This window comes from Desmodus rotundus, chromosome X (assembly GCF_022682495.2).
Source record: "Desmodus rotundus isolate HL8 chromosome X, HLdesRot8A.1, whole genome shotgun sequence".
In the NCBI taxonomy this organism is placed as follows: Eukaryota; Metazoa; Chordata; class Mammalia; order Chiroptera; family Phyllostomidae; genus Desmodus; species Desmodus rotundus.
In genome coordinates this window covers 45,634,103-45,747,284 of record NC_071400.1, presented here as the reverse complement: position 1 = coordinate 45,747,284, position 113,182 = coordinate 45,634,103, and the positions used below count along the sequence as shown (strand labels likewise).

Sequence of the window (113,182 nt, the reverse complement as noted above, 5' to 3'; positions counted from 1 at the left end):
TAACTGATATATATAGAATCTTTCATGCCAAAGAAGCAAAATACACATTCTTTTCAAATGCACATGGAACATTTTCAAAGATAGACCACATGATAGGACACAAAACAAGCCTCAACAAGTTCAAGATCATTAAAATCATATCAAGCATTTTCTCTGACCACAAAGGACTGAAATTAGAAAGAAATCTCAAGGAAAAAAACCCAAACATTTAAAACCATAAAGATTGAATAGCATGCTATTAAACAATGGATGGGTGAAGAATGAGATTAAGGAAGAAATCAAAAAATTTCTGGAAACAAACTAAAATGACCTCAAAACAATACAAAACCTATGGGACACAGCAAAGGCAGTCCTGAGAGGGAAGTTCATAGTGACACAGGCCTACCTAAAAAGAATAGAAACATTTCAAATAAACAGCCTAACCCTACACATACAAGAACTCCAGGAGCCACAACAAAGACAACCAGGAGCAAGTAGAAGGAAGGAAGTAACCAAGATCTGAGCAGAATTAAACGACATAGAGACTAAAGGCACAATAGTGAGGATCAATGAATCCAGGAGCTGGTTCTTTGAAAAGATAAACAAAATTGACAAGTCCTTAAGCAGTCTCATCAAGAAAAAAAAAAAAGAGAGGATCCAAACAAACACAATCAGAAATAAAAAAGTAGAGACTGCAACTGATACCACCGAAATACAAAGGATTGTAAGAAATTACTATGAAGAACGATATGAAAAGAAATGTGAAAACCTAGATGAAATGGACAAATTTCTAGAAAAATATAACTTTCCAAAATTCAATGAAGAGGCAGAAACCCTGAATAGACCAATAACACCTGATGAAATTGAAATAGTAATCAAAAAGCTTCCAACACACAAAAGGCCTGGAGAAGATAGTTTCACAGGAGAAATCTAGAGCATTTAAGGGAGAGCTAACCCCATCCTCCACAGATTATTTCAAAAAATTCAAGAAGATGGAAGACTCCCAAACTCGTTTTATGAAGCCAACATCATTGTAATCCCAAAACCAGATAGAGACATAACAAAGAAAACTTCAGGCCAATATCGCTGATGAAAATAGATGGTAAAATCCTCAACAAAACATTGGCAAACTACATCCAGCAATATATTAAAAAGATCATACACCGTGAACAAGTGGGATTCATCCCAGGGATGCAAGGATGGTACAATATTTTCAAATCAATAAACATAATACACCACATAAACAAAAGCAAAGACAAAAATCACATGATCATATCAGTAGATGCAGAAAAAGCATTTGATAAGATACAGCACGCATTTCTTATAAAAACACTCAGTAAAGTGGATATAGAGGGAGCATTCCTCAACATAATAAAGGCCATATATGAGAGACCTACACCCAACATCATACTCAATGGACAAAAACTTAGAGTTTTCCCACTAAGATCAGGAACAACAAAAGGATGCCCTCTCTCACCACTCCTATTCAACATAGTATTGGAAGTCCTAGCCACAGCAATCAGACAAGAAAAAAGCAATAAAAGGCATCCAAATTGGAAAGGAGGAAATGAAACTGTCACTGTTTGCAGACGACATGATAGTGTACATGGAAAATCCTATAGACTCCACCAAAAAACTACTCGACCTAATAAATAAGTTTGGTAAAACAGCTGGATATAATGTCCATACTCAGAAACCAAAGGCATTCCTGTACACCAAAAATGAAACAGCAGAAACAGAAATCAGGAAAAAAATCCCATTTGATATAGCAACAAGAAAAATCAAGTACCTAGGAATCAACCTAACCAGGGAGGTAAAAGACCTGTACTCAGAAAACTACACAACACTGAAGAAAGAAATTAAGGAAGACACAAACAAATGGAAGCATGTGCCATGCTCATGGATTGGAAGAATTAACATCATCAAAATGGCTATACTACCCAAAATGATTTATAGTTTCAATGCCTTCCTTATTAATGTACCCATGACATTTTTCGCAGATATAGAGCAAACATTTCAGAAATTCATATGGAACCATAAATGACTGCAAATAGCTGTAGCAATTTTGAGAAAGAAGAACAAAGCAGGAGGGGTCAGAATACCTGATATCAAACAGTATTACAAGGCTATTGTAATCAAAACAGCCTGGTACTGGCATCAAAACAGGCACATAGACCAATGGAACAGAACAGATAATCCAAAAATAAACCCAAGTCTTTATGGTCAACTAATATTTGACAAAGGAGGCAGGAGCAGAAAATAGAGCAAAAACAGCCTCTTCAACAGATGGTGTTGGGAGATCTGGACACCTACTTGCAAAAAAATGAAACTCGATCAACAGCTTATGCCACACACAAAAATAAACTCAAGATGGATAAAAGACTTAAATATAAGTTGTAACACCATAAAAGTCCTTGAGGAAAACATTGGCAGGAAAATCTCAGACATTCCACGCAGCAATATCCTCACAGACATGTCCCCTAAAGCAAGGGACATAAAGGAGAGAATAAACAAATGGGACCTCATCAAAATTAAAAGGTTCTGCATGGCTAAAGAAAACAGCACCAAATTACAAAGAGAACCAACAGTGTGGGAAAACATATTTGCCAATGATACCTCAGACAAGGGCCTGATCTCCAAAATATATAAAGGACTCACAGGACTCCACTCCAGGAAGACAAACAACCCAATTAAAAAATGGGCAAAGGACTTGAACAGACACTTCTCCAAGGAGGACATACAGAGGGCCCAGAGACATAGGAAAAGATGCTGAGCCTCACTAGCCATCAGAGAGATGCAAATTAAAACCACAATGAGGTACCATCTCACACCAGTCAGAGTGGCCAACATAAACAAATCCACAAACAAATGTTGGAGAGGATGCGGAGAAAAGGGAACCCTAGTGCACTGTTGGTGGGAATGTAGACTGGTGCGGCGAGTGTGGAAAACAGTATGGAATTTCCTCAGAAAACTAAAAATGGAATTTCCCTTTGACCCAGCAATTCCGCTGCTGGGATTATACCGTAAGAACCCTGAAACACCAATCGAAAAGAACCTGTGCACCCCAATGTTCATAGCAGCACAATTTACAATAGCCAAGTACTGGAAGCAACCTAAGTGCCCATCAGCAAATGAGTGGATCCAAAAACTATGGTATATTTACACAATGGAATTCTACGCATCAGAGAGAAAGAAGGATCTTATATTCTTTGCAACAGCATGGATGGAACTGGAGAGCATTATGGTAAGTGAAATAAGCCAGGCGGTTAGGGATAAATACCATATGATCTTACCTTTAACTGGAACATAATCAATAGAAGAAAAAATATATATATAACCAGAGACATTGAATTTAAAACAATCTAACAATAGCCATGGGGGAGTGGGTCGGGGACAGTGGGAAGAGGGGATTACAGGAACTACTATAAAGGACACAGGACAGAATCAAGGAGGAGGGTGGAAGTGGGGAGGGAGGTGGGTTCAACTGGGGTGGGGTGGAGGGATGTGGAGAAAAGGCATACAACTGTAATTGAATAACAATAAAAATTTAAATTAAAAAAAGAAAGAATTCTATTAAATAATAAATAAAATGCCGAAGTTTAAATACAGAGAATCTTAGAAGCAGCAAGAGAAAAGCATGTAGTTACGTACAAGAGAGCTCCTATAAGACAGTCAGCTAATTTCTCAAAAAGAACTTTGCAGGCTAGAAGGAATAGGCAAGAAATATTGAAAGTGATGAAAAGCAAGGAGCTACAACAAAGATTACCCTGCCGAGCAAAGCTATCATTTAGAATTGAAGGACAAATTTTCCCAGAGAAGAAAAAGCTAAAGGTGTTCATCACCACCAATCAGTATTACCCAAAATGTTAAAGGGTCTTCTTTAAGAAGATCAAAACTATGAAAAATAGACTTAGGTAGTGTGGCTCAATGGATTGAATGTTGGCCTGTGAACCAAAGGGTTGCTGGTTCTATTCCCAGACAGGGCACATGCCTGGGTTGCCAGCCAGGACCCCACTAGGGGGCGCGGGGGAGGAAACCAAACATTGATGTTTGTCTCCTTCTCTTTCTCCCCCCCTTCCCCTCTCTCCAAAAAGAAATAAATAAAATCTTTAACAAAATAGATAAAAACTTTAAAAATATATATGTATAATAAAAAAGCAATAAATACATATCTATTAACAATTGAATCTAAAAATCAAAATAAACAAACAATTAGAACAGAAACAGAATCATAGATACACAGAAAGTTTTGATGGTTGCCAGAGGGGAGGGGCATTGGGGAAATGAGTGAAAAAGGTGAAGGGATTAAGACGTACAAATTGGTAGTTACAGCATAGTCATTGGTATGTAAACTACCGCATAGGAAATAGACTAACCAAAAAAAAAAGAAATGCATGACACATGGACATGGACAACAGTGTGGGGATTGTCTGAGGGAGTGTGAGGCTGTGTGGAGCAGGAAAATGGAGGAAAATTGGAAGAACTATAATAGCATAAATAATAAATATAATTAAAAAATGATGCCAGGATGGAAAGATGGTGGCGAGGTAGGTGGGAGCAGAGTCCACTTCCCCCTGCACATGGGTGAAACACCTAGCTGATCTACTGAGGAACAAAGTGAACAGCCAAAAGCACCCCAGTGTTTATGAAGATAGGAGACCAGAAAGTATAGAGAACACTGAAAAAACAGATGGTAAAGGGATTGCTTCAGGACAATAAGGTCCCTGGGACCAGCGCGGGGACCAGGGCGACTGCAGCCCCAGGCCCTCGCCTGCAGGGCTTGCCACAAGACTCCTAGGAGAGAGCCGAGTTAATGGCTCCATCCCCTGACAAACAAGGCTTGAGCAGCACTGAGAGAGACTTGGTGGCTTGAAGTAGCAGGGAGGGGAATAAGGACAAAGTGGTAAACACACAGAGACTGTGGGCGCCAGCTGGGGAGAGTTGAGAGTTTGGCCATGTGGGGCCCTGACCCGGACAGTCCTGAGTCTAGCTGGAGAGGGGGGCTGTGTGAGAGGACAGGCCCTTCTTTGTATGGAGTGGCAGGATTGAGCAGGAGGATTTTTTCAATAAGAAATAGACACTTGGGGGCACTTTGGGGAATTCTCCTGCAGCAACACCTCCAGTCTCTTCTCCACCTGGCAGCCCGGTGCTCATGCAGGGGGTGGGGGCCATCGGGCTCAAATCTGAAGCACCTGGTAGAGTGCAACTCGGAGGGACCTGATATCACAGGCCCCGAGCAGAGAGCTCATCACAGAAGACCCCGTGTGCACACACATAGTGTACAGGAGGAGTAGGTAGAAGCTGTGAACACAAGGATACCTCCTAGAAGAGGAAACCTACCAACAAAGGAACCACCAACAGCTAGGAACAGAAAAAGATGAAGGAGAGAGTGGAAGTCACACCAAATCAACCAAGGACCTATCTGGAAATACAACTAAATAGTGGAGAAATTGCTCAGAACAAACAACTGACCAATACAAGAGAAAAGTCTCAAAACCTTGTACACACAGAAGAGACAGTTCCAACACAACCTACCCACACCTGCACAACAGAAGACAAGAGGTAGGGGACAGACTGACCCTCAGATAACCAACTGATGGGAAGGACCCACCAAAGAAAGACCCAACAAAAATCAAAAACCAAAGACATACACAGAGCCAACATAAACCACAGCCCAAGATCAGTAAGATTGGGAGATCAAGGAGGCTGTACCCCTGAATCTCACAGGTATTCTTCCACAGAAGTTCACACCATAAACCCAGGAGACCAGAACAGAGTATTTTAAGAAGCAGAGGCTAACAGGAAGAGTTTCAAAAACAATGGGAAGACAAAGAAACAATCCCCAAATGAAAGGAAAGGGGGAAGTCTCAGAAGCAATGCTAAATGAAAGAGAGGCAAGTCAACTATCAGATATTGAGTTCAAAGAATTGGTTATAAGGAGGCTTCATGAGCTCACACAGAATTACCAAAAACTACAATGAACTCACTGCAAACTATATCAACATGAAAAGTTAAATAGAAACTATCAACAAGGGCCAAGAGGAAAAGCAGAATACAATTTCAGAAATGAAGAACACAGTAGAAGGAATCAAAAGCAGGCTCGATGAAGCAGAGGATTGGATCAGCGAATGGGAGGACAAGGTAGAAAAAAACACCCAGAAAGAGCAAGAAAAGGAAAAGTGACTCAGAAAGATCGAAGAGGGGTTAACGGAAATACAGGACACCATGAAATGTAATAATATCCATATAATAGGGATACCAGAAGGAGAAGAAGAGCAGGGTATAGAAAACCTGTTTGAAAAAGTAATGATGGAAAATTTCCTGATTTTGATGAAAGAAAAACTAATACAAATCCAAGGAACACAGAGAGTCCCAACCAAGAGGACATCAAAGAGACCCACTTCAAGACACATTGTAATTAAAATGGCAAAAGTTCAAGAAAAAGAAAGAATCTTAAAGGCAGCAAGGGAGAAACAGGAAGTAACATACAAGGGAGCCCTGATGAGGTTAGGAGGTGACTTCTCAATGGAAACACTCCAAGCCAGAAGACAATGGGAAAAAAATATTCCAAGTAATGAGAACCAGAGGCCTGCAACCAAGGCTACTTTGCCTAGCAAGTCTCTCAATCAAGATAGAAGGCCAAATAAGAAACCTCCCAGACAATAGAAGTATAAAAGAACACACCTCCACCAAACCAGCTCTGCAAGAGATGGTAAATGAACTACTTTAATAAAAGGAAGGAAGAGAGAGAGAGAGAGAGAGAGAGAGAGAGAGAGGAACACAGGTACAAAAAAACAGCAATGAATAAGTACCTATCAATAATAACCTTAAATGTAAATGGATTAAATGCTCTGATCAAAAGACATAGAATAGCTGAATGGATAAGAAAGTATGACCCAAACAGGTGCTGCCTACAAGAGACCCACCTCAGGACAAAAGACCTACACAGAATGAAAGTGAAGGTCTGGAAACAAATTTTCCAAGCAAATGGACAGGAAATAAAAGTAGGGGTAGCAATACTCATATCAGACAAAATAGACTTCAAAAAAAGGGACGTAAGAGAGACCCAGAATATCACTTCATAATACTCAAAGAAGGAATCCACCAAGAAGACATAAACATTGTAAATATATATGCTCCCAAAATAAAAGAACCCAAATACATAACGAATATCTTGGAGAACTTCAACAAAGACATTGACAGCACACAATTATAGTAGGGAATTTTAACACCCCACTGTGAAAGTTGAACAGATCTTCCAAACAAAATATCAACAAAGATATTGTGGCATTGAACAATTCCCTAGATCAAGTGGACTTAACTGATTATACACACACACACACACACACACACACACACACACACATAGCCTATCATGCCAAAGAAGCAAAATACACATTCTTTTCAAATGCACATGGAACATTTTCAAAGATAGACCACATGATAGGACACAAAACAAGCCTCAACAAGATCAAGATCATTGTAATCATATCAAGCATTTGCTCTGACAACAAGGGACTGAAATTAGAAAGAAATCTCAAGGAAAGAAACCCAAACATTAAAAAACATAGAGATTGAATAGCATGCTATTGAACAATGAATGGGTGAAGAATGAGATTAAGGAAGAAATCAAAAAATTTCTGGAAACAAACTAAAATGACCTCAAAACAATACAAAACCTATGGGACACAGCAAAGGCAGTCCTGAGAGGGAAGTTCATAGTGACACAGGCCTACCTAAAAAGAATAGAAACATTTCAAATAAACAGCCTAACCCTACACATACAAGAACTCCAGGAGCCACAACAAAGACAACCAGGAGCAAGTAGAAGGAAGGAAGTAACCAAGATCTGAGCAGAATTAAACGACATAGAGACTAAAGGCACAATTGTGAGGATCAATGAATCCAGGAGCTGGTTCTTTGAAAAGATAAACAAAATTGACAAGTCCTTAAGCAGTCTCATCAAGAAAAAAAAAAAAGAGAGGATCCAAATAAACACAATCAGAAATGAAAAAGAAGAGACTATAACTGATGCCACTGAAATACAAAGGATTGTAAGAAATTGCTATGAAGAACTACATGCCAGGAAATGTGAAAACCTCGGTGAAATGGACAGATTTCTAGAAAAATATAACCTTCCAACACTCAATGAAGAAGAGGCAGAAGCCCTGAATAGACCAATAACACCTGATGAAATTGAAACAGTAATCAAAAAGTTTCTGGCACACAAAAGCCCTGGACTAGATGGTTTCACAGGAGAATTCTACAGAGTATTTAAGGGGGAGGTAACCCTCATCCTCTACAGATTATTTCAAAAAATTCAAGAAGATGGAAGACTCCCAAACTCGTTTTATGAAGCCAACATCATCCTAATCCCAAAACCAGATAAAGACATAACAAAGAAAGAAAACTTCAGGCCAATATCACTGATGAACATAGATGCTAAAATCCTGAACAAAATATTGGCAAACCACATCCAGCAATACATTAAAAAGATCATACACCATGACCAAGTGGGATTCATCCCAGGGATGCAAGGATGGTACAATATTTTCAAATCAATAAACATAATACACCACATAAACAAAAGCAAAGACAAAAATCACATGATCATATCAGTAGATGCAGAAAAAGCATTTGATAAGGTACAGCACCCATTTCTGATAAAAACACTCAGCAAAGTGGGAATAGAGGGAGCATTCCTCAACATAATAAAGGCCATATATCAGAGACCTACAGCCAACATCATACTCAATGGACAAAAACTTAGAGCTTTCCCACTAAGATCAGGAAGAAGACAAGGATGCCCTCTCTCACCACTCCTATTCAACATAGTATTGGAAGTCCTAGCCACAGCAATCAGACAAGAAAAAGCAATAAAAGGCATCCAAATTGGAGAGGAGGACACAAAACTGTCATTCTTTGCAGATGACATGATAGTGTACACGGAAAATCCTATAGACTCCACCAAAAAATTACTTGACCTAATAAAAGAATTTGGCAAACCAGCCGGATGCAATATTAATACTCAGAAATCAAAGGCATTCTTGTACACCAACAATGAAACATCAGAAACAGAAATGAAGAAAACAATCCCATTTGATATAGCAACAAGAAAAATAAAGTACCTAGGAATAAGCCTAACCAAGGAGGTAAAAGACCTGTACTCAGAAAACTACACAACACTGAAGAAAGAAATTAAGGAAGACACAAACAAATGGAAGCATGTACCATGCTCATGGATTGGAAGAATTAACATCATCAAAATGGCCATACTACAGAAAGCAATTTATAGATTCAATGCAATCCCCGTTAAGGTACTCATGACATATTTTACACATAAAGAACAAACATTTCAGAAATTTATATGGAGCCATAAATGACCCCAAATAGCTGCAGCAATTTCAAGAAAGAAGAACAAAACAGGAGGGATCACATTACCTGATATGAAATTGTATTACAAGGCTATTGTAATCAAAACAGCCTGGTACTGGCATAAAAGCAGGCACATAGACCAATGGAACAGAACAGAGAGCCCAGAAATAAACCCAAGTCTCTACAGTCAATCAGTATTTGACAAAGGAGGCAAGAGCTTAAAATGGAACGAAAATATCCTCTTCAACAAATGGTGCTGGGAGATCTGGACAGCTACGTGCAAAAAAATGAAACTCAACCAGCAACTTACGCCATACACAAAAATAAATTCAAGGTGGAGAAAACACTTAAATATAAGTCGTAACACCATAAAAGTCCTTGAGGAAAACATTGGCACGAAAATCTCAGACATTCCACACAGCAACATCCTCACATACATGTCCCCTAAAGCAAGGGACATAAAGGAGAGAATAAAGAAATGGGACTTCATCAAAATAAAAAGCTTTTGCATGGCTAAAGAAAACAGCATTAAAATGAAAAGCGAACCAAGCATATGGAAAAACATATATCCCAATGATACCTCAGACAGGGGCCTGATCTCCAAAATATATAAAGACCTCACAGAACTCCACTCCAAGAAGACAGACAACCCAATTAAAAAATGGGCAAAGGACTTGAACAGACACTTCTCCAAGGCAGACATACAGAGGGCCCAGAGACATTAAAAGATTCTCAGCATCACTAGCCATCAGAGAGTTGCAAATTAAAACCACAATAAGGTACCATCTCACACCAGTCAGAGTGGCTAACATAAACAAATCCACAAACAAATGTTGGAGAGGATGAGGAGAAAAGGGAACCCTAGTACATTGTTGGTGGGAATGGAGACTGGTACAGCCACTGTGGAAAACAGTATGGAATTTCCTCAGAAAACTAAAAATGGAACTGCCCTTTGACCCAGCAATTCCAGTACTGGGATAATACCCTAACAACCATGAAACACTAATCCAAAAGAACCTATGCACCCCAATGTTCATAGCAGCACAATTTACAATAGCCAAGTACTGGAAGCAACCTAAGTGCCCATCATCAAATGAGTGGATCCAAAAACTATGGTATATTTACACAATGGAATCATATGCAGCAGAGAGAAAGAAGATGCTTCTACTCTTTGCAACAGCATGGATGGAACTGGAGAGCATTATGCTAAGTGCAATAAGCCAGGCAGTGAGGGACAAATACCATCTACCTCACCTTTAACTGGAACATAATCAACAGAAGAAAAAAGCAAACAAAATACAACCAGAGACGTTGAAGTGAAGGACAGTCTAACAATAGCCAGAGGGGAGGGGGAAGGGATACTGGGGAGAAAAGTTTTCAGGAAGTAGTATAAAGGACACATGGACAAAACCAATGGGGAAGATGGAAGGTGGGTTTGGGGAAGGAGGTGGGTTTGAATGGGGTGGGGTGGAGGGGTGGGGAGAAAATGCAGACAACTGTAATTGAACAACAATAAGATAATTTAAAAAATGAAAAATAATGAAGTAATTAAGGTGAGCCTTAATACAATATGACTGTTGTCCTTATAAGAAAAGAAATTATGGGTTAAAACACATACAAGGAAAGGCCATGTGAAGGCACAGGGAGAAGACAGACTTGTATAAAGCAAGGAAAGTGGCCTCAGTAGAAACTAGTCCAGCCAACATCTTGGTTTCAGACTTCCAGCCTCCAGAAATGTGTGAAAATAAATTTCTGTCATTCTCTTCCACTTGCCAACTGTATAACCTTGGAAAATTAATTAGATCTCTCTGAAAGCTATAAAAGAAAGTCACCTCATAGGCTTACTATGAGGAATAAATGGAAAACACTTACAAAACCTCTTAGTGCAGTACCTTGAATATAGCAAAGGCTCGTTCATGTTAGCTATTGTTATCAATACTATAATTGGTTGTTCTAGAGTAAAGATTCTTAAAAATTTAGAGTGTAATAAGATTTAATAGAAAAACATGAGATCTTTATTTTCACTAACCTCTAGCTGACATTTAGATGTCTTTCAATTACAAATGCAGAGAACAAATCACAATGATATAAGCAGTACCTGTGATTTTGTCACCAGTAGAATTCAAAAAGAGCTTTATGTCACATTTCTGCCATTACAAGTGACTTTAAATATATTTACACTCATCATTACTTTGAAATTACCATGGCTATCAGAGCTGCATCTAGATCTTGTTAGTCACCACATTAATAAGTATTTATATAACTATATCACATTTTTCTATTTTTAATATTTTGATAATTGTATAACAATATAATTGATTTCATTTGTAATCCTATGCATTTTATCCATCTAATACCATTGCTCATGAGAAGAGGTCCATAGGCTTCCCTATACTATTAAAGTGGCCTTAAGCACAAAATAAAGGTTAAGAACCTCTGATCTAGAAGTTTTTAAACCCTTATTAGCTATACTCTACAAATCTGTGATAAACAATTGTGAAAAGTTTCAGGAAGGATAATCTTCTTTTCCTAATTAAGAAAGGTTAATAAAATTGAAATCAGCTGACACTCTTATGGGAAGTCCTTTGTAGGTAACTGTCTCCTTTTCTCTTGCTGCTTCTAAGATTCTCTCCTTCTGTGTAATCTTAGGTAATGTAATTATGATGTGCCTTGGTGTGTTCCTCCTTGGGTCCAGCTTCTTTGGGACTCTCTGAGCTTCCTGGACTTCCTGGAAGTCTATTTCCTTTGTTGAATATCAATAGTAGGGAAATAGGCTTGCCTAAAAATTACTCTTGTGATTTTTTTACTAGACTGTAAGTACACGGAAGGCAGCTGCCTATTCTCTAGATGAACTGTATAACCTCTGTGTGACTCAGTCTCCTCATTTCTTAAGTGGGGATGATCGTAGTGTCTATCACACAAGGGTTGTTGTGATAATTAAATTGAATGATGCCATGTAAAACACTTAGCACAGTGCCTGGCACATGGTAGTTAATAAAAAGTTCAGCTATTATAATACTAATTATTATAATATATTTGTGAATTTTCTTCTTGTCTCTCCACAGCACAGATAAAAAACCTTTACATATATTTGTCAGTAAATCCATTATTGAATATGCAATCCTCTTAAAACAGATATTATGCTTTTGTAAATGTTTGGTAAACCCATCATTAAAAAGCTGCCTAATAGTTAAAGGCACAAGCTTGGAAGTCATAAAGCTGTGAATTCAAATCCAAACACCACTACATATTACTTATGTGACCCGAGAGCTTGTTTAACTTTTCCCAAGCCCACTTCATCACTGGAATCATAGTACCTACTCCATAGAGTTGTTATGAGGATTAAATGAGATGATATATGTAAAGTACCTGGCATATAGCCTGAACTCAATAAATGATATCTGTTCTTTAAAAAAAAAATTGCTAAATGCATAACAAAATTTTAAAGTGGGAGGATGTCCTTAATGTTTCACATGAGGTTCCCTGACACCTGGTCCCCAAATCCCTTCCCAGCCTCCACTCTCACTGTTCTATCTCTCACATCTTTTTCTCCAGTAACAATGACCTGCTTTGTAACCCACATCTGGACCCCAGCATACACACTATTTCACCCCCATGCCTCCGTTCTCCACTCTCTCCACCTGGATTGCCCTTCCCACCTTCCAGGGTTAACCCCTTTTCCACACTCCCACAGCACGTGCTCCCCTTCCACACACACACACACCAAGTCTCCATCATCACATTCCACTTATACTGTTTTTGTCTGTTAATGCATCTGTTTTGTCAGCTAGACCAAGAGTTCTTTAGGGGCTTGAATCTTCACTAACACCATGCCAGGCACAGGGCAAATGCAGAGTAAATGATTGCTGAATGATTCCATCAGAAAAGGAGACATCCCTTATTATCTTCTTTCTGCTCCACCTAGAAAGCCACCAACGCTTTCTGAAAGTGGGACCCTCTTCTGCCCACTGTGTTTAAGCAAAAACCTCTTTGCTGGTTGGAATTTCCCTATCCAACACAATATATGTGAGCAAAGCAAGGCTTCACAGAGAGGAGCCAAGAAAGCCCTGTCCAGTCAGCCTTTCAGTGGAGGATTTTTCTATATCTAAGTTATATTTGTTCTTGATCAGCCTGGATATAGTATGCAAAGCTGTACTGAATTATTAACAATACTATTTGAGAGCAAGGACATCAACAAGAGAAATGTCAAGGGGACAAAATCTTGTGTTTAATGGTGCCAAATGCTAAGAAGAAAATACTTCTACCAGGGCCTTGTCCCAAGGTTATACATAAAGATAAGATGACCAAGGCACATATAAAAGCAAAAGGCCCCAGGAGCTCTCAAAACATAACTTAAATAAACATTTATGGAGCTAATATATTTTGTTTTAACATTTAACATAGAATAATTATAAACAAGAGGGGAAATCATAAAAACTGTAATTAAAAACAATTCAGTAAGGTATAAGGCTACAGAATGCATATGAAATTTCATATTCTACTACCTCTCTGACTTTTACCCAAGAACACTTTTTAAAAATATAATGAAGAAGAAAAGGGAAAATTAATGCATCTAAAGGGTTGGCTTTTGAGAGATCAAACTGAAGAATCCTCAGCAATCTGTGTGTACACAGGGACTATACTCTTAGCTCTGCTGGTCTGGACAATGAACTCCAAATATTTCTTTCATCTCTGATCTTGGGATCTTGTCAAGAGCCAGGTGTACAGCTTGTTTCTGGTTTTCTGGCCCCCATAACAGAGGGAGTACTGACCTCCCTCCATTTCCAGAAACTGTGGGGACCCGTATAAGGCCCGCAGAGCCTTATAGATCCCATATAAGATCAGTCGGGAACAGGAGTTTGTTGACTGCCCTTTGCTCCTAATAACAGGGCTGCTGTTTGTGGCATAAGAAGGGAATTTCAAATCTATGGCAGTCCGGTCTACAGGGACTGAGGCAAATGTAGCTCCACTAGAAAGAGGATGGCTCTTCCCTGATTGGTGTCCAGGTGTACAACTTGGCCTCAGTACCTCTTAGTGTAAAGGATCTGCCTCCCCTTTTCTGTTACTCAGAACCAATGCAGTGTATATTCCACTAGGAGGCATGTCTAGCTTCTCCCAAAGATCTGTTGTTTCCCTGGTCGGAAATGTTCCATGTCTTAAACACAAGATGGCACTATACGCTGCTCTATTGCAATGGCTGTGGACGTGTGAATGAAGCAAGATGAAGGGGGGTGGGGAGTGCCGACTGAAACTGAAATCCATTTGAATTTTATGTGAAAACTGAACATCATAAAGATGTCGAATTTTCTGAGGAACAAATAATTATTGAATGCTATAAATTCAAAGTATTCCAAGTCTTCAGATCCTTGGAAGTATACCAGAGCACACATTACTACCACAAAACTGGGGTATGATCCCTGGCACCAATCTGCCTTGCTCTCCATAAATGTGACCTTTAACCTTACGCGAGACGCTCCAGAGTAACCTTCTTTTCAGAGCCAAGAATACCTCAGCTGGCAGTTTCAGGACATTCCTGTGCTCATGAATAGCCAGTCACATGTCTTGAAAGGGTAAGGGCAGAGATGACGGTTAGAAAAGATGAGGGGAGAAAAAGTTTGAAAAATAGGGTAAGATAAGTGAAGTGAGAAGGGGGCAAAATTGAGGTGAAAGTGAGGGTGTGTTGAAGTGAGACAAGGGAAGGGAAAATACAATGAGGGAAATGAAGGGGGAAGAAAGAAGTCAAGGAGAGAAAAAGAAGAACTAGGGCAAAAGGGGGAACATGAGGACATAAAGAAAAGGAGAAAAAATAAGTAAAGACTAGGGGCAAAAAAAGAAGGGAGAGGGGGAATGAGTAAAGAAAGAGGAAAAAAGAAAGAATGGGAGAAAAAAACGCAGAGACGGAAGATGGTCGGGGGAGGGGGCAAACTGGGAAGAGAGAAAGGCCGAGCGTTTGAGAGAGCTGGCTGGGTAGCTTCCATTCCCGGAAGCCAGTACAGAAATCGCCTCCGGTAGGGTTCAGGGAAGAGAGGGTAGAGCAAGTAAGTGGGGGGAAAGAGGGAAAGACAACTGAAGTGAGAAGAAAGGAACAAAAACCAAGGGGAGTTTGACTGTGCTTCTTTGAGTTTTGTTTAAGGCATTTATGGGTATCCCGAAGTGTGTCCGGCATGCTCAGACTGTGTTGCAGCAACCTTCTCTTTGCACATCCCCTGAAGCCAGGCTTTCTCTTCCCCCCCCCGCCCCCCCCGCCCCCCCCCTCCAAAAAAGAGGCTTGTGGAGGAGGACGGCTTTGCAAAGCTGTAACAAGAAAGACTCTCGAGGGCGGCGTCTCCCCTGTAGGGGGACCCATACGCGGTGGGATCAGGAATATCTGCCCCTCCACCGAACTGGAGAGCAGAGTGGTGAGGCGTCCCGGCCCAGCTGCTCTTAGGTTTCTGGCGGAGGATGTGCCCTGAGGGGTGAGAGAGCCTGAGCTGAGGCGCCGGACCTGAGTGTGCCCGCAAGGGTGCGATCCTCCGTGTGCTTGTGAGGGCGAGTGGGTGCAGAGGATTGGGGGATTGGGGGCAGGACCTAGCTGGCTTGGGTGCGGTGGAGCGGGCGTTGGGGGCAGGACCTAACCCGTTTAGGGCCGGCGCCCTCCGGGGAAGCTGGAGAGGTCTCCGCGGCTGCCTGGATGTAATTTATATGCTGTCACGACCCCTTGCGGGCTCCTAGTCGTGCAGCTCGTTCACTTACTCTCTCGGCTCTTGCCACCGTTCAGCCGGCACAACTAAGGGGAGCCTGAAAGCGGGCAAGCCGAGGAGGGAGGGAGTAAAGAGGAGAGAACAAGAAGGGTGCGCCCAGAGTCTCTCTCTGCCCTGCTGCCGGCCCACCCTGCTGCCACAGGTCCACCCTGAGTCCCGCTCACACTTTGGAAACTTGGTGCGGCGCTGGGAGTGTGTGTAGCACCTCGGGGCGGGGGGGGGTGGGGGCGGGGGGGGGGGGGGGCGGGGAGCGGCCGGGCCTCTAGCGAAGGAGGAGGTGGAGGAAGAAAAGGAAGTGAGCCCCAAGGATCCGTTCCGAGTTGTTTGTCCAGCTGTTTCTATTCGCACCCTGAACAACACAGCCAGAAGGGGGCCGATCCAAGAGAGTGGTTAGCTGGAGGCGCTAATTTCCAACTCTTTCTTTGCAGCTTGCCTTTTCCAGACACCCTGGAGTCTCCTCCCGCCAACCCCCCACCGGACGCGCACCTGCCAGCCACCACGGACCTGGCAGGCCAGGCGGCCCCCAAGCCTGAGAAGATGGCCCAGCCCAAGACCGACTGCCGCTCACCTGTCGGTCTCGACTGCTGCAATTGCTGCCTGGACCTGGCCCACCGGAGTGGGCTCCGGGGAGACAGCGGCGGGGAGAACAACCACCCAGGCAGCCCCACCGTGAGCAACTTTCGGCAGCTGCAGGAGAAGCTGGTCTTTGAAAACCTCAACACCGACAAGCTCAACAGCATAATGCGTCAGGATTCTCTAGAGCCTGTGCTGCGGGATCCCTGCTACCTGCTCAACGAGGGCATCTGCAACCGTAAGATCGACCAGACCATGCTCTCCATCCTGCTCTTCTTCCACAGGTGGGTCGCTGGGAAGACAGGTGAGCCCGTGTCCTGGCTCACACCAGCCTCTGCTGGACTCTCACTTTTGACAAAAGGGGTTACCAGAAAGTTCACGAGGGGAACTGAGGAGGTCCGGCTCTCAAGCTGCTGTTACCGGACTCTGAGGCTACCTGGGTTGAGGAGAGTCCTGGCAGGTAGTAACTGTATTTTGAAGTGTGCCTGCAGAGGCTTTCATAGGGAGGTGCTGGAGCCTAGAATGTGGCCAGAACCCTAGATGATTGGGGGGTAGCTGGTGGCACCCCTCCTCCAATGCATAATTTCCACTGCTACTTTAGAGTTTCTGCTGTGGGATGCTCTTGGGATCTAAATTCCACCCTTCTCAATAGCCCATGTTTAAATATTCGAACTTGAATTGAAACTGCAAGGGCTTTGAAATTACTGAGTGGCCCTGACTGACAATGAGTGCAAGGAAAATGTCAAGACAAATTAAGAGGTTGATGATGTGGGGGACAGGTGAGGAATAAGAAAAATTAGAGACCCTTGAGAATTTCTTGAGACTCTGGATGGAGAACCATAGATCACAGCCTTCAATTTCCAATGATAGCTACAAGCAGCCCCAGAGAGCATCCTAGGATGGAAGGGTGGATAAATCCCTGTCATCACAGGTGTCTGTTGGAGTGGGGAGAGTGAGGGTCAGACTTTTTAGAAATCTTGCTGAAGGGCAAGGAAGGGGGAGGGGAGGGAAGAAACGCAATGGGAAGCCCCAAGGTGTTTGTAGTCCTCTAGTCAGACATTGTTAAGAGCCAGTTTTGGGGGGACAACTGAGGCAATCTCAAGGCAGGGTAGGCAATTCCAGGACACCCAGCCACAGTAGGCTTGGTGTTTTTGAAGCCATCATAACAGAACACAGATATGTGGGGGGGATGGATTTTATTTTTTCTTAATGACGCAGTTTATGTACATGAAAGAACCCCCAGTGGGACACCTGGATTGCATCAGGCTTACTGTGTGAGCCTGAGCAAGTCACCTGGCCTCTCTGGTCTCTAAGGTTCCTTCTAGTTCTGAGACTCCAGGTCATGGACAGGTTGTGTGCTCAGACACAGTAATAAGAAATTGTGAGCACCACAGAATATTTGAATAATTGGATGGCTTTGCAGTGAGGCACAAAGAGGAAATTTTAAAAGCAATCAGCATAGGCAGGAACTACCCTCACTTAGTGTTCAGACCAGGTTTACCTCTGTAACCCCAGCAGTTCTAGGAGGGGACAAGCAGGGCTGCCAACTTCATTAGCATTTTCCACACCATCAAAGCCCATCCTCATTTATTATTTCAGTTTAGGCATCAATTTATTTCATTGTCTCAAAGAAACTAGGCCACGTTCCAACAGGTTTCTAGGAGATCTTCATTTCTGGTGAAAGATTATTATAAGTGTATTCAGATCACAGAAGCTGCAAGCCTGCTGAGCAAAAGCCCTAACAGGCTCCTAATAATCGAGCTCAGATTGGTAGGAGAGTGGCAATGGAGGAGCCACCTGGAAAGAGCTCCTGTCACATTTGCATTCTCAACTGGTAGAGAAACTGCCCCGAAATGGTCTTGATGATGTGTAACAAGGGACTTATCCTCAACTTAATTACTAGGCTTGGGGCCTACGAGGGTTGGATCTAGGTGAGTGAGATGTGAGGCTGAGAGCCTGAAATCAAAGTGTTTATGTGTGCCACACCTTGGGAGGCTTTCTGGTTGTCTGGATTTCTTGAAAGGAAAGACCTCCATTGTCACCTAGTCCATTGGCACTTGTCTTTTGGTGTTTGGTTCTTGGCAAAGCATTAAAATGATACAGGATAAGGGTGTGGGGTGCTAGGGCATTGGTGGAAGGAACGGGACAAAGTATTGAGAACATGGACCTGAGTACCCTGACTCTTGGGATCAGAGCAACTCAGTGTCCTAAATATCTAGGCCATTCTGTAAGGCTGGGAAGCATGACAGGGTCCTTACATTTCTAACAGGACAAAGTGTTCCCATGTTTTCCTTGATAACTAGGAACTTAGAGATTGAGGATTCTGAATTTGGTTTAGGGTTTACCTAGAATCACATGCTCATTAGCAAAAGTAGGAGACTGTTATTGCTGGTCATGGAGCTTTTCCAATATCTGAGCTGGACAGTCTTCTGAGTGAAAATTTCCTCTTACTTCATTTATTCCCTGGGTTTCTATCTTTATACTTAAGCCATCAGTTTTACTTCTGTTCTATTTAATGATTTTCTATTTCAAACTCCTGTTGGGATTCCTTTTTTTCCCTTTATTTGTCTAGTTTCAAGACTACTTCTTCTGGAGAATCTCCCTGCCTCTCCTCCTACAGCCCATTTCCTTACTGGAAGGGCTATTAAATTCTTGGGAGGTAGGGGCGGGACACAGTCTTGATTTCTATCTGATTCTTCTGCTTTGACCTGTCCCTTGCTCCCAGATTAGCTATTGGTGTCCTTGGAACACAAGAGAGTAAGTAATTTGAGGGTATGGTTGTATTTTACACTCGGTTTTCCCCAGGGTTTCTAGTTATACAGCCAGTATGCAATAAAGGTTTTTTTGGTTAGACGACTGCTTAATTTTTAGTGTAACACTTGTAAAACGTAAAAATTGTACAACTTTAACTTAGTCTTGGAAAATCCTTATTAAGGTTTATATGTGATATTTTTGGTTTGAACCATGTGTGTAACTCTAATAGCCTGGGAGAAGTCCTGGTGGACAGTGCTGTATGTATACATACAAGTCAGTGGTATTGGGCATATGGCTTGCTGGTATGTAAATGATGTCTCTAAACTATTGGGAGGTGTATTTTAAACACCAGCCCTTCGATCTTGTGTTAGATAACTAATAACTATGATAGATTGATAGCTAATTATATCTACATAATCTTATTTTCTATTTGTACAACCCATTAAATGGGTACCGTTATGCTCTTCTTCATTTTATAACGAAGGAAGTTGAAGCTTAGGAAAATTAAGTAACTTGCTTGATGACTCACAATGAAGACCAGAGCAAAACTCCACGTAAGATTAGTCAGACACTAAAGAATTGTCTTTATGACACTAAAGAATTAACTTTTCTTAATGAAAAAGTTAAACAGAGGTAAATATTAGCTGAGAAACTAACCAAATGTTTAAAATATCCTTATTAGGTAGGGTGACCAACCATAACTTTCGAAGACACAGGACTTTCAATGTTCAAATGGGGACAGTTCCAAGAAAACTGGGATGGTTGGTCACCTTATTATGAGGGGACTCCACCTTATCATTTGAATGTGCTTCTAAAACTGGAAAACTTAGGAGGCAGATAGAATATGCTGGGCAAACAGCCTATGAAAAAAACTGGTGAAGCTGAAATTTGAGGGACCTTAATTCTCTGTAAGGGGTAGCAGGCTGAAACCTAGCTGTTGTCATTGTTTTTATTGTAACCTCAAATTTATTTCTAAGATTTTATCCAAAACTTCTTAAACATCTTTATTCTGCTGTCTTTGGCCCCTGAGCACACCTGCCCAGGGTGGTCTGAGATATTTTGAATTGGAGTTCCCTTGTAGCTTTAAAAGTCCTAAAAGCCTACCTTTAAGTTTCTGAGCTGGCACAAACTGATTCCCACACTTAGATGCTTAGAAAATAACAATAGCAAAGATTTCTAATTACTTTATTTGTGTTAATTCATTCAACCTTCCCCACTAAGTTGATACATAATAGTAAAAGGAGAGATTAGGTTTCCAAGAAAAATGCATAAAAATTATTTGTTCTTTTCTGAGTCTCAGGATTCATGATTTCATAAATGTATATTCCTGGACCTTACTTCTGATGATGTAGCCACTCACATGGCGTGATTTGAGGGGCAAAACTACTCTCCCACCTGCTTGCTGTAGTGCCTAAAGTCACACTCTAACATTCAGTTATCTGTCCAGTTACCATCTAAAACTGCTCTCCCATAGCACAGTGGTATGCTGATCACACCATGAGAAACTCTAAATTAGACATTGCAACCCTTTGTCAACTAATTTATCATTTGATTGTGATAATGGAGGTGTTTTGGGGGTTTGGGGGGTTTTTTTGGCTGTAAAAAGGCTTGGGGTTTCTATGTGGTTAAGCTTGCCATTCTTTTGCCTTTGTGATTTTTGTTTTTGGCGTCAAGCTTCGAAAGTTCTTCCCTACCTCAAGGTAATGTATCAATAAAATAACTATTTCTTGAGTGCCTAGTGGTCTAGCAAAAAATAGGCACTCAGATTAAGGTACATTTCCTATGAAAAACACAAACGCATTTGCAACTGAACATTCATGGTTTGAATACTTCAGGATAACCTTGATGTGAAATAAACTGTGTTCTTAATGAAGCACAGATGTGAATTTCATGTGCTAAGAAGTTTTTGCCCATGAGTGACCCTAATGCTCTCCCAGCACACCTAACCATATATGTATGCTTTATATATGTAATATATGCATACATAAATACATATATTTATATACAAATACATATATAGCAGTAAATACATATATAGCAGTAAATTGTACATAACAAAATTTGCTACTTTAACCATTTTAAGTATACAATTAAGTGGCATTAGGTACATTCACAATGTTGTACAACTATCACCATTATCCATTTCCAGAACTTTGTCATCATCCCAAACAGAAACTCTGTACCTATTAAAAAATAACTCCCCATTCTTCCCTCTTCCCTCATCCCGTAGTAAGCTCTATTTTACTTTCCGTCTCTGAATTTGCCTATTCTAGTTACTTCATATAAGTAGAATCATACCACATGTGTCCTTTTGTGTCTGACTAATTCCACTTAGCATGGTTTTTTCAGGGTTCATTCATGTGGCATATATCAGTATTTCACTTCTTTTTATGACTGAGTAATATTTCTTTTTCTTTAAAGATTTTATTTATCTATTTTCAGAGAGAGAGTAAGGGAGGGAGAAAGAGAGGGAGAGAAACATCGATGTGTGAGAGATACATTGATCAGTTGTCTCTTGAATGCCCCCAACTAGGGACCTGGCCAGCAACCCAGGCCTATGCTCTGAATGGGATTCGAACTGGTGACCTTTCAGTTCACAGGCCAGCACTCAGTCCCCTGAGCCACACCAGCAAGGGATAGCTGGATAATATTTCAGAGAGAGAGAGAGAGAGAGACAGAGACAGAGACAGAGACAGAGACAGAGAGAGTGTGTGTGTATCACATTTTGTTTATCCATTCATCTATCCATGGACACTTAGGTTATTTCCATCTGTTGGCTTTTTTGAAGAATGCTGCTATTGGTGTACTGTTATCTTTCTGAGTCTCTTCTTTCAAATCTCTGGGGTTTCTGCCTAGGAGTGGAGTTGCTTGGCACCTTCTCTTCAACCCAATTTTGTGGTCTATTCAGAGTCAGTCCTACAAATGTAGCAACTCTCATGAAATGAGCAAATATTTCTTGCATTGGGAGAATACCTCCTGGCTGAGTCAGCTGCTAATGCTAGTGATTATAATGAAAAGAAAGCTAAGAAGTTTAATAAAGAGACGGAAATACAAGTTTTACAGGGGAAATGATATGCTTTCTGGATGCTCATGAACAAGCAACTGGCAAAAGTTTTAGTGTCTCTTTCATGAATGGCCAGAGTCTACCCTGGTTTACTTCCCAGGTTTTACTTTTTAAAAGACCACCGTGTGACATCTTTTCTTGTAAATAACTACTTTGTGTGGCTTTGTTTATCAGAACTTTGTTGAAGGTGACAGCTCACAGGGAGTAGGGTTCTCTGGGAATAAGATGTAGGAAAGACAGGTTTGGAGAAAAAAGGTAGAAAGACAAGGCCAGAACCCATGAAAGGCCTGCTGCAGTGTGGGTCTTTGGACGGCATAAGAGCTCAAGAGGTCTGGATGGAAGGTTCGTGCTTTTACAAGAAAGTTGGCAAGAATAGAGCATGAATTTTACCTTTTTCTCCTGTTTGCCAGTAGTGGACCCATATAAATCCACACCTCAGAAAATAACTCTTTCCATGGAGACCTTATTTTCCCTCTGTGCCTGAAGAGGTTAACAATCCTGCTTATATTTGTACTTCCAGATAAACTAACAAGTTCTCAATTCCAGGTAGAGTGTTTGCTCCTTTCCAGAAGGCCCTGAAGGCCAGATAATCTGGGTAAATGGAGATGGGTGTGTCTGACCAAAGCTGCCAGGGCTTCTGGGTCCCCTGAGTGATAGAGTCCAGTAGAACACTTGACCCCATCTTGTGGGCTGTTTAAGAGGAATGAAGTTGGTTGTGTCTGCACCTGGTGGTAGCCGTTGCACTGTGTTTGCTCATCACAATTCTGCTCCTGCCTGAACTTTCTCCTCTTATGTAAGACATCCCTCAAGATAACTGCTAAGCCATAATCTGCCATGGCTTGCTGGGTTTACATAATAAAGTGGTTAGTGCCATGCAGTATCACCTCTTGAGCCCCAGCAAAGCCAACATGCTGAGTGGGGCCAAAGCTTGGGCCCATTTGGTAGGGCACCCTGTGTGTCTCAGTGCACTCAAGGGAGAGCTTCCATGACCACAGGGGTCAAAAAGACAAGTTTTCCCTTTTAGATGAGGAGAGCAATAATGGCCCAGGACACCTTGTGCTGTCCCAGTATTTGCAATAATGGGACAAAGGGTAGGGCAGCTTTGGCACAGCAGGCCCACCTTAGAAGCCTTGATCTAATGGGAATCTCATGAAGGCCAAAAGGCTAGATCTGAGCCTCAAAGTAGGTTAGATAAGGAGTAGGGCAGGGGAAATGGCTTATGGAGGCCATTGTCAACCTAGCTTAGCTAAATAAAGAGTCACAGTGGGGATGAGATGGGGGTATATGACAGTGGAAAGCAAGCTTTTCCAAATGCTGCTCCATGCAGGAGAGAAATCTTATCAACTGGCAGAGCAGATTCACTTCTATCTTCTGGATGTAAATCCCTGCCCCTAGTAGCTATTGCTCTTTTGGCAACAGTGTAAGAAGTGTGAAATCGCACAGGAGACTGAATGGGAAGCTTCCCATTTGTGCTGACACTAGCCTAAGGGAAGAAAACGAGCTGGAAGCTTGTTTGGTCAGCGATACCCCAGGCACTCTGTCAACCTTCCTCCTCTGGGAGCCTCTTTCCTCAAATAGGCCCAGCCTGAAATCAAGCCCCTGCCTGTGGACAGAACCTCACAGGGACCTTCCCCATCCTTCCTTGAAGGAAGAATTTACTCACGAAATAGCCGTGGGTATTCAACTGGCTTCCTCTTGTCTACTCTTCTAAGGAGATGGAGAGCAGCTGCTCACAATTTAGGGTTCTGGTCCAGGTTCCTGCTTAGCTCTCTAGGCCAGAGACTGGCTACAGCTCTCCCTGAGGAAGAAGCAGGTGAGAAGCAAGAGGAAGGGAACTAGTTCCAGTGGCTCCTTCTTGGCTTACACCCTTCTGCCCCACCCCCACACCTCCCATTTAATCTCACTCACAGACTAGGTTGGGTCTGGGCCAGCCAGAGGGCCCTGACTCATATCTCATGTAGTGCCTTATGTAACAAAGTTACTGAGGCACCAAACCTATGCTTGCTCAGTGGCAGGCCGCCCTGGGGCCAGGCATTCTGAAGCCTGCTGGGGATCTAAGCAGAGCTCATTATATTCCCAAAAGAAAACCCTGCTTTCCCTAGGTCAAGCCAATAGTCTGCTCAGAGGCAAGTACCAGGCTACAAAGGTGATCCTCCAGAACTCCCACACTCAGCAGCAAATTTTAGCAAGCAGGTGAACTGCTCTGGGCTTAGTGTGATTTAGGGTGTTGGGGCGGGGAAGAGGGGAACATGGAGTGTCCTGCTGTCACCTGATAGTACACTGCTGGAAGGATAGCCTGGTGCATCTGGAGGGGCCCCAGAACAAATCTCAGAGGTCCCTCTTCCTTTTGTATCTCCTTGTTGGTTCAGGGATTGTTCTGGGGACTCCAAGCAGAAGGGTTACCAAAAGCTGGAGGAACTATTTAAAGGAAGGCCCTAAAAGAGGCAATTCCCAATCCATTCTCCATGAAGTCTCTAAGTCTCCAGGCTGGCCTGAATTCACAATGATTCTTAGCTCTCTTCCTGGCCTATTCAGTAAATTACATTACTGACATGGTACAACTGAGACCCCCATGAAGTCGGGCTGGCTGGATTCTATGACATGTTTTTCTAATAAGCTAATTTGACTCTGTAACACAGAATAGATCCATCAATCTAATATTCCATTGTCTTAAAGTTTAAGTCCTCTTCTTCTCTTCTCTTGTCTTTAACTAGCCCATCCCATTGTGCTCCCAGTGGGTAAATGGCTCACCAGCTGAAGGTAGTTGGGGACACTTTTCTCCAGTCAGAGAAAGAGAAAGAAACAAGGAAATAAAAAAGGTGGTGTGGGAGCAACTAGCAGTCATGGTTGCATCTAAAAAGTTCAGACATATAAATCCTCAGAAAAGTTCAAGACCACCTTCTCAGGGCTCAGGAGAGCTGGGCACCTCAAGTCCCCTGGATAACAGCCAGAATCCAGTTAAGATTGGCTGGCCTGAGGTGGGGGTACAGAATTTCCCTTTCTTGAGACCCCTCTCAGGCTTCTAGCCTGTTGCTTCTCCCTATCCTCCCAGCCCCTTCAGTTCATAGCCAGTGGCAGTAAAAAAAAGAAACAACAACAACAAAAAAAGAGTAAGAAATAAAAACCCTGCTTAGTTTTAAAGCAACATACTATGCCTACCCAGGTGCACAGCAAACTAATGATGACAGCATCTCCTCATTCAGCCTTGTACTGAACAACCAAGCCCTTCAATGAATCAATTGACCAAGGGCCTGCTATTTATCGAGTTCCTACCACAGATTTACTGAATCCCTCTGTGCTAACCACAGTAGAGGACGTTGGAGGTGGCAGAGGCTAAGATTGGGGTGTGGGGAGCTGAGAGTGTAGCTAGGGGAGTGGAGCAGCTGTACCCATGGCAGGTAGGGAACAAAGCAGTCCCCCTGAAACTCATGCTCCTTGAGAGAAAGGCTGCTTATGGCACCCTGGGTCTACAGATCCAGAGTTTGGGCAATACCAAGCAAACTAGGAAGTGAGAGTCTCTTCATGGTGGCAGGTTCCAACAGGGCTTTATAGAATGGGCTGGCTTTGGCACTGTGGGAAGCAGCTATGGGCTTTCTAGTTGGGAGAGGGGAAGAGAACTTTGTCAGTCTAGCAGGGCTCATGGGTAGGAAGGGGCTAACCTGGGGTGGGGAGAGTGAGGAGAACTTTCCATTCTTCCTGGTCTAGAACCCAGTATCACCAAGCTTCAGGAATGAGAAAAAGGCCCACACTGGCCCACTTCTCATTGCCCCACACTGACTCGGAGGAAGCGGGCCTCTAGCAGTCTCTCAGGGACCTGAGCTAGCCCTTGGTGAGTCGAGGCCTTTCTCTTCATTGCCTGGAGAAAGCCCAGTGGAACCAGAAGGGTTGAATATGCTAGTGCAGTCAAGGGGGGGGGGTACCAGAGGAGCCTGGGGACTGTGGCTTTATATCTGTGCACTTCTGGCCTTAGTCTCTTCTGACCAGAAGAGTTCTGACCAGAACTCTTCTGAAGTGGGAACAGAACCAAAGGGGTGTCCAGGTGCTCCCATGAGAACTTATATATCACTCACCCAAGTCTCTCTGGAAAAAAAGTTGCTGGTGGACACACAGGGTATCATTTTAGCCTTGTTTGCACATTGGTCAAACCCTTCTTTCCCAGATACCCTATAAATGAAGGCCCTGGGGTAGGGCTGAACAAAAAGGGAAGCCTCAAGCAGACAGGAAAGGAGAGGAAGCTGGGGTAGCAAAATGAATCAGCTTCAGGTCACCTTCAGGAAGGAAGCTGCTGCTTATGGTCAGCACTTCACCCTGGCTTTCTGGAGCCCTGTCCCCCAAGTAGTGTCCTGGGCATCTGTACCAACAACACCCTTTTCCACCAGTGCTCTGGAGAATTCACACTTTAAGTTCATGAACATGTTCAGTCAGCAACAAATATTTCTTGCATACCTTCCATGTGTCAGGCTTAGTGTTAGGCACTGGGAATAGAACGGGAAACAACCATAATGGAATAGCCAGTGTAGTGAGGGAGATGGACATTAACCAAATAGTCACACTAATGAATGATAATTTCAAACTAAGTGCCAAGAGAGAAAAGGAATAAGCTTCTGTCAGAGAATATAACAAAGTATCAGACAAGCCTTCCTGAGGAAGTGATACTGGAGCTAAAGAAGTGAATCTCTAATGCTGAAATTCTAATAATCAGATCCACGCCAAAGGAGACATTTTTGGAATGGGGACTTTCAAAGAAACCCCTGAAGTCATACCATGTAGGTAGCTGCTTGTACTCCTAGAAACAGCTTTATGGCTAACAGGTCCAAAAGGAGAGGACCGACAACATTCTGACAAGAGGAAGAAATGAGTTTGAAGCCCATGGGGCAACTAGTACTTAATGTCATCCTTTGCTAAAAATAGTCCATGACAATATAGAAATGTTTAAAGGCTGTCCCTGGGGACTGGTGATAAAGTGGATATTGCCTGTGTGGAGGAGAATTTGTTTTTGTAAATTATTTACCGTAAAGAAAAAAGAAAGGGGAGGGTCGTCTGGGTTTTCTTTTCCCTTTGTAGGCCTCCTGAGTTATGAATGCTTCTCATTGTACCAAGGCAGTGGGGCACAGAGCTTCAGGCTGCACTCCTTTCTGGTGCCTGAGCTGTAAATTTTCTGGGCTGCAAATGTCAGATATTTGTCTGAAAAACAGCCTGAATGCAGAAGGGGAGAGAGGCTACACCTCTTAATAAGGGCAAAGAAATTGATCAAGGGTCTCTAAAGAGCTTTCATTTGAGAGGGATGGCCCCACCACAATGACAAGGCAAGTGACAGCTGAGAGCTTGGTGTGATCCAAGGGAGTCTGATTATAAAGGGTTCAGATAAGGCTGACAAGACTTCTTTAGCCAACAGGAGGTAAACCTGGGACTTCAGCAGGCTATAGGGCTAGGCTATAGGAACTAAGATGATTGATCTAAGAGGAATTTAAGGGTGGGATAGAGGGGGGTAGAGAGAGAAAAGAGGTTGATCTTCAAATATAAGAAAAGTCACAACTCAGAGATGGTGACTAGCTATTTCCAAACCACACTAGGGACAGAACAAGAGGAAACAAGCTTCTGCTGTAACATGAAGAATTGAGATTAGATAGCAGAAAGCACTTCCTGACTATAAGCATTCAGAGAAGTGATATCAAATTACCATGGGGTGTTATATTAATTTATAAACATGGGGATGGTGGTGACAGTAACAATAAAGAACTGGATAAAAGTGTGAAGTCTGGTTAAAAGGACCAAAGACAGAAGGGAACAGACAGGTGGGGAAAGCAAAGGAGTCAGGAGCAAGTGCTTCTAAGGAAAGGGAAAGTGAATGTTTGATAGATGAAAGTATTTTCATAAAAATAGTTTTAAAATAAAAATATCTATAAAATTTCCATTGGAGATCACTCTTTAAAACGAACATACTCTCCTGGGATTGAAATAGTATGGGGGACTAGACCAAAGAGCTGTTAGAGTCCATTCTCGCATCTTCAGCCTTCTCATTTCCTAGCTAGATTAGTCTCAATGGGGCACCCATCCTTCATTTTAGGGAACACCCATAGGGGCACTGGAGTAAGACTGCCCACCCCAGCTATTTGTGGAAGAAGATGATTTCTTCTTCCATGAGCACAACAAAGATTAGACGCGGGGGCTACAGTGGCAACCAAAAAACTAGGCAGGATCCTGCAGCAAGAAACTTAAAATATAGTGGTGGAGACAGACATCATATAAAAATTACACAAATAACCACATCATCGCAATTAATCATAATGAAGGGAAAGTTCAGGAAGCTGGAAGAACACAAGCTAAGGGAGCTTCTCTGAGGGTTAGAAAATCTACAAAAACAAAATTCATCTTGCTAAAACTTTGGGCACTACATATGACCCTCTCTGAGTAATTCTTGCCCCAAATCATAGCAAGTTAAGGCAAAATGAAGCCAATCACTGCTAATGCCCACAGATATGGATTTTGAAGCTCTTCCAGTTCACTGAGGCCCTCGCTTAGGAGCAACCCCCCAAGGAAATTTTCTTATTGCCAAGATCAAGCAGCTTTATTTGAGCAGTGTGATTCTCTTAAGGGCTATAATGACCTATCATCTGAAAATCAAAATCAGGAAGATTTTGAAGAGCTCATCACTTGCCAAATGAACAGGATGAAGGTCAGTGAAGAGAATAAAGAACTGATGTGCTGAAAATTATACTTGAAACTGGCTCCCAGAAATGACCATGTCTCCAAAATACATGTCTTCAGTCTCCTATTCAAAGGAGACATCGCTAGAATATTCTAATATTAGCTGCAAGGTGAGCCCAGGGCTGTTGACTCCTGGGAAACCAGGATCCTAGAGCAGGATGGACAGTACTGGCCCCTTTGAAGGAGCTGGGGTGGGCTTCTCTGCCCTTGAAAGGGGCCTCTGAGGAACAGAGAAGATTAGCCATTGTGTGCTCATAACGCACAGGGGCTTGGCATCTGATAGACTGCCATTGACAGACTATGACTTGGCTAGTGACAACTTCTCTGGACCTCAGCTTCTTCATCTAGAAAATAAGAGAAGTGTGGTTGAGAAGGTTAAATGAGAGAACGCTCCCAGGAAGCACTCAGTCAAGTGAAGCTTTCTTATCATTAGGCAAGTCATACGTGAACAAGAACAAACCTTCCCTGACTTGCCTTGCCTCCCTTTGTCACCAGTCCCCCTCAATGACCCCTCCCATTGCACTGTCAATAACACACCCTCTCCTATTCAGAGCCAGCTAACACTTGCAGCCCAGTCTGGCAAGCTCTCCCCTGTCATGGCTTGCTCTCTGAAATTTCTTCATTCACAATCAGGCATAAATGACTGAGATTTTTCTCTGGCATGGGGAAGGGAGAGCTGCCAGGAGCTTTGACATTTTTACCAGAGTTCAAAACTTACAGAAGCATACAGTCATCATACTGGCATAGCTACAAAATGGGGAAGGATTCCAGACCATAGTGAAGCTAGTAGGGACTGCCTCTTCAAGACTCTGAACTTCCCCCTTCCCAGGGTTGGCTGCTGACACCTTCTGCCTACACATGCATCTTAGAGACACAGAAGCTCAGAACTCATAGGGTTTTCACAGGCATATAGTCTGACCCCCTCCAACTACAGATGAGGAAACTGAAGCCTAGAGTGGGATAGGTACCTGCCCCCAACCAAACAGCCAATTAGTGACCAGCAGAAAAGAGAAACCATATCTCCTGATTCTCTGATCCAATGGTCTTCTGACTTCTTGTCCCTAGATGGCTGTGCACATCCCATCCCAGTAGGTATACAAGCTCTCCACTCCAGGAGACCAGCTTTAGATCCACCTGATGCCAAAAACTGTGTTTTTTTTATTTGATTTTATTTAATGGAATTGACCATTGGTTTAGGTGTTATAAAGCCCCAGCCCTGGAATCTTGCTTCTGCTCAGATTGGGGCTGCATGCCACAGCCACAGTCATGAAAGGGGGACAGAAAGACCTGCTGTTTGGGTTGGAAAAGAAACCAGTTGCTGAAACATTGGTCTTTTTGAAAGTTCCAACCATAGGGGCTGGCTGGCAGAGCTACTGTCTGGGCTCCCCTGGAGGATCCAGCCCTCCACTTCAGTCTGGGAGTTAGTGTAGGAAGATGGCCCAGCCTCAACAGAAGATCCGGAAGGTAACACTTGCCCCAGGAGCTCCAGCCTTCCCTCAGAGCCTGGAAGCCCCCAAGGCACTCAGAGTCGGGAACTTCCTCCACAATCCAGGCTGGCCACGAGGCTATCTGAGCACTTTTTGTTCCTAGCCTGGGAAAGAGTTTTCAGTTGTTCCCACCCTAGCTTGGAAGCTACAGAGAGAGGACTAGAGAGACAGAGAGAGAGAGAGAGAGAGAGAGAGAGAGAGAGAGAAGGGAACTGACCCTAGCCAGACAATCAAGGCTTCCCTGGGCAGCGGTGAGATGAAGGGGGAAAGGCTGGAGGAGTCCCAGCTTGTGGAGGAGCTCCAGCTTGGGGAGTACTCTGAACTCATGGAGGAGGCACAGTTCCTGGAGGAGCTGCAGCTCGAGGTGGTGAAAAGTGGGTCAGATTTGGATCCAGAAAATCTGGGTTCTAGTCCTGACTTTGCCACCAATCTGATGCTTGAGCTTGAGTAAGTAACTCCTTGCCCTTCTGTGGACTTGCTTTCCTTACTAACAAAATGGGGGAGGGGAGAGACAAGATGGTCTCTAGGGTTTCTTCCAACTAGATATTCTGGAAGACCATGGCTCTAAAATCTTGATGCATGTGGATAGGATGTATGGACCCTTGAATAATTCATTGAATCCTGTATATTAGAATGATGGGATGGGGGAGATGAGGTTCACGTGAACAAGAAAAACAGAAGAACGTGGTAAATATGTTAAGAGTTATGACCCCAAAAGGGAGTCCAGACTGAATAGAACATTACAGATCATTTTCAAAAGTCAACAATGATGGGCTGGAAATGAGTTAGTAATGAGAACCAGGGTATTGGGGGTGTGGTCAATGTGTAGTTGCTAATGATCCCCTCAAACAAATATCTCCCAGTGGCCCTTTCAGCCCCAAAACACAAGTATTCAACCCAGAATGCACTTCTTGAGTTCTTCATGTGTGTCTTTGCAGAAATTTTCAATTGAATGAGGGATATTTTCAGGTCTTGGATGTTCACATTCAGATCTAAAACAGAGCCTAAGAAGAGAGGTGAGACTGGCACCTTGGTAAACCCCCACTCTCATCAGAATTTGATGGCTGCTGTATGTAGCTACTCTCCCCCATTAATGCACAGAGGAGCTACCAAAAACCAGGCTGTTTGGTGAGTGTTGGTGTTTCACTGTGTTCTGATTTCTTCAAAGTTGGTCACCCCTCTCTGGTTTATATGGTCAGAGTCTATAAGCCGTAGTAGGTGGCATTTTACTAACCAGAAAGTGCCTTGCTGGCCCAAGCATAAGAGTTCAGGGCTCCCTAAATGACCAACCATTTCCAAAGTCCTTTGCTAACCATGTACCCACCAACATCTCCACTGCTGTGGACCCTGTGGTGGAGACAGTGAATAGAACAAGGAACCACCCCCACCTGTCTAGACACCTGTCCACTGACTGCCCTAGACCCTTACCTTCACCACGACACACTTTGCTCCCTCCCTGCTAGCCCTCCTTCTTCTTGACTCAGTTTGTTCTACAATCATTTCTTACCACTCAGTTAATCAATCACATATTCCTCAGATTGAAAAGGATCTTAAAGTACCTGTAGGGAATAGGGTTGCACTATATAGAGCCCTTGTGATCCTCTTTGGCTCTTTAGAGGCTGCTGGAGGGGAGAAAGAGAGGAGAAAGTTTAGAGGAGGACAAAAAGAAAGAAGGGAGATAGATTGTGCCACTGCTCTCACCAAATGGAGGTTTACACCTCCAAACAAACAAGATCACAAATAAGAATGTATACATGTCCTTTAAAGTTTGCAAGGTATGCTTGCTTAAGTAACACATATACTAAAGTTTACAAGGTTTGTGTCTGCACTTGCATGTCTTTTCCTCACCAGAGGGTTTTCAAGCTGAGCACCCTGAACTAGAAGGCATCTACCCACACACAGATGGTGGAGATTAAGGGGCTCTGGGAACCCTGGGAACTGAGTTAACAGAGCTCCTAGCCTCAGCCCTGTCTCCCTCAGAGCAGTTCTGCTCCTCTAAGGACTTCATATCCAGAGACTCTGAGAATATCCAGCTTGGATTGGAGAGGGTAGGGGGAAGGATGAGGGATGATTATCTGTTTAACAACAATAAAAATCTGTAATGCACTGAAAACCTTAACTCTGCAGCTGAAATAGGATACTCTTGGAAAACATCCCTGGGGGTGGACATGCCCACTTCGCTTGAAGGTGTCTGTGCAGAAGCTGGCTCCCTTATTGGTCAGCCTTGATAGATAGTCAGTCCTTGGGTTTAGCATTTATCTCACACACACACACACACACACACACACACACACACACACACATCTTTCAGCCTGGCAGAGTGCTTTGCCCCCACCTTCGTGTTCTTGCTGTGAGTCTCCTTTGTCTCCTGACAACCTGGGAAGCAGGATCAGGGATTCACTGGCTTCCCAGGGAACATGGTGTTCCAGCTAGAAGACCCACATGCCCCTGGCTCCCCCAGCTGCAGGTTGCTGGGGCCTGTGTGAGCTCCGGGCTACTGATGTGGACTTGAGGCACTCCAGCCGAAGCAACCCTTGAGGCCAAGGCAGAGGAAGTCCACTCCACAGAGGGCACTGTCCAAGTTAAGTGAGGTCCAGTGTGGAATTCTCAGTAGGGGAAATAGCTCAAGGGAAGGAGCACTTGACCTAAAATAAAGGCCCTGTGTTCTGTTATAAACACCAGCCTTGGCTGGGGCTGGCACCTGAAAAAAAGGAAAATAATAAGGGCCAGGGCCCTAGCCCTAAGAGGAAGGCAAGGGAGGCAAGCTCATGATGGCATCCTGGCCATTGGAGCAGTCTAAAACCCTGCCGGCTTTACATTGGAGAAAGAAAGAAAGCCGTGTTTGTTGGGAGTGGGGACCATCTACATGCACTATAGAGAGACCACTGTTTCCCTAGCCCAGTAAACATACGCTGGTGGTGTGCATGATGATTTTATGTGGTAGGTGGACCAACTTTCTTTTTCTATTTTTATAGTTATTTATTTATTTAACATGTATTCAAGGGAAAATGTATCTAATATATACACCCCATGATTTCAAAAATATTTTTAAGATGGAGGCATTTTTAAGAAGTGAATATGCTCAAGGTAATTTTTGAGAAAATATGAAATAACAGTAGCAGTGGTACTCAAATATGGCCAAAATCTTGACAGTGGTAGACAAATTGCTGGATTTGGGATCATATACCACACTGTCAAAGGAGGTGAGCAAGAGAAGCCAGAGGCACATAGAAGCCATACAGTATGGTTAGAGATTATCTTGTCCCTGTACACCTAGCTTGAAGGCCTTCTCTGACAGCCCTATTCCAAGTATAAAAACACCCTGCTATTTTTGTATCTGCTGTGTCCTGCTCTGCCCCGTGACACTCAACACTCCAGATTAGCAGCAGGCCTTTCCCTTCCTCCAGATTACTGTCTCTGTCACACACGGGCACACACAAGGAAGCAGCCACTGGAAGGTTGTTGAGGTTGTTCTCATCAGCTTTCATGGATTTATTCTCAGCATTGTTCCTGGGCATATTCAACTCAAATGTAAGGAAGTATTTCCGGAAGCATGTCAAAGAGGTTACAATCTTTTTCTGAATGCACAAAGCCACAGTAGAAGGACAGGAAATGTGTCATTGCAGCAATTTCACATGAACTTGGGTTGATTTCCAGACAGATTCGGACACGATTTGGTGGGAAATTTGTATAAAATCAAACTGGACAAAAGGGTTCCCACTTGTGATGGGAGTTTGTGATGGGCTCTTTGCTCTACTTCCTCTTTCCATCACTGTGAGATAGGGAACATGAGTTTTAGTCCTGCTTCCTTCCAGGGCTCATGTTGTGGATTGTGAGGGTGAGCCCTGAAGGGAAGTGGAGAGGTGAGAAAGGTCTGGTCTTCTGCCTTCTGGCTGGCTTGTACCTCAGGAGCCTTGTGTGACTTTCCCATGGTGTCTTGTCCTTGCAATTATCTTTAGCAAAAGAATCCAGAGGAGACAGCTGAGCTTCAAACACCTCTAAGAAAGGAAATACCACAATGTCTTTGGTTGTACAGTCCAGTGTTTAACAACCTTTGCTCTCTGAGACTGTTCCTCATAAATTCTGTCCTCCAGTCTTTTTCTACACCACTTAACATGCTTACATGGTAGTTACTTTGTCCCTTGTCAACCTTCTTTTCCAAATCGGCTAAATCTATTTAAAAAACAAAAAGGCTTGGAATGAGCTTGTATTTTTCTCCATCCTCTAGACAGTTTACATGTTCTCCACCAGAGATTTCATTCTGTCCTCTGTAGCAGCTGAGAGTATAGCAGACACATCTTTGCCTTTAGCCAACCACCCCAATCTCTCCTCTGACCAGTGACACACATTTGCAAGATGGCAGGTTAGGAAAGAGCAAAATTAACTGAACCTCAGAAAACCCAATTGCCTGCCCTAACCCCCTGAGCTAGCTGTGTCACAGGAGAGTGGAGTAGTGTAGGGTTTCATTAGTGGCTGGTGGCCATGGAATAGAGAAGGAAGATGATCTCATAGTTCCTACATGCCTTTTTCCTATTTAGAGCACCTAGGATCATGCTTGTTCCTTGATACTAAATTGTTTGCTAACATTTCACTTCAGCCTCTGTCTTTAGCTGCCCTAACCACCCACATAATTCCATTCTTGTATCTAGGTGGAAGCACATTTTGATTATTTTTTAAATTTGTATTGTTATTCAATTACAGTTGTATGCCTTTTCTCCCCATCCCTCCACCCCACCCCAGTTGAACCCCCCTACCTCTCCCACCTCCACCCTCCCCCTTGATTTTGTCCATGTGTCCTTTATAGTTCCTGTAATCCCCCCTCCTCACTGTCCCCTCCCCACTCCCCTCTGGCTATTGTTAGATTGTTCTTAACTTCAGTGTCTCTGGTTAAATTTTGTATGCTTTTTTCTTCTGTTGATTATGTTCCATTTAAAGGTGAGATCATATGGTATTTGTCCCTCACCGCCTGGCTTATTTCACTTAGCATAATGCTCTCCAGTTCCATCCATGCTGTTGCAAAGGGTATAAGCTCCTTCTTTCTCTCTGCTGCATAGAATTCCATTGTGTAAATATACCATAGTTTTTTGATCCACTCATTTGCTGATTATTCTTATATTCATTATAAACTTTGTGGATTTTTCCTAGCAGTCACTAAATCCCAGGTTTCCCCCAGCATTCTAACTAGTCTCTGGGTATTCAGGCATGCAAGGCCACTTTGACACCAATCCAAATCGAACATAAAGAAAGAAGATTCTGCAAAAATAAAGTGTTCACTCACACACTGATTCCAAATACAATCATAATTGAATTTCACATGGCTGAGGTAACATTAGACATATTTCATGGATAATCCGAAATAGAAGATAATATGAAAAAATCACATGTAACTCTTTGAAACTGCACTATGGTTCTAATTTTTTTTAGTAGTTTTGTCTTTCTACTTTGGGCTGATATGAAAGTGAGCTTGTATCCCTTGTGTACACAGAAACTAGGGAGAAAAACAAGATGCACAGAGAAGTTAAGATGAGACCAAGCATTGCCAGAGACATTTCACAAGTGGAAAAGTCAACTAGAAATACCTGGGAGTTGGTTTTCAGACATACAGAAGTCTTTCCTGTGTGTCTATGAAATGTGTCATATGCTTGTTTATGCCATGGATTTGTCCAGGAAGGTCTAAGGGGCCTTTCCACTGGTACCTAGTTTGATTGCAGAGTCACAGGGTCAGGGAGTTGACAGTAAATCATAGTTCCCTTCTGCCTCATCACCATAGCTTGATGGCAGTATCACTGTGCCCGGTCTGGACATCTGACCTATGCAAGTCTGAAGGAGGTGGTACAGTTCATTTGAGGAAAATCACATCTGAGACAGGAAGGGGCACGGCAGCCTCTTCAGCCAAAGATTTATGTGTATCTGTCATGGGAGGGAAGTGCAAGCTGAGAAGTAACTCCCAGAAATGCAAGAATTGGAAGAGACAGCCCTGCTACCTTTCACAGTCAGTAGTGTATTCATTTGGAATCTGCGCTACTTCAGGAGGCTGGCATCCTGGCCCTTTTTCTCCCTTCCTTGAGTCCATTCTCTCTCCTCACTCACTTCCTTCCTCACTGGCTCCTTTCTGGCTCAGTGAACACTTAAGAAAACAGAGCAGAGCTGGCCAGGTGCACCCTGCCAGGAGCCAAGCTGTAGGTAGAAGAAGGAAAGCAGAGGCTTGCTTTTTGCCTGGCAGTTAGAGGCCAAGGGGACAGGTCCCAGACTCTTGAGCTAGCCGCAGCAGCTTACAGCTGATGCTATGTCTCCACTGTGGTACTGTGGCAACCTGGATGGATGGGGTTCCTCCAGTCCATACAAAGGCCACAAAGGCCAGGGAATTCACTCAGTCAAACTCTTTCTAGACTTAATTCTTGCCGTCTTTGTGAATTGATTTTTACATATTTTGCCTGCCAGGCATATTTTGGCTATGAGCCCTCTGCTGGGCCTAAGACTATATTTGCTTCACATCCTTTCCCCTGCTGTGAGGCTTCCAGACCCACTCCCCTGGCATCCTTATTAGTCTTTCATGGTGGTGGTATCTCTGGTAACTCTGAACTGGGCATCAGTGCTCCATACTTAGGGCTATAGTTGTCCAAATGGCTGGCTTCAAACCTCTACAAATGCAAAGGGACCCCAGTTGCAAAGTCTAACTTAGCCATCTTTGGGAGCACCCACTCCACTCAGGTCTGTGCCTGGCATCAGTGGAGACACATTCCTAGCCTCCAGGTGCAGCTCTTTGTACATTCCTTTTCTATTGTTTGTTTCCAGGCAGGGGCTTGGCCAAGGGAGCAAATTCTATCCCCACCTTCCATAACAAAGAACTAAGGACTGTTTTCATGCTCCTCTTCTCAGGAAGCAAGTAGTAAGCCATGCTAGGTTTTGAAGCCCAGTAGGGAAGGTGAGTGGCACCCTTGCTCCAGACCTCATTCCTCCTCAACCTGCACTACAGGGACCCTCATGGTCTCTGCACTAAGTAGGAGGAGATGAGTATGATTTCTGAGTAAATGCCTCACTCTAGAGAGGAGATGGGATATCCCTTGTTGTAAACCTGCTTGCCAAATCTGAAGCATTGTCAGCTGGGGTAGCAGAAGCAAGGTCATCCCTCGGAAACTGGTGAACTGGGAAATATTTGTGTTTGACTCTCTTTTCTCCCCCATTCTACCTTCTAGTACAAGCTCCCTCAAACTATCCCCAGCTTCTCAGGGGTCTCAACTACAAGGTGATAGCTCATGTTCCAGAATTTTCTTGATCTCCCTGCATCTTAACCATCCCCCAGGGGGAGAATTGCTTTCTGCCACTGCTAATGTGATGGAATGAATCCAGCTAAGGTGTAAACAGATGGTAGTAACTGAATATCCTACCCCTCCCAAGACACATTTCTATCAAAAGAGGTAAGTAAAGTGAGAACTGAAGACTCATCTGTGGGATAGTGGAGCTGACCTTTTTGGGCAAGGGTCCTTTGACCTCTAGCCCCCCAAATCATACCAAACAGGAAGCTGGTAGCCACCCTTTCCATATATTTTTAAGGGCATCTCTAAGATATCAATGACTTTAATAGATGGCATCCTAGATGCCCATACACAAGGGGGGTGAGTGTCAGGATGAAGACTCCAGCTTAGCATGCAGATCAGGTAGTTGAAGTTAGCCTAGGCCTCTGAGCCATCCCCACACTAGCCAGGCAGGCACTTTGGAAGCTGTAGGGAAAACTGGGAATTCCCCTTCATGTATACCTGACTCATTTGACTTTTTAAAAAAATATCTGAGAAAACAAAAGGGAGGCAATTACTTGTAATAGCAAAACCATTCCCCCTTAAAGGGAGGAGCTCTAACCACTTACAGAACAAGGGTTACAGTCCTTCAGAAGGGTCTGTTGCAAAGCTATTTTTGGCTCAGATGCTCTTCTTGCCTCCTTGAGTTCTGTTCCTCTCCAGGCCCCTCAGGAGCCCCCCTCTTCACCTCCTTCCCTGTGTCTGTGCTCACACAATCTTATGCAGGGGAAGTAACCCTTAGCCAAGTGATTCTCTCATCCAACACATTTTCCGAGATGGTCTCACTGCTCCCTTCCAGAAGAGCAGGGACAAAGACTGTCTGAACTGATGTAACAACCTCTTCCCCTCCACCCAAGCACACCAGAATTCCAAACACTCTTGTTTCCTTCAAGCACAAATAGCTTTTGCTGCTGATCCTCTGCTCTGGGTTACCCATTTCCTGCTCAGCCTTGGCACAGCAAACCTGTCTCTGTAGCAGCTACCTCAGGGTAATTTGAGAAGGAGCTTTGGGTCACCACATGTGGAAAAGGAATCAGGGGAAGACATGTGGAATAAGAATATCTTAGAGAACGATGATGGGGTTTGTGCAAAGGTCCTGAATTATATAGAAATATCAGGACAGGATGTTTCTAGGATGCCAGCATCATGTACTCCTCGGTGGTTATTATTATTATCATTACTATTATTATTATTATTAATTACATACTTCCTATTGCAGCAAGTATAATGAAATCCCTGACACTGTTCCATCTGCCTTAGAGAGTCAGCAACCACCCATGTCCTGCCTGTGAAAGTCTTGGACACATGTACCCCTATCCAGCCTGGAACATTAAGCTTATACCTGCAGTACCTGATCAGTTTCTGCCTAGTCAGTCAATTGTACCGTTTCACTGAGCCTGTTTGGGTGGGGATGGTAGGAAAATGGAGCAAGTGCTCCACGAAAGAGCTGTTCTCTGTTTCCCCACCCCTCAACTGCCTAGCTCTCTCTCCTTGTTCTAAGTTTTTGGATCTGGGATATAATTATGGCCATGCTCAGTACCCCTGCCTGGAATGCAGGGTTTGCTGTTGTGCTCAGCTGGCAGTTCCATCACTTTTCCTCTGCCCAGCCCCTGGGCTGGTTGTAGGTTTCTATGTGCCTGGCCACTGAGCCCACCTAAAGCTCTCTGGCCAATTCCTTTTGGTCTTTCCCTTATGTCTATGTCAGGGATGGCTGTTCATGATGGGGCCACAAATTGGAAGGGGTTGCTTCAGCGGACTCACCCTAAGGAACAACTCCTTCCTCCTCAAAGCTGAGAAAGCAGGAGCACTGTTCATTTTTTTTGGTTTGGACCTTTGTTTTACCTGTTTCTAGATCCATATTTTTCATAGGCATTCCAGTACAGATTCACAAAGTTCCAACCCCATTCTAGCGTAACCCAGGAATATAGGCCTGGGACCCTAGACAAAGCTGCTAGATATACAAAAGGTGTTCCACCCAACCCTGTCTGTCTTTCTATAACATTCTCTCAGCCCCTTCTCTGTGTCCCAACAACACCCACCCTCCAGTGCCCAGCCTGTGGCTGCCTCTTAGATATCTAGAGCACCAGGTGTCAAGCAAGAGCTCCTGCTCTACACACTGTTTTTTTTCAGTGTGCTCCTTTGGAATCTTAGGGACCCACCAAACTGATCTCAAGGGCAAGTGGAGAACCCAGCCACTGGGGCTCTGTGCCCCTTGCCCCACCCTTAACTAGAGTAGCTCTGCTTAATCTGTTTCATAAATTGAATTCACCATGTGAGACAGATTGAAAGAAAGGGTCCATTTTTTTTTTTTAAATCACTACTCTAGGCCTTCCTTCATACCTCAATTGACCTACTCCTTTCTTGTCTTTTTTCCTATGAATTCTGCTAGGGGACAATGAAGGTAACACTAATTAAATAACCATCCTAACTGATGTGTTAGTTGGCTACAGACTGGCTGGCAATGCCAGTGCCTTCACTTGAGGAAGATTAGTAGGAGAGCAAGCAAGTTTCACTCTGTTCTTCAGATCGCATGGCTGCCTCTCATCCATCATTAATAATAATCCTTTGAATTTGCATAGCACTTGACAATTCCCAAAGCACCTTCACAGACTTCATCTTATTTGATCCTTTGGAAAGCCCATGAAGGCCACCAGGACAGAGGCTGTTATTTACATTTTACAGACTCAAGAGATTCTTGAGACCATTTACACATTGGCTTATCTACAGAGCTTGCTAAATGGAACTAGTCAGTTTGAGGTGAAGGGCTGGTTAAAAAGAATGAAAGTTGGATGGAAAAAAGGTTATAAAAGCAGTGACAGGGGAAGGAGATGAGGCAGAAGGGAATAAAAGACCCACAGTGCCACCGGATCCACCAGTTTGGTTTGTGAAACTCTTTGGAAGTAGTATAGACTTTGGGAAGAGCTGACCAAAGGAGATAGACATATTTCCCATTTTTTATGATGGTGATTGCTCGAGCTCTTGAGCCAGCCACTGCACCTTGTCTCACCTCCATTTTATAAATCTGACCTGGTCACATAGCTCTCTTGAGGCCCAGGAAGCAGAATTTAAGTTCTAGAACTGGAAAGGCCCATAAAGAGCTGCATGACCATTTTATAAGAGGATACAGATGCTCAGAAACAGAAAAAATCTTGGCCAAAGTCACACAGAAAAGCTGAAGTAGAACTAGGTTGATACCCAGATCTCCCAATTTGTAGTCCAGAGTACTTTCTGCCATAACCCACTGCTGCCAGCACCCCCCACCATGTGTGTGTAGGGAGGATGTGTATAGCGGTGTGAAGGACTGTGTGCAGTGTCCAAATACCTGTCTGGAGAATTGCTGTGGCCTGGACTTTATGCCCATGTGCAATGGCTGAGGCTTAAAGCCATTTATGGGGCTTGGGGTATAAGAAAGACAGGGTTCAGGGTTTCTCTCCCAGAGGGATTCACCCATATAAACTGCTCCAGGTAATTAAGATCCCAGAAGAATTGGCAACTGCTTGCTGAACAAATTAGACTCTGCCTTTATAGGCATGTTCTGTGCTAGAGATCAGAGGGCCCTCCCTGATGTTTGGTTCATTAGTCATTGTTCCCTGTCAGAGCAGGCACTCAGAAAATTGGATGTCTGGCAACAGCCTGTATTCAGAAATTCAATAGCATCAGCAATGAGGGCAAGGGCCGAATGTCTGGGACAGTGTACTGTGCAAAGTTGGTGCTTGGAAAAATGCTTGTTAGCTAACTAGCGAGCTAAGTAAAGAAAGCTGTAGTCCTCCACGCTATTCAGAATGAAAGTGTCAATAACAGATCTGATTGCTTTTCACCAAGCCACATTGTAATTTTTTAATGTGCAGGCTGGTGGGACTTGAAGAAAAACTCACTGGACCAAAGAGTTCCTAAACAGATGGCACTGCAGAGATCACAGTGCCTGACACTTAGATCTTAGATTTAATGGACTCACTGCTCCCTCTAAGCTTGCCCATGACTTTCTTCTAGTTAAATCCAAGTCCTTTCCCCAATTTTAGTCTTCTTTGGCCAGCACAGAGTCAGCCCATTGGCAGGGGACAAGATGAGGTTCCAGGACATGTGTGGTGATGGGAGAAGGGAGCAGACTCCAAGAGGACATCCAGTTGTGGCAGACTTTAAAATCAACTTGTCCTGCTTCACCATCTTGCCACAGGCCAGGCCTGCCAGGTAAATTTGGACAGACATTTTAGTATTGTTCTTAAATATCAGGGAAGGGGTTTTGTTTTTGTTTTGTTATTTTGTTTCTTATACTAAATGGTCTTACCTCAAAATACCCAGAATTCCTTGCAAAGGTCAGCTAGCATAGCAGGACCAAGAGAGTCTTAGCAGTTTTTGGCAGTTACTAAAGGTTGCCACTGGTATCTTGTCTATAGGCCAGGGGAGTGAACTCTGTGAGGAATTTCAAATGTCCTTCAAGGACTTTTCCACTATGCTAAGAACCACTAGAAAAAGTATTCTAGTAGTTCTTATTCCACTAGAATAGCTAGGTGTATAGCTAGGTGAATAAGAGAAGAGAACCACTTCTCTTATTCACCTAGCTATACAGTGACTCCTTTAAATCCCGTCCACCAAGAAAGAAAGTACTAGCATTTACTGAGCACAGACTCCTGTTTTTGTTGGGAAGGAGGATGTGTATGAGTGTGTGTGTATGTGTAGCTGTGTATGTATGTCAGGACTTGAATGTATGGAGGACGTTTGGGTTATAATGTGGATATACATAAAAGTGTTGAAATCATGTGCCAAAAGGGTACAGCAAAATGTTTGTTAAATATATTTGTGTGTTGAGGGGGGAGATACCTGTGTTTGTGAAGGGATAACTGGAAGGATAGCATCTGGGGGGGTTGCTGTTGTTATGTGTGAGAAACATATGGGTGTGACTTGGAGCTTCCGGCCAAGATGGAGGTGGCTGGCAGACCCTGCGGCCCCACATTTGCGCATAGATAAACCAGGAGGACCGGGTGGGGGAGCGAAGCAGACCGTGCAACCCAGGGCTCCAGTGCAGGGAAATAAAGCCTCAAACCTCTGATTGAAAACACCCGTGGAGGTTGAGGCGGCAGCAGTTGAAACTCCCAGCCTCACAGGAGAGTTCGTTGGAGAGACCCACAGGGGTCTAGAGTGTGCACAAGCCCACCCACTTGGGAATCAGCACCAGAGGGACCCAATTTGATTGTGGGTAGTGGAGGGAGTGACTGAAAACCGACAGAGAGTGGAGCAAGCGCCATTGCTCCCTCTTGGCCCCTCCCCCACATACAGCGTCACAGCGCAGTGACGAGCGTTACCCGCCCCCATCCCCACGTGAACACCTAAGGCTCTGCCCCTTTACATAACAGGCACACCAAGACAAAAAAAAAAAAGGCCCAAATGAAAGAACACATCAAAGCTCCAGAAAAAATAGAACTAATCAACAAAGAGATAGCCAACCTATCAGATGCATAGTTCAAAACACTGGTAATCAGGAAGCTCACAGAATTGGTTGAATTTGGTCACAAATTAGATGAAAAAATGAAGGTTATGCTAAGGGAAACAAAGGGAAATGTACAGGGAACCAATAGTGATGGGAAGGAAACCAGGACTCAAATCAACAGTGTGGACCAGAAGGAAGAAAGAAACATCGAACCAGGAAAGAATGAAGAAAAATGAATTCAGAAAAATGAGGAGAGGCTTAGGAACCTCCAGGACATCTTGAAATGTTCCAACATCCGAATTATAGGAGTACCAGAAGGGGAAGAGGAAGAACAAAAAATTGAAAACTTATTTGAAGAAATAATGAAGGAGAACTTCCCTAATCTGGCAAAGGAAATAGACTTCCAGGAAGTCCAGGAAGCTCAGAGAGTCCCAAAGAAGCTGGACCCAAGGAGGAACACACCAAGGCACATCATAATTACATTAGCCAAGATGTAACAGAAGGAGAGAATCTTAGAAGCAGCAAGAGAAAAGGACACAGTTACCTACAAAGGAGTTCCCATAAGACTGTCAACTGATTTCTCAAAAGGACCTTACAGGCAAGAAGGGGCTGGGAAGAAGTATTCCAAGTCATGAGAGGCAAGGACCTACATCCAAGATTACTGTATCCAGCAAAGCTATATCATTTAGAATGGAAGGGCAGATAAAGTCCTTCTCAGATAAGGTCAAGTTAAAGGAGTTCATCCTCACCAAGCCCTTATTCTATGAAATGTTAAAGGGATTTATCTAAGAAAAAGAAGATAAAACATATGAACAGTAAAAATGACAGCAAACACACAGTTATTAACAACCACATCTAAAACAAAAACAAAAGCAAACTAAGCAAACAACTAGAACAGGAACAGAACCACAGAAATGGAGATCACATGGAGGGTTTTCAATAGGGGAGTGGGAGGGGGAGAGGGGGGGAAAGGTACAGAGAATAAGTAGCATAGATGATAGGTGGAAAATAGACAGGGGGAGGGTAGGGGTAGTGTAGGAAATGTAGAAGCCAAAGAACTTATAAGTATACCCCATGGACGTGATCTATAGGGGGGGAATGTGGGAGGGAGGGGGTGGGCAGGATGGAGTGGAGTGAAGTGGGGGGATGGGACAACTGTAATAGCATAATCAATAAATATATTTTTTTTTAAGAAGAGAAACATGGGTGTGACTCCATTTGAGTCTATTCCTATATATGGGGCTTGGGAGTCAGGGTGAGGAAGGTATATATGAAAGAGGTACTGTGTGTGCGTGTGTATCTGGTAAGGGTTGGTTTGGTATATATGTATGGGCTATTCTCAAGACTTCGGTTTGCCTGGCCCCATTCTTTTTTTTTCCACTCCCAGACCGCTTTAAATCCTCTGCCTGTTTCTTCCTCCTTAAGGAGATATTTTCTAGGATTTGTCCACCCTTTCTCTGTTCATGATCTCTATCATCCCTCACCCCCTCACCCCCTCTCCCAGGCCACCTGCAATCTCTACCAACACAGTGAGGGTGACTCCACCATTAAGAAGAGCAACACTCAGTGATTGGGAAACAATCTCTGAGCCAATGAAATGTCTGCCTAAAGATTATTCTTGGAGCAATGGGAATCCTGTGGGTCACCCTTGGACAGATTAACATCATTAAGAAATACAATATAGATATTGAATCCTAGAATTGTGATGAATTAATAAAGACTTGTTTTTACTTCTGTTGAGAAGAAAAATTATTTATTATCTTTAGTCTGACCTTGTGCCTTCAATAGAACTCTTATTCTGTGAAAATAAGGGCTGAGGTAGGCAATTCACACATGCTTGTGAAATCTAAGCAGATTATCTCACCAGTGGCTATAACTAATAAACTAAAGTGACCTCTTTTAAACAAACAGCTGGTTTGGGCTGACAATTGAAGTGCGAACATGATCTTAATTAATGACTTAGTTAATAGTAAGTAGTTCACTCTGTAGAGATATTAGCTAAATTCTCAGTCTTAGTCATAACATAGGTCTCCAGGCTACCTTTGTATTCTTTGTGTTAGTAAATGAAAGATTTCTAACTACTCAGTCTGTGAGGCCATTTGTAAAACAGTAGAAGAGGACAACCTAAAGACAGTTCTGACTGAAATGAGTGTTTAGGAAAACTATGCCTACATACTTAGTGATCCAATCCATATAGATGTGTCCAGGATCAAAACCAGTCCCCTTATATCTTCTCCTAGGTAAATCCATAAACAAGGTATATGTAAATACCCATTTATGAACAAACATGATCTCTAATTTCAACTAATGTCCTATCAACAACTCACTCTGGATCCAACGTTGTCATGCAGCTAGATTCAGGGAGACTGGCACTTCTGGAAACGAACCTAGAAAGTAGCTTAATACCTTGTTGCCAAAGAGATGGGTGAAACAGAGGAGAGGATGCAGGGAAATGGAATGTCCAGCTTCTGGGTGTAATGAACACTTGGTGGGAGGCACCCCATCCTTGTCCCAACTGTTAATTTGTTATTTCATCAATATGTGACAGGGAGGGAGTGGTTGAAGTCAACTGACATGCTGGCGTTGGGTGAACTTCCCTTCAAGAATACTTATTTCTTTGCTGCAACAGACACATTCAGCTGCAGATTTCAGTCATCACTGGATACACTTGCAAATGAATTCAGAAATTATACTGGCCTCCCCAATTGTTGTTACTGAGTTGAACAAACACTATTGAGACCATCTTCTTGGTGACACCTCTGCGCTGAGTGCCACAGGGGAAGGAAGTAAGGGGGGAAAAAAGCCACCAAAGGCCTGCTTTCCACCCTTCAAGACCTTTGGGTCAAGTTGGGAAGGTGGAATACATGCAGAGAAATCATTCAAGGAAAATTATAAAGATATATGTACACAGATGCAAAATAACATGTACCAAAACATCCTATAAAATGATGGGCTCTGTAAAATGATAGGTGGAATGAAGTGACAATTGTGACTGTCTGGAATTTAGGTTTAGAACATGCGTAGAAAGTCTAGAAGGACCTTGTTCTAACTGTCACCTGTATACCATAACCCTCAGCAAGAACAAGGGGAATAGAAGTGCTTGGAGCAGGTTCCAAAATGTGTCTTTAAGTATTGAAAGTAGTGGGCATGATTGTCTCTCATGCTGAGCTTTTTATTTTAATAGAGCTTCTTCCAGATATCCAGATCACCCTGTCTCAGAAAACTGTACTATTTCCATGCTGACCACAGTGAAGGATTGGTGACTTCTAGTAGTGTAGGGTTGGCCATATCAGAGATGGCAAGATCAACTCAGCTTCATCTCCAGATCATGGCTTGATCACAGACCCAGTTGATTTAATTTTGGCCTGAGCATGCCAGGGTTAGCCATCTGTCCACAATCTGGCCCTAGAGCTTGCTCAAGGTTAAGAAAGCTATTCATGGCTCATCACCTTTTCGAAACCAGTAGGCAATCTCACATACTCATTTACTTTTCCTGTTTGCAACTGGAGTATTATATCTGGGCTGGAAAGGAGCAAGATAGATTCTAAATCCAAAAAGATTGCAAAGGCTACCTACCTGGGTTTGTTCTCCAGACTGCTTCCCCAACCAGTGAAGAAACTATGGCTGAGCTTAGACCCTCTTTCAGAGCTTGAGCCTTCAGTAGGAAGAATACTGTAAATACTGTAGAAAAGGAAGAGCAAGGGTCCCCAACCCAAATCAGGCTTGACATTGAGCCCCAGGTGTGATGCCTACCTGGAACAGTAGTGTCAACAGGCATATCTTTTGACAGGTGTAAGGGGTCTAAAGTGCTCACAGCTCACAGCAACCCTCAAGCCACCCTTAGCTCAACAGACTGCACTGCCTATTTCACCTTGCAGCTAAGTCTACAAATTTCCTACTTGGGCCTCAGGTTTGTATATCTTCTTTCCGCCATGGTCAGGACCCAGAAATCTTTGGGATAGTACCCTGACTTTTAAGGCCAGCTTTTCTGCTAACCAGGAGAAGTCTCTGCCTTACTCTGGGCCTCAGTTTCCCCAAATGTAAGATGAAATGGTTAGACTAAATGTCTTCTGGCTTTGACATCCTGGAGTCTAGTGTCCTCCCTTTTTTCCTAAGTAAACAATTTGGGGTGGGGAGAAGCAAGGGACATTTGAGGACTTTCAGTTTGGAAGCTGGTCCAAAGTTCCCAGGCTGTGTTTGTTTTTGTGTTATGTTTGCTTCTTCCCACCTGCTCTCTCCCATCAGTAAAGGCCAGCAGCCACTCTGGTTTGAGCTGTGAACATTGCAAGGTGGAGGGTCAGTGGTTCATGGCCATCCTGAGCTGTTCCAGACAGGACAGCTGCCTCCCCCTCAGGTTTCAGAGGAAGCTCTCTCACTCCTGCTGGAGCCACTGTCTCCTGCCTGACTGGGCAGGGACCCTCCTCTTGGTAGCAGCCTGATGAACTGACCCTGAAAGGGCCTCTCTGAGACTCCAGACGCTGGGCACCTTGGGGCTGTTTGGGGTGGGAGTGGGCACTGTGCTTGGGGCTCCTGAGCCGGGACTTCTGGGAATGATATGAAGAGCCTATGAAAGCCCCTGGGTCAGATCAAGTTCCCCTCAGGAATCTGGGAAACTGGAAGTAACAGAGGCCCTCTAGGGGTTGGTCAAACTGTGGGCCTGGGGCCATTTGCCATTAGGCTATAAATGAGCCTGGGGGAAATGAGGGCAAAGAGGCTCTGTGACACATCATGCTCTGGTTCCTCGAAGGGACCTTAGAGGAATTCAAGCCAGGCTTCTCGTTTCACCAGGGAGGGAGGAAGCAGTCTTCCATGAAGCCACAGGACCAGGAGTTGGAGGAAGGCTTATTGTTCTGTGTGATCACGTGATCCTGGGACTACCGCTATTACCTAGTCCTTTCCTGGGAAACATTAGTGAGCTGGAAGGAGCTTAGGCGGGGAGAAGAGTAATGATGTGCCACACAGAAGGCAGTATCAGCCACAACAAGCACAGCTTCTCAGACAAACACAAACACACATTCTCTTTCTCTCTCTCCCTCTCATTCACACACACACACGCACACGCATACTCACAAACACATGTGCCGAGGCCTCACTGCACACCCATCCTGGACCCTCAAGTGTGGCCCTGTGCCACTGAATTTCTGTGATGAAACCCCGGTGGCCCAGCCCATATCACCTATTGGTACAACTTCACTTGGCCCAAGTGTAGGGGAGGGACAAATTTCCTTGGGAGGGGGGCGCATTTTCTAAAGCCTAAAAAGAGGAAAGAAAGAAAGAAAACAAAGGAAGGCTAAAGTCCTCCCACAGGCAGGTTCGTGCTTCGTGCTTCGGGTGTGCTTTTGCAGGCCAGAAACTACAGAACTGGGAGTACTGCCAAGTGCTTTATCAAAGGAAACAGCCCGCCCAACAGCTGGAGATGGGCTCCTGCCAGCTGTGTGTGCCTCTCAGTCTCCTTCTCTCTCCCCTCCCTTCTCCTATCACCATCCATCCATCTCCTGTAGTCTTGCAGTTTGCATTGGAAGAGCCCACAGACAGACTTCCTTGGACCACAGAGAATATGCTTGACACTGAGGAACTAAGCAGATCACAGGTCCAGCTGGAGTGGGGGAGGCTGTCTTTGTGAGGGGATGTGCTGTCCAGACAAGGGTCTTCTGGCATTGGACAAGGGGCTGCTGGGTGCTGGACACTTCTGATGCATCTGGAGCTTTGGGGAGATAGTCAAGTAGTCCCTTTGTTGCCTTCTTTTTTTCCCCACGGTGGGAGGCAGAGCCTGGCTGGGCTCTGTGGGTTGGTGACAACAGGGTGTTTCCCAGTAACCTCAGCAACTTTGCCATCCAGATTCATTAATTAGTTAATTACTTAGAATCATTTATTTAAGTCTCAGGCTTCCCAGGGAGGAAGGAGAGGATGTGCAGGTGGGGAAGAGCTCTGAAGAAGGGGGTTCTCCCTTTCCTGGTGGTGGTGGGGCCCATGGCAGATGCTAAGGAGAGAGAGAATGAGGGTAACCCCCTGTGGCTTCACTCCCTCTCCCAAACCCTCACCCATTTCAGGCTCTTGGTTTGCCAGCCAAAGTGTCAAACACAGCCCTGAAAGGGAGCTTCACGCTGTGTTTGTAGTAGCAACCCAATGAAGAATGGTGCCAGCAGGACTGCCTAGGTCTGTAAGTAGAGCGTAAGTCAGCAACCCTGTCCTTGCGGAGGCCCAGGGGCTTTTTTTTGGTCCCTTACTGTACACAGCCTGCACCCCTCACCCCAGTGGACACCTGGGAATGGCTCAAGGCAAATCTAACATTTTCTCTGCCAACCTAGCCACATCTCAAGGGCAGGATTCCTACTGGGTTCATCTCTATACTGCCAATGCCTGTCATGTGCTTAAGTAATGTCTGGTGACCTGACCCCTGGGGAAGTCACTTTAAAGCTTGGGTCAAGTGGGAGGCAACAACTTGGTCTGTGTATTCCCTAAGGATGCCATGTTGGGCTTATTCGTTCTTTACCAGTGAGCAGGCACCATGCTGAGGGGTGTGGTGGTGGGGTTACCAACAGAAGTGAGGCCACAAAGTGAGGTAATCTTAGCTTCTGGCATCTGGTGGGCATTCTGCTACCCATAATCCCTCTTGCAAAACCTCTCCCACCATCATGGTTCTTCCAACGCCAAGCTCTTGTATCTTCCATTCTTACCCCGTCTTTCTTCCTTCCCTGAGGCTTTTTGTCTAGATAGACATGTTCATATATTTAGTCACAGGAGCCTTGTAGGATAATGAGCACATTGGGGAAGGTTAACTAAGATAATATATAAACTATATATGAAGTGCTTTGAACTATACTTGACGTAAAGTACGCACTCAACAAATGTAAACTGGTGTTCAGTGTTGCTGCAGCGTACATGCATGTGCATGTGTGTGCTGAAGATGGCCATCACACACAGCAGGGCTGATAGGACTGACTGCATGCTAAACCACAGATGAACCAGAGGTGCTGACCAGGACACTCAGAAGACATTTCAGCCATTTCATTTGCCCAGCCCTGGCAGCTACAATCTGGGGTAGAACAGGGCATGGAAGTCAAGAGCCTAAGGCAGAGTTCAACCCTTTATTTCTGATTCACTCCCTCCTAAGTAATACTTCCTCTCAAGCCACAAGACTGATCAGACCTGTCCCTGCGCATAGATGAGGCCAAATGTCTTCTGGGAAGCTCTACCTTCCCCACAACTTATCTGAACTCTGGCTTCCTGGCTTCCTTCATTTGGGATCTTTTGTCTCCCTTGTCCACCCCACCCCAACACACATGCCCATGCCACATTTTTCCCAGCATGTTGTCAACCCTGAGTGTATCTGAAGGGACCAGGCCAGGACTAAAAAAAAAAAAAGGACCATTTTTATCATGGTCCGTTGATTACCATCTTCCTGTGTGTGTGTTTGTGTATGTCTAGAGCCTGCGACTTTGGGGTACCAGTCCCTCTGCATGCTTAAGGCTTGTGACATCAAGATCTCTCACTCTTTGTCCAAATACCAACTGCTTGATCATCCCTCACCAGCAGCCATCTCTGACAGCTGAGCAGTCAGAAGGATGGTGACATGGGCATGTAGATAATTTGTGATCTGAGACTTCACAAATGGAAGTTTGTGGGGCTTGCCCCGTCCAGTTCCCTCCTGGGGGCACTTCCAGTGGTTAGAAGCAGCAGCATGTCAGCTGCAGGGATCAAATGGTGTGAGTGAAGAGATTCCAGGTCTTCTTTGGCTATGGTTGATTCGTTATTTCCTCTCCTTTCCCAGTTTTGGAGTGTTTGTTGCTGTCTTAAGGGCCGGGCAGTGCCAAGACCACAATAAACAGCTTGTCCAGTACACACAAGCTCTTTGGACCCTGAAATGTCAGCAGGCCAATTGGCTCACAGCTAGACCCTGCTTCATGCCATTTGCATCTGGCCCCAATAGTGTGGCTCAGCACTTGTAGAACCATATGTCATAGCAACAAGTCTGGTAGTAGGAGTCCCACAGTGACCTGGCCTTAGCTGTCAGATGCCAAGCTTAGGGGTTACAGTTAGGGCCTCTGGCAAAAAAAATGCCTTAAGGACCCATCTCTGCAGGTCTCAGACCAGCAAAGTGGCCTGACCTCCACCTCCCCGACTCAGGCCAGACAGCCAGATTTCCTATGCCCCATATGACTGCACTACCAACTGGTGTTGGACATAAACATATTGCCCAGTGAAAGCTAGTGGGGTGCAGGGCATGTGCCTCCACAAGGTACAGACATAGCTCAAAGGCAAGAGAGGAAAGGGAGAATTGGTGGGGTTTGGTGGCAAGAGCGCCAGGCCAGGATCCAGGAAACCTGGGCTCCACACCCAGCCCCTGCCACCAACTCCCTTCACGTCCTTGAGCAAGATCACCCAGAGGGCAGGGTTGGGGGAGCAGGCAGAATGCCAAGAACTTGCCTAGGAAAAGAAGAACTGCAAAATCTAGTTCGTGCCCTTGGGAGGTGGGGTGGAGTGTTTAACCATAAACACTTTCTACTGAAGAGCTACATAGTTGCCTTTAAATGCCTGGGATATATCTTGACCAGCAAAGGTACCCAGGGGATATATTAGAAAAAAGAGAACCACTTCTTCCAAAATGTCCTGTCCTTTGCCTTGCTTGGTAAGCCAACAGGCAAAGATCCCTGCTACGAGGACTGAGGGCGGAGGTCACAGTTGTCCCTTAGCTGGGAAAAGCCCTGTGATTGTCCTTACTTTCGCCTCTTATGACCTCCCAGGACAGCTTCTCTGGAGTGCGATGTTTGTCCCTGTTCCTAAGAGCTTGTGTGGAAGAGGCATTTCCAAGCTCACCACCATACACACACATACCTCATGATCTCTTGGTGTCCAGAGATCCACACAAAGGCCCATGTTTACTCTCAGGGCCTGCCTTCATATCTCATCCCTGAGCATCTTCTCCTTAGTAGAAAGAATTCAGCTGTTTGTTTCCCTACAGGCTCACTGAGGACTCATAAGGTACAACAGTCTTCAATAACACAAAAAACAGTTGATAGAAGCTACCAGTGTTTGACACAGAGTAGGTGCTCAATAGTCATTTGTTCAAATAAATCCAAGCTAGAATAAATTCACAATACTTTCATATAAAAGATTGCATTTAATGGTAGAAATGTTAGCTTCTGCTGTAAGACCAGTTCAGGGACAGAAAGAAGAAGCCTGTATGTGACCCTGCAAGAAACAACATGGGGAAGCCACCCTCTATGTGCATGGAGAGAAGGTAGGATACACCCACTGTGGGGTAGGAGAAGGATGTCTGGGAAAATGGCCAACATAAACTTTAGTCTGAAGGCCTCAGACACTTCCCAGTACAGAAAGGCCCCATGGTGGTGTCTAATTGGCTTTTTAGTTGTTCTCTTCTTTAGTGAAAGCCCTGTGGCAAAGCTAGGGCAGGACTGAGCTTCTAGAATTTCTACTAGAACTTGGGGGGCTTCTCATTATTTCCAACCAGGTTCCAGGTGAGAGGGAGGACCTTGAATCTGATTGGCTTCGGCCGGGGTCTTCCTAAGTCACTCATACCTCAACAAGCTTCCTCTCTCCCTTCAGTTCAAGGGCTCTAGGAGCCATGGTCTGACTTTGTAGCTTTGTTTGCCAGATTCCTGTGTTGTCTATGCCTTCACAGCAGAGTGAGTGAGAAAGAGTGGCCCAGGGCGGGAAAACAAACAGAAGAAAGGTCTTCGGGTCTTTTGACATTGTAAGTGCTATTGATTCTACAAGATTTTTTCATTAAGAAAACGTTGAGCTGACCTCATTTTATGTCTGGTTCAGGCTTTGACACCACTGTCTAGTCCATGAACTGAGAATCTGAGAGGCTATGGATTTATCTCCATATATACTTGACAGTCACCACTCTCAACAAGACCAGGCAGGGGCCTCCTGGAGTGGAACATGGGAACATGGGTGGTTACAAGCCTCTGTTCCTTCCACCTTTCCCTAGGGATACCGTATGACCCTGGGCCCAAGCACTCTCAGTTCCTGCTGGACCTGGGTGGCAGGGGAGGGAGGCTTTCCAAACTAGAAGGACTCGAGACAGGAAGAAGATGGTTGAAAGAGCACTAAACTATGAGTTGGTGACCTGGGTTTGTATTATAGCTGGACCACTAATTAGCTGTCTAACTTCATCTGTTTAGTGATATGTAGAAATAAATGATCCCTGAGGTCCCTTCCAGTAGGTTTGTAAAAAATGCAGAAGTTAGGAGGGAGGAGAAGAATATAAAGAATAGAGGAAGGAGCAAGAATATAACATTCCAATACAGTGCAGAAGGGGGAAATGGGAGAAAAAAAGGTGTGCTGCATCGTGGTGGAGTGGAAGTGGCCCAGACTGCAGACTCAGAGCCCTAGATCCTGTTCCCAATTTTACTATTAATGAGCTGTCTGACTTTAGCCAGGTTACTTCCCCTCTTTGTACGTCATTCAAGTAGGAAGAATGAGTTAGCTCCCTAAATTGCTCCCCCCCAGACTACTTTGTTGTTGGGAAACGTAGGTACACACAGAATCAGTGCTCAGTGGTGTGACACCAACAATAGGTGCATTTGGAGAAGGGGCAGGTTATGATGGTGGCTGATAGGTTAAGATGTTACCTAAAGGGCAAGGGAGGAGAGTAAAGAAGCAGCAGCCCCAGAATCAGACAGACCTTTATGGAATATTAGCTCTGGCCCCGCCTGGCTGTGTAACTATGGGCAAGTCATTTGCTCTATCCAAATTAGTTTCCTTACCCACAAAAAAATTGAACTAATTGATCTTCAAGGTTACTACCATCTATCTGATTATGTGGGAAAACAAAACACAGTGAAAAAAGAAGCCAGAAGATGCCAATAGACCAAATGGAAGAATTTTGTATTCAAGAAGGAAGCCAGCTGGTGTGGGCCAAACATCGTTTGCCAGGAGAAAAGAAGTGTGGAATTCCCAGAGCAATAGTGGACTGGATGGGGAGGGGATGGGAGTAAAGGAGAGGAAAAAGAAGGGGAAAGAAAAGGCAAGGCAAGGTCATCTCAGAGGAATGATTGGAAGGAACACTGAAGCATGTTCAATGACAGAGAGCTTGGTTGGAGGTCCTGCCAATAGGGTCCACCTTCTGGCACCGTGGTCTTGAGTGGATCTCAGACCAGATGCTGAGGGTGGTGCTGAGTGCTACAACAGCCTCACCAAAATCTAAGCCCAGAGTGGAAGGTGGGGAGCTGGGACACTTTTTAATTGGCAGGCCTTCTTCCATGGAGGAGAGGGTGATCAGGAGCCCATCCTTAAGTATTTGATACTCTTGGATTTTAGACATCACTGATCCCTGCCCAAACTCAGAGATTGCCTCTTGGGCAGGTGTAGAAACTAAGACCCTGAGAGGGGAGTCGACCTGCCTGGAGTCATCATATAACAATCTCAGGGTAGGACCAGGAGTAAAAGATGGTCTCTCTCCTGATTCAGAGCCTACTTCTTTTGGTGACTCCTACTCCCTCTGTTGCATGCTCATAAACAAATCCCTGGTTGGAATTGTTGGCCTCTTAAGGGAAAAAATGGAGTGAAGAGAAACCAATTCCAGGTAGCTGAGGCTCTCAGGGCCTTGCGAGGCTGAACCATGCTAGAAGGTTCAGCCTCTCAAGCCTGTGGGCCATTTGGCCCAGGGCCCATGCTTGGGGCAGGGGGAGTGAGGGCTGCGTAGGTGCGAAGAGTGTGGGTTCTGGAATCAATTCATTCTCGAATCTCAGCTCCATCTGTGTGACCTTGGGTTAGTCACCAACTCCCTGATCTTCTATGTCTTCATCTGTCATTTGTAAAACAAACCAAAAAAATTGCATAGGGTTGTGAGGAATAATTGAAATTATGTGTGAAAAAGTCCGTGGCCCAGTGCCTGGAGCATGATAAACTTCAATAAATAGTAGCTATCATCATTATTTCTACCTTTACTGGTTTAACAAATGTGAGACTTTGTGATCTTTCTTACCAGCCTCCCACACCCACCAAAGACCTACACTGTGCACTATCAACTTCTCTCTTCCTTTACTCACTTCAGAATTCTACCACCACTTAAGTTGTTAAGCCTTGGGTCTTTGAGACCACCTTTGTCACCTGCATTACAGGAACAACTTTCTCAGGTGGCTTCTCCACAGAGTCCCATTTCCTCTCAACCTGCCTGCTGACATGGGACCCCAGAAAGGGACAGAGGGAAGGAGACAAGTGGTGGAGGCCAACAAAGTGGGGCCATGTATTGCTGTCCTGTGACCAGTTCCCTGGCAAGGCCTAGCAAGGTCACCTTTTGCCTCTAATCTATTTCTTTGGGGAGAGGAGGGTTGAACTGAAGCCCTGAGGGAACACGCAGATGGTATCAGGGCTTTGAGCCGACAAATTGGGAGAAAGCTTCTCTAGAGTATTTGACAGACCAAACACATCACAGCCAAGAGGACTGCGATCACCTAGTAGAGGAGTAGAGCTATTAGATCTGTGCTGACCCATGGTGGTCATCATTCTCTAGCCCCTAGGATAAGCTCAGGGATCCCTAATTCTGCTGAAGGAAACTCACATTTCCTCAGTGAAAATACTCTTGGTTGTAGACCTTCAGAGGGAGCTGATTGCTTATGCTGGGAAATTCAGAGGGTGCCCCAAACTTCTCCCAGTCTCTTGTTCCAGGGGGGAAATGTGGAGCCACCAGAGAAACTCTGTGACACTTGGCCAGGGAGGCCTGAAATCACACTGTAGTCTGCAGGTCCTGGAGATGAAAGAGCCTAGCCTTTTCTCTGGGTTGTGAGGAAAAGAAAAAGATGGGTGGGAAAAGCAAATGGGTGGGGCCTGGCCAACGTAGACATAGAGCAGGCAATTGCTTATCTGGCACGATTTCATGGGCCCCAAAGCAGACTCTACCCCCAAATTTTTCCAAGCACATGTAATCAAACACTGGCGTGTTTCTTGAGCACATGCTGGGTGTTCCACATTGTGTTCAGCCTTTGTAGCAAACTGTCAAGGTCAGTCATTACCCCCCTTCCACTCTCCAGAGTCCTTCCTCTTAACAGCTTCCATGGGGACTGGCTAAAGTCAGGGCCAGGAAATTGGGGTAATTTGGCATGCCAGTGGCCCCAGAGAGAGTGTATGGCAAAAGACCCTAGGGTGATGAAGGAAAGCCTGAGGGTGATAAGATGGGTGACAAAGATGGGGCGGGATTTGTTCTTAAAGCAGGGTGGAGGTACACTGGAGACCAAATCTGGTTAAGGACAAGCACTGGAGGAGAGATAGAGTATAGGAGGAAGGAAGGGGGCAGGCCAAAGGCACACTGACATTTTTTTTTGTAAAGAGGACTCTACCATGTAACCTGAATGAGTCTTTCAAGCATAGCAAGGGAGAGCCATAATAATCCCTGATATTTGTCCAGGACCTACCCATTTAAAAAGTGTGTGCTTGCTCGCTCTCTCTCTCTCTCTCTCTCTCTCTCTTCTCTCTCTCTCTCTCTCTCTCTCTTCCTCCCTCCCTCTCCCTTCTCTTACATACACACATACATACGGTCTCTTAATTTTCATAACAGCCCTGTCAAGGTGGATAGGGCATGGGGTAAATACTCCCATTTGACAGATGAAGAAGCTGAGACTCAGATTAAGTGACTTGCCCAAGGTGACACAGATGGTTTTAATGGCAGAGATGGGACCATAACTTATGTTTCTCTACTCTCAGGGAAACAAGGACAGAATTGGCCTAATGAGCATCCAGAGAATGGAGGTAACAATCTCCATAGTGTTATCTCAGGAATTCTGGAAAGAACCCCTGCCCCATATATACATCTCTCTTCTCTCAGGTCACTAATACTTGAAATTGCACTCTTATGGATTCATTCCTTTGGATTGAAACTGTGGCCCATGTAAAAATGGGGAGGAAAGAGTGGGGGCACAGGAGAATATCTCAGTACCTTAGAGTGTACCTAGGAGAGGGCCCTGGCTGGAGTGGAGTTGGAGAGGAGAGATCAGGGTGTGTGTTGGACGGGAGGAGAAGCAGCACTGACAAACCTTCCCTTTTTTCGTAAGAAGGGGAGAAGTTGCGTCGGAGTGTAAGTGCTGGCAACACTGAGAAGGGGGGCAAGTATATCCAGAGGTGTGCCTAATGGGTAAGTGCACTGGGAGTCCCTGGAGGAAGACTGGGGGAGGACTTCTATGTAGTGTGCGGGAGGGGAAGGGCAGCTGTAACGGGTAGATTGAGGAAACAGGTTGGCCTAAGAAGCTGGAATTGTACAAGGATGGGCGGGGGTGTGGAAGCTATTCAGGGATTGGGCCTGGAGCCAGGGGCCAGTCCCAAGGGGGTGAGCTGACGCTTGAGAGCTCTGGGCCCCCTTCCAGCCCCTGACCTTGAGCCACCATGCAACTCAGCACTTTTGCTACCTCAGCCCAGACACTCATATCTTGGCTTATATCTTGGCTTCCCATTTTGCAGAAAACCGTATGAAAGTTACTCTCTGGACTCCTCCTGACTACTCTGCCCTCCTACAGCCCTCAGCACCCCCATATAGTATCCTCAAGCCTCCTGGTCCTCAGTGAAAATTCTTGCCTGCTGCATTTGGTCCCAGAGGCTATCCCTCTAGGATGGTCCTGAGGGCAAGGGCCTAAAGGCCTCACTCAGTCCTTGGCCTGGGCCTCTCCACTCAGAGGCACAGCTGTAAATAGCTGCATCTGAGAAGATGAAGGCTGGGACTGTTAGGACTAGCAGCAACCTTAGAAGTCACTTTTGCCATTGATTCATTCAATTATGACATCTGTTGAACACTAACTATGTATCAAATACTATTATAGGCCCTTGGTATATGACTTCATGGAGCTCCCAGTATAAATTGGGGTATCGTTCATCAAATAAACACCCAAATAAATATAAATCTGCAGCCCTGATCATCTCATTTTACATTTAGGAGAAACTGAGGTCCATAATGGATACAATACTTTTCCAAGGTTGTTCTAGTAGCCACAGGCAAAACCAGAGCAGAACCCAGGCCTCCTGATTACTATTCCACTATGTTTTCCACCATGTTCTGGAAAGAATGCAGCACAAGTGTAAGAGCATAGTATTTATCCTCTATGTAGAGCCAGACTTAGGTACAGTCAGAGTAGCACCTGGCCTATTTGGCAAGATTTGGAGATTGCTAAAAAAACAATCTTCCCTCTTCCACTGTTGCCTCCACCTCAGCTTGTTCTCTCCCACCCCCATACCTAAAATTATACCACTGACTGAACTCTTTGGGTTAAAGCTCCTGTGATTTAACTGAGCAAAACCTATTAAGCCATTACCTGCCATTTACACAAACACATTTCTCTGATTTGTCCTTAACGATTGGCCCGAAGGCCAGGTATGGTTGATTTGTGGGAGGGAGAGTAGGAGTCTCCTTAAAGGAGGCATTGCTGGGAAGGACAGGGTGCCCTCCAAATGGTAGTGAGGGGCCCATGTAACTCCAGGCAGCAGGAGGACACAGGTTGCCTGAGGGGACAAGCAGGAGGAAGGTACCTGAAAAGGAAGCAGTAAAGTTCTGAAGACAGACTCCTATTTCAGTTTAGCCTTCTGGCCAACCCTGCACCTATACAGTGATCAGTGACATTTTGTTTCAAAATACATGTTTACATTTGGTCTTTCCTTATACCGGATTATACTGAGTCTTTTGTCTCTTCCACAGCCTGGTGACTGAGTAGTTTGTAATTAGATTTCTGAGGGGCCTTCCCTAAGTCTGGTCAAGCAGTTGTCCTTAAATAGTTTGCCAGTCCCTGAATCAAAATGCAGCTCTGTCCCATCCTGGAAAGCTAGAGGGAGTGATCTTCCCCCAGGGAATTGCAGTGGGAATCCTTTAGTCAATAAGAACCAGCCCCCACTGGAGGGTTTCCCCACCCTGACCCTGTTAAGGGTCTGTTTCCAATTCCCCTGAAGGAGTAAGAAAGGGAGTTCAATGGGAAGGAATATTTGTGTCTAGAATGTAGCTGTACCTGCAAATCTCCTCAAAACTAAGTGAAATGCCCAGCTGAAAAAACCTGGAGCTTTAGAATCACACACCAGAGGTTCACATCTGGCCTCTGCCACTTACTAGCTGGGCGACCCCAAACAATTCACGTAACCTCTCTGAGCCTCAGTTTCTTCATCTTAAAAATGGGTGTAATGATAATATGATACCCAATTCCTGCCATCAGCTATACAACTATTGATAAGGTTCAAAATGCCAATGTATATAATGCTCTTATCACAGTGCCTGCTCAGTAATCAGTACATTGGATCTACTGATATTATTGGTACCAGATGTGGCTTTGAGATCTCCCAGCGATAAGTCAAGACCAAACAGCAGTTCATCCCAGCCCTCTGGTTGAATTGAGGTTTTCAATATATCAGGTTTACTTAAAGCAACTCCCACCTGCAGGGCATTCCCTGTACAGGTGATTCATGGGAGGGGTGCATGCCGCCCACCTATTTTAATCTGTTATACATTTTATTCTCCCTGACTTGGATGTGTTTACAGAGGGGAGGGCAGTCTCAGTCAAAAGAAGATGAAAATACACCGCTGGCTGGGAGCCCCAGGCTAGCTGGTTTCAAGTCCTCTCCCAGCTGTCACCACCTCACAACATGGCCACCGGGACAGTGGGGGGCTGTCCAGCCCTACTCTGCAGTCTTCTTCTATTGGCCCAGCTCTGCCTGGTGGAAGGCAGTTGGTCATCACCTGGTCAAGGTAAAATGGGGCTCTAAGGCACCAAAGTTTTACAAGGGAAAGAAGGAGGGGTGCTAAGGGGCCAGGGCTATCCCAGCCAGCTCTGGTGTGACTATTGTGTTTGCTGCCAGAGGTGCCTGGTGCACAGGCAGAGAAGGCAACTGCCAACAGAGAGTGGCAGAAAATGGCCAAAGAAACCACCCCTTCCGCTGGCATTTTCCCCACTCAGACACACTCACTCCTGTGAGTTAATAGGAGGCTCTTGGTTAAAAAGAAATTACCCTGGGAAAGGAGAACCCAATAACCCCTTATCGGTCACAGGGTCTTTCTGGGGGTCAAGTTCTCACCTGTGCCAACTTATAAATGAGTAAATAGAACTTGAGGAGGAGTTGTCCATTTGATGAGCAAGTGAATGAGACCTCCTGGACACTCAGGCAGTTTGGTTTCTTGACAAGTCCAGAAATATTTGGGCACATTTGCTTGTCCCCTGAAAGTGCAAGGCTACCAGTTAGCTAAGATCCATTGTGAAGCTCTGTCTCAGGCAGCACCCAACCAGTCTCTGTTTAGTCAGGCTGGGTCACTTCTCCCAGAAGCCCTCACTATTTGGACCACACCAAACAGATCATCATGTTTCTTCCTTCAGAAAAAAACTAAACAGTTCCCCTTTTGAGAATGACTTTTTATTTTAACAAGGATCCTCAAGACTTCAAGCCCAAGGGTGACATTAATGGTGAGAATGCCATTTATCTTCGTGGGCATCAGGGTATTTTTAGTCAGGACAGTTTTTTTGTCCTCACCTCCCCCATCATTGCAGTTATATGGCTGTCACTTGCTCAGAATCAGCCCTGCTGGCCAGAAATCCCTCTTTGATGTTGCTGCCAGCTGAGACTTGGCTGCCCTGCTCATGGGCTTCATCAGCCTCCACTGCTCCCCATGGGTGCCCTGTTTTCAACTGCCTCCAGCTAAAGATGGAAACTGACCAAAGTCTTAGTGTTGGTGGAGAACCAGGAGCACACGCATACACACACACACACTGGTGAATTATCCCTTTTATTGAAGAAGCTGGGCCTTGGTTCCAGGTCATTAGTGGCCTCTTATTTAATTAATTTATGTTTGTGTTAGATTCCCCCGGGAATGTTTGTTTGATTTTCACCAGTCTTTCATGTTTTTTTAATCCTCACCTGAGAATATTTTTTCATTGTTTTTAGAGAGAGACAGAGACAGGGGGGCATCGATGCAAGAGAGAAACATGGATCAGTTGCCTTCCATATGCACCCTGACTGGAAATCAAACCTGCAACCCTTCAGTTATAGGACGATGCTCCAACCAATTGGGCCACACTAGCCAGGGCAAGTCTTTCATGTTTTTAACTGTAGAGTTGCTCTCAGACAATAATAATCATCCCCAAATTAAAATGTTAACACAAGGCGAATTCATGAATTTGCCTATAGTGCTTCCTTACAGGGACTATTACAAAAGTTCTAACACATCCAAACCTTGTAGTTATTTATTAAGCACATATTTACCACATTGAGACTGTATGCCAGGCACTGGCCCAAACCCTGAGGGAACAGTGGTGAATAAGATAAGCCCCTGCAGAGCTTGTCCAGGAAGCCCATTGATGCTCACTAAGAACTTGTGTGCTGCCCACTTTTGGTAATGGTTTTATCTGGCTGTGCCTTCAGTACTATATGAAAGATTAGAGGTCCCGCTGATTACTAACTGCTTGTGCCATTGGAGAGACTCTCGAGACCAAAACCTTATGCATATTACAGACCTTAAGTTCAGGGAAGAATTGCTAAGACCTTCAAAAGACTAAATTTAAATGGTCATTCCTTTTTCACATCAATCCCTCAAACCACCCCCTCCCCATAAGCAGTATTGATAAATTGTGAAACCATGGAAATGACAATTGGAACTGGACAGAAAATTACCAATGCTAGACTTTGAAACAGCATTGATAGGGCTGTTCATTTGGTGAGCCATTTTGCCAGCAGTGTTTGTGGACCAGGACCCTTATTCATCATGGAACATATAACGTTCACATGTCCCTTCTTACTCTACAAAGAATTCAGCCATGCTGCTTACAGGATGTCCAACAAATCTGGAAACATAGGCAAACATACATATACACAGACACACACACATATACATATAAACACACATATATGTAGATAGATATTGTTGTTAAAGATGTTATCAGTATACAAAAGACCACAATGGTGTCTCTATTTCTAGACTTTTTGGTGTCCATAAACATAGACACCTTGTATGATGTATATGTTGGAGAGGGAAGCATCAGTCCCATTTCATGAATGAGGAGTTGGCAGCATAGGGGGTTTATAGATCTTCTAAACAGCTTCCGCAGCTGCCCAAGGTGGAAAAAGAACATATTTTCTTCCCACTTGAGCAAGTTCATTTAGAATGGGTGGTAGATCTGCATTTCTCAGGGAGTACTCAACCCTGTAATATGCACTAAGGGAGTCCATCTCAATTCTTATCATTACAGGCATCCCTCAAAGATATTGTGGCTTAAGTTCCAGACCACCGCAATAAAACGAGTATTGCAATAAAGCAATTCACACTTTTTTGTTTCTCAGTGCATAAAAAAGTTGTGTTTATACTACATTGTAGTCAGTGTGCAAGAGCATTATGTCTAAATACACACACACACACCCCCCTTACTTAAAAAATACTTTATTACTGAAAACTATTAATGATCATCTTAGCCTGTTGGTAAAGGGTGCCATAGACTTGCTCAATGCACAGTTGCCACAATCCTTCAATTTGTAAAAAATGCAGTATCTGTGAAGGGCAATAAAACAAGGTAGTCCTGTACTTTCTATCTGAGGACTCAGGACCAGCTCCATGTACCAAGCCCATTATTGCAGCAGTACATTGTTGGAGAAAGTTCGCCTAGTGACAAAACGGATGCCTCTGAATTATCTCCCAACTCTGCTCAGGCCCCTTGGTCCAAGACATCCAAGCAGTATCTGTGAAACTCCCTTCTTCTTAACTGTTGAGCTAGTAATTGCCTATACTTGGCCATTCCTCAGTTTCCATATTTACTATAGCTCTTCTGCAATTCCATCAACATACTCCACAGTATTACTAGTTTTAGCAAATAACAGGATGTCAGAACTGTTGACCAGGATTTGTTACTTTGCTATTAGAGCTCTACCCCAGGACATAGGGGTCATTGTTCCTCATATTTTTAAGGTGTATGAGCTTTGGAAGGAAGCCTTTGTCAGGCAGGCCCAACATGCTCTACTCAGTCTATAGACCTTTAAGGCTGTTGTGTACCACAGCTCTACCTGTGAACACCTGGGCCCTTCTGTCTTTGTTCTATGGCACAAAGATGTTTGTAAGTAGATTTTTCAAAAAATCAATGCAGATACTTCGAATTTTCTATTTTTGTGCTTTACCCTTACAGTCCTTGCTGTGGCCTTTAAAAGAGGTCTGTACTTGGTAGGGTAGCTTCAGGAATTAACATTCATTTTGTTAAGAAGGGAGGCTGTATTTTAGTCTGGCACTAAGAATTTCCAGGCTTTTGACCCAAAATATCTTCCTCTTCCAAACCCCACCCCTAACACTGCCTGTCTCAAGAAGCAAGAGACGAGGTCAAAAAGGTCAATCTGTTGCTGACAGGCAACCAGGAAGTCCAGGCCTTGGGGGAACCATAGCCTTTGTTTATTTAAGCCCCAAACCTAGCAGGCAATATAAATTAAACATAAAAATAAAATAAAACACAGGCCGGATGTGTACCACAGAGAACAGTGAATTCTCCTTCTGCTTTCCCCCTGGGAGAAGGGAGTCTGTAAGCAGTGGGTCTTCCTGACCAGGGAAACATCACAAGCCATGGGATGGGATGAAGATTGTAGGGGGGAGGACACCAAGGATTGGATGAGGATGGGGATGGGCATGTTGGCAAGTCTCTGCAGTCAGCTCCAGTAGGCTCCTGAGGGGGAATGAGTCACACCCCACCAGGCAACCTCTGAATGGGCAGTGCCTGCCAAGGGCTGGAAGCAAGCTGGCATTTGTAGAAGGTAGGAAGGGCTGGTTAATTGACCAAACAGTGCTGTTAGAGAAAAATCAACCCCACCCTGGTAGTCTCTCCATACCTGGGTTCTTCTTCCTACCCACCCTGTGATGCCCACCCCCATGTCCCAACTTCTCAGGCCAAGAGTTCCCACCAACAGTTGTGAAACATCTTAGAAGCAATCTGTTCCTCATAATAAACAGGGGGAAATACCAAAGACTGATTTATAAATCAAAGCAGGTTCAGGTATTTGTTCTAAAAGCAGCTCTTATTCATGTTCTGGTCAAGTTTTCAGAACTGATAAGAAAAGAGATGGCTGAACAGACAAGACATTAGGCCCAGAATATGCTAAACTCTTATCAAGTGGTGTCATCCAAAGTGAATCTTGGTGACTCTGGCACTACTGAGGCTCTTCAGGTGGACCCTGTCTTGGCTCTCACCTGTAGACCAGTGGTTCCCTAAAGGAATTCCATGGACTGAGGCCAAAAGAGCTGCATCCATATCACCTGAAAATACCTTTCCTTAGCCACAGACCTATTCCACTAGAATTTCTAGGGCTGAAGCCCAGGATATCTATATTTTCCACACACTCCCCTAGTCAACCTTGATGTTAAGAACCTCATTTCTTTCCCTGCCATAGTCCACCATTAAGGTTTACCTGCTTTGAGTCCAGTAGTCTCCTAAGGCTGATTGGGAACTGACTACTCTTGAAAGTAATATGATAATTTAGTTCACACTTAAGTGTTTGTAAATGATAGTAGCAGAATGTAGCACTTTCCCAGGGTTTTTTTGCATTAGTAAAAAAAAAAAAATCTAATTCCTCAAAGTGTAAAGAACTCCATTAGAACCTCAGATGGTGACTACTGTCATAGTAAGGTCAGGCAAACAGCTTGGACTGAGAGGAATTTATCTCAGTGACCTTCAACTCACACTTCTCAGGTAGCCAGTCACATATGGCATCTATGCCAGGACTGATTCAAGTTACAAGTCCTCACAAGAAGCCTGTGGGAATCATTTCTTAGGTGTTCACCTGATTGATTGTGCACAAATGGCACTTGTTTTTATTTCTTTTTCATTTTGATGTGTAATTGACATCTTTGAAAACTATGGACCTGGCAGCACCAGGGCTTCCTATTCCTGGTATATAGTGTAAGGCTGCAAGCTGGTTCCCCTTGTATCCACCTGATTGCCACTCCAAGCTTTCCTTAAGACCCTATCACCTATGACCCCTGCATAGTACACAGCCAGCTCTGGATGGCAGAGAGAGCAGAAACCATGGCTTTTGATACTCATGGGCTTATCTCGAGTGTCCTGCCTTGCCATCATCTTGCCAAGTCCTGTCACCTTACTACCCCTTTTGGATTATGCAGAAGCTGGCAATAGAGAGGTGGGGGGAAGAAATGAATTATGCCCTTCTGCCTGCTATTTCTGTTAATTAGACTTTGTGAAAAGCTGAGAGGGTGTTTGCATACATGTGTATGTGCTTCCATGCTTCTCTTTCTTCCTGATAAGGTGTGTGTATTCCTTGTCAGCAATTCCCAAACCAGCTGGGAGACCTTCCTTAACCCCTCCCACCACTCCTTTTGAGTTCCCTGTCTCTGTTCTCATGGATGGGAGCCCTGCCAAGGGAGGAGTTGCCTTGTTTCTCTCCTTTCTTTATGTTTGAGTAGTATGTCCCCTACACCTCCCTGCCACTGTCCTCAGCTAGGCTGCCTTCTGTCCATCCAGGAAGCCCAAGGTGGAGGTGTGCAGCTAAAGAGTCAGGAACCCTTAGCAATTGTAGAGCCCTTCTTCCCAACTCATAGAGTCCCACAACAGAGGATCAAGAAGCTACCTTGTCCTCACCATGAGCTCATGGTGAATAGCTCTTCTGTGAGGTAAGCAAGAGCCTCAGACACTCAATGTGAGATCCGTGGGACGCTAATACTGCTTACCCATCATGGCCTAGGAGCTGAGTGCCTGACAAAACTGGCATTATTACTGTGGTTTTGTTCCTCAAGGAACCTGTACCACTTCAAAGGTCACTTATTCTATAGTGGGGCCCACAGTGGAGCCAGGTACACTACCTCAGAGTCCCTGGCCTCTTCACATTCCCCTTGTCTGCTGGCCTCACATCCCCAACAAGATCCTCCTGGTTCTTGTCTTCAAAGCACTGCCAATAGCACCAAGTCTTTCGCATACCACTTAGAGTAACCTTGGCAACTACCAGGAAAAAATAGCTTAGAATTTTGGCTCTTGGAACTGCTCCAGAAAGCAGAAAACATGGGGAGAGGCCTAGATAGACTGGTGGAAGGCTGGTGCAGACAAGCATGGACTGGCCTTTTTTTTTTTTTTTTTTCTGCTTTCTTTCCCAGGCCATGGGAAGGATGCAGCAGGTCAGGATTCCCAGAGGATAGGCCATGATGATGGGGACTGTTTGCCTACCTGAAGCTGCTTGCTGATCTGGGACAGCAAGATGGAACAAGGGTAAGACAGAGAGGAGCTGGCCAAAGAAGGAAGGCCAAGAGGTTAACAGGTAGAGATGACTCCCCCACTAAATATAGGCCTCCTTCTCAGAAAAAAGGAACTGCCAACTCAGAGAACAAAGACCTTTTTTCCCTTAGTTTACAAATCCCAGGGGTTAAGGAAGGGAATCAAAAAGGCACTGTTGGCCACAATATCAGAGGATCCTTAGGTCCCAGAGCAACTCCAAGCTTCATGGTTGTGTGTTATCCCTATCTAGATGGGTGTGGGCCAAAGGGCAGGTTGGAGAAGAAAAAAGCAAGCCCAATTCTGAGAATGAAGTGATGCCCAAGGGTGGCAGTGGTATTAGCCTTCCCAAACCCCAAGCTACCCTCCTAAGCACCCCCAAATCCTAGGATTTTTACTGAAGCAAACATTTCACTGAGATATAATAGTAGGGAGATTTCTGAAGTTGCCACAGGTCCAGGGTGTTGTGAAAGGAAACACAATTTTTGACTTGTACTACCAGTTTTTTAAAAATTTCCCTGATATGTACTTTGCACTTTGAATAGGCTTTCAAGCAACTTTGAATTAAATTGTTGAATGGAATGGAATGATAATGGCAACTAGTGTGGGGAGCGAGGAGGAGGAAGAGACTCCACTTACTGTGGTTAATTTTACACTCTCTTTTTCAGGGATATCTACTTCACACTTGTAGATGGGTAGTGAGGAGAATGAAAAATGAGAAAGGAGAGGGCTTGGGAAAATTATGGAGGTAAATTTTCCCAGTTGCAAGACATAAGGGGGAAAGAGACAGGCATAAATATTGACACAAGATTCATGAAATTCAAGATTCACTGAGCTAAATTGCATTTCTGGATAATGTTGCCAATACTTCCAGTCTTGCTGAGATACCAGGATAAACTGCTTCCACCCATAGGTAGCCATGAAAGTTGGGGTGATGAAGGTGATTTGACAAGAGCACTTTTTGACTTCTCTGAATGAGTGGGGTAGAACCCTTGTCAATATTTGGGTTGGTTCTGCCTGTCATCACTAGTGTCACTCAAAGATTGTGAAGCTTACATAGGACTCTGTCCCAGAGGGAGCCAAAAGGCACAATTCATTGCTCCTACCATCATTCAATGCCAGGGTGTGGCACAAATCAGGTGCTAGAGCTGCTTTTCCAAAAGAGTGCATCCATTTCCATCTGGACTCTCCTTGGTCTTCTACCATCACATTCTGCATGTGTCTCATTCTTCTCCCCATTTTTCTACTCCCCAAAGTTGAGGTTCTGGGTCGTGACCATGCAGGGACATTCACCTGACCCACAGAGGACAAGGCACTTTCTCTGTCACTGTCTTTCCTTGTTGCTTCCATCCTTCTGGAGTGTGGGGATTTTACATGAAGCCAAAGTAACAGTAACAATGTAAGTGGCAGCAGCCTTCCTGTCTATAGTCTTCCACCCTGGAGTGGAACCACAAGGGAAGAGAGAAGATAAGAGAGAAGCAAGGACAAATTTAAGAATGCCATTTCAGTCTCCTTATTCCCCCAACCTCTTCAGAAAAAGGGACAAGTAAGTATTTAGAAGTAGACAAAGCTTCATCCTGAACAGGGCCTCAGTGGAAGAGTTAAGTGGGGAGGGTTTTTTTGTGGATGTTCCATGTCTTATTACTAGTGCTAATGCTCCCATAATCAATATTCTTTTTGATTTCATTTTCCAGCTGTAACCCAGTATTTGCTTTGTGGCTTGTCCTGCACCTCTTGCATCATGTCTTTTTCTGGTTCTCTTGACACTAGATCCTCTGTTTTGCTAGCAACTTTGCTGAATCTTTGGGTGGAACATTCCCTGTAGAAAATAAGGAAGACTTGCCTATAAATAGTTTCCTTTGGGCTGCGTGGTACACAATGCTTCAAGTGTGACAAAAAGGGAAGTGAGATGTTCCCCCTCATCACCACTGTCAACCTACTGCACCCACCCTGAGTCTGCTCCCCACCCCTGGTGGCTTTCTCTGATCCTGCGCATGGGTTCTGCAGCCCACACTGTCTAGTCTACATCCCACTGTCCTGTGGGAACCCAAAGTAGGAAGGGCTCTTGTCCTAGAGAATCTGGCTTTTGAAGTGGAACAGACTAGTGGAAATGCTGGGACACTTCTTCCAGCTCAAAGGGGACAAGTTGGCTTGCAGGGCCTGCTAACATGGAGGAATTTGTCTCCATCCTCATTATGCCACCTTCCATCTAGAGGGTTGTCCCCGAGAGAGGGTCAGCCATGTCTGTTTAATTGCAGAACCCCATGGCTGTAGGGCTAGAACTGAGAGCCAGCAGAAGACCTGGCTTATCAGCTGGGAGCTCTTGCTATGCTGGCTCTGGGTCCAGCCTACCTTGTAAATGTAGGATGGGAGAAAGGGGGGTTGGAAACTTTTACATAAGGTTGCTGGGCTATTATATTCCTAGTCCATTGTTTCCTGCCTGGGGTCTACCTTCAAAGCCCATGTAGGACATGAGGATTCTGAAAGCCTCATGGATCAGCATTTGATTCAGAAAAGTTAGATCAGATCATAGATATCTTGTACAGGGTAAGCTTCCACTCACTGCAAGGTCTGATGCAGCTATTCTGGGCAGAGAATTTTCTGGCATGCTGAAGATTCAGCAGAAAACCTTTTAAGTTCTTCCTACTTCTCATCCCCCCACACCTGCTCTTGTTTGAAAGTCTTTCTACAGGGACATTTATGTCCATTGTCTTCCCTTATCAAGCCCTGGGATCTTGGGATCTTGGGATCCTGGGATCGTGGGATCCAGCCACTGTTTGATAAGAAGTGTTACAAGGAGTGATGTCACTCAGCTGGCAGCTGGCAAATCAGAGGTGTAGAGGGGATGTAAGATTGACTGAATATGGGCTGAACCTGGGACATCCTTTCAAAAGTTGTCTTTTTCAACTAAATCCCTGACATGAGCTTGTTTTGTTGTTGTTGTTGTCGGCTTCACTCTCTTAAAAGCTGAGCACAGCAGAAATAGGAAAAAAGGGAGTTGATTAAGGGCTCCAGTTTGTGGGGCCCTGGGAACTGGAAGTCAGACTGGACTGTGAGGAGTACACTAAGACTCCATAACCTTAATCGGGATATTGTTTACCCCAGGACTGCATAATCCATTCTGGTAGCTACCTGGTTGGATTAATGTCTTCAATTTCCTAGACAGTGAGAGCTTTGAAGGCTGCATGGATGCCTTTCAAAATGACATGGGTGAGCACAGCCCTCTTATACAAAAAATTGGATACTTTAGATATTCTCCCTATCCCCCGATGCTGCTTTCTCCTGCTATGAGTGTCAGAAAAGCTGGCTGTACTCACAGAGCTCAAAGTCAGCCTCTGGACCACTCTCTAATAGTGCTGCTGCAGTCCCAGGAGCACTCCTCCTTCCCCCTCACCTTTTCTTTCATTTCACCACTTTCCTGGCACCTCCAACCCATTCCCCAACTACTTAGAATCACTCACTCAACAAACCTATCCCTTTGCCATAGGACAGGTGTAGTAGGAACAAACTTGGTCTCTAGGTCAGGAAGACCTGGGCTGGAGTCCCAGCTCTACAATTTACTACCTGTGCCACCTTAGGCAAGGTAAGTTCTCAGACCCTCAGTTTCTTCATCTGTAAAATGATGGTGACAGATGGTGCCAACTCTGCAGGGTTGTGCCATGCCCAGCACAGTGTCTGGCCCATAGCCTATGATGCTCTATTAATGGTAGCTGTTATTGTCAGTGGGTCTCAAACTCAGCTTATTTTTAAGTGTATTTTATTATTAATAATTTTATTTTATTCATGTATACAGCTTATTTTTAATTGAAGTATAATTAACATATAATTTAAACATAGGTTAGCTAGCAAACTTATCCTCTTTTCTTTTCCTTCCCCAAACTACCTGGATTTCTCTATCTCCATCTCCATATAAGGGAGTCCCCACTAAAGGAGCTGTTTTTTCTTCTGCGCTATGCCTTGTTTTCCTGGTGGTGTTTTTTTCCTGCCAACCCAGATTATTCATCTCTCCCTTTTTCTTTTCATCATCTCCCTTGGAATCTCAGGGTAGGTAGTAATAGTTTAGAAAAAATTTACAAGCTGATGAATTGTCAACTCAGAGACTCTTCCTCAATTAAGAAAGCTCTGTGTAGTACAGAAGGCAGGCTAATATATCAGGGAATTTCAATATAAATTAAGCTTATCAATATAAGAAGTTTTTTTCTCAGCTAATGTTCTTGATGACCTATATAGTCTGGACTTTGTTTTGTCTACTATACAGGGGTCTTAGTGTAAAAATTTATGTTCAGACTGCTTGTAACCTAAATGTAACATAATATCCTGAGATTGGGATTGTCTCCCACCTCAATTGGGATGAAGAAAAACACCATCCTTGGCTAGTGTAGTAGGTTTTCTTGAATAATTCTGTTTGTCAGCTCTTTGCAACAGAATGGCCCTTGTGCATATATTACCACCAGTCGAGTCCAATGGGAACCCCATGTCATAATGAAAAATATTGGCTGTTTTGTGGCATAACTGCCCTGATAGCTTGGAAAAACATCAAGACCTTCAGACTGTGCTCCACTGGGGCCTTGGCCAGGGTTTTGGTGCCAGGCACCTGGTTAGAAGAAATATCCTGAAGGAAATAATAATTACCTTCTTTGTTGATAAGACAACCTCAGTACTTTTCCAATAGCAAGATTGCATTAAGGTATTTCTTTGGGCCACAGCCTGAATCACAAACTGATTCATGAGTACTGGCCCTAACCTCAGCCAAACTATTGTATATATGGTGGAACCCAATGTTCTCCTGATGGCCCTGAGTTGGTGTAAACAATACTCTCAGTTGCATCACCTCTCCGGTGTTCTGTCCTGGTTTCTCCTTTGGCTGCAATTCTGTCTCTGTCCACAAGGTGGCTTCACATAGGAAAGAGCTGGAGAAAAGGCCTTCAGGCTTCTGATGTCTTGCTTGTTTGTTTTAAGCTTGGGGCTGAAAAGATGAAAATATAGTTTGATGGGAACATATATAACTCTTAATAGATAACAATAACCTCGGTTTCCTTGTAACCTGGAGTTTCTTTTTGTTCCAAAAGTACCCTCTAATCCTATGTATGGTTGGATCCATCACAGGGTGGGCATTTTCCTGGGATGATATATGTATATACACATACATATATATATATATATATACATGTATATATATACATATATCATCCCAGGAAAGACTATAGATAGATAGATAGGTGGATAGATAGATAGATAGATAGTGTTGGTTTGTAGTTTTATTGTTTTTTGCTGTTTATAGGAAAGTAACAGAATCTTGTTTTGAAAATAGGGACATGAAATCCTGGATAATGTTGTATGTATTTTCTTTGCAGAGTAGGGTATAGAAACCAGAGAAAAAGGTTTGGCATCTTGTGATGATTCCAATGCCCACCCCCCTACCGTTTCCTCTCCCATCATCTGTCATCCGCCTGGCCCCCAGCTGCTCCCTGTACATGTTCCTCTATTCATCTGAGCTGCTTCTGTCCTCTGCACAGGCACATTGGCATGCACAGATTAGCTCAGAACTGTGAATGCTTCTCATGCATGTCACAGACCTGTGCATGTGTCAGTACACAGGCATATCCAAAGGAGGAGCTGAGTGTACAGGTGCTGGAGTTGGGGCAGATCAGTGAGCCCACTACCTGGGTAAGGGGGCATGTAGGTGGAAAACATATGTGTGCAGGACAGAGACTGAGAAGGCAAGCGATGGGAAGAAGGTGAGACTCCTCTTGAGGGTGAGTGTCCAGGGAGTGTGGTGTGTGACAGCATTGCAAAACCATGGGAGTATGCTGGCTGACCTCTGAAGAAGAGTTTTTAAAACCAGCACCGCCCTCTACTGCATGCTCTCTATCTCTTGTTATGGCATCTGTATTAATTTCTTTAAGAAATCAGTTCCAGTTTGGTTTTTACCAATCTCCAGAGCCCTCTTTTGAGATGCCAGTTGGCACAAGAAAGTGCTGAACTGTTTACAGTCCCAGCTTCAGGTTCAGGGAGCGGATGTGGTTTCACTGGGCCACAGAGCCCTGTACAGGACTCATTTGCATGACCCCTGACGCCTTGTGACGCAGCTGGCTCCTCCTATATAAAGAAGCAGGAGCCGAAATATCTCCGAGTCTGGGTTAGACTGGCGGCCGTGGAGTTTGTGACACACTAGGTGACACCCCTCGAGTCACTTTCCTTCAAGTCGGGAGCACTTGCCTGGCTTTGGGTCCTCTCGGCAGCCTTTGCCCCTCCTATCCCTGGGTTGGAGGCAGAGATCCCAGTCCCTGCAGTGCGCCAGCAGCCCCGGCCACCTGTCTAGGTTGCCCAGCCTACCGAACCCGCCCAGCCTGCCCAGCCCGGCCCGAAGCGCGCCAGAGCTCCCAGGCAGCCCAGCCATGAACACCAAAATGTATCAGACCCCCATGGAGGTGGCGGTCTATCAGCTGCACAATTTCAACATCTCCTTCTTCTCTTCCTTGCTTGGAGGGGATGTGGTTTCCGTTAAGCTGGACAACAGGTAAACTACTGACCGAAGCTCCCGAGAGGTGGGGGCTGGGGCTGAGCTGGGAGCCGAGCTGGGGCTGAGCTGGGAGCGGGATCTGCGAAAGAGTCGCGAGTCACCAGTCCAGGTTCCCCGCGATGCAGCATCCTGGGAAGGGGCGGGAGTAGGGTACACGTAGGAGGAGGGGGGGAGTCACCGCCGCACTGGGATCCGCCGTCCTAGCGTCCCTGCGGCCTCTGCGCTGTGAGAAGGAGCTGCAGCAGCCTGAGGCAGAGGCAGCCGGAGGCAGAGGGGCGGCGGGCAGGGGTGGGCAGGGAGCTGGCTGTGCTTCGCGCTGCAGGGGAGTAGACCGAAAGCTTCTGAGCCCAGAAGGAATTCGTAGCTAGGTTCCTAGCTCGGTAGGTTTACCCGGGACCTTCTGAGCCAGAGCTGCAAAGGACTGGCGGTGGGAGATTCCTTGGTCAACCCGTCCCATTGTTTGCTTGTTGCCTGGTCTAGCGAACAGGCCACGCTGGCCCATGCGCCGTGGGACCCACGCGCCGCTGCGCGCTGAGCTCTGGGTGGTGGCAGCGGGGAGCCAGCCTCGGTGGGAAGGTACAGCTTCCTGCAGGGGCCAAGAAGGGACCTAGGGACAAAGTGCCCGGAAATGGAAGGCCAGACAGAAGAAGAGCTGGGACAGATGGAGGACTTTGGCCACAGCTGCTGGGTACTCAGAGTAGAATGGAGTGGGTAACACGGTTGCTTTGCTTTTTTGTCTTGACAGTGCCTCCGGAGCCAGTGTGGTGGCCATAGACAACAAGATTGAGCAGGCCATGGTAAGTGGCATCACTGCATCATTCCCATCCCCCGTTGTAGCTGCTGCTATGTAATTCGGCATGACTTAGGGGGTGGGTGCAAAGCCATTAGTAAAAAGCCTGAGGAAGCTGAAAGCCTGCTTTTTATCCCCTTGTAGGCCTTAAGTAGAGTCCTATTAGAGTGCCACCTTTGAGGGCATTTCCAGTCTACCCTCAATGGGCCCTTTCCTTTCTTTCTCCCTCACCCGTCCTGGAGCTTTGCAGCAGCCTCTGGCTTCTTCCTAGGCCTGTTGCAGAGATGTAAGCTCAGATACTTTCATTTGTCTGCATCCGGCATTTGGCAGGGGCCAGAGCTCATTGGATGCGGCAGCACTGCAGTGCCTCTGCAGAGCCTGGGCTGGGGTCAGGAGTTGGGAGGGAACAGAAAACAAAGCATCCCACCCCTTCCCTCTCCCTTCACCAGGTAGAGGTTGTACTCCACAGAGCAGCCATAATAGTTGCAGGGGGTTAAGTCTTCTAGCAGCTAGCAACACTTAATTGTGTCCTGGGGCCTAATGACACAGTTCCTGACCCTAGTAGAGTCATCGAATTCAGAGAGGATGCAGCAATCAGGTAACTTTCCCCTAGGGTAAGCATCTTGCCACTCCAGGCTTCAGGAAAGCTGTCAGTGTGATGGGCCATATGAACAGGAGGATACTCCAATATTGCCAATTTTATTGTCTTGGTGAAGACTCATAAAGCAGACAAACAGTGTGGGGTGCATTGCAGATCTTCTCTGGGATCTGGGCCAGCAGCAGGAACTTATATGGAAATGTGGATATAACCATGCACCAGCAATCAGCAAAAGTCTCACCCAAAATGCTCCTAAGCATCGAGCTTTGAAAGTCATTGGAAACTAGCAGGGTGGATCCTGTGTAGCTCAAAGCTGGGCTCCCAGTACAGGTGTTGCCCTGATCATGCAGCTCTCCTGAGCAAGCATTTAGGTACTTCAAGGAAGGGTGCAGGAGGAATAGGGCTTCAGAGCCAGTATGCTGAGGGGTTGCTGAGGGAAGGTTGGAGGTCAGTGGCATGAGGGACATCACAGACACCTTGATGGCTAGGTGAAAGTGCTGAGCAGGAGCCATTGATGGCTGATGAATGGCTTTATTGTGATTTCCTCTGTGACAGGATCTGGTGAAGAATCATCTGATGTATGCTGTGAGAGAAGAGGTGGAGGTCCTAAAGGAGCAGATTCGAGAGCTGGTAGAGAAGAACTCCCAGCTCGAGCGTGAGAATACCCTCTTGAAGACCCTGGCCAGCCCAGAGCAGCTGGAGAAGTTCCAGTCCCGTCTGAGCCCTGAAGAGCCAGCTCCTGAAACCCCACAATCACCCGAGGACCCTGATGGTTCTGCAGTGTAAGTGGCTCTGTCCTCAGGGTGGGCAGAGCCACTAAAGTTGTTCTACCTAGTTCTTTCCAGTTTGTTTTTGGCTCCCCAAGCATCATCTCACGTGGAGAACTTTACACCTAGCATAGCTGGTGCCAAGAGATGTCCCAAGGACATGGCTACCTGGGTCCACTCCAGTGACAGACCCCTAACAAAGAGCAGGTCTTTGGAGGCTGAGTTGCATGGGGTCTTGTCACCCCAAGCCAGTGAGCCTCTAATGCCACCGTGCCCTGGGGACTCCCAGGGCCCAGGCAACTTTGCTGTGACTGGCAGAGGAGAACGGTAGTTTGAGATGTGATGCCAGTTTGGTCCAGAAAGTATAAGGGGGTCTGCTTTTCATTTCCATGGACATCTTTAACAGCTTCACCTGACAACGACTGTCCCTATGAGGAAGCCATTTGTGTTTTAAGCAGAGGCACCCTCCCTCTTATCCCCTGCTTCAGCAAGGCAGGGCCACAGATGGGAGAGATTGAGCCAAGTCAGCCTTCTGTTGGTTAATATGGTATAATGCATGGCTTTGCGCACAGTCCAGTGTGGGATTACAGCTTTGGGATGACCACCTTCAAAGTTCTGTTTGGTTAGTAATGGCATAGTTTTTCTATATAGCCATACGTGCGTATATATACCCATAGGGCTAGATCTATATCTTAGTGTAGTGATGTATACATATACACATACACCTACGTTTTGAAGGGCCTAACCAGCTTTGGGAGTATTGACCAGTCCCTTATCTCTTAAGGCTAATTCTTTGACTGTGTTCATTTACCAAATTGATACAGTTTGTCCTTTAGGTTAAGTAAGACTAAAAAGTAAAGGCAGGGAGAGGGCTAGCCTCTGAATGCGGCCATGGATGCCTTGCTGCTGCAACCCTTACCCCATCTATCCACTGAAGACATGTGAGGCCCTATTGTGAATGCCAAACCCACCATTCACTGGTGCTGACTATATAGAATGGGGTTGAGAGAAGATTAGCTGGGACTTCACATTGTTATTCAAAAACTTTTTTTCATGTTTGTGGAAAACTTTCAAGTGAAGATTGGCTTGCTGGGGGGGGGTTGTTTGTTTGTTTGTTTTTGTGGACAAGGGATGAACAAGGCAATGGCTTTGACCTGATGGTGCCTGGGTGATGTGCTCAGGGAACTTGTCTCTAGGAGGTTCTGTGGCGGTGAACACTTTCCACTTGGATTTTGATTTCTCAAATGTAGCTTAAAATTTCAATAAACTTTGCTCTTTTTTCTATAAATAAACCTGGTGTCTGACTGAGTATAAATGGAGTGGCTGGTAAGGGCTCCTCATGTGGTTAGGAGCACTGTTTTCCTGATTTACTGACCATTCATGAGCATCCCCTAAGTGGCAGGCCTATTCTACCTCTATGATCCTGCATAACTCACAATACCCACATTGTACTGGTGAGGAAGCCGATACTCAGCCAGTTTAAGTGACTTGTCCAAAGTCATACAGCTGTTACAGCAAATTGGTACTCAACCCCACATCCAACCCTCTCTGTCCTACCCCTGCTTTCAGATGACATTTTCAGAGTGAGTGGCAAGGTGACTACTAATACATAACCTCAGCTTGAGGGAGTGACTCGGGAGGAAGGATACTCCAAAAAGGCCCAAATGAAAAAGGAAGGTTATACATGTGAGTGAGCAAGAAGAGGAACTAAACAAACAGGAGTGAGCCTCTTCCTTCTTAAAACATAAGGATCACTTAGTGCAATCACCTTAATCCCAATCCACATAGACCCTTGACCTTGGAAAAGGAGCGAAAAGAGCCTTAGAAAAGAACACAGAATACATGTGGTGGTCAAAACTCCAACCCTTTCCCCTGAGGAAAGATTCTCTCAGCCTCTGCTGCTACACTTGTCAATGCTGGAAGTTTGCTCACAAAAACTCATGAGTCGCATGGGCAGGACCAAGTCTAAGGATCCTGTCTCCAGCTTCCCTCCTCTGCCTCTCTTTGAAGTTCATCCTTATCCATCACTCTTTCCCCAGCCCCATGTCTCTGGCATCCAGAGTTCTGCCATTTCTCTGATTGGCCATCAATGAGCATTTGGTGTCTACCACACCCTAACCAGGACCCTGAGCTGTGTTCTAGGCCCACTGTGTTCCCAGCAGACGCTATCATCCCTATTTGAGTGATCCATTCAATTTCAGCCTCCTATAGTATATATACCTATTCCTTTGTCACTTTCAATTGAATAGACTCCTTGATTTTCCTACACCACAAACCTCAAATACCAAGAGGTCTTGGCCCTTCCTTTGTACCAATCATGGCCTGAATTAAAAATGTCATGTTTCCTTCACTGTAAAGCTCACACATTAGCCTGTTCTTTTCTAGTCAACAAATTCCTCTTCAGAAAGTTTCAAACGCCTTCTTGGTGGCCTCTCAAATCCCAGTTTCCCCTGTTCCTAATCTGTTCTTGATGACAACTTCATTGTCTACAATTTGGTCATGGCATGCAAATGTCTCAGCTGTTGAAATGTATACACACTTTGGACCAGTCAGCCATCCCCAAAGTAGACTGACTCTCCCCAGTCCCCACTTACTCCCAAACCCCTCCTCCTTTCAAGATGAGCTGAGGGACTTTTTGACTCTTTAGCTCTTTTATAGACTTTCCAAATGCAATTTCCAACCAACGAGTGAAAAGATGAAAAAAAAAAAAAAACCCTCAGAAGATGTCCCAGCAAACACACAGCCATCTCTGCTGATCCAGCCCTTCCCTACAAGAAAAGGGGAAAAATCTTGACCATAGTCACACAGTGGGAAAGAGAGAACAACTTTGTTTCCTAGGCAACCCCAACTACACAGAGACAAACACTACCACTTAGGAGGCCACAGCAGTTCCTAGACTAGATAAAAGGAACTTTGTGGCTATTTGTTAGTCACATATAGGATCAGCTCTTTTTTTTTTTATCCCACAGAAAAACAACTAGAGGTGGGGAAAGACAAAAGAACACATTGCTCCTGGAAAGAACTTCAGTTTCTGAGCTCAGCTGGTCCAGCTGGACCCAGAACAAGGAAAAGAACAAGAGGAACAGCAATAACAATGTTCCCTTGCCTGGACATGCTCCCTTTCCCTGGCCCCTCCTATCTATTATCTCATCTGATCCTCACAGCAGCCCTCTTTGTATGTCAACAAGAATCACAAGAGCACCCCTCCACGCCTCTTCTCATGAACATGGAACATTTTGTTTCCTGCCCTTAGAAAAAGAAGCAGTTAAGATTTACCTCCATTTGACAGACAAGAAAACTAAGAGCCAGAGAGTTCAGTGCTACTCCTACAGTGCCCACATATCCCATGGGGCAGTGGTTCCCACACTGTGTGACCACAATGGCCCATTTTTAATGTCAAGAATAACCTCAGAACTACCCCTCCAACCCAATAGTAATTGAATTTTTGGTATCTATTGAGAGAGAGAGAGAACACATAATGACAAACTGTGAAGGTGAGTCCAGTGAAGGCTTTTAAAGGAGTGTATTGTATTTGCCACAAAAGCACAGAGGTGGATATGAAAAGTAAAACAAATGTGAGTGGTAGATGACTTGCATATAAGGACTATGGAGGTGCAAGGTGCAAGGCTCTCAGGCTAGGAAGTACCACCAAGGAAGATGTTCCCTGTTGAGGTCTGAGAAGAAACCCAAGGTGTGAGCAGATGAGGAAGCAGGGCCATTAGAACCTGGAGTGTGGGGAGAAGGCTCTTTCTACTCTAGAAAGATCACAGAAAAGAAGGTACACAACCCACTGTCACTTAGGGTGTTTTGAAGTTATCCCAACATCATCCTACTTACCCTGGAAAATTTTGCTTTCAAATCTCTCCTTGTCTCCTGCTAGTTGGTTAGAAATTAATGGACATAACTAGAGCATTGCAGACAGCTCAGTTCCTCAGGTTGTCTCATGCAGAGAAGCTTGCTGGAACCCAAATACTTAATATTTAACTACCTCTTCTGGATCAGGCAAGGTTTGATAGAGAACTCCGTCAGTTAGCTATTCCAAACAGAAGTGGTTTCCAGGGAAGAACTGGCTGGAAAGGGCCATAATAACAATAATTATAAGGATAGCTAACATTTATGTGGCACTTACTTGGTGTCAGACACTATTCTAAGCCCCTTTACATCTATTGCTTCTTGTAATCTCCACAATCCTATGAAGATATGCCATTAAGATCCCCATTTTACAGATGAGATAATGGAACACCAAAGCACAGAGAGGTAAAACAATTTGCCCCAAGTCATGCACCTAGAGAATGGAAGATCTAGGACTGGGAGGAGGGGAGACAATGCATTGAGAAAAAAAAAGGATGGAAAATCTCAACAGTTTCCATAATTCTTCATAGACTAGGTAAGTGTTCTGGGGCCAGGGAGGAGAGGGCAGAAAAGAGACCACCACAAAGTAGCAGACAGGCTAACATTTTAAATGACCAATAAATCTGGAGGGATGAGAGTTAATAAGGAAGGAAGGAAGAGGGAGAATGGGGGGCCAACTTGGCTGGCTCTCAGCCAAATGAATAGACATAGGATCTAATAGGTCTCAGGGAGCCATGGTAGGCTTTTGAGCAGAGAAGTGATGTGATGCCAAAAATATTTGCAGAAGATGGTTCCTGACAGCTGAAGGGACTGTAGCCGAGAAAGGCTAGCTGAAGGCATGCCAGCTGTTGTTGTAATACAGGTGTGAGGTGATGAGAGGCAGCTGAGATGGGAGAGAAGTTGTGGAAAGGAGAAAAAGGGTCAAAGCCAAAAGCCAGCGAAAGGCAATATTTCTCCAGGTGTGGTCAGTGTCTGTGTGCATCCAGCTTGTTTAACTGCAAATTCCAGGCCCTACTCCCAGACTAAAGAGTAGAGTGGTGCTTGGGAACTGATAACTAACAAGCTCCGCTGGCGATACTGGAGGATGCAAAAATTTGAGGAGCCTCCTCTAAGTGAAAAATCAGCATGACCTGGTAACAAAATGAGCTGGGGAAGAGAGAGCTGAAGATGACTTGAAAGGTTTTTTGGTTTTATTTGTATTTTTAAAATTGTGGTAAAATATATATAACATACAATTTACCATTTTAACCATTTTTAAGTGTACAGTCCAGTGACATTAAGTACATTCACATTATTGTATAAGCATCACCATCATCCATCTCTAGAACTTTTTCATCTTCCCAAACTGAAACTCTATACCCATAAAACATCAATTCCACATTCGCACCTCCCCCAGCCTCTGGTGACATGAAAATTTGATTCTGGAGGAGGAGGAGACTATGGAAGTACTGAAGGAAACAAGTGTAGGAAAAATTTCAGATTTTCAGAAGGAAAATTAATTCCAATTTTGATCTCCAGTTGAGCTAAGCATATTTACATAGGAAATATCTCAGAACCACCTGTGGAAACAAATGTGACATCCAGAGCTAGAGCACCAGATGCAGGTTTGTCTGTGAGTCACAGGAACTGAAGTGATGTGAGAAGACACATGCCCCAAGAAGTGGGTGCAGAGGAAGCCATGCTGTAGGCCCAGAGCCTTGTATGCCCTTTGGAGGCCACCCACTGTGAGTCCATGCAAGGGAGTAAGAAGGGCCAGCTTGAGAGGTGTGAAAGACAGAGACAGAAAAAAAAAAAAAAAAAAAAACAAGGGAACACTAAGGTTTGTGATCTCCTCTCTATTTTTATCTCTTTGTCTCTTCTTTTTGACATTTCTTCTTCACAGTCATTAGCATAAGCCCCATCTTATAAAATTAAACTAGTCTCTAAAAGTCACTTCAGGGAACACTGAGGCAGCTGAGGTATTCTAGAAAGAGGAGTCAGGAGTCCTGGGGCGTAGTACTATTCTTTGGCTAACAAGATATATAACCTCGGACAAGTCTTTGGTGTCTCCAGACTTCAGTTTTCCAATTTGCAAAACAAAGTGGTCACCCAGGATCATTTCTAAGCCAGGTTCCCAGTAAGTAACTGGGCCAACAGAACCCCGCAGCTCTGAGGTTTGTATGCATTACCTCTTTGCTCAAGCCCTCATTTTCCCTTCCAGCTCCCATCCTCATATTGATTTCTATCAAGTTGCTGAAGAAATAGCCACTTTAAAAGACCAATACATGGCTGCGTACCACAATACTCCATTTAGTTTTGTAGAGGAAGGAATCACCTACAATCTTATTTCCTAGGCTTGCTCATTTCATGAACCACTTCTTACAAGCTCTGGGTCACCCAACTCAAATGGGAGGGAGGTGAATGGGTTGCATGGAGGCTGTCTTGGGTAGGCAGAGAGAACCGGTTTGCCTTTGAAAGAACTGTGACTGATGCAAATAAATGGAGACGACAGGAAAGGAATGAAAAAGAGTTGACTCCAAGAGGGTGCGCAGGGATAGACAAGAACTAGAAGTGGAATGTGAGCAAAAAAGGATGGCCCCAGCCCACTGGACTTTCCTCACCTAGTTCCTCTGCTGTTTTGCTGCTGTTGCACTGGTAAACTTCCTGCTGCCAACACGTAAGAGAAAACAGGACACATTCTGTACCACAGACCAGTTCCATGGGTCCTGAACTGTCACAAACATCTCTTCTTTGAACTCCATTGTAATACAGAACTCAGTCATTTAAGTGCAAAACTAATCTAACCATTGTGCAGAAGCATCTTGAGACGCAAGTCATGTTCCAGTGAGTTAAGTCACACCTGGGATAAAGAATACAGTGATACGTCACTAGGGTTGAATGGGGCTCTAGAAATTAATTGCCCCAACCTCCTCACTTCCAAGGGGAGGACAGTGAAATCCCAGAGAGAAAAATAGGCCCCTCACACAGTCAGCAGCAGGGCTAGGATGAGCCCTGTGTTATTACAAATGACCCTCTTTCTCTAGGCCTCAGTGTCCCCATCTGTAAAATAAGGGATTGAACCAGTGCAATAGTTATTAACATTGGCTGTGCATTGGTACCTGGTGAGAGTTTAAATGCAATACTAATGTATGAACCCCATCCTCAGAAACATTGCTAAAATTGGTCTGGGGTTGTGACATGGGCATAGGCATTTTTAAGCTCCCCAGGTGATTCCTGGATGATCTGTGAAGATTGTCTCCATCTTAATATCTGGATCCACTCATTACGCAAATATTAGCACTTACTGTGTGCCAGGCACTCTGCTAGGCACAGACTAGGTCAGACATAGGCTCTGTGATCCTGGAGCCCATTTCATACTTACATAAATAGAGAGCATATGAGATAGACTGCTCATATTAGCGGGCCTGTTCAGAGTCAACTCTTTTCTTCTTTCTCCAAGCAGCTTTATGATTAATAGAGGTGATATTCTTATCTCCTGCCTGACTCATGTGTGTATCTATCTTGATTTATTCTGATTTCAGTCAGAAGACAAGAGATGCTATTAATCAGCATCCTCAAACGCTAAAACATTCTGTTACAGATGACGGGCAGTATACAAATAATCTTTTATTTTTAATTTACCTTTGCAGGCTTTTCCTTCTCTATCTGCTGGAGTGCCTCTGGGGTAAACTCTACCCTCTCTACACTCTTTTTCTCTAGTTGGTTCCATCTATTCTTTTTTAATTTAATCTTTTTATTTTGGCATTATTATTTAGGCCTCTTATGCAACCTCCTTCCAGCAGTCACCACACTATAGTCCATGTCCATGAGTCCTTTTTCCTTTTTGCTCAGTTCCTCTACCCCTCAGCTCCTCCCCACACTAGCTTTTATCTGTTCCCCATCTATGAGTCTGTCTTTGTTTTGTTTGTTAGTTCACTTTGTTCATTAGATTCCAAATATGAGTGAGATCATATGGTATTTGTCTTTCTCTCACTGGCTTATTTCACTTAGCATAATGTTCTCCAGGCCCATCCATGCTATTTAAAAAGGGTAAAAATTTCCTCTTTTTATGGCTGAGTAGTATTCCATTGTGTAAATGTCCCATTGTTGTTTTATCCATTCATCTACTGATGGAAATTTGGGCTGCTTCTATATCTTGGTGATTGTAAATAATGCTTCAGTGAACATAAGGGTTCTTATGTCCTTTCGAATTAGCGTTGTGGGTTCCTTCGGATATATTCCCAGAAGTGGGATAGCTGGGTCAAAAGGCAGATCCATTTTTAATTTTCTGAGGTACCATATTTTGCCATGCATATTGCGCTCCCATCTGTAGTGTACACCCATGTTTTTGGCCCAAGTGTTCAAGAAAAAAATCTTTTGTTTTAATTCTTTAATTCAACTTTTTAAGTGAGACTTTTTATTTTATTTTTTTAAATTGAAGGTTCCTTACTGGTACTGCTTCCATGAATGGCCATGACCAGGTCAAAAAGGGGAGGAGAACCAGGTGGCATGGGGAAGGGTCATCTCCACAACATTCCATTTATACCCAGAACTAAATAGACAAGCACAGAGTCACTACTGCAGTTAGAAGTTGGCAGCATGGGAAAGGAGGGGAACAGGTGAGAGTTGGGCTGTCATTAAAAAAAAATACAGGCCCTTCCCAAACTGGGATGCCTGGGGAGGACTTGGTCTGCTTCAACCCAAGAGGAATTAGAAGATCGAAAGTGGTTTGTGAAGGCCAGAACTGTCAGGGGTGGAGGGAGGAGGAAGGTCCAGGGTTTGGGGGGCTGTTTGGCAACTGGGTGAAGGGACTGCCCTCCCCCTGCTGGGATCCCCTCAGCCCCTCCGGTCTGGCAGGAAGGGGGCAGCCTGCAACCCCCACAGGCAGGTCTCAGGCTGCCAGATGCTCCAGGCAGGGGGCTAGAGGGACTCAGGGAAATGACAGCACTGCCCCCCAGCTTCTCTGCCAGAGTGCAGCAGTCCTTGACCTTCTTGTAGCACTTTGCTTGTAATTCATGCTTGATCCCTGTCAGCTTCTTCTTGATGGCATCCTTGGAGCTGGCATAGATTATTTTGCTCTTAAGGGGTGCAGACTCAAGGGCCCAGAACATAAACACCAGGTCCTCCTTCTCGCTCTCCTTGGTCTCTTAGGTTGCATCATAGAGGGCGTAGTGACAGTCTTTGTCTGGCAGCATCTTGACAAAGGTTGCATAGGGGTCATCTATAGTGTGGCCCACCTTACCTACCAGGATCTCCTTGCCCTCCCCCTCCAGGAGGATGTTCTTCTTGTCTTCACTCAGGCAGAAAAGCACGGCCTTCTTGCAATTCTTCACCTCCTCCGGAGTCGAGTACTTATGTACCTTCATGTCATTGAACACTTTGAACACTCCATCAGAGACAGCCACACCAGAGGCCATGTTTCTGGAAGCGAAAAGGAGATAGGGAAAACAGCCTAAGAAGATGAGAGCCGCTGTAGCTGCTGCTGGGATCTGACTGAACCTTTAATTCAATTATTTATATATATTTATATATTATTTATATATATTATATATATTTATTTATATTTAGAAACAAAACAGATTATCACATTCCAGGGTATTATTCTGCATATGGATATCATCATAGCTCTCTAGAGCTGGACTTTTAATGCATAAGCATAAATAAAAGAATTAAAAACATTTATATAGATACAGAATTAGTACTATCCATGTAAAATGCACATCCTTATTTTCCCCTAAAAAAAATTTGGGCAAACAAATGTGTCTTATACATGGAAAAAATACAGTATTTCCATACTGCTTTCCACAGTGGCTGCACCAATCTGCAATCCCAATAGCGCAAAAGGGTTCCCCTTTCTCCACATCCTCATCAGCACTTCTACTTTGTTGATTTACTGATGATTGCCATTCTGACCGATGTGAGATGATATTTCATTGTGCTTTTAATTTGCATTTCTCTGATCACTAGTGATGTTGAGCATCTTTTCATATGTCTACGGAACATCTGTATGTACTCTTTGAAGACGTGTCTATTCAAGTCCTTTGTCCATTTTTCAACTGAACTGTTTGGTGTTGATTTTTGTAAGGTCTTTATATATTTTGGATATTAACCCCTCATCAGATGTATCAGCAAATATGTTCTCCCATCCTATGGGTTGTCTTTTTATTTTGTGGACAATTTCCTTTGCTGTGCAAAAACATTTTTAGTTTCATGTAGTCCTGCTTATTTAATTTTTCTACTGTTCCCTTGCCTGCGGAGGTATATCCCATAAAATATTGCTATGAGCAATATCTGAGGTTTTGCTGCCTATATTTTCTTCTAGGATTTTTTTTGGTTTTGGGTCTAAAATTGAGTCATTGATCCATTTTGAATTTATTATTCTGTGTGATGTAAGAAAGTGGTCTAGTTTCATTTTTCTGTATGTGTCTGTCCAATTTTCCCAACACCATTTATTGAATAAACTATTGTTAGCCCATTGTATGTGCTTGCTTCCCTTGTTGAATGTTAATTGACTATAAAGGTGTAGGTTTATTGCTGAGCTCTCTATTCTGCTCCACTGTTCTATGCATCTGCTTTTATGCCAGTACCATGCTGTTTTGATTACTATAGCATTATAGTATATTTTGATATTAGGTAGTTTGGTTCCTGCAACTTTGTTATTCTTTCTCAGGATCACTGTTGCTATACGGGGCCTTTTGTGGTTCCATATAAATTTTTGAAATATTTGTTCTAGTCCTGTGAAATATATCATTGGAATCTTGATAGGATTTGCATTGAGACTATAGATTGCTTTGAGTAGTATGGACATTTTAATGATGTTAATTCCTCCTATCCATGAACACAGCATATGCTTACATGTATTTGTATCTTCTTCAGTTTCTCTCTTCAGTGTCTTATAATTTTCTGAATACAGGTCTTTTACATCCTTACTTCAGTTTATTCCCAGGTATTTTGTTCTTTTTGAAGCAATTGTGAATGAGATAATTTTCTTAATTTATGTTTCTGTTAGTTTGTTATTGGCATATAAAAATGCAACTGATTTCTGGATATTAATTTTGTATCCTGCTACTTTGCTGAATTTATTTATCAGTTTTAGTAGTTTCTTGGTGGAATCTTTGGGGTTCTGTATGTACAGTATCATACCATCTGAAAATAATGAGAGTTTTACTTCTTCCATTCCAAATTGGATGCATTTTATTTCTTCTTCTTGCCTCATTGCTCTGGTTAGGAAGTCCAGCAGTATGTTCAATAAGAGAGGTGAAAGCAGACATCACTGTCATGTTCCTGATCTTAAATAGAACACTTGTAGTTTTTGCCCATTGAGTAGGATGCTGGCAGTGGGTTTGTCATATATGGCATTTATTAAGCTTAGGTATCTTCTCTCTACTCCCACTTTGTTCAGAGTTTTCAGCATAAATGGCTGCTGGATTTTATCAAATGCTTTTTCTGCATCTATTGATATGATCATGAGGTTTTTATCCTTCATTTTCTTTATGTGGTGAATCACATTTATTGATTTGTGAATGTGTAACCACCTTGCATCCCATAAATAAATAAATACCCCTTGATCATGGCATGTGATCTTATTGATGTACTGTTGTATTCAGTTTGCTAATATTTTGTTGAGGATTTTAGCAACTATGTTCATCAGGGATATTGACCATAGATATTTCTTTTTTTGTAGTGTCTTTATCTGGTTTTGGAATTAGGATCATACTAGCCTCATGAAATGAGTTTTGGAGCCTTGCCTCCTCTTTCCAGCTCTACCTAATACATAGAAGCAAACACAGGGAGGCTGCCAAAATGAGGAAACAAAGAAATATGGCCCAAATGAAAGAACAGATCAAAACTCCAGAAAAAGAGCTAAAAGAAATGGAGATAAACAATCTATCAGATACAGAGTTCAAAACATTTGTTATAAGAATGCACAAAGAACTTAGGAGCTCAACAGCATAAAAAATATCCACTAATTGAAATAAAGAACAATTTACAGGGAAATAACAATAGAGTGGATGAAGCTGAGAATCAAATCAATTATTTGGAACATTATGAACCAAAAAACAACCACACAGAACAAGAAGAACAATAAAGAATCCAAAAAAAAATGAGAATAGTATATGCAGCCTCTAGGATGACTTCAAGAGGTCCAATATTCACATCACAGGGCTGTGAAAAGGAGAATAGAAAAAACAAGAAATTGGAAATCTATCTGAAAACATAATGCAAGAAAACTTCCCTAATTTGGTGAAGGAAATAGACGTGCAAGTCCAGGAAGCACAGGGAGTCCAAACAAGATGGATGCAAAGAGGTCCACTCCAAGACACATCATAATTAAAATGCCAAAGGTTAAAGTTACAGAGAGAACCTTAAAAGCATCAAGAGAAAAGAAGTTAGTTAACTTCAGGGGAGTTCCCATAAGACTGTCAGGTGATTTCTCAAAAGAAACTTCAGAGTCTAGAAGGGATTAGAAAGAAATATTCAAAGTCGTGAAAAGCAGGGACCTACAGCCAAGATTGCTCTACCCAGCAAAGCTATCATTTAGACTCAAAGGGCAGATAAAGAGATTCCCAGGCAACAAAAAACTAAAGGAGTTCATTATCACCAAACCATTATCATATGAAATATTAAAGGGACTTATTTAAGAAAAAGAAGATCATAACTATGAACACTAAAATGGTAATAAATACAAGTCTATCAATAATTGAATCTAAAAAGCAAACTAAGCAAACAAGAAGAACAGAGGCAGAGAGTATTTTGATGGTTGCCAGATGGGAAGGGGGAGTGAGGGGATAGGTGAAGAGGTGAGGGGATTGAGAAGTACAAATAGGTCGTTAAAGAATAGCCATTAGGATGTGAAGTACAGTATAAATGGAGTAGTCAAAGAATTTATAGGCATGACACATGGACATGAACAATGGTGGGGGGATTGCTGAGGGAGTGGAGGGTGCTGGGAGGAGGAGGAGCAAAAGGGGGGAAATCAGGAAAACTGTATAGCATAATCAATAAAATATAATTATAAATAAATAAATAAATACATACATACAAAAAAGTTTACTAGGGTTACATCCTCTTGTTGGATTGTTCCCTTTATCACTATGTGATGCCTTTCTTTGTCTCTTATTATAGTCTTGGTTTTAAAGTCTAATTTGAAGGATATAAGTACTACTACCGCAGTTCTTTTTTCTTTTCCAATTGTATGAAATATCTTTTTCAATCCCTTTGCTTTTATTCTGTATGTATCTTTCGATCTGAGGTGGGTCTCTTGGAGGCAGCATATATATGGGTCTTATTTGCCTATCCATTCAGCTGTCTTTTGGTGGGGGCACTTAAGCCACTTACAATTAAGCTGATTATTGATAGACATGTATGTAGTGGCATTTTATTGGTAGACTTTTTTCCTCTGTTTTTTTTCTTCTTGCTCTTTTTCTTCTTCCCCTCCTCCCCTTCCTCCTCCCCTCCCACCCCCCACCTCCTCCTCCTTAAAGCAAACCCTTTAACATTTGTTGCAGAACTGGCTTGGTGTTAAACTCCTTTCTTGTCTGTGAAGCTCCTTATTTCTCCTTTGATTTTAAATGTTAGCCTTGCTGGGTAAAGTAGCCTTGGTTGTAGTTCATTGCTGCTCATCACCTTGAATATTTTATGCCACTCCCTTCTGGCCTAAAATGTTTCTGTTGAGAAATCAGATGACAATCTAATTGGTGCTCCCTTGTATGTAATTACCTGCTTTCTCTTGCATCTTTTAGGATTCTCTCCTTGTCTTTAAGCCTTGTCATTTTAATTATTATGTGTCTCAGTGTAGACCTGTTTGTGTCCAACTTGTTTGGGATTCTCTGAGCTTCCTGGATTTCTGTGCCTTTTTCCTTCTCCAGATTAGGGAAATTTTCTGTCATTATTTCTTCAAATAGGTTCTCAATTCCTTGCTCGCTCTCTTCTCCTTCTGGTATTCCCATGATGTGGATGTTATTATGCTTCATGTTGTCCAAAATGTTTCTTAAGCTCTCCTCATTTTTTAAAATTCTTTTTTGTTTTTATTGCTCTGCCTTTTTTTTCTCTATCTTGTCTTCCAAATCGTTGGTTTGATACTCAGCTTCATGTAACCTACCGTTTATTCCTTCCCCTGTATTATTTATTCCAGATACTACATTCTTTATTTCTAATTCATCCTTTTTTATGGTTCTATGTCTTTTTTTCAAGCTGTTGAGTATCCTTACAATCATTATTCTAAAGTCTCTGTCTGATAAATTGCTTGCCTCCATTTCATGTAGCTCTTCTTCTGAAGAATTCTCTTGTTCTTTCATTTGGGGTCTGTTTGTCTTCCCATTTTGGGTGCTTCTTTGTATTTATATGTATTTATATGTATCTGCAAAGACTGGTGTAGGACTTTGTCAGATGCTGCTTGTGACTGTGGCCTTTGTCAGATGCTGCTTGTGACTGTTCCTGGTCAAGTTGCTTGGAGCTATCAGTGATCCACTGTGTGCGTCTCTATCTGCTGGGGCTGTTTGTGTGCAGAAAGAAGCAGGCTGTGCACCAAGGCTGGCTTTTATCAGCACAGGACCCTAGAGAGGATCATTTGACATCTCATAGAGCTCACAGAGATCTGCCTTACTGGTTAAAGTAATCAGTGATATAGCCTCAAGCTGTAATCATCAGCCCAGTTAAGCTCCACATGTGGCAGAGTAATTCCTGTGGCAGGGCTATTGTTTCCTCTCAGGTTGAATCCACTTGGGGAGGACTGCTCTGCCTGAGAAAGATGGCTTCTCCAGGACAGGAAATGACTCAGCACAGGAATCCTGGTGGTTGTTCCTTCATTTCTTTCCCTAAAGCCACCAACCGAAGACTCTCCTCGAGCATCTCTAGTCTACTCTCCCCACCCTCTGCCAGATCCCAGGGTAAGTGGCTACAAATGAATATTTTTGCATTGGCCCTTTAAGAGGCTCTCTGCATCTTCTGGCACACAGAAACACTGCTGCTTTTTGCAGCTGAATGTTATCTGGATTCCTTTCCCAGCTCTGTTGCTGTAGCCTGGGGAGTCCAGCTTGGGCTTTAGACCCCACACTTCCCGGGGAACCCCCTGGCCACTGAAATATCTCCTGGAACTTCAGCTGCTGCTTGTGGGAGCCTAGCCAGCCCTCTCATACCTCCTCCACACTCCTTACCAGTTTTGTCATGGTGAAGTGGTTTCTTCTGTCTGTCCATGGTTATAAGGTTTCTCTCCAGCTGGTGTTCAGTTGGTTATTCAGGACAATTTCTCTACAATTTATTTGTAATGTCAGAATAGTCCTGGGTGGAGGTTAGTGTAGCTTCCACTTACTCCTCTGCCCCCTTGGATCTCCAGTTCCAACTATTCTTAATATCTTAAGTAATGTCACCATACTAATGACTCCCAAAATTTATATTTCAAGTCCTAAGCATTCCCCTGAGCTCTAAACTCAAATATTTAATGGTCTCCTCAATCGTTCCATTTGTATGTATTACAAGTACATCAACATCTGTATGATCAAAATCAATCTTGACTCCCACCGCCATGAATGCATCCTGCCTCAGTGACCTTTGATTTCTCCCTCCCCCTGAGCTCCCATAGCTAATGTATTGCTCAGGTTGGTCCACTCAACCTTCAAAACACACTGCAAGTTTCTTTATTTCTTTCAGCCCCATTGCCACTACCTGTTCTAAGACACTTTCCTCTCTCCAATGGAGTCAAAGCCTCTCATCTTGGTCTCCCTGCTTGCACACTGGACCATGTCCAATTCCACACAGCAGCCAGAGTGACTTTCTTAATGCAAAACCATATCCTGGTGTTCCTGTACTTTAAACTTATCAGAGGCTTATCATTACACTTGGAGTCAAGTCAAAACTCCTTCCCACAGCCTATAGATGCCTACATGATCTGGTCTCTGATGACCTCTCCAGGCTTTTAGTGTGTCATTCCCCTGGTCTTACCCAGCTCCAGCCTCACTGAGCTTCTTTATTTCCTTAAACACACCTGAAAGCTTTGTTCATGTGGTTCTCTCAGTCCAGAATGTTCCCACTAGCAATGCCACCCCACTATTTGCATGGCTGTTTTTTCCTATCTTTCAGCTCACTCCCTTCCTCTGAGAGGTTTTTATCCATACCCCTGTCTAAAGAAATTTCCCCCATTATTATTTCTCTCTTTGCACCTATCCCACATTTTAATGACTTGTTCACATATTTTTGTTTACTGTTTCTCAGCTTTCTTAAGTAAGCTGGCCTATTGTGTTAGTTATGAATGCAACGAGCTGTTTGTTTTTTCAGCAATTTTTAATTGACCCTCTTTAAGTGTCAAACACAAGACTAGGCATTGAGGATACTGTAGCAAATCTGAGACATGTGACATGGGTTCTTATGGAGTTTACTTTGAAGGAAAACAGCAGACAGTCTAGTGGTATTACCATACCTCTTGCCTAGGGAAATTCCCAGTGTTATCCCTTAAAATATTCAAAATGATCATTTTTCTCCATATCCACATTTTAATCCATAAAACTTCACCTCATTATCTGGAGTTACTTGTCAACCTACAGTCTCATTTTAGGAATTAATTAGGATTAGCTCTGGTCAAAATGACAGAAAAAAAATTAATTTAAACAGATGAAAGTTTTATCTCTTCCATAAGAGAAGTAAGAATGTAGGCCATACAGGTTTGATAGGTTGAGTTTATAAAGTCACCAGACACCCAAACCTCTTCTAAGTTGTTTCTGCACCATATTTAGCATGTTGCCTCAATGCCATGATGGTTGTTTAAGCTCCAGCCATTGTATCTAAAATCCACACAGCAGAAATGAGGAAGGGGAAGAAAAATAACTCATTGCTTCTGAGAAAGCTTCCCAGAAATGCTGCACAACAATTCTGCTTACATCTCATTGGTGAGAACTTAGTCTGGCCACTCCTCCTAAGGGAGTCTTTCTTTAACTGGGTACATTGCTGTTCCCCACAAAATTCAAGTTTCTGTTTTTAAGGAAGAGAAGAATGGATGTTAGAGTAAGCAACAAGCAGTTTCTTCTTTGGATGTTTGGATATATTGAAAGATGAGAAGGATGTAGAAGAAAAGAAGAAGAAACCATGGAAAAGTCCACCAGAAAAGAGTCTACGACCACTGCCTATTCCAGTGGGCCAAAGCTGGCTGGCAGGTATGGTAGTATGCTTGGGAAACAGAGTGGTCAGTTTAGACTCTTGTGGGGAAGGGGTGTCTCTGCTGCAGAACTGCTTTCCCAAAATTTCCCAGCCAAGGGGGCCTTAGGAGGTGACCCAAGAGGCCTTTTATCAGTAATATTACAGAAACTTGGAGCCCAGATGATCCTCTTAAATGTTTTTATGGAGGCAAAAGGGAAAGTAATCCCTAAAATAGGCAGCCCTAGGTCAAAATCTGGGGCTCCAATTTCCAAAGTTAAAATTCCAGGGAAGACCCTCTTAGTTTTTGATGGCTGTAAAAGAAACATCAACACATAAGCTTCAAATCTTGGGGCTGCAAGAGGCATTGCAAGTCATCCAGTCCAGTCTAATCCCACAAATTACCAGTATCTTCTACTCTTCAGCCTTACACTCAAGACAGACAGACAACGTTGAGATATTAATCCGAGGGGATTATTTTCTATGGGAATGTATCTTTTACAGAGTTAAAAGATTTTTCAGGGGGAAATTACCCAATAACACTCAGTTCCCTGCCTCTGAAAGTTTATCACCTGACCTTGCCCATCCAGTGGGCAAGAATTCCTCAGGTAGAAGAGAACTCCTGCCTCTCCCACAAATGCTGAACATTCTATTTTTTTGCCCTTAGCAAGAAACTGGTAAATAGCTGAATTCTCCTCTCCCAGTCGCACACCCCCTTCTTGGCAAAACCAAGGAATTGGGTGACATGACCTAGGCCTATGTGGTTTTGAAGGGCTCAATGTCAAGCATCCAATTGTCTAACAAACTTGGACCATAGCCTGTGTTCTGGTTGACACAAAAAGAAGCTGCTGAATTACAAAGTTTGGCAAGTTGTTTTTCCACACACTTCTGATCCATGTGACCTGTTTGCATTCCTCTCCTAGAGAGGCATTAACCTTTCTTAGGAGTACATAAAACTAGCCCAGACAGACACCCCATCAGGGTATGAGAAAGGGAAAGTTTACAGAAATCCCTGCCATCAAATTACCAAGGCCAACCCTGGCTGGTGTGGCTCAGTGGGTTGAGTGCTGGCCTGCGAATCAAAGGGTCACCAGTTTGATTCTCAGTCAGGATACGCGCCTGGGTTGCAGGCCAGGTCCCCAGTTGGGGGTGCTCGAGAGGGAACCACACATTGATATTTCTCAGAGACATGGAAATAAAGGAGAAACTGACAGTAACCAGAGGGGCAGGGGGAGAGGGATGGTAGGGGAAAGAAGGGGAAGGGTCTTCAAGGAACACGTATAAAGTACCCATGGACAAAGACAAGGGGGAAAGATGAAATGTGGGAGGTGGGGGTGGGTAGGGCAAGGGAAAGTAATGGTGGGAAAATGAGGACAACTGTAACTGAACATCAATAAAAATAAAGAAAACACAAACAAACAAACAAAACCTCATAATGAAGGTCCTGGCTAATGTAATAACACAAGACAAGAAAAGGTATACATATTAGGAGAGAACAAATAAAACTGTCTTTACTCACAAATGACATTGGTAGTCTATGTAGAAAATAAAAAAATAATTGACAAAAAACTCTTGAAACTAATAAGCAATTATAGCAAGGTTGCAGGATACACAGTTAATGTATAAAATCAACGTATTTCCAAATACCAGCAATGAACAAGTCATATTTGAAATTTAAAACATACTATCATTTACATTACACCCACAAATATGAAATACTTAGGTATATATCTAACAAGATATGTACAAGATCTATATGAGGAAAACTATGAAACTCTGATGAAAGATAATCAAAGAAGAACTAGAAGTGTGAAACATCCCATGTTCATGGATAAGAAGACTCAATATTGTCAAGATATCAGTTCTTCCCAAATTGATTTGTAGATTCAAAACAATCTCAAACAAAATCCCAAAAAGTTATTTCGTGGATATTGACAAACAGATTCTAAAGTTTATATGGGGACTTCTGGCCAAGAGGGATGCATAGGTAGATACACTGTGCCTCCTTACAAAACCAAAAGAAGGACAACAACAAATTTAAAAATATAAAACAACCAGAACTGATAGAAAATCTAACTGTATGGAAGTCTGACAACCAAGAAGCTAAAGAGGAAACATTCATCCAGACTGGTTGCAGGGGTGGAGACAGGCAGCTGGGCACAGAGGACTCACAGCAAGGCAGTAGCTGGAGGACTAGGGCAGGCAAGGCAGTAGCAGGTAAACAAGGTGAGGTGACGGCTGGCAGCACACGCACCCCCACATTTGTGTGCATATAAACCAGGAGGAACAACTGGGGAGCAAGACAGACCAAGCAACCCAGGGTTCCAGTGTGGGGAAATAAAACCTCAAAACCTCTGACTGAGAAAACCTGTGGGGATTGTGGTGGCAAGAGAAACTCCAAGCCTCACAGGAGAGTTCACTGGAGAGACCCACAGGGTCCTAAAACATACACAAAACCACCCACCCAGGAATCAGCACCAGAAGGGCCCAGTTTGCTTGTGGGTAGCAGACAAAGTGACTGAAAGCCAGCAGAAAGCTGAACAAGCAGCATTGTTCCCTCTCAGACATCTCCCCCATTTACAGTGCCACAACACAGTGATGTGGGTTGCCCCACCCTGGTGAATACCTAAGGCTCTGCCCATTATTACATAACAGGTGGGCTAAGACAAAAAAAAAAAAAAAAGGCCCAAATGAAAGAACAGATCAAAGCTCCAGAAATAATACAGCTAAGCAATGGAGATATAGCCAACCTATCAGATGCACAGTTCAAAACACTGGTAATCAGGAATTTCACAGAAATGTTTGAGTATGGTCACAAAATAGAGGAAAAAGTTAAGGCTATGAAAAGTGAAATAAAGGAAAATGTACAGGGAACCAACAGTGACAGGAAGGAAACAGGCATTCAGATCAACGGTTTGGAGCAGAAGGAAGATATAAACATTCAACCAGAACAAGATGAAGAAACAAGAAGTCAAAAAAATGAGGAGAGGCTTAGGAACCTCCAGGACAACTTTAAATGTTCCAACATCCAAATCATAGGCATCCAGAAGGAAAAGATGAAAAGAAAGAAATTGAAAACTTGTTTGAAAAAATAATGGAGAACTTCCCCAATCTGGTGAAGGATATAGATTTCCAAGAAGTCCAGGAAGCCCAGAGAGTCCCAAAGAAGTTGGAGTCAAAGAGGAACACACCAAGACACATCATCATTAAGTTACCCAAGATTAAAGATAAAGAGAAAATCCTAAAAGAAGGAAGGGGAAAGGAGAGAGTTACCTACAAAGGAGTGCCCATAAGGCAATCAGCTGATTTCTCAAAGTAACCTTGCAGGCAACAAGGGGCTGGAAAGAAGTATTCCAGGTCATGAAAAGCAAGGACCTACATCCAAGATTAATCTATCCTGCAAAGCTATCATTTACACTGGAAGGGCAGATAAAGTGCTTCCCAGATAAGGTCAAGTTAAAGGAGTTCATCATCACCAAGCCCTTATTATATGAAACGTTTAGGGACTTATCTAAGAAAAAGAAGATCAAAAATATGAACAGTAAAATGACAACAAACTCAGAACTATCAACAAATGAAACTACAGGAAAAGAAAAACAATGAAAACAAAAACTAAGCAAACAACTAGAACAGGAACAGAATCAGAAAATGGACACCACATGGAGGAATTTCAGTGGAGAGTGGGAAGGGAGGAATAGGGGGAGAAAGGTCCAGAGAAGAAGAAGCATGATTAGTAGGCATAAAATAGATGGGGAGAAATAAAAAATGGTATAGGAAACAGAGGACTCAAAGAACTTACATGTACAACCCATGGACATGAACTAAGGCAGGGGGCAATGCTGGAGGGTTGGGGCAGCAGGGTGAGGGAGGATAAAGGGAGAAAAAATTTGGAAAACTGTAATAGCATAATCAATAAAAATCCTTAAAAGTAAATAAATCAAAATATGAACAGTAAAATGACAACAAACTCACAACTATCAACAACCAAACCTAAAACAAAAACAAATCCAAAAACAAACCCAGAAAACTAGAAAAGGAATAGAATTACAGAAATGGAGATCACATGGAGGGTTATCAGCGGGGAAGGGGAGGAAAAGGTACAGGGAATAAGAAGCATAAATGGTAGGTAGAAAATAGATAGGGGGACCTTAAGAATAGTATAGGAAATGTAGAAGCCAAAGAATTTATATGTATGACCCATGGAAATGAACTAAGGGAAGAGGCCATGCAGATGGGAGGGGGCATGTAGGGTGGAGGCAAATAAAGGAGGGAATAAAGGGGGGAATATGGGACAACTGTAACAGCATAATCAATAAAATATATAAAAAAATAAAATAGCCCTGCGGCTGTAGCTCAGTGGATTGAGTGTGGGCTGTGAACCAAAAGGTCGCCAGTTCGATTCCCAGTTAGGGTACATGCCTGGGCTGCAGGCCAGGTCCCCACTGGGGGCCATGTGACTGGCAACCACACATTGAAGTTTCTCTCCCTTTCTTTCTCCCTCCCTTCCCTCTCTCTAAAAATAAATAAATAAAATAATTAATAAAAAATAAAATAAAGTTTATAAAATAAACCCAAAATTGTCCATATTGAAGGAGAACAAAGTCAGAGCACTGATACTACTCAACTATAAGACTTACTACAAAGATACGACAATCAAGACAGTATGATATTTGTTAAAGAATACACAAAGAAATCAATGGAGCGAAACAGAGAGTGTATAAATAGATCCAAATAAATATACTTACGGATCTTTGACAAAGGAGCAAAGACTGTACAGTGAAGCAAAGATAGTTTTTTTCAACATATGGAGCTGGTACAATTAGGCACCCATTTACAAAAGAAAATGAATCAAGACACAGAGCACACACTCTTTGCAAAAATCAACTCAAACTGGATATTATACCTAAATGGAAAATGTAAAACTATGGTAATATTGAGTTCTAGAAGGTAGGAGAAAACCTAGATGACCTGGGGTATAGCAATGACTTTTTAGATACAACATCAAAGGCACAATCCATGAAAAATAATAAGTTGGACTTCATTAAATTAAAATTTTCTGCTCTGCAAAAGACAGTATCAAGGGAATGAGAAGACAAACCAGAAACTGGGAGAAAATATTTGCAAAAGACACATCTGATAAAGGACTGCTATCCAAAATATATGAAGAACTCATAAAACTTAACAATAAGAAAATGAACAACTCACTTTAAAAATTAGCCAAAAGACCTGAAGAGAAACTTCACCTGAATAGACACCACACAGATGGCAAGTAAGGATATGAAAAATGTTCAACATCATATGTGATTAGGGGAATGCATATTAAAACAACGAGATACCACTGCACACTTGTTAGCCAAAATCCCAAACTAACAATACCAACTGCTGGAGAAGATGTGGAGCAACAGGAACTCTCATTCATTGCTTGAGTTGGGGGAGTGATGCAAAATGGTCTTTCAGCCACTTTGAAAGACGGTTTGGTGGTTTCTTATATAACTAAACCTATACTTAACCATACCATACAATCCAGCAATCACACTCCTTGGTATTTACCCAAATGTGTTGAAAACTTAACGTTCAACACAAAAATCTGCATATGGATGTTTATAGCAGCTTTGTTCATAATTGCCAAAACTTGGAAGCAACTAAGATGTCCTTCAGTAGGTGATTGGATAAATAAGCTGTTTTATTCCAGACAATGAAGTGTTTTTCAGCACTAAAAAAAAATGAACTATTGAGCTATGAAAAGACATGGAAGAACCTTAAATGCATGTTACTAAGTGAAAGAAGTCAATCTGAAAAGCCTACATACTGAATAACTCCAATTATAGTATCATATTCTGGAAAAAGCAAAACTATGAAGACAGTACAAAAATTGCTAGGAATAGAGGGGAGGGAAGGATCAATCAGAGGAGTACAGAGGATTTTTAGGGCAATAAAACTATGATCCTGTAATGATGGATACATGTCATTATATATTTGTCCAAACCCACAAAATATACAACATCATTACAGACATTGGTTGATAATGATGTGTCAATGCAGGTTCATCGATTGTAACAAATGTACCATTCTGGTGCAGGATGTCTACAGTGGAGGAGGTTGTGTATGTGGGGGTACAAGAGTACATGGGAATGCTCTATACTTTCTGTGCAAATTTGCCATGAACCTGAAACTGGTCTAAAAATACATTCTATTAATTAAAAAAAAAAAAACATAAAATGGTGGGGTTGGGCAGGTCCCTTAAGATTATCTGTGCAGTCTACTTATTTGGCAGGTGGAACAGCTGAGGCCCAGAGAGGAGAAGGTACTTGCCTCAAGTCACACAGCAAGCTTGTACCCAAACCAAATGTTTTCCTTCTCCTTCTCTTTCCAATACATATCATGCCATATAGCAAGGGTTAGCACATTTCAGTCGATGACTTGCGTGAGCTCTTCTGAAACAGTTTACAGGCTCCATTGTCTGCAAAGGGATTGAATGTCTTAGCCCTAAGTCCTTTTGCCCTTGAAGTACAAAATCCATGACCAGCAGACCTCCCTGATTCTTAAAAGATCAGCCTGCTGTCACACCCAGGCCTCACTTCTGCCCCAAGTTCTGCTGAACCTTCAGAGCTAAATGTACCCTCAAAAGTGAGAACTAGGTAAGGAGCCTGGGGCATTTCACCCTGCCCTTTTCTCAGCCCTCCAGCTCCTGGCCAAATTTCAGAGCAGGAAAGAACTGGAAAACCCATTGCTTAGTTACTATTTATTCATTGTAAAGTCTCATAATTTGTTTTAAAGGAGACTTTTTTAAAAACCTTGATTTATACCATAGACTGCCATGTGCACATTAAACTGTGTTTCAGTCTGTACAAACACATCTGAAGTGTGCACTGTTTGCAGCTGGCAGTGGGTAACCAGATCCTCTGTCAACACTGTCCTCTCCAGATACCTGTGACCTAGGCCCAAGGTTCTATTTGAATTAACACATGATTATACCCACACTCTCCAAGTTTGCAAAGAGCCCTGATGCATGCATGGATAATTTGATCTTCGCTGCTCCCTTTGCATTGAAAATGACTTTATGAGAAGTAACCTTTCAGAAAGAGGTCTGCCTTTTCCTATTCAACCATACCCCTACGCCCTGACCTCTCCATGCCATCTAGGCCCCCACTCACATCTCCATGTGACTTCACTGATTAATACCTTTGTTTCTGTTTTTTTAACCTTGCATGTCTACTGATGTTCTGTATAGCTAAAATGGGACTGTTTGTCTCATCCTTATAATAATGACTCTCCAACCCTTCACCCTCCCCTCTCCCAGCTGCCATTCCACCTTACTTCTTCCCTTCACTGTCAAAGGTCTCTTAAGAAGGGGCCCCCTCAATGTTTGTACTTCCTCACTTCTTGCACACTCAGCAGTACTTGCATTTTGCCTTCATCTTTTCTCCCCCTGCCCCATTTTCTCAAAGATCAAAAGTAAAGCCAGACCCAATGGACACTTTGGAGCTCCTAGATTTGGGACTTCTCTGCAGCCCTGGGCACTGCTAAGCTTGCTCCCCTTGAAACTCTCTCCCCCTGGGCCTCCATGACTTCTTCTCTCCTTGTCCTCCTCCTACTTCTATTACAATTACCTTTTAGCTACCTTGACACAGTCTTCATATTCTGCCCCTCTTTCATGTTAGAGTAATTCAGGACTCCATCCCCAGACCTCTTCTCTTCTCAAGATTATATACACTTTTTGCATTCTGGCCTCAGCTTCTCAACCTTCGTCTCTAGAGTCCCACATATATGGCCTCAGGCCAGACCTCTCCTCTGAGATGCAGACCTATATATCCAACTGCTGGTGACTCACTGTCACCTCACACTTGACACATCCAAGGTGACTCATCACCTTTCCCTATAATTTTTTCTCTCTCTACTGTGTTCCCCATCTTGCAGAAAGGCTCTGTCAGACACTCAATCAATTAAGCCAAAACTATGGAAATTATACCAGATTCCTCTTTCTCCTTCACCCTCCTGCATATCCAGTCCTTCAATTTGTTCTGCTAGCTGTACCTTCAAAATATATGCAGAACATGACCACTTTTTATCACCTCTACTACTACTTTCCTGGTCCAAGCCACCATTCTCTCACTTGGATGGCTGTAGCAACCTCCTAACTCATCTCCCTGCTTCCACTTAGTTCCCCTTCAGTCCACACCCCACATTAAAACCAAAGGGACTGATGCAATATAAAAAGGCCCATATCACTCCTCTGCTCAAAATGGCTTCTCACCTCACTTAGAATAAAATTCAAACTCCCTACCAATGCAGAAAAGGAAGTCCACATTCTGGTTTCTGGATCTTTGCTGGTAACTGTTCCCTCTGCTGGAATAATCTCCCTGTTATGGCCAGCCAAACTGGTGGCCACATACTCATCTTTCAAGACAGTAATAGAAACTTCTTGATATTCCCAGGCTGAATCTACCATTCCCTGTATGGTCATCTATGGCATCTGTAAGTCATTGCCAGGAAATACCTATTTTGTGCTGTTCCCACCCACTCTTGTCAGTAACCAATTCCATTTGTTTCTGGTTTATTCTTTTTGTGTTTCTTTTTGTACAAATGAGTGGATGCATTTATATTTTCTCACTACCCTTCCTTTTTACACAAAAAGTAGCATAGTAAAGATACTTTTTACACTTTGTTTTTTGTTTTTTTTACTTATTAACATATCCTGGAAATTACTCCCTCTCAGTTTGTAGGGAGCATCTTCATTCTTTTTTACTGCAGCATAGTGCTCCATTTTGTGGCTGTACCAAACTCTATTCAATCACTCCCCTATGTGTAAACATTTAGGTAGTTTCAAATATGTTGCAATTATAAACAATGGTATATGAATAACCTTGTGCATATGCATTTCCATATTATTGGAGGTGCATCACAAGGGTAAATCCCTAGAAATAGGATTGGTGAATCAAAAGGTAAATACATATATAATTTTTGTGAGATATTATCAAATGTCCCTACAAAGGGTTATATCAATTTCCTTTTCCACCAGTAATGTATGAGAGTCACTTCAGGCATTTTTGGAAGAGGGTTTTCTCAGGACATTAACTAGTGACATTTCCTAGCTGACCTGTCTTTGTCCATGACTGATCCATCCCATTGCGCACAAAGGCCCCTCAGCCACTCAGCACACAATCCCATCTGAATTCCCATCCCAGGAATTCAGATGGGAATTCAGAAGGAGCATGGACAAAACAAAGTCCTACATTGCTGGCAATGCCCCTGCATATTGTGCCTTTCACATTTTTTGTTGTCGTTGTTGAGGAAAAACAATAAGCAAATTATACTGGCTCCAAGTGTACAAGCAACAAGCCTATCAGAAGGTTCTTAATCAAGGGTCAATTAGCTTGAGGAACACAGGAGGAAGTACAAGGAAACTTTAATACTTTTCCAGGATCACCAAGTACCAAATTGGTTTGTTCAAAGTCCCATAATGAGGACAGGCATCCATTTTGTAAATAAATAAGCCATCTTATTGAGAAAAATAATGATAAAAAGTAATTTACTGTGCTTCAAGGATCACAAAGTGCTTTCACACACAGACACTGACTTATTTGATCCTTACAATAGGAGCATCCACCCTGGATCAGTTGCTTCCTTGGCTAATTTTTAATGTACATTAAGCGGTTCATAGACTTTAACTATGATTTATGCACCCAGACTTCAAAGGGTTAATGAGAGCTGAATTCTGAAAAACCTGAACTTATTAGAGGCACAGGGTTGGAGGAAGACTGGGAGCAGGAAGTGGTCAGGAAGCCAAGTCTGCCCCAGGCTCCAATTTCCCTGACTGAGAGCCTCAGATGAATTATGGTGGAAAACCCCCAACTGCACTGTATCCTCTCCCTTTAATTTAGGCATTTAATAAACAGATTGCATCGTTCTCCAGAAATAAGGAAGGTTAATCATTTTCTTGGACGGAGAATTCCAAGCAGCCCTTGCAGCTTTGTGCAGACCTTCAAAAGAACTTCTGCAGACAGAGTCTGTGAAACGTTTTATACTTGTCTATTAAATTTTCACTGGGCTCCCCTGCCCTCATTAACATCATTAGAGTAGAGCTCTGAGAACCTGTCCAGTATTTGTCAGACATCCCAGAACACAAGGGAGGGATCTGAAGCTATAAAGCAGGTAATGCCCTCATGAGACCCTTCTGCCGGTACCCTCCTGCTTCTCCCTGGGTGCCCAGGACCCCCTCACCTCACCATAACACCATTATCACAAGCTAATTGAAAAATGCCTTCTCTTGACCCTTCAGCTCACAGCAGCATAGTGTCCTCCTGCTTCTACTTACACGTCAGGCTGTCCCTCCAAGTGCAAAATGGGGAGGCATGGTCATTTTCTCTCTTCGGTATTCCAAGCTTGTCAGGGTTTCAAGAGAAATTTGAATAGTGTTAAAGCAGGGGTGTCAAACTCATTTTCACCAAGGATCACATCAGCCTCACAGTTACCTTCAAAGGGCTGAATGTAATTTCAACTCCTTAACGGTTAAGGAGTAGTTACATTTATACAGTCCTAAAATTATTTCTGCCCTTTGAAGGCAACCCCAAGGCTGATGTGGCCACAGTGAAAATGAGTTTGACACCCCTGGTAGAGCCTATAAAGTCTTTGCTTAGAGAAGCAATTATGAGTGTTGAGGTGTGGGATCAGACAGACCTGGATTCAAATCCTGGCTCTGCTTTTTGCTGCCCTTTCCTGTATGATCTGGGGTAGGTCACTTAATATCTCTGAGCTTCATTTTCCTTGTCTTAAAGTGGAGCGAGAGGAGCAAAATAGTATCTCCCTCATAGGAGTTACTGTGGGAATTAAATGAGATAAGGAATGTAAAATGCTTCCTGTGGTCTCTGGTGCATAGCAGCTATGAGGATCCTAGCACATCACAACTAGAAATAACCTTGGAGAGATTTTACTGGGACCCGTCATTTTCTAGATAAGGAAATGGACACAGAGGGAGGTTTTGCAACCTGTTAATGAAAGAACCAAGATTAGAAAACTTTCCCTAACCCTTTTCAGTCCACTATGGTGCCACTCTTGCCCAAAGAATGGCACTCCCAAAGCAGATGGGTAGATAGTGAGGTGAGGCCCGATCTGCTATAACCTAGATTGAGGAAATAACAAGTGCCACTTTGGCTGGTGCAGTGTAAATGGGCAGCAATACTGGCTACCAAATGAAGCCTGTGAGAATTTTCCTCTCTAGGATTATTTTCATTATTATCTACACCCAAGGCTATTTCAGCAGATCCTTGGTTGACCATCCATTTGGTATCAATTCTCCCTAATTGGTTGTCAACTGAGCTATTCCCAAAGAGCAAATGTTTCACTTTGGGAAGCAGAACATTCATTCTCCTTGGACTGTAAGCCAGGCGCCACTCCCAAAGGCCTTTTGGGCTGGGTGTGGGGCTGGGCTGGGTAAGGAAGGAACTTCTCTCCCCAGCTCACTTTGTGGTGGGAAGTTCTGTGGTTTTCACAAGAACAAGTGCAGAGTTAGGGGGTGGAGCAAGGATGCTGTGGCTCTTGTGATTGGCATTCCACAGAAGTGGTGTGTTCAACAGCAGCCAATTCCATGCAAGCTCAGGAGTGAGGCCCCTCCCCCCTGACCTGCCATAACCCTGCATGAGGTTGTTGCTTGCTTTCTCTGACACTGAGGAGCACTGGGAGTCCTGCCCAGCTCAGCACTTGGTTATACTATGGAGGCAGGAAGGAACTGGCCAGTAAATACTTAGCTTCTGGCTGAGCAATGGCCAGACTAAACAGGGTTGTGTTATGCAATTGAGGGATGCTGCTGACTCCACTATACCTCCAGGCAGCTGAACTCCAGAGCACCCCAAATAATGGATAGCAGAGTCGCTTCATTTTCTTCCCACTCTGAGGATCTGCATCTGCTTCCAGAACCCCAGATGGCCACAAGTCATCAATGAATTTATCCTACCAGAATTAACTTTGCTTTCTATGCTTGGTTCTCCATTAACCTCCCCTTTGTGGGAGAACAGGACCAATAGACAGAGTGACCTTAGGCAAGTTGTTCCCCTTATCTAGGCCTCAGTTTCCTGATCTGTGAAATATGTTGGCTGAACTTCTTCACTGAGGTCTCCACAGCTGCCACCTTAGGCCAAATCACCACCAAGTCCTCCTAATTTGTCTCTCCTGCTTCCACTCCTGTCCCCCTTCAATCCATTACCAACACAGCAGCCAGGGGACTCTTTAAAGCACAAATTAGATTGTACTACTCCCAGCTTTAAATAAAATGCAAACTCCTTACTGTGATCTTCAAGGCCCCTACCTAGCTGTCTAGTCTCATCTCCTGCCTCCCACATCCTCACTCCCTCTGTTCCAACTACATCAGTCTTCTGGCATATTCTACAAACATGCCAAGCTCATAAGTGCCTCAGGTCTTCACATACCCTCTGGCTGAGATGCCCTCCCTCAGTTTTTTGTCTATTTAATTCCTGACTCAAGGTCACACCCTTGGGTAAACCCTCCTTGAACAGCATCCCTCCCTCCATTCCTGTTAGGCTCATTCAAGTTTTCCTGTGATATACACTTTCACAGACCCTGCTATTTTGTTTCACAGCAATTCTTACAACCATAATTCTTTAATGCCTATCTTTCCCACTAAACTCTAAACTCTGTGAGGGCAGGAGCCTCATGTGTCCTGCTCACCATTTTATCTCTGGTACCTTGTGCCTGGTGCATAAGGGGAGCTCACTAAAAATTGGTCGAATGAATGAATGAATGAAGCTTCCTGCCAGTGTGGGCAGCCTAGAGTGCCTGCCCCACAACTCCTTAGCCTGGTCAGAGTGTTCCAGCCCTCTCTGGGGCTCTGACACATTGACCTAATGACCTCACTGTCAGATAAACCAGGAGGGCAAACCTGTTGTTAGAAGACTCTGAATAGGGTCACTCCTAAAGCCCAACACAGAAGACTTTGGTTTATGTTATTCATGCCCCTGGCTCCTTTCATTAGTGATTTGATCCCCCAAGTATCCACTGGGCATCTACTATATACCTGGCCCTGTCCTAGATGTTGTTAGTCTAAAGGCATTTGTTTTCCCAGACTTGGTCTGGGCTATTTGAAAATTCACATATAAACAACCAATTCTCATGGACATTGGCCTGTACTAAGTGCCTAGGAAGATGGAGCAGGAAAGAACAATTGAACACTGATTGTCCATGAATATTTAGTGGGGGAAGAAGGAGGGGCAGAAAATTGTGCAAGAGGGTAATCCAATTAGTAGCAGAATAGGAGAGCTTTTCCTGATGAAAAAATGAGCATCAAAGAAGGAGGCCAGTGTTGCAGAGGGCTCTCTGTCCATTGAGTCACCACCAGGCACTGTGTGCTGGAGTGGCAGACCCATAAGCACCTCCAATCCATGTTCACACAATCTACCACAGCAACCCTCACATTATTGGGTCTCGGAACCACTCACAGAACTTCTGAAACATTCAGAACCCACTCCTTCCTCTGACACAGCCAGTCAATTCTGACTGAGTGGGTCAGGCTTGGGATCCATCCATCTGCATATTTAATAAACACCCTCCAATGTTGTTCTGAGGCTGGTGGTCCAAAGAGAACACTCAGAGGAACACTGGTCAGGTGGGTAGGCACATGGCAGATGCAAGTGGGAACTTAAGTGAAAGCCGAGGGCCACAGTGCATCTTGAGGACTTAGGGTATATCACTGATTGATGGGGACAAGAAGTGAGTTTGTGGGTAAGTGACAGAGTCTGGGTGAGGGTGGGGTTAATGGTATAAGAGAGAAGTCCTAAGTCCATGAAAAGAGTTCTCAGGATCTTCTTGGTGGCCATCCATTCCTGAGTGTTCTGCCTGCCACAGGATAGGGATCTCTGGTGTGCCCAGGGTATTTCTGGGCCAGAAGGGAAGAAACAAGATGACAGTTTTTCTAGAGGTGAACCCAGGAACAGCAAAATCTCCAAACTGTTCTATGTCTCCAATTGGGCAGTAGTGGAAACAAGTACACCGGGATCCAAAGGCCTAGCCTACAGATGAAAGGGAGCAATAGAGCAGGAGGAAATTACATGAATGTACTTCATCATTCCTTCAGTTATTTATTCATTCTACAAATGTTTGGTGAGGGCCAGGCACTGTACTAAGAGCAATGAGGTTTGTTAGTGCCACCATCTGCCCACCTGTCAAAGCCAGAAACCATAGTATCATCCTAGACTCTTCTGTCTCTCTTACTTATCTCTTCCAGGCAATCTGTTTACCAAATTTAATTGATTCAACCTCTAAATGTTTGTTGACTCCAACCCTCCTCTCCAGCCCCTCTGCCATTTCCTTAGTACCAAAGATCACTAACTCTTACCTGGACCTTACAGAAGTTTCTTCTCTGATGTCACCATACCCAGGCTTGTCTCACTCCAATCCATTTCCTACCCTGTGACCAGCCTGATGGTCTGTTATTTTTAAACAACTTAATTAAGGCATAGTTTATGTACCATAAAATCACCTATTTTAAGTATACAGTCCAGTGATTTTTGTATATTCAGAGTTGTGTAACCACCACAATCCAATTTTAGAACCTTTCATCACCTCCAAAATGTCCCTTGTGCCCATTAGCAGTCACTTCCTGTTCCCACCCCCAGCCTCAGATGATCACTAATCTACTTTCTGTCTCTATGGATTTGCATTTTCTGGTCATTTCATATAGATGGAATCAAGCATCATGTGGTCTTTTTTGTTTGGCTTTGTTTGCCTATCCTAATACAGAATTTTACTTAGTTAAAACTCTTGAATGAAATGTTAACTAGTTGATGAATGTGTCAATTAACCTTACTGTGGTTATCATTTTGCAATACAGGGGTGGGCAAAAGTACGTTTACAGTTTTGAGTATGTGAAACACGGTTTATTCTTGTATTATTATTTATTTATTAATTACTGTAGTATTTATTTGTATTATTACTATTGTTATTATTTTGTATCCTTACTTGTGATTTTTCTTTTATGTAATGATTACTGGTAGTTTACCTACTTTTGCCCACCCCTGTATATACATGTATCAAATCATCAGGCTGTATACATTAAACTTATACAGTGTTATATGCCAATTACATCTCAACAAAGCCGGGGAGAATCTCTTAAACAGCTACCCATCATCTACCACCTACATATCTCTTGTTATTTTTCAAGGTCCTTCATATCTGCCCCTGCTCTTGACCTTCCTATGGTTCACTAACACACACCATACTTTCTGGCCTCCCTGCCCTTCTGCCTATGATCCCCCTGCCTAGAATGCCCTTAAACTATACCTAATGAGGTCTAACCTCTGCTATAATGTTTCCAACATCCCATTTCTTAATTCATGTTCATCACTTCCACCTCTTTAAGAACGTTGTGCCCTGTATATGCTTTATTCATTACATGACTCACGTTGCCTTGTAAGTATCCATACACATCAGAACTCCCTAGCTAGATCATGAGTTCCTTGAGGGCACAGGAATTATCCTATTTATCTCTCTATCTTCACATCGGAAATAGCTCCTGACTCAGAATGGGCACTCAATAAATGTTTGTTAAGCCAAACAAAACTATGTGAGACTCAATCCAGAAGCTGCTCTTGAGGATCTCACAGTCTTGTCAGAGAGTGAAGAAGCCATCGATCAACCAACCTACATTTACTGAGGCCCCGTTAGGTGATGGTGAAAGAAGGGAGATAATCAAAAGGACAAGGCATGATGTCTGCTCTCTTGGAGCTTCTAATGTAGTCAAGAAGATATACTCTCCACAGATCAGGAGGTTGCAATGCAAAACATGACATGACCAAATGTTAGGTGGGACAGTGGCGTGTGTCAATAACCTAGAAGTGAGGGGCATGACTGTTGTTGAAACTCTTAGAGAGAGCATCATGGAGAAGGAACTTGAGGGTGGGGAAGGGTTTGGACAGGAGTGGGAAATATAAACAACATTCTTCAATGGCAGTAATGAAATAGGCTGAGCAACATCTTTGGCAGAAGGGAGAATGGAATCGGTTTGGTCACTGGTGACTTCATAAAAGACAGTGATGGTAAGGGCCTGAAGTACACCTATATCAATAGGAATGGCTACGCGGCTAGAGTAAGATTTCCAGATTTAGCAAATAAAAATAAAGGACACAATACAAGGGACATACTTAAACTAAAAAAATTATTTGCTGTGTATCCAAAATACACACTTAATTGAGCATCCCTATGCTGGTGGACAAGATTGGGCAAAGCCATAAAAGTCTTAAATGCCATGCCAAAATGTCTACTTTATGCCTTGATGGTAATTGAGGAGCCACTGAAGGGTTTTAACTATAGGACTGACATGATCAGATGTGCCTTTTAGAAAGGTGGCTCAGGTAGTGGTGAGAAGAATGGGTTGGGGGTGTAGATAGGGGCTGTGACAGCAATTCAGGGAACAGAGGATCAAGGCCTGAGTAATGACAGAGGCAGTGGGTATAGAGAAGAGGCTAGAGTTTAGGAGCAACCCAGCTCAAATCAGATGATGTTACATCAGTAATAAGCACACGTTGGGGAAGCACAATATGGGAGTTGTGACTCAATGACCAGGACCCACAAGGGAGCAGCCTCTAAGTTGTGCCTGGGCCAAGTATCATGTGATTTCCTCCATGACCTCCTACTACCCAAAGAAAGTAGGTGAGGCACTCACTGATGAAGCTTAGGTGGAGGAGCCTGAGCGGCTAGCTGCCATAGCAGAAACCCCTCCCTGTCTTTCCCCTGGCTGGTCAGTCCTTCACATTTCCCTTTCCCCTCTGACTGTGGCACCAGTCCAGGGCACACAGTGTTCCCCCAAGCAGATGCATGCATTCTGGACTGGGTGACTCATTGTCCCTGGCCAGAAGGGCTGGCCTGCTGCAGCAAGGACCAGGCAACCCCAAAAAACATTCCAAAGGGTCCTCTGTGCAAACTCTTATGGAATGGTTCACATGGAGTAAAACAGTGTTAGCCTGCTATGGGGTGATTTTTAGCACAGATGATGACAGAGATGCCCTGTCTTGCCCTGCTCACCAGGAACCTCTAGAATACTCTCATAGCTCAAGACTTGCACTCTTTGGGGATACAAGAGCCAAGAAGGCTGAGCCTGCTTGTGTGCTGATTTGTTCTGCTCTAGTCCAGACATTTGCACCAAACTCAAATTCCGCCCCTATCCCATGATCCTCCTAGCTGCACATGGATTTGCACATGGCTCTGGCAGAGACTAGAAGCTGTGACAGCAGGGAAAGGCTCTTCTCAACAGGCTGCAAAAGTGGGCAGAGAGGATGGGGTGAGCATTTTCCTATGAACATGCTATCTTGCCCCAGAGTTTGTGGGATTCACTGGTTCTTCAGGGCCTGTGATGGAGCTGCCAGCACCTTCTTTGGTAACTTCTGAAGCCATTATAACCATCAGTGAGGAGGCTGCCTGGTTAAGGGCAGTGGCTCTAAACTCAGGTGGAGGTTAATTCTAGGCCTCACACCTCCCTTACTTGATGTGGCCTTGGACAAGTTACTCAAACTTTCTGAGTCTGAATTTCTACTACCAGTGTATAAAACCATGATAATTAGGGTAGCTGAGAGAATTCGATTACCCATGCAAAGCATTTTGCCCTGCATCCAGCATTTAGTAAGCATTAAGTAAACTGGCTAGTATAATTATCCCCCTTCATTACCCATTGCTTTTCTGTTCTACCTCACACCTCACCAGATTTTTTTTCCCCAAGATCACAGCTCAGAACTATCCCCTTCAGGCCACCATTGCCTAGCCACAGAGCCCTCCCCAAGGATACTTCTCTGAGGAACTCCTTCCTTGCTTCACAGACGGTGGTTCTCTCAGGGCCTCTCATTCTAATTCAGAGCCACATGCACTCGATCTTTTGCCTTTTATCTCTTGTACCATTGTTGGAGAAGGAGCCAGAGATAAGGACAAAGGGCAGGGGCAGAGCACAGGCTGGCTAGATCAGGTGGGACAGAGGAAATGGGTAGAGTCTGCCCTGTCAGTGGTTTTTCAGTGTGGCGGCTGAGGACCTGAACTTTCTGAGAATGTACCACCCTGCTTCTGCCCCAAACAGGTCTGCCCTGGGGCCACTGCCACCTCCTCAGCAGGATTTCTGATCTCTTGGATGGAAGGAAGAACAAGAAGCTCAAAGAACTTCAAAGCTCATCCTCCGCATAGCCCTTCTGGCAGCCCCTCAGCCTAGCGTGGGGCTGTCATCCTCCACTGCCCTTGCAGGCACCCATGTGCCCTGATTCACAACACACACTGAAAACCCAAGGGACAAAGCTAGTTTTGAAAAGAGAGGGGGTCCTGGAAAGACAGGCAGTGACTAACCACCAGAGGCCTTTGTTTGCTCCCTAAGCTGTATACCAGGCCTCCAAAGGGCACTTATGTGCCCCTGCACTTCAGAGGGGTTATCAAGACCAGGTGTGAAAATGTCCCCAGGGCTAAATTATCAGCATCACCTTAGCAATCAAGCTTGTGATATAACACCAGCTTTTCTCCAACTTTTATTGCACCTTCTAGGTGGAATCTCATTAAATCCTTTCCAACCTCTAGGAAAAGAGACAAGAAAACACTTTAGAAAAAGAGAACACAACTGCATTTATGCCGACTGCACAGAGAAAATAATTAGCCAGTGGGGTGAAAAAAAGAGATGTTATGCTTAAAACATCTGGGAAATGGTATCAGTCCTGTGAAAGCAAGGCTGGCTGGGGAGGGGGGATGGTGGTGCTTTCCATTGGCCTTGCCCAGCTGTCTTCCTCCCACTCGGAACGAAATGTTCTGTCTTTTGTGGTTATAACCTCTTTTCAGTTGGAATGACTTGTGTAGGTCTGGAGCTTGCTCAGGGCTGCTGCTCTAAGAAGCTCTCACACAATACACTAAATTACCCAGTTGGCCTCAGTGCGAGGTGTCCCCTCCCCTGCCCAGCCCCCTTTCTTCCCCTCCTCTGTCCTTCTCCTCCCACTTGAAGAGTCACTGTGGTTGGTGCTTAGGCGGCTTCCAAGCCTAGGCAGACCTGCAGCTTTTCCTCACCCTCCTCTGTGAGCACATGTTATCCCATTCTGCCGCCACCTCCCCTGGGATGGGGGGAGCAACAAGGAAGGGCGTGTGGGACATCGCTCCGCACCAGACCTCCAGACAAGGGCGTGGCATGGGGCCTGGTGGTAGCTTCTAGGGATCCCCAAATTACTTACCAGGGGCACCTGGGAGGTGGAAATTCTTTAGATTTTCCAAAAGCCTGTGACAAATGTCCTTACACAAAGCCACCCAAGAAAACAAAACAACCTACAATAACAAGGCACTTGGGGAGGGAGGAACGGGAGGAAATATTTGGCTCAGAATAGGATGAAGGTCGTGGGCAGTGCCAGGGAAGCCAAGTTTTGAGCTCTGAGCCCAGCAAGAGTCCAATGCGCCTGCTGGTCCAGGGATGAGGAAAGGGGCCAGAGTGCAATGCAAGATTGTACTTCTCAAATTTGGCTGCAAATTAGAATCACCTGGGTGATCTTTGAAACTCCTGATACATGGACTCACCCCAGACCAATGTTATCTGAATCCAGGGGGTGTGAGACCCATGCATGAGTAGTTTTTAAAACTCTCCAGGTGGTTCCAATGGGCAGCAGAGGTTGGAAAGCAGTGATGTAAGAGCTCCTCAGAGCTGGTGGAGGACTAGCAGGCTTGACCCCTGAGAGCTTGTTAAAAATGCAAAATCTCCAGCCCTACTTCAGTCCCACTGAATCAGCACCTGCATTTTTTAAGTTAACAGCTATCTTAAGATATCATTCACATATTACAAAATACACGTCTTTAAAGTGTACAATTCAGTGTTCTTTCTTTCTTTCTTTCCTTTTCTTTCTTTCCTTTCTCTCCCTCTCCCCCTCTTCTTTTTATATGCTGACAATTCTATGTAACCACCACGTCTATCTACCTGGTTCCATTTTCATCACCCATTAGCAATCTCACTCCTCATTTTCTCCCCCTCCAGCCATGAGGAACCACTATTATACTTTCTGACTCCATGGACTTGCCTATTCTGGATATTAGCATCTGCATGTTAACCGCATTCCCAGCAATTCCTCTGCACATTATAGATTGAGAAGCACCAATGTAAGGGATCTTCTGAAACAGCAATCCCCAACCTTTTTGGCACCAGGGACCGTTTTTGTGGAAGACGATTTTTCCACGGTTAGGGGTAGGGGAATGATTTTGGGGTGACTCAAGCACATTACATTCAAGTTCACCTCCTGCTGTGCGGCCTGGTTCCTAAGTACCTGTCCGAGACTGGAGGTTGGGGACTCCTGTTAAAAAAGCAGCAGCCCTGGCTCCCTTTCCACATTCTTGTCATGCAGACATTTGGGTCCAAAGCTGCTAGATTTTCTGCTTTTTCAAGAGAAGCCAAATATCTGGATTTTTATGTTATCTTCCACTTTTTAGAAGTTGGCGACTAATTCAAAATTTTGGAAAACACTGTTCGGGTGAAACAAAACATGCCTGAGGGCTGCACTCAGCCTGTCAGTTGCCAGTTTGCAACTCCTGACGGTCACCAGGTTCTTACCCATGCCCACCAAAATCCTTCCTACTCCAGCCACAGTCCATTTATCCTTGTTTCAGGTCCCATGGAGGTGGAGGAACAACTACTTAATAGCCACCTCATAAAATCCTCTTAGATCTTATTCTTCCCTTATCCAAACAGACAGCTATGCATACAGACACTGGGGACCTGTGATGGTGCTGTACAATTTTTGAATCACTTAAATGCTTACAACAATCTTTATGACAGATATTATTATCCTAGTAATAAAGACAAGGAACTGAAGCTCAGAGAGGTTAAGTAACTTTCCTGATTTTGCACAGTCACCAAATGTCCAGCTCCTGCCTGGACATTGGTGCCCAAGCTCTTTCCACTTCATCATTCAACCTCTACTTTACTGGTCTTTGCTGAGAGGCCCCATTTTTCATCTATTTTTCTTCTGAGTTTTCTCCATTT

General features: G+C 43.9%; 1 protein-coding gene and 1 pseudogene across 7 annotated transcripts; one reads left to right on the top strand and one right to left on the bottom strand.

Moving 5' to 3' along the window:
• The first annotated feature begins 15,685 nt into the window (after positions 1–15,685).
• TSC22D3 (TSC22 domain family member 3) lies at positions 15,686–76,538 on the top strand. 7 transcript variants are annotated; one of them, XM_024551601.4, is made up of 4 exons: positions 15,686–15,809; positions 16,523–16,951; positions 73,837–73,888; positions 75,035–76,538. In XM_024551601.4, exons 1-4 carry the CDS (start codon positions 15,796–15,798, stop codon positions 75,263–75,265), a joined length of 726 nt encoding a protein of 241 aa, XP_024407369.1. In that variant the 5' UTR covers positions 15,686–15,795; the 3' UTR covers positions 75,266–76,538. The 7 variants fall into 7 exon arrangements, with proteins under 7 accessions (XP_024407369.1, XP_045044429.1, XP_045044430.1 ...); XM_045188494.2 differs by having other exon boundaries at positions 15,709–15,856; XM_045188495.2 differs by having other exon boundaries at positions 15,735–15,752.
• A 7,157-nt stretch (positions 76,539–83,695) lies between these two features.
• On the bottom strand, positions 83,696–106,595 carry LOC112296863 (cofilin-1 pseudogene; annotated as a pseudogene).
• Positions 106,596–113,182: the final 6,587 nt, after the last annotated feature.

Bases quoted from the DNA above. Each gene is read 5' to 3' on its own strand.
- TSC22D3 (XM_024551601.4), top strand. The intron at 16,952-73,836 runs GTGGGTCGCTGG...TTGTCTTGACAG, and splicing joins ATCCTGCTCTTCTTCCACAG to TGCCTCCGGAGCCAGTGTGG. The intron at 73,889-75,034 runs GTAAGTGGCATC...CCTCTGTGACAG, and splicing joins ACAAGATTGAGCAGGCCATG to GATCTGGTGAAGAATCATCT.